Below are 117,259 nucleotides of genomic sequence, written 5' to 3' on the forward strand. Positions count from 1 at the left end.
GAGGGGAGGGGCAAGGCATCATGCGAGATTTAGTCCTCTGCGTCTGTGCGGAAATCGGAGGGGTTAGGCATCATGGGAGATGTAGTCTTCTGCATTTGTGTAGAGAGGAAAGGGGTGAGACATCATGGGAAATGTAGCCCTCTGCATCTGTGCGGAAAGTGGAGGGGTTAGGCATCATGGGAGACGTGTAGGCCTGTCACGATAACACATTTTGAAGGGTGATATATTAATTCTGAAAATATCACAATAAACGATCATATTGAAATGAATTTATAGCACTTCCACAATAAGCTTAAAGCAGAACCACAGTGAAGCCTTTTCTGTGAATCAAACCTGTGGCAGTGCATGAAGAGTGCAGTGAGACATTGAAGGGGCTCTAGTGTCTATAAAACAGGCCCAATATCATGTAAAAGTGAGAAAATTCCCACTAGTGCAAACAAATACATAAGTACATAAGTATTGAGCCTGAAAAAATATTAGTGTCTTTGCAGCTGATCATCAACATTCCCTGGGGGCATGAAGCTAACTGAAAGCACTACTATGTCTGAAGCTCGGTTACTCAAATGAGACTTTAATCTGAGCTAATCAGTTTTTCAGTGAGTCTCTCTCTTTTCACTCTTTTCATGTAAAATCAAACTCTTAAACAGGACCGTGAATGCTCGGACTGATTACAGGCTCCTGAAAATGTGCTGTGTAAATCCATTTTGTATTTTTTCTTTAGTGATGTCACTGCAAAGTATCAGTTGAACGATAAGTCAATATAGTAATTACCATGATGGGCCTAGAGACGTGGTCCTCTGAGTCTGTGCACCGAGGGGAGGGGGGAGGAGTGAGGCATCAAGGGACGTATAGTTCTCTGTGTATTTATTATTATTTATCGTGTTGTGGAGGAGGATAGACTCTTGTTTACGCTGCAGTATTTGCACCGCGTCACGTGACGGCACATTTCCTGTTATAACTCTGTTATTACAGTGGCACTATATAAAGCATTATTCCGGAATATTAGGCTGAAAACTCTGTCGAGTTCAGGCTGCAGGAGGAGATCAGGGTCCTGGTACCAGTCACTGCATTTACACAGTTAAACAACCCAAAACCCAAAACAAAGTCTGCAGCAGGTCAAAGGTCAAAGAGCTGAACGGGTCAGGACTATATCCTGTACATATCTCTGCACAGCTAAACTGCTAGCCATTGCATTTCAAGCAGGAAGTGAGCATGGATGCGATTCGGCTCCATCGATTCTGGCTCTAATTCACTTTCTACTGAAAAAATGTGGCTTTTCTCTCTGTAACTGTACATGATCCTGGGGTTTTTGTTTCTCTATTTTTTTTTTCCTACATCAAGATATTTCTTTCAACTACTAGCCTTGATTGTCTTAATTTGGAGCCGAACGCTGTTAGTGTCGCCACACTTCAGTCTGTGGTGCAGATGAAGCTAGTAATTTCTAATTTAGAATTAGCACTAAAATTCTGTAGCTTTACATCAGAGCTATTCTGCAAACTGGACTTTTCAGAGCATTTAACCATGTTCTAGTTGTTTCTTCTCATTGAGCCTCTGAAGTTGTATTTGGATTTATTCATGTTTGAGTAATCTTTAATCACTTATTTTCAAGATGCCATTTTGTCTGTCAACCCCTGTTTTCACCTCCACCTCTACACAGCAGTTTTATTTTCTTAGTGATACTCGTAGGATTCAGCAGCATTGTGTCGTCATTTTGGTACAGATTAAAAAATGGGCTGCCCACTAGTGTGATGTGCAGCTATCCATAGGGGGCGCCGACAGCATGCGGTGCTTTGTTGTGATGATGCAAATTATGAATGCAAATTATAACATAATGATCCACCAGTGTCAGTTATTAAAACTTGAGACAAACAAGTACAATAGGTTTTTCTTCTTAAAATCTGTCCCTGGCTTTACAGAATTTTGATAAATCAAGTTAATTGGACTTGGTCTGATCCGGTTTTCCCTTCGTGAACGTAGTGACTGAATCATCCAGTGTCGGGTCACAGGCTCCGTCTGACCAATCAGGAGAGAGACACAATGGACAAATCAGGAGACGCACAACGGACCAATCAGAGCCATGGATTTGGCCTCTTCACTTCCTCAAACTATATTCAAGTTTAGATTAAACCAAAAAAAACTGGAGGCCGTGGAGCAGGAAATACTTGAATGTTTAGAGTATTTTTGGAGTACTTTAGGAGGTCCTTTAGTCTTTTGTAAGTGGTGGATGTTGTGGATGTAACAGCTCTGTGATGTTTCAATGTGAAGAAAAAAAAAAAAAGGCTGTAAAAATAAAATATACTTTATCTTCAAAACATTAGGTTTCTGTGATTTATGAGGACAACCTGACTGCAGCTACAGCCCTGGTTTAATCCTGGTTTAGATCTGGTTTAGACCTGGTTTTGTTCTGGTCCAGTCCTGCTTTAGTCCTCGTTCAGACCTGGTTCAGTCCATTTTAGTCCTGGTTCAGCCTGCTGTCAGATGTTTTAGAAATTCAAATGTGAGTATACCCTGCGACCTCTGGAGTCAGGACAGATGCTTTACCACTGCAACCCTCAAAGTCACAAGAGGTATTAACCCTGGAGAACCCAAGAACCCTTTTCTTCTTTGGAAAATTATGAACACTGCATTAAATTTCTGCTATAAGTTCACTGAAAAAGTGAATTTCAGCTATTTTAATCCTTTATTCCCTAATTTAGGATCAGGGTCAAATCTAGCCCTAATGAAAATATAATTTATCCCAAAAGAAAATAGAAGGTACTTCTAGACATTCTGCAAGCTAATGTAAAAAGATAAAAAAAAAAAAAAAAACACACAATTTTACCAACAATGGTTTGCTGAGAGTGGGTATTTTTCCAAGCTCAACAAAACATCATGTGGTCAGCCATCTTGTCACTACCACTCTGGCTCATTTTGCTTCAGTGTTCATCTACTAGGTGTCTCTACACAGGGGCCAGAAGTGGCACTCTGGGCTTTTGAAAGTTAAATTTGACTTTTTTCTTTTTTCATTTTTGGTAGCAGCAATTAACTGTGGCCAAAATTGACCTTGTGGATTCTCCAAGGTTAAGTCATTTACAATTATACAAAGGAGCAGACATTTTTTATTGCGCACGCACACACACACGCATACACAGAGAGAGAGAGCTCAGTCTGGTTTGAAGAAGTTTTTATTACAAACATCCTGAGCTGCACTGCCTGTTCTGCTCCACAAGGGGGCAGCACTGAGGCACATTATGTCTGATTTAAACACTGATTTGGTTCAATTTTTTTAATTGTTTGCTTACGCTCACAGTGACGTTAAACACAGGGTTCTCACTATAATGCTCAATATTTAATCATAATTATTTTTACATAACATGTTTGACCTTTGACCCTTCTGTTGCTGTAGTGTGGCTTTCCCTCCACAAGAGGCAGGATGAGAACACCCTCTTCAGGTGGAAAAAGGAGCAGACAAAAAGGACAAACACACTATTAAACTATTACACATGAAGCCGTATTTATCAGTAATCGTGAATGACACACACACTGACCTACAGGCTGTCTGGGAGTGTGAGTCAGAATAGAAGAACTACAAACATGGCCGCCACAGAGACCCAGGTCAGGACTAACATGGTGCCTGCTGAAACTGGAAGCTGCACACGGTTTATAAATATAAAGTACCGGTTTAGTCTCGGTCTAATCCCGGCTTAGTCTGGTCTGTAGCTCTGTGGGGCTCAGACCTTGGTCCAGGGGGCAGCCTTCGACCAGACTGTTGACCGGAGTGGGTGGGACCATAAGCTCCTGACCACTCCACAAGAAGTCCTTCAGCATCGGCAGCAGTTTCTTCCTGGATGCCACGCTGTTTCCTGCACACACCAAACCGGGATCACAACTGGTTTAAGCAGGTTGAAGAACGGTTGAACAAGGGTTTGGGAAGGGGGTATTTCACTTCTATGGGGTTTTTAGGACCCAGATCGTGTGGGGACAGGGAAGTAACAAAAGAAAACCAAGATGGAAAAATGGCAAAGTAAGAAGTAATTTAATCAACAGGGATGGTAAGGGTAAACTAAACAAAAATAAACAAAGGGTAAAGGTAAAGTTAACTAAAACACACATTCCACAATAACGTAACAAAATGTTAACACAGTCAGTACTGACGATGAAGTGTCTCACAACACAAAGTCACTACCCCTGTAGTGACGTGTCCACAAGAGAGACACTTGGCATACTGGCCACTCCAGGCCAGCAGCCCTGAACAGGTGTCCTGAATCTTCTTAGGTAGTTGAGAGGCGACTGAAGGTTGGCCAGGCTGGAAAACAGTCCTCCAATCACATCCAAGGGCTTAAACAGGCATGATTGTGAGGAAGGGTAGACAAATTCAGGGACACCCACATGAAACATAGTGTACAAACAAAGAATTAAAGGAACATAAGGCCTAGGGCCATAACGGCCGAAACAGGGGTATTCAAGAGGGGGCATTTCACCTTCCATGCATTTTCTTCCACTTATCTTGGGCGCGTCGTGGGGCCAGCAGGGACTCCCAGAATTCCCTCACCCCAGACACTTATTTCAGCTCCTCTGTTGGGGCCCCAAAGCATTTCCAGGCCACCCGAGAGACATAGCCCTGGGTCTTCCCTGGGGCCTCCTCCCAGTGGGACATGCTGGGAACACCTCCCTAGGGAGGCATCCAGGAGGCATCCTGAACAGATACCCAAGCCACCTCAGCTGCTCCTTCCAAAGTGGAGGAGCAGCGCCTCTACTCCGAGCTCCTCCTGTGTGACCGAGCTCCTCACCCTATCTCTAAGGGAGAGCCCAGCCACCCTGCAGAGGTAAGTCATTTCGGTCGCTTGTATCCACAATCTTGTTCTTTCTATCATTACCCAAAGCTCATGACCATAGGTGAGGGTAAGAACATAGATTGACAGGTAAATCGAAAGCTTTACCTTTTGATTCAGCTCCTTCTTCACCACAACAGTTCGATACAGTGGCCGCAACACTGCAGACACTGCACTGATTCAACTGTCAATCTCACGCTCCATCCTTCCCAGAGATACTTGAATTCCTCCACATGAGGCAAGAACTCACCACCCACCCGGAGAGGGCAAGGCTCTTTCTGGGCGAGAACCATGGCTTCAGATTTGGAGGAGCTGATTCTTATCCCAACTAAAACCTCCCCAGTGCCCGCTGCAGGTCCTGGTTCAATTAAGCCATCAGGACAACATCATCATAAAATTTTCATCTTAGATGCATGTCCACTGTGAGAGACATAATCTAAAAAGAAAAATCTGGAAATCACATTGTATGATTTTTAAAATAATTTATTTGTATGTTACTACTGCAAATAAGTATTGAACACCTGTCTATCAGCTAGAATTCTGACCCTCAAAGACCTGTTAGTCCACCTTTAAAAAGTCCACCTCCACTCCACTTATTATCCAACATTAGAAGCACTTGCTTGAGGTCGTTAGCTGCATAAAGACACCTGTCCACCCCATACAATCAGTAAGACTCCAACTACTAACATGGCCAAGACCAAAGAACTGTCAAAATGCACAAGAGACAAAATTGTAGACCTCCACAAAGGCTGGAAAGGGCTACGGGGCAATTGCCAAGCAGTTTGGTGAAAAAAGATCCACTGTTGGGGCAATTATAAGAAAATGGAAGAAGCTAAACATGACTGTCAGTCTGGCTCGGACTGGGGCTCCATGCAAGATCTCACCTTGTGGGGTCTCAATGGTCCTAAGAAAGGTGAGAAATCAACCTAGAACTACACGGGAGCAGCTGAAAAGAGCTGGGGCCACTGTTTCCAAGGTTACTGTTAGTAATATACTGTTAGTAATATACTAAGACGTCATGGTATAAAATCATGCATGGCATGGGAGGTTCCCCTGCTTAAACCAGCACGTCTTCCAACATGACAATGATCCGAAGCACACAGCCAGGATAACCAAGGAGTGGCTCTGTAAGAAGCATGTCAAGGTTCTGGAGTGGCCTAGCCAGTCCCCAGACCTAAACCCAATAGAAAATCTTTGGAGGGAGCTCAAACTCCATGTTTCTCAGCGACAGCCCAGAAATCTGACTGATCTAGAGAAGATCTGTGTAGAGGAGTGGGCCAAAATCCCTCCTGCAGTGTGTGCAAACCTGGTGTAAAACTACAGTAAATGTTTGACCTCTGCAATTGCAAACAAAGGCTACTGTACCAAATATTAACATTGATTTTCTCATGTGTTCAAATACTTATTTGCAGCAGTAACATACAAATAAATTATTTTGTGATTTCCAGATTATGTCCCTCACAGTGGACATGCACCTAAGATGAAAATTTCAGACCCCTCCATGGTTTCTAAGTGGGAGAACTTGCAAAATCACAGGTGTTCAAATGCTTATTTGCCTCACTGTAACCTAAAGGAAGGTTCGGGAGAGATCTGGATTACTCAAACATACATGGATGGCATCTAAAATCCTCTCCAGGCATATTTTTGATAACATTATTATAACAAAGGAGAAAGATATAAAAATTGATTTTGCAGATTACCCCCTCTTTAAGCAGGATCTAACCCATCTAGAGGAGGATCTGAACAGGTTTTGGTGATACCTTGGTGAAAGGCGGTGATATGTAGATGGACACAGCTGATTGGCTGAAGGTCAAGGGCGGGGTTTTCTGCCTGTTCCAGGTAAAGACTCACCTGAAGAAAGACCAAAGTTAGATCAGAACAAGATCAGCACTGAGCCAGGACTGAGCCAGGACTGGGCCAGGACTGGGCCAGGACTGGGCCAGGACTGGGCCAGGATTGAACCCGGCCTGAACCCGGGCCTGAACCCGGCCTGAACCCGGCCTGAACCAGGACTTGAACCAGGACTGAACTGTGGTAGACTTGCCTGTTCTCTGATCGGCTGGCTGAGACTGAACACTCCAAGCTCTCTGATTGGTTGCTGGGTCGAAGTTAAAGAAATTGACATGAGCAAGAGTGAATCAAATCCCATCTTCTGACAGAAGGCCGAGAGCTCCGCCTCCACACCAGGCCGACTCAAGAAATCCTGAAATACCAATAGGAAGTGGTCATAAAGTGGTTTAAGTTGCACTCCTTTGAGGTTATAACAGTATTGTAGTGGTCCTTCTTTAAACAACCACACTGAGCGACAGGTGCAAAGGTTTTCTTACTGAAGAATGAGGAGACGTGAGCCCTTTTGAGTGGATTTAATAAAGCAAAAACAATCTCCAGCATGGACATGTAAAACATTGGCTCTCCCAAACATGCCATGACTCACACGTCTTAAACAGGGAGCGGAAGCACCACACAGACTTCTTTTTTTTCTTCTCACACTTCTTTTAACAAATAGATTTGACCTGGTTTTAATTAATACTGCGCAGTAACATCACGCTTGGGATGTTCCATGCATTATTGGTGGAATGTTCAGCAGTTATCATGGTGACACAATGCACAAACACTACCAAAATGAATTGAAAGCACATTTTCAGGAGCCTGTAATCAATACTCATGGTCCTGTTTAGGAGTTAGATTTTCAACAAAAAGGTGAGTGTGACTAAAAAACTGCTGGCTAATGCTAATGCCAGCTTGTGACTTGTGACTAATGATATTTGAAAGGGACTTGTGCAACAGATGAGCTGATTTGTGCTGTTATAGTTTAAGTTAGTTCTTTCTGGTGAGATAGTGTTAAATCAGATTGACGCTGCAAACAGGACTTCTCTGAGCTTTTATCCATGTTATGTTGAGTAGCCATTTTGGTACAAATGAAAAAAATGGGCTGCTCACTAGTGATGTGCAGCTATCCATAGGGCACGTCAAAGGCATGCAGTGCTTTTTTGTGATGAGGTTTACAGTGACGTCTGCTCCCACTGGGCACCTGAGTTTTCTAACGGGGAAGTCAGTGGACTTGTTTCTTTGACTAAATCATTTTAGATTAATATTGTGATTTAAAATGTGCATATTATAACATAATGAGACATACATTATAACTATAAAGCCACACAAGCACAGTAGGCTCAGATTAAAGTCTTTAGTAACAGTTTAGAGAGCAGTGCCTACAGTTAGCTTCACTCCCCCAGTAAATGTTGATGACAACAGTCATCAATAAAAATTATGAATTTGACTTGGAATCATTTTACCTGTACACATTTGAGCCTTTTTATTATAAATGACATTATTTATGCTTTAAAATTGGGGAGAGGAGGAGAGGAGAGAGGGAAGGAGAAGAGGAAAGAGAGAGGAGAAAGAGGAGAGGAGCGAGAGACGAGACAAGGAGGAAAGAGGGATGTAGTACCTGTAAGGGGAGGTAGAGGACACTGATGCCGAGGTTCAATTCGGGTCCAGAGAGAGACTTTAAATCCTTCAACAACATCTGCTCCGAGTTTAGACCTGAAATAGACCAGGACTGAACCAGGACAGAACCAGGTCTGGAACCAGGTCTGGAACCATGTCTGGAACCAGGTCTACAACCAGGTCTACAACCAGGTCTTACCTCTGACGTTGAACTTGGCCTGCTGAAGCTCTGTGAACAGCTGTGATCTTTGGGGCAGAGTGTGGACTTTGGTCTCGAGTTGAAGAACCACCTCAGAGTCTTTAGGAGTCACCTTTCCTGCCTCAGGCACCATGTCCACACAGTCCACAAGAATGGTCCCTGCAAGAGACCAGATCAGAAGTAAATCAGAGGAAGGCCTAGGTCAGAAGCAGGACTAAAGCAGGACTAAAGCAGGACTAAAGCAGGAATAGAGAGGAGGTGGCTCGGGCATCTGCTGAGGATGCCTCCTGGACACCTCCCTAGGGAGGTGTTCTGAGCATGTCCCACCGGGAGGAGGCCCCGGGGAAGACACAGGACACGCTGGAGGGACTATGTCTCTCGGCTGGCCTGGGAACGCATTGGCATCCCACCGGAGGAGCTGGAGGACGTGTCTGGGGTGAGGGAAGTTTGGGAGTCCCTGCTTAGACTGCTGCCCCCGCGACCCGGCTCCGGATAAGCGGCAGAAAATGGATGGATGGATAAAGCAGGACTAAAGCAGGACTGAACAAGGGTCAGGAAGGAACTAAAGCAGGTCTAAACCAGGACTAAACCAAGGTAAGAGCCAGAACTAAACCAAGCCCAGAATCAGGACTAAAGCAGCTTCAGAACCAGGACTAAAGCAGGACTAAACTGGGTCTAAACTGCACGCAGTGATGTGCCAAAGGACAAAAATAATCTGCAACAATTTAGATTTGTTTGTTGTTTTGGGGCAGACCTCTGTGTGATGGGGGAAGCTCTGTGTGAAGGGGGCAGAGTTACCATAGAGCAGAATGGCGATCTGAGCATCCAGCAGCTGTGGTGCCCTCTGCAGGACTCTCTCTGCCACCAGTGTTGCACACGACCCCACAGGCTCCACAGCAATGGGACAGGAAGTGACGGGCTCCATGGCTACAGGACAGGAAGTGACTCGCTCCAGTTTGTGGTGATCAATGACCTCGACCACCGCCTCCTCCAGGTCACTGTCAGAACTGCAAACACAGGAGAATAGGAGAGTAGACTGACAAAAAGTTTGTCAAAGAAGCTCTGAGAGAGAATGAAAGCACATTATCACATTTAGAATACACAATTATGCAGTGCTCGGCCCGCGGCGCCAATGGCGAAGGGATTAAGCGGCATGTCTATGGGGGATGCTTCTAGGCTGGTCCAACATTTCCGCTGCGTGCTTGAAGTGCTATGTAGTTTCCTCTGTTTTTTAGCTGCTGCACAAAACAATGCATTTAAGCAGACTTGCATGAAGACATAACTGTAAATACGATAGTAAAGGCTCACACCAAAGTATTTTGAATGCCTTTGGGACCTGTGGCAACAGAAATACTGTCATTCAATGAGAGTTTAACTTGTACATTACTATTCATTTTCATTTGTTTAATAGAACAGAAGTGCATAAAAGTGTTTGTCATATTCTGTGTTTGTACCCTGTTACGATAATGACGACATCAACTTCAAGTTCAATACATGACAATCATTTTGGAGGTCAATATTTTTCATAGCTGTATTGTCTTACTACTATTTTTTGTTATTTGTCATTTCTGCAATGCGTTTTGAACCGTAGAGAGGTCAATTCTCAACTTCTATGACTCATTACAGATGCAAACTCACTACTAAAGTGTTTCCATCTGCTGTTTTTTTATTATTATTTCTGCTCATTTTTTTTTTTTTATATTGAATATTTACATCAGGGGTGTCCAAACTTTTTTCTCCAAGGGCCACATCTTCAACATATTTAAGAGGTCAGTTAAGCGGATCTACAGATTTACAGTTTTAACAGAGTCACCTTTAATAAGGCGCCCAACATTCGTTCTATCTCACAATGCATTGTGTTGTTATTGAGGTTACAGTGGTTGAATTAATTAAATGAATGAAATTTGCAAGAATGGCTATGCCTATGATCATTTCACCAGGAGGTGTGAGGACCAATAAAAACTGGTCTGAAGGCCACCTGAGACACCATTTGATTTAGATGAATTTTTGGGTAATCCTGCCTCAGGACTAATTTGTCAGTGGAGTAGATTAATTTCAATATTATCATTTATTGTCTGGATGTTCATCAGCAATATATCACACTTCAAAATTAGGGATGCACAGATCCAGCTTTTTTAGTTCTGATACCATTTTCAATACTATAGCTTTAAGTATCGACTCGATATTAATCGATATCATTGCAGAGAATGAAATTATTTTTTTTTTAAAACAAAAATAAAATAAAACTGATCCAGATGTGTCTGCCAGTAATGACAGAACAACTTTGTGTGAATAAAAGTAACATTTTCAGACTTTCTGGACCAAATACGACCAGAAGATAGTCCAACCAAGAAATCGACTGAACCCATTTTTGGCATATAACATCCAATTTTCAGTATTGCCGTAATATCAGATTCTAGTATCAGATCGGTGCATCCTTAATCATGACAGGGTTAGATGTGACCTGATGTGACCTGGTGTGACCTGATGTGATCCGGTGTTGTCTCACTCTGGCAGTACGTTATGGTCCACCAGCGTCAGCCTCAAGCCTCGGTCTGCACAAAGCCTTCTCAGATCCACCTGGTCTCTGAACAGGAGCAGGTCTGGACTTAGACCGGTTTTGGTGAGCAGAGCCACAGAGTCCGACCTCAAAACCAAATCCTCAGCCGCAATATTCATGAGAGGGACCACCAATGCCCCTCCTGCACTAGTCTGCACAGAAGACAGGTTTCAGCAGAATCTCAACCAGTTTAACCAGGATCTCAACCGATATAAAGAGGGTCAGAACGGGTTTAAGCAGGTCTAGAGGAGGATATGAACAGGGCTAGAGGGGGATCTGTGCAGGTCTAGAGAAGGATCATAGGTTTAAGGAGGGTCTGTACCTTGTGGAGGAAGTAGGCGTAGACCAAAGCACAGACCATCGAGTCCATGTCACAAGCTTCATTTCCCAGAACCACGTGAACAGGACCAGAACCAGACTGAAAGAGAGAAACAATAAGGGCTGGGCCAGGGCGTATAACTTCATGTTGTGGCAAAACTCTGAGTCTCCTGTCCACAAGTGTAAAACAGACGTGACTGTGGAGAAGTGCAGAGTCTGCCCGTGACCCCGTGTCTCGGTGTCGCTACCCCCGTGTCGCGTCGCTACCCCCGTGTCGCTACCCCCGTGTCGCTACCCCCGTGTCGCTACCCCCGTGTCTCTGTGTCTTTATGTCCATTTACCAGCACGGCCCCGCGGTTGCTTGCCAGAAACTCCTCCATTTCCGTTATTAGCTTTAGACTTCAGCTTTAGCTATTTCGGTAGCTCAGCACTGCTACTCCAGGTACTGCAGCGGCTAACGGTGGCTCCTATGCCCGCGCTCCGGTGCTCTCCTCTCGACTTCAGATGCGCGCTTCCCTCGGTCCTTCTCTGCCTCCGCGGCTCCGGAGCCTGTTCTCTCCGCTGCAGCTGGAACCGGAGCTCTGGAGCTAGGCTGAGCGCAGTGCTTTACCCTTGACAGGGGCTCCGCACATGAGCTCCACACAGCGCGGCGAGGGCAAAGGTCAGGCCGTATCAGAAGCTCCGTCTGAAGCTCTGCACAGCGTCGCCCCGAGTACGGCCAAGCGCACTGCACCAACAGGACCAGAACAGAACCAGAATAGAACAAAGCAGGAGCAGAACAGAACCAGAACAAGAGCAGAACAGCACCAGAAGAGAACCAGAACAGCACCAGAATTTAACCAAAACAGAACCAGAATCACACCAGAACAGGACCAAAGCTGGACCAGAAGAGCACCAGAACAGAAAAAAATAGCACTAGAACAGAACCACAACAGGACCAGAACAGCACCAGAACAGGACCAGAAGAGAACCAGAATAGCACCAGAATTGTTTTTATCTGAGTGCTTTTAACTGTATGTTCATAAATGTAGATTTTAACTGTCTGTAAATTGTAAATTGTATTGTATAGTATTGTAAGGTGACCTTGAGTGCCCAGAAAGGCACCCTATAAATAAAATGTATTATTATTATTATTAGAATTGAACCAAAACAGAACCAGAATCGTGCCAGAACAAAACCAGATCAGCACCAGAATTGAACCAAAACAGGAGCAGAATCATACCAGAACAGGACCAGAACGGCACCAGAACAGGACCAGAACAGCACCAGAATTGAACCAGAACAGAACTAGAACTATTGGAAGAACAAAAAAGCAAAAATCAAACTCTCAACATTACAAAAAAACAAAGCACAAGGCGGCCTCGAAGCACCAAATTTCATCCACTATCACTTGGCAAATCAACTACAATATCTAGTTAAGTGGACAGGACAAACATACAATAATAACACATGGATTTCTTTGGAACAGTCATACTTCAAAAATCTTTCTTTGGCAGACATACCCTCGATGAATACTACTCTCAAAAAACATAACTGCTTCAAGAACACAGTCATTTCAACAACTCTGACAGCCTGGTGGAAAGCTTTAAAATTAACCAATTCTTCCACGGCACCTTGTAAATACACCCCCATCTGGCACAACCCTGACTTTCACATGAATAATACCCCACTTCACTATCGCACATGGGAACAAAAAGGCATCACTCACCTTCACCACTTATTCCACAACAATAAATTCATAACATTTAGACAATTTATGGAACAGTTCGAAATCAACAACAATAATCGCTTTCAATACTTACAAATCAAATCCATTATCCAAAGCAAGATTAATATAACTAATAATACCCTGGATCCTCCTCAACTATTAGAAAACATAAAGAATATCAAGAAACCAAAGAAACTCATTTCCAAACTATATAAACTTATCCATTCAGACAATATAATACATGCACCACAACTCAAATGGAACACAGATATAGATACACGATCTACATACGAACTCTGGACAGAAATGTGCAAAAATACATTCTCAATGACATCCAACACTAATCTACAACTTATCCAATACAAAGTTATCCACAGGACACACATCACCCAATACAAGAAATTCTAAATGGGACTAACAGACACAGACACCTGTTCACAATGCACCATGGGAGTCACAGACACTTATTTACATGCACTCTGGGAATGTTCACCAGTTCAGGGTTTTTGGAACACAGTCACACACAAACTCACAGACATCCTGAGCTGCAGAATTCCTCCCTCCCCATCCTTATGTTTACTTGGCATTATTACAACTTTCACCATACCACCTAAATATAAAAACAGTTTGTTGACATCTCTAACTATTGCCAAGAAAATAATTCTACAAAACTGGAAATCAAAACAGTCAATGAACATCAAACACTGGTCTAACTCGCTCATCCATCACATTTCAACCTCTCAAATGACAGCATACTTTGAGGATGACATACCGTCTTTCATGGAAACCTGGACACCATTCATAAACCACTTCAATATTGTTTTCAATCAGTCATCAATATCAACAACATAAACTCCACCAATAGACTATTATAACACCATTAACATAGTAATTATGAGAATGCCACGCACATGCCTATACACACCCCCATTCCTACAAAGACACACACACACGACATTATGTAAACTTTATTACAATAATTGCAATCATACCACCACTATTTTATTGCTGTATACCACTATTATTGTTGTGTTATTGTTGTACTGTATGTACACGTTTCTATTGTTGCTGTCACTACTATTATTGTCATTATTGTTGCCTTATTCATTAACTAATTTATTTATTGAATTAATTTGTGGTTCTGATGGAGATAAATAAATGGATGAATATAAACACACATATTAAATATTAAAATAAAGAACATGAATTATTAAATAATAATTTAAATATACACACATATATAATATATATATATATATATATATATATATATATATATATATATATAATAACAATATTAATTTATTAATAATAATACATTAATTATTAATCAATAATAATAATAATTGACAACAAATACATAAAAAGATTAGGGTTAGCAAGGAATGGGCGCGTTGCTAGGGGGTACTGCCCCTTGAGTGCGGGCTCACCAAAACCTTGCCTCTTTTAATGCATTGTACAGGACACGCATGCACACACATTTTACATTTAAATCAAAATAACCAATACCACCATTAGGACCACAAAACTAACATAGTTGACCAACACTGAGTATGACAGCAATAATAAAACCTGTTATTGTTATCTTTACTTTTATTACCCCCCCCCCCCCCACACACACACACACACACATATTTACAAAGAAAACCAAGACAGAATAATGCAGGTACCGTACTGTACTCCCCCCCCAACACTTTTACACATCAACACAACTTTCTCTGTAAATAGTAAGCTGTAAATATTGTATGTTTCTATGTCACTGGGTGTTCTTCAAAATAAATAAATAAAAAAAAAGAAAAAAAAAAAGAACAGAACTAGAATAGCACCAGAACAGCAACAGAACAAAACCAGAAAAAGAACAGAATGAGAACAGAACCAGAAGAGGACCAGAACAGCACCAGAACAAGACCAGAAGAGAACCAGGACCAGAACAGAATCAGAACAAGATCAGAATAGCACCAAAGCAGGACCAGGACAGCACCAGAACAACATTAGAAGAGGACCAGAACAGAACAAAAAAGGAACAGAACAGGACCAGGTCCAGGACCAGAACAGCATCAAAACAAAACCAGAAAAGGACCAGAACAGGAAGGGAATAAGACCAAAACAGAACCCGAACAGAACCAGAACAGGACCAGAACACAACCAAAAGAGAACTAGAACAGCACCAGAACCAGGACCTTTAGTCCCATTGTGGGGGAAATGTCAGTGTTGCAGCGCAACAACAACAACAACAACCAGGACCTCCTACAGACGTTTGACTCGGACATGTATGAATCTTAAACCCTCCTCATACTCGCGCGCTCGAGTCATGAGTAATAGTTCACTGCGCACTCCATTTCCCAGAGGCCCCCGCTGCCCCTGCGACTGTTGGGGCGGGGTTTTACCTGTCCACACCTGCAGGGTCTCCAGGAAGAGCAAACTGCAGCCTCTCGGATTAACACGGGACTAAAGCAGGCATGACCCGGGGCTAAACTAGGACTACGACTGAACTAAACCGAGACTAAACAAGGACTAAACCAGGACTAACCCGGGACTAAAGCTGGACTAAACTAGGACTACAAGAGGACCCTGACCCTTTTCTAGTCCTGGTTCTTACCCGCGCTCTAGGACTAACCAACCGTACGCGCACGGGGACGCGCATGGACGATCTCTGAAGTTTAAAGTTTAAGTGAAGCAGGAAGTTTTGGCCAAGATGGTGAGTTATGTCACAGTTTGAATTTATTTAGTCCTGGTTTAGACTTGGTTTAGGTTTAGACTTGGTTTAGTCCTGGTTTAGACCCGGTTTAGTCCTGGTTTAGACCTGGTTTAGTCCTCTGGGGTTAACACGGTTTTATCCCAGAGGTTTAGTTCTGGTTTAGTTCTGGTTTAGACCTGGCTTTGTCCTGGCTTTGTCCTGGCTTTGTCCTGGCTTTGTCCTGGCTTTGTCCTGGTTTAGACCTGGTTTAGACCTGGTTTAGACCTGGTTTAGACCTGGTTTAGACTTGGTTTAGACTTGGTTTAGACTTGGTTTAGCCTTGGTTTAGCCTTGGTTTAGCCTTGGTTTAGCCTTGGTTTAGCCTTGGTTTAGCCTTGGTTTAGCCTTGGTTTAGCCTTGGTTTAGGCCTGTTTAAACTCCTGACTGTGAAGTTTACTTAAGAATACTGAAAGCGGTAGAGTAAGATTAGTATTAGAAGTATTTAGTGCATTATTCCTGTTTATACTCCAGCCTTCCGCCTGCTGCATGGTCAGTGCAGTTTATGGAGTTGCTGGTTCAAATCCCTGGCTCAGATAAAATCTGGTTGTGATTGCTGGAGGATTCTCTTCATTCCAGATTCGTGCAGGATCATGTCCCAGCCCTGCCCCACCCCCTCTCTGCCTCGACTCGTCCCAATCCAAGGGTCGCAGCCATGAGGAGGAAAAGGTCCATAGTGCAGCTGTGGGTTCCTTTTTTGATTCAGTTGACTTTATTTTGTCAGTAGATTTGTTTTGCGTCAGGTTTTTTTTTGGTGTGTAAACCTGAATCACATGGGCTGTCTGTGATGGGTGAACGCCTGTCACTGGGTGCATTCACATGGTTCAGTGAAGCTCATTGAATGAGTACACTCTGGCGCTTAGACTCTGGCTGGCAGGTGAGGTAGAGATGTCACTGTGTACAGTTAGATGACTAGAAAAATTTCCACTGTAATTACAGAAGTTCATTAATATGTCAGATCAAGTAAATAAATGCAAATCAAATCAGATCACCAGAGTAATTCGATAACCCAATAATGTGATTTGGTGTGTTTAAAGCACAAGACATTAAGGCAATATTTAAATGAAGTGCAATGTAATAAATAATAAAAAAAAAAAATCTTTTTCTGCAGGTCTTTTCCAGACCTGCAGCCTTGAGCACACAAATCAGATTACTCACATCAGGCATAACTGATAACACTAATCTGATAACTCCAGAAATCAGATAATAACTACATGTTTGGTGCATGTAAACTGAACCAGTTACTCTGAGCACTCAGAGGCTAACCAACAGGAGGAGGTAGAGGACGAGGAAGTGTAGGCGTGTCTGTGTTTGAACGTAGGGTTGCGTTAAACAAGGAAAGCTCAAGTCACCAAATCACTAGGCCTGTAATCCTTCAGTGGTTTAGTCGATTAATCGGTTGACGGATGTGCATGTGTTGAGTATGTGCACGGCAGCAGAAAGGAGCAGCGAGTGAGTGGATCTGTAGATTTGGGAGAGAATCTGCCTTTAATCTGCCTTTTTCATATAAAACACTTTTTCCAATCTTTCTGCATAGTCGTTTTGCATAAACCTGTGCAGTTGTAGTATTTTGCAGTGCAGTTACATCATAGAAATAATGAACAGTTTGAGAGCTTTTGCCACGCCCCCTTTGGAGTCGACCAGTCGATCAGCAGAACACGTCTTTAGTCCAAGGAGAGTTTATTTAAGGTTAAGGTCTACTTTATTGTCCCTGTAGGGAAATGTGTCCTCCATCCTTCAGTGTCTCTGGGTTAAACCTACATTTGACCCATCCTTCAGTGTCTGGGTTAAACTACATTTGACCCATCCTTCAGTTTCTTTGGGTTAAACCTGCAATTGACCCATCATTTAGTATCTCTATGTTAAACCTGCATTGGTTGGGGTTGTGGGTTTAATGTTTTGCTTGTTAACAGAGGTTGTGGATGTGATTCCTGCATTGCTTATAGGGCAGTAAGTACCACTGGCAGACGGCGAACGTGAAGGTGAGTGGCGTGGACGACATGGTTCTACTGTCAAAGATCAGCGAAGATGCCATCACCGAAAATCTACGCAAAAGATACAATGATGACTACATCTTTGTATCCTCCAAGACCAACTTTAGTCCAGGTTTAGACCGGGTTTATACTTGATTTAGACCAGGTTTAGATCGAGTTTAGACGGGGTTTAGACTTGATTTATACCGGGTTTAGACTTGATTTAGATTGGGTTTAGACTTGATTAAGACCCCGTTTAGACTTGATTAAGACCCCGTTTAGACTTGATTAAGACCCCGTTTAGACTTGATTAAGACCGTGTTTAGACTTGATTAAGACCGTGTTTAGACTTGATTAAGACCGGGTTTAGACTTGACTAAAGTAGTAGACTGGGTTTATGCCGGATTTAGGCTGGGTTTAGACCAGGTTTAGACTTGATTTAGACTGGGTTTAAACTGGGTTTAGCACTGGGTTAGCACTGGGTTAGACATGGTTTAGACCTGGTTTAGATTGGGTTTAGACTGGGTTTAGACTGGGTTTAGACTGGGTTTAGACTGGGTTTAGACTGGGTTTAGACTGGATTTAGACTAGGTTTAGACTAGGTTTAGTACTGGTTTAATCCTTGACTCTTTCAGACCTACATTGGCCCAGTTCTGATCTCCGTGAACCCGTTCAAACAGCTGCCGTACTTCACCGACCGAGAAGTGGAGCTATACCAGGGAGCGGTGAGTCCAAAACTGGTTCTGACCCTTGTCTAGACCTGTTCAGACCCCTGTAGTCCGGTTCAGTCCCGTGTAGTCTGGTTTAGTGCTCTTTTGAATGGTTCCTTAATGTGAACAGTTGTAACCTGATCTCATTTTTTAAAAGAACTGAATCTGGTTCCTCCCAGTTTGTATACATTCTTATACTGATAAACACTGAACCAACACAAGAATCAGCTCAGAAGCAGGAGACATGAGTGAGAGCTTTGGGCTCAGAAAACAGATTTGACATCATTTTTTTCATTATTATTGTAGTGCAACGTTTATTTAGATCAGTGGTTCTTAACCTGGGTTCGATCGAACCCTAGGGGTTCGGTGAGTCACTCTCAGGGGTTCAGCGGAGGTCAAGACACACACCCGACTCATATGATTAACAGACTGCAAGCATCTTCAGACGTTGGCCCAATTCAACAAATGCACCCTTTGTGTCTATCGAAGTACTTGCCCAACTTAAATGAGCTGTTTGAACGGCATGAAAACATAAAACAACATAAAAATTTAGAAAAGGAACAGACTTTGCAGTGAAAATGACATGAGAGTGGCACTTGCCAAGGTGAAGCCATGCATTTCTGAACTGGTCCCTCAAAGGCAACAGCAGAAGTCACACTGATTTGCAGTAAATATTCATTATTATTGTAGCCTGATGGAAATTAGGTGATGGGTGTATGTTAAAATGTTAAAAAATAATAAATAGCATAAATACAATAAGTTCATTATTGACATACATAAGGTTAAAAATTTTAATAATTTTGGTGTGGTAGAATTAAAAAAGGTCATGTCTTTGTAAAAAGGTATGTATGTAATTTGTTGAGTTCATGCATTGTATTGGTTTTATTCTTTGAACACAGTGATGTTAATGCACGATTCATTTTGTGCACCAGTAAAATATATATATGTCTTGAATTTGAAAAAAAAAGTGTGTATATATATATATATATATATATATATATATATATATATATATATATATATATATAAAAATTTCAATAAACAAGGGTTCGGTGAATGTGCATATGAAACCGGTGGGGTTCAGTACCTCCAACAAGGTTAAGAACCACTGATTTAGATTCTTTATCATTTCAAAGAGTAAACTCACTCCCAACCTCACTTAGAACCATTTTAAACACAGTTTGTAGTTAAAATGAGTCTTCACATTGGCTTCTATTATATAAATAGTGAAAGAGCCAGTCTTTTCAACATATTGAAATTAACAGATCCAAGAGATTTGGCCCCATAAAAGAGCTGAAAGTCCCACCACTAGTCTGGTTCTAATCCTGCTCTGGTCCAGGCTCAGTACGAGAACCCTCCTCACATCTATGCTCTGGCCGACAACATGTTTAGGAACATGATGATCGACGCCGAGAACCAGTGTGTCATCATCAGGTGAGTCCTGACTGGGTTTAGTTCTGGTTTAATCTTGGCTTAGTTCTAGTTTAATCCTGGTTTAGGCCTAGTTTGATCCTGGTTTAGTCGTAGTTTAGATTTGGTTTAGTCCTGGTTTAGTCCTAGTTTAGATCTGGTTTAGTCCAGGTTTAGTCCAGGTTTAGTCCAGGTTTAGTCCTGGTTTAGTCCTGGTTTAGTTCTGGTTTAGTTCTGATCTTGACTTTTGTTGTTGCAGTGGGGAAAGTGGAGCTGGAAAAACTGTTGCTGCAAAGTTCATCATGAGTTACATCTCCAAAGTGTCCGGAGGAGGAGCCAAAGTCCAGGTTAGAGCAAAAATAGTTCAGATCCATCTAGACCTGGCTTGGGCTGTTTTCACACCAGGAAAGTGCTGAAGTCCACTTTCCAGATCAGTGTTTACTTGTCTTTATTCACACCTCAAATAAAATCCGGACGTTCAGGGAACTGAACTCTGGCCCATTTTAATCGGGTTAAATCCTGCAGTCTGTCAGACCCTGTAGTCTGGTTATGATCCATGTTAAACCGAGTCTAGACTGGGGCAGGGCTGGATACTCTTGTGCTTCTCGTTTTTGAACGTGTGAATGAAAAGGATGAAATGCAAAATAAATAGTTATGGATCCAAATGAACAATGACCCAGACTACAAAACCAAAATCAAATGAATCAAGTTTAGATCCCTGTTAAACCCCTATAGTCTGGTTATGATCCCTTCTGAGACCCAGCCAAGACCCGGCTGGGACCCGGTCTAACCCTGTAGTCGGTTATGATCCCAGTCTAAACACGGTCTGGTGTCCACAGCATGTCAAAGACATCATCCTTCAGTCCAATCCCTTGCTGGAGGCTTTTGGAAATGCCAAAACCGTTCGCAACAACAACTCCAGCCGGTTTGTGAGTATCCTCTGCATCAAACCTGTTCTGTACCATATTGCTCCTCTGTGCCTTCTCTGCAACAAACCTGTCCTGCACCATACTTCTCTGCACCTCCTCTGCAGCAAACCTATGTGATCCTCTGCACCGTACTGCTCCTTTGCACCTCCTATGCACCAAACCTGTTTGCATTATACTGCTCCTCTGCACCTCCTCCGCACCAAACCTGTTCTGCATCATGCTTCTCTGCACCTCCCCTGCACCTCCTCTGCATCTCCTCTGCATCACTTTGTTTGTTTCTGTACATGTTTGTGTTCAGGGTAAATACTTTGAGATCCAGTTCAGTCGAGGAGGAGCTCCAGACGGAGGAAAGATCTCCAACTTTCTCCTGGAGAAAAGTCGAGTGGTTTCACAGAACGCCGGAGAGAGGAACTTCCACATATACTACCAGGTACTACAAATACAGCACTACTGATACCCCTGTTACCAGGTAGTACAAATACTGCACTGCTGATACTACTATTACTGATACTACCAGGTACTACGTCTACTATACTACGTCTACTGTACTATACTCTACTATACTGCTGATACTGCAAATACTACTGATACTACTACTATTACTACAACTGAAACTACTGCTATATTTGAACTAATACTAATATTGAATCAGGACTGGACCAAGTCTAAACCAAATCTGAATCAGGACTTAACTGGGACTAAAACAGGACTAAACCCAGTGTAAACCCAGTGTAAACCCACTGTAAACCCACTGTAAACCCACTGTAAACCCACTGTAAACCCACTGTAAACCCACTCTTGCTGTCCTCAGATTCTGGAAGGGGCGAGCTCGGAGCAGAGGGAGAATCTGGGTGTGACCACTCCGGATTATTACTTCTACCTCAACCAATCAGGCACCTACACTGTGGATGATGTCAGTGACAAGAAGGACTTTGCAGAAACCATGGTAACGCACACGACCTCTGACCCTGACACCTAATACTATCATTAAATGTGCTGGTTGGTTAATCTTCAGACCCTACAAACTTCAAATGTATCACTCTGATAAAGGGAGAGGGGACTTTAACGCGGTTATGAGAGGTTGGACCATTTTACTAGAATCATTTAAAATCACTACATTTAAGATTTTAATAAAAATGTAAAAAAAAATTAATAAATCAATTGACGTTTGGCAATTTTGTAGGCTTCAAATTTTTTCCTGGTAGGAAATCATGACATCACACCAGGAAATTTTACAATTGTTACCTAGCAACCATGTGGGAACACTGGGTCAAAACTCCTCTGATGTTAGGAATTATTTGACAAATAAAAATGTAAGACAACACCTTTATTTTGTCAAAATAATGTTCAAAGGTGAGGTGAGTTTGGCAGTTTGATGAAGGGTGGGGGGGTGGGTGGAGTGAGGTGGGTTCGGTGGTCTGATGGAGGGAGATGGGTGGAGTGAGGTGAGTACAGTGGTCTGCTGGAGGGGGGTGGGTAGAGTGACTGCGTACACTGGTGTATGAATGTGTGTGTGTGAATGGGTGAGTGGTTCCTTCATGTAAAGTGCTTGAAGGTGGAAAAGCACTATATAAAAATGTGACCATTTACCAAGGAGGGAGATGGATTTGGTGGTCTGATGGAGGGAGATGGATTTGGTGGTCTGATGGAGTGAGATGGGTTTGGTGGTCTGATGGAGGGATGTGGGTTTTGTAATCTGATGATGGATGGGTGGGTGGAGTGACATGGGTTTGGTTGTTTAATGGAGGTGGGTTTGGTGGTCTGATGGAGGGATGTGGTTTTGGTGTCTGATGATGGGGGTGGGTGGAGTGAGGTGGGTTTGGTGGTGCGATGGAGAGATGTGGGTTTGGTGTCTGATGATGTGGGTGGGTGGAGTGAGATGGGTTTGGTGATGTGATGGAGGGATGTGGGTTTAGAGAGCTGATTATGGGGGGGGGACTCCTGTTGACCCCTATAGACCCTGTAGACCACTCAGTGATGTGCGGTGAGGTTCGTGGCTGGTGAGGCCCTGATGTCATCACAGTCAGATTTATAAACATGTAAATTTGGTCCGGGGCCAATGTCTCTCCCAAGTGACTTTGGGCCAGAATAAAAAATATTCACAATAAAAGTTCCAAAGTCCATATGAAATAGCTCTAATAGTATGAAATAAACACATCCATACAGCCAGCTTTTCATGTGTGCCACTCTGTTTGAAAAGAGCGAGTCTTTTCTCCTGTAGTCTGGAGCAAACCCGAAAGACCGAAAGTCCAGTTTAGAAAGCTGCTTGACCTTTAATATGTAATCTTCCTCCATTTAAAAAGTAGGGCCAGACAAGAAGAAAAAAGTGAACAGATTGCTAAACTTGAATTGCTAACTCTAAATTGTACACACGTGGACAAAATTGTTGATACCCATTGGTTAATGAAAAAATACATTTCACAATGGTCACAGAAATAACTTGAATCTGACAAATAATAGTAAATAGTAAATAAAAATTCTATGAAATTTAACCAGTGAAAGTCAGACATTGCTTTTCAACCATGCTTCAACAGAATTATAAAAAAAAAAAAATTAACTCATGAAACAGGCCTGGAAAAAAATGATGGTACCCGTCCATCCATCCATCCATTTTCTTCCGCTTATCCGGGGCCGGGTCGCGGGGGCAGCAGTCTAAGCAGGGACTCCCAGACTTCCCTCACCCCGGACATGTCCTCCAGCTCCTCCGGTGGGACCCCAAGGCGTTCCCAGGCCAGCCGAGAGACATAGTCCCTCCAGCGTGTCCTGGGTCTTCCCCGGGGCCTCCTCCCGGTGGGACATGCCCAGAACACCTCCCTAGGGAGGCGTCCAGGAGGCATCCTGAGCAGATGCCCAAGCCGCCTCAACTGGTTCCTCTCAACGTGTAGGAGCAGCGGCTCTACTCCGAGCTCCTCCCGTGTGACCGAGCTCCTCACCCTATCCCTAAGGGTGCGCCCAGCCACTCTGCGGAGGAAACCCATTTCAGCCGCTTGTATCCGCGACCTTGTCCTTTTTGGTCATTACCCAGAGCTCATGACCATAGGTGAGGGTAGGAACATAGATTGACTGGTAAATCGAAAGCTTCGCCTTTGGGCTCAGCTCCTTCTTCACCACAACGGACCGATACAGCGACCGCATCACTGCAGACGCTGCACCGATCCGCCTGTCAATCTCCCGCTCCATCCTTCCCTCACTCGTGAACAAGACCCCGAGATACTTGAACTCCTCCACTTGGGGCAGAGACTCACCACCCACCCGGAGAGAGCAAACCACCTTTTTCCGGTCGAGAACCATGGCCTCGGATTTGGAGGAGCTGATTCTCATCCCAGCCGCTTCACACTCGGCTGCAAACCGCCCCAGTGCCTGCTGCAGGTCCTGACTCGAAGAAGCCATCAGGACAACATCATCTGCAAACAGCAGAGATAAAATCCTGTGGTTTCCAAACCAGACCCCCTCCGGCCCCTGGCTGTGCCTAGAAATTCTATCCATAAATATAATGAACAGAACCGGTGACAAAGGGCAGCCCTGGCGGAGTCCAACATGCACCGGGAACAGGTCTGACTTACTGCCGGCAATGCGAACACAGCTCCTGCTCCAGTCATACAGGGACCGGACAGCCATTAGCAAAGAGCCCCGGACCCCATACTCCCAGAGCACCCCCCAAAGGACACCACGAGGGACACGGTCGAATGCCTTCTCCAGATCCACAAAACACATGTGGACTGGTTGGGCATACTCCCATGAGCCCTCGAGGACCCGATGGAGAGTATAGAGCTGGTCCAGTGTTCCACGACCAGGACGAAAACCACACTGCTCCTCCTGAATCCGACTATCTGACGACCTGAGGTTCGACTGTCAGTCGGATTCTCCTCTCCAGTACCCTGGAATAGACCTTACCGGGAAGGCTGAGGAGTGTGATTCCCCTGTAATTGGAACACACCCTCCAGTCCCCCTTCTTATACAGAGGGACCACCACCCCGGTCTGCCATTCCACAGGTACTGTCCCCGACCGCCACGCGATGTTGCAGAGACATGTCAGCCAAGACAGCCCCACAACATCCAGAGACTTGAGGTACTCAGGACGGATCTCGTCCACCCCCGGAGCCTTGCCACCGAGGAGCTTGCCAACCACCTCGGTGACTTCAGCTAGGGTGATGGACGAGTCCACCTCTGGGTCCCCAGTTTCTGCTTCCTCCTCGGAAGACGTGACAGTGGGATTGAGGAGATCCTCAAAGTATTCCTTCCACCGCCCGACAACATCCCCAGTCGAGGTCAGCAGCTCTCCACCCGCACTGTAAACAGTGTTGGTGAAGCACTGCTTCCCCCTCCTGAGGCGTCGGACGGTTTGCCAGAATCTCTTTGAGGCCGTCCGATAGTCCTCCTCCATGGCCTCCCCGAACTCCTCCCAACCCCAAGTTTTTGCCTCTGTGACTGCCCGAGACGCGGCACACTTGGCCCGCTGGTACTCATCAGCTGCCTCAGGAGTCCCACGAGCCAACAAGGCTCGATAGGACTCCTTCTTCAGCTTGACGGCATCCCTTACTTCCGGTGTCCACCACCGGGTTCGGGGATTGCCACCGCGACAAGCACCACAGACCTTACGACCACAGCTACGAGCAGCCGCATCGACAATAGAGGTGGAGAACATGGCCCACTCGGAGTCCATGTCTCCAACCTCCCCCGGGATCAGGGAGAAGCTGTCCCGGAGGTGGGAGTTGAAGACCCCCCTGACAGAGGGCTCCGCGAGACATTCCCAGCAGACCCTCACAATGCGCTTGGGCCTGCCAGGTCTGTCCGGCTTCCTCGTCCGCCAGCGGATCCAACTCACCACCAGGTGGTGATCAGTTGACAGCTCAGCCCCTCTCTTCACCCGAGTGTCCAAGACACGCGGTCGGAGGTCAGATGACATGACAACAAAGTCGATCATCGACCTCCCACCTAGAGTGTCCTGGTGCCATGTGCACCGATGGACACCCTTGTGCTCGAACATGGTGTTTGTTATGGACAAACTGTGACTAGCACAGAAGTCCAATAACAAAACACCACTCGGGTTCAGATTGGGGAGGCCATTCCTCCCAATCACGCCCCTCCAAGTGTCACTGTCATTACCCACATGGGCATTGAAGTCCCCCAGGAGATCAACGGAGTCCCCGGTTGGTGCACTGTCTAGTACCCCTCCCAGGGACTCCAAGAAGGCCGGGTACTCTGCACTGCTGCTTGGCCCGTAGGCCGACACAACAGTGAGAGACCTGTCCCCGACCCGAAGGCGCAGGGACGCGACCCTCTCGTTCACCGGAGTGAACCCCAACACGCAGTGGCTGAGCTGCGAGGCAATGAGCAAGCCCACACCAGCTCGCCGCCGCTCCCCGCGGGCAACGCCAGAGAAATGGAGAGTCCAACCCCTCTCAAGAAGTTGGGTTCCAGAGCCCAAGCTGTGTTCCCCCATCGAGGTGACATTCCATGTCCCCAGAGCTAGTCTCCATGTCCGGAGATCCGGTCGTTGAGGTCCCCGCCCTCGACTGCCGCCCGGATCTCTCTGCACCCACCCCGCATGGCTCCTCCCGCAGGTGGTGGGTCCACGGGAGGACGGCCCCACATCGTTCCTTCGGGCCCGGTAACACCAGTCCGGGGCGACGTAACTGGCCTTGTTCTTTTCCTCTTCATGTAGGGCTTCTGAACCGGTCTTAGTCAGACCCGTCTCCCAGGACCTGTTTGCCATGGGTGACCCTACCAGGGGCATGAAGCCCTCGACAACATAGCTCCCAGGATCATTCGGGTGCTCAAACCCCTCCACCACGCTAAGGTGGCGGTTCGGGGAGGGGTGGTGATGATGGTACCCTTAACTTAATATTTTTTTTTGCGCAACCTTTTTAGGCATTCCCTGCCATCAAATGATTCCTGTAACTGTCAATGAAACTTCTACACCTCTCAGCATGTATTTTTGCCCGCTCCTCATGAGCAAACTGCTCCAGTTGGCTCAGGTTTGAAGGGTGCCTTTTCCAGACGGCATGTTTCAGCTCCTTCCAAAGATGCTCAATAGGATTTAGGTCACGGCTCATAGAAGGCCACTTTAGAATAGTCCAATGTTTTCCTCTTATCCATTCTTGGGTGTTTTTAGCCGTGTGTTTTGGGTCATTGTCCTGTTGCTCATGACCTATGACTGAGACCAAGCTTTCTGACACTGGCCAGCATTTCTCTCTAGAATCCCTTGATAATCTTGAGATTTCATTGTACCCTGCACAGGGTAACTTTTTAACTTTGACGGGTACACTGCTCTCAGATGTTACCCTCGTGGGTATCATCTGATGGCCCCCAGATTACCAACCTATAGTGTTACTACATTACATAACATTACATTACACTACATTATATTACATTACATGACATCACATTGCACTTTTAACTTATATTTACTTTACTGTATATTTGTATATTGTTCCTGTGTTATATTGCTCACATTTTATATTGTATTGTATCATATTGCTTATTTTATATAGTATTGTATTTTTCACCTGTTCAGGGACTACAGACGGAAACTAGCTTCGGCTCTGGTGCAAAGCATCTATTAATGTTTTTTTGCACACTGTCCCTTCAAATAAACTAATAAACTAAACTAAACTAAACTAAACAGATTCAAGACACCCTGTGCCAGATACAGCAAAGCAGCCCCAGAACATAACAGAGCCACCTCCATGTTTCACAGTAGGGACAGTGTTCTTTTCTTGATCTGTTTAATTTTTCCATCTGTGAACATAGAGCTGATGTGCCTTGGCAAAAATTTCCATGTTTGTCTCATCTGTCCATAGGACATTCTCCCAGAAGCTTTGTGGCTTGCCAACATGTAGTTTGACAAATTATAATCTGGCTTTTTTACGATTTGTTTTCAACAATGGTGTCCTCCTTGGTCATCTCCTTGGTGTTTGTTTTTGTGTGTTGTTTGTTTTTGTGTGTAAGCAGCACGGTGGCTGAGTGGCAACACTCATGCCTCACAGCAAGAAGGTTTGGTTCGATCCCCGGGTCGCCCAGGCCTTTCTGTGTGGAGTTTTGCATGTTTCTCCCCATGTCTGGAAGGGTTTCCTCCGGGTACTCCTGCTTCCCCCATCAACCAAAACATGAATGCCCTTCAAGACAACTGTTGTGATTTTGGGCGTTACAAAAATAAAATGAATTGAATCTCCCATTAAGTCCACTTTGGCTCAAACAATGACAGATGGTGCGATTTGACACTGATGTTCCTTGATCTTGAAGTTCATCTTTAATCTGTTGATAAGTTTTTCTGGGCTCTTTTAAGATTTTGTATTATCTCTTTGATTTGTCATCAATTTTCCCCCTGCGGCCACATCCAGGGAGGTTGGCTACAGTCCCATGGATCTTAAATTTCTGAATAATATGTGCAACTGTAGTCACAGGAACATCAACCTGCTTGGAGTTGGTCTTATAGCCTTTATTTTTAAGATGCTTGTCTATAATTTTCTTTCTAATCTCCTGAGACAACTCTTTCCTTTGCTTCCTCTGATCCATGTTGAGTGTGGTACACACCACGTCACCAAACGGTACAGTAGACTACCTGTAGCCCTATATATAGGCCCAATGACTGATTACAAGATTGTAGACACCTGTGATGCTAATTAGTGGACACACCTTGGATTAACGTGTCCCTTTGGTCACATTATTTTCAGTTTTTTTTTCATCATTTTTGTCCTGTTACATGAGTTTATTTGTTTAAATAATTCTGTTGAAGCATGTTTGAAAAGCAATGTCTAACTTTCATTGGTTAAATTTCATTTTTATTTATTATTACTTTTGTCAGATTCAAGTTATTTCTGTGACCACTGTGAGTTTTTCTTTCATTAACCGGAGGGTAACAACAATTTTGTCCATGTGTGTAGCTTACTGTCAATTTTCTGCTGCCCCAGGAGTTGCAAGAATCCCTGGGCTCACGAATGCCCTTACCATGAGGCCAGGTGACTATGTGCCTCACCCATTGCCTTTTCACAGCCGCTTAAAGTAGTAGCTGTCACTGCTGAGCGTACAGCACAGTCAGTCCATGGTGAGGTACAAACGGCTGGTGCCTCTCCACATGTCTCTTCTCAGTATTTAAACAGTAAAAGTAAAAATTCAGCAATTTTGAAAAAAAATAAAAATTTTAAGTTAAATAGAAAATAACTTTATAGTACAAATCATTAGATAAATATAATCATTTCATTTATTGACACGGCCTCAGCTGCCTCCCCTGACTGCACATCACTGAGACCACTGTAGCCTGGTTATAATCCTGGTTGAACTCTTGTAGGAGGCCATGTCAGTCGTGGGTCTGTCTGGAGAGGAGCAGGACTCGGTTCTTCAGATTGTGGCTTCGATTCTTCACCTCGGAAACATCAGTTTCAGGGAAGAAAACAACTACGCCTCTGTGGAGAGTGAGGACTGTGAGTGAGCCTAAACCAGGACTAAACCAGGACTAAACCAGGACTAAACCAGGACTAAACCAGGACTAAACCAGGACTAAACCAGGACTAAACCAGGACTAAACCAGGACTAAACCAGGACTAAACCAGGACTAAACCAGGACTAAACCAGGACTAAACCAGGACTAAAGTGCATCTGAACCAGGGCTAAAACTGCAAGAAAGAAAAGATACGCACTGGAGCAATTGGAGCTCCCAATTTTTTTATCATTTTAATAGCACCACAATTTGAGGTATCGGACATGAGCCCGTCTTCAAAAATCAAGGATTCAATTTCACACCTGCTGTATACAAGCCCAGGCTGTCACTTGACCAATCATGTGACAGGAAAGCTAATGAATACAAATGCCAGTTTGATATCATTTATGAGGGAAGGCATGGCAAGGCACGGCAAGTTTATTTGTATTGCACAATTTGTACACAAAGTAATTCAAAGTGCTTTTCAGAATAAGAAAGATCTTAAAAGCACAAATAATCACAAATAATCATCTTAAAATTAACAATTGATTGACAGAAGAGTGCAGAATAAAAACCATATGCACAGCTAAACAGAATAGTTTTGAGCCTGAATTTAAACATTGTCAAAGTACAGGCCTGTGTGACATCTTCAGGAAGATTGTTGCACCAGCAGGAGGCCCTCAGAGTGCAAGGTGGTTCATATGGCACTAACATGTGGTAGATGTACTTTGGTGCTAGGCCATGGAGAGACTTGTACACAAGCAGAGCTGCTTTAAAGTCTATTCTCTGAGCCACAGGAGGCAGTGCAGAGACCTGAGCACGGGACTTATGTGCTTGTACTTCCTAGTTCTTTTCAGGACCCAAGCAGCAGTGTTCTGGATGTGCTGCAGCTGTCTTAGCGCTTGTTTGGAGAGGCCAGTGAGCAGAGTTGTTAAAGTAGTCTAACCTACTGGAGACAAATGCATGGATAAGTCTCTCTTAGTCTGGTTTTGACAATATACCTTTGATTTTTGCAATGTTTTTAGATGGTAAAAAGCTGCAGATGTTGTTGATTTGATGTGGCAGATAAAGTTTAAGTCTGAGTCCATTATTACCCCGAAACGTCTAGCTTGATTTGAAGGTTTTAGAGAGAGAGACTGGAGGTGACTGCTAACACTTTCTCTATGTCTCCGTAGGCCAGAGAGTATGACTTCAGTCTTGTCTGAGTTTAGCTGGAGAAAGTTGTTTTGCATCCACACGCTGATCTGTTGGATACAATGGCAGAGTGAATCCACCGGTCCATATTCATCTGCTGCCAGTGAGATATAGATCTGAGTGTCATCTGCATAGTTGTGGTAGGACACATGATGAAAGGCCTAATGGCAGCATGTAGAGATTGAACAACAGGGGTCCCAGGATTGACCCCTGGAGCACCCCACAGGCCAGGGACATTTTATCTGAGACACATTTCCCTATTTGAACCAGTTGAGTGCCATACCAGAGATGCCTACCCAGTCTCTGTAAGGGGCTCCCATGATCAACACTGTCAAAAGCAGCAAGACTGAGACTTTGCCTGCATTCATGTTCAGGCGGATGTCATTTGTCACCTTGATAAGTGCAGTGTCATTGCTATGGTGGGGTTTAAAACATGACTGGAAAACATCAAAGGAGTTGTTAATTTGGAGAAAGTTAATAAGATGTTAGTAAACAAGTTTTTGTAGGAGCATCAAAACTGCTCTTTAGGAGAGACTTGATAACCATAGTTTTCAAAGCTTTTGAGAATGTTCATTTATATGTCTCCTTCAAATAACTGCAGGACCAGCCGCTGGTTTGGGAATACCAGACAGGTCAATGAAGACACAGAAATGATCAGACAGAGCAACTTCCACCATATTGACATTTGAAATATTTACTCCTTTTGTAATGAGCAGGTCCAGAGTGTGCCCTCTGTTCTGGGTAGGCTCGCAAACATGCTGAGTAAGACCAAAGGTTTCACGGACAGAACTGAGCTCTTTAGTGTTTGTGTCAAACACATTCTCCACATTTACATTAAAATCACCTGTAATGACTAAACCAACAAGTCTGTGCATACAACTGAAAGCATCTCAGTAAAACTCAGTCATATACAAACCTCCCCAGCACTGTCTAAGTAGAGTATGGAGGGTGATTGATGAAAACATCCCAAATAATAAGCTGTGAGTAACTAAATTATCTCAAAAAAAAAAAAAAAAAGCACACGCACCTCAACCCTTTTTGTTTACTCGTGTTTCAGATTCAAATTTGAAGTGGGGTGTAACTGATTCCACTGGAAATGCATTGCCTGTGTTTTTGTCTAGCCATGTTTCAATTAAAGAAGAGCTAAAATCATTAATTAAAAATGACTTGTTTACATAAAGATCTAACAGTGAGCACAGCGAGTTTCAGATTAGTTCAGTAGGACTGGATGTTATCTACTTACAGGGAATGTGAACTAAATTTCTCTGATTGGACAGTCTAACTGTCCTTCTGTTAATCAGTTTACATGGTGTAACTGTAGATATAGCTCCATCACAGGGCCTCAGTATGCCATTATCTTTATCATGACTGTATGTCCTGAGACAACAGAGGCCCTGTGTGTCCTAGCTCTTGGTGATAACAGCTCTGGGCGAAGGCAGGGAAGGGTGAGCAGGGGGGAGTTTGTGTGAGGGACCCGTGTGAGGGCTGCAGAGGTGGAGAATTTGGGTGAAAGATGAGGGGGGATGGGTGGGTATGGGTAAGAGTTCAGCATAGTTGATGCCAGAACTCTTAATCGTGCTCTATTTGGTGTGAGGGGAGCATAATTCCTGATCTGATGAGGCTTTCTAGATGGTTCGGAAGGGCCATGGGTGAAGGTGGGGAGGAAAAGGAGAGTGAAGAGTCCCTAGAGGGAGTAAATGTAGCAAAGGGGACCCAGGGCTGGTCTGTGGGCATGGAAGGTGATGAGGTGATGAAACCTCTGTTGGGGTTGTCACACACAGGTAAAAGGCCTATGACGAGGGCCCTCAGGGAAGTGACACTGGAGATGAATCCTTCACTTGGGAAAGAGGTGGTGCTTCTGACTTGTTCTCTGGGGAGGTGATGGTACTGGTGATGACTCCTTTGGTAGGGGAGATGGATGTGCCGCTGGTGGTGACTCTTTCACTGGGGAAGGTGGTGGTGGTAGTAGTTGTGGTGCTAAAACATTGGCTTGGTCTCTGGCTGGCAAAGCAGGGATGCTTCGCTCATTCCTCTTTTTTCTCACTGGGCTAGAACCCTGTCCAGGCCGGTGCCTCAGAGTGTGGAGGAGATTACAAGTCTTCTCATTCTGGATCTATGCTTCAGGTCCCTGGCGCCTAAAGGCCTCAGTGAAGACTTCTGTGGCCTTTTCTGTGACTCTCGGAAACGTTGACATCATTGCTCCATTGTGTCCTTGTCCTGTTTATATTTATATATATATGTATGTATTGTACATAGTGTAAATGTATTTGTATCTGGTAAACTGTGTGGCAAATACATGACTTTAACTATAATAGTGAACACCTTTTGATACGATTTTTCAAACTTCATAAGTTATTTCAAATTGTCATTTGTATTCATTAGCTTTCATGTCACAGATTGGTCAGGTGAGAGCCTGACCTTGTATATAACGACAGGTGTGAAAGAAGGTTTAAGAAAGCCTTTAACCCAAAAAAGTTGTGGTGCTATTAAAATAATACAAAGTTTGGCGCTCCAAAGAACTGCAGTGCAGATCTTTGGATTTTTGTTTTTGGACCCACCACGCTGTCACATCAGATGTGCATGTCTCTTTCTACTAGGAGTAAAACAGGACTAAACCAGGACTAAGATGGGACTAAACTAAGACTAAATCATGGGACTAAACTAAGACTAAATCAGGGGAATAAACCAGGACTAAATTAGAGGACTAAACCAAGACTAAACCAGGACTGAGTGGGATTAAACCAAGACTAAACTGGGACTTAACCAGGTCTAAACCCGGTCTAAACCTGGTCTTTGTGTGCAGTCCTGGCCTTCCCGTCGTTCCTCCTGGGGGTCCAACAAGAGGCGCTGTGCAGTAAACTGACCAGTCGTGTGATGGACAGTAAATGGGGCGGGCGCTCCGAGTCCATCGCCGTGACGCTCAACACTGAGCAGGCGGCTTTCACGCGCGACGCGCTCAGCAAGGCTCTGTATGGGAGACTGTTTGACTACCTGGTGGAGGTTAGACTTTAAACTGTACTAACTCTACTAAAGATATAGATTAAAAACATAAACATTCTAAACATTACCCTAAGGCTTTGTACAGGAGGCTATTTGACCTGCTGGAGGTCAGATTATTAATATTTTATAATCTTTATAACCAGTATATCCATAACACTGCCATAATCTTAATACTAAATATTAAACACAGTTCAGTTTGTCTCATTCAGTGTTTTTACTGTCTATATTTTAATATTTAATAGTATAGTCACTTTTGACCAGTCTTTTATAAGTTTGTGATAATAAATGAGCAAAGTCTCATTTTGTTATACGTACTAGTATCGTCCAGGTTGTCTTCAGACTAAATATACCATTATAAATATTATAAAAAATGCTGTATGGGACACTGAACAACTGGAGGTCAGATATTTAACTCTACTATCATAAACATAACTATAAACACTAAAACCTGCTTGACTTCCTAGAGGAGGTCACGTCGTCACTTACAGTGGCTTGCAAAAGTATTCATTCCTCTGGAACTTTTTCAAATTTTGTCAAGTCACAACCACAAATGCATTTTTTTTATTTGCATTTTATGTGAATAAGTAACACAAAATGGTACATAATTGTGAAGCTGAAAGAAAACTATACTTTTCCAGATAAAAAAAAAGGAAAAAAAAAGTGCAGTGTGCAAAAGTATTCAGCGCCCTTAAGTTAATACTTTGTGGAACCGCCTTTTGCTGCAATTACAGGTCTTCTGGGGTATGTTTCCAACAGCTTTGCACACCTACAGACTGAAATTGTTGCCCATTCTTCCTGGCAAAACAGTACAAGCTCTGTCAGAATTGATGGGGACCATTTGTGAACTGCAGTTTTCAGATCTTGCCACAGATTCTCAATTGGATTTAGGTCGGGACTTTGACTGGGCCATTCTAACACGTGAATATGTTTTGCTTTATTTCATTTCATTTTTTTTTTCATTTATTGGTTTATTAGGACAGTGTTACAATTACATTAAGCACAGTGGCAGATATGTTTATGTTTAAACCATTCCATTGTCGCTTTGTCTTTATGTTTAGGATTGTTGTCCTGCTGTAAGGTGAACCTTCGCCCCAGTCTCAAGTCTTTTTCAGACTCCAACAGGTTTTCTTCCAAGATTGCCCTGTATTTAGCTTCATCTATCTTCCCATCAACTCTGACCAGCTTTGCGGTTACAGCTGAAGAAAAGCACCCCCACAGCATGATGCTGCCATCACTGTGTTTGACTGCGGGGATGTTGTGTTCAGAGTGATGTGCAGTGTTAGTTTTCCTGTACACGTAGCGTTTTGCTTTTAGGCAATCATCAGACCAGAGCACCTTCTGCCACGTTTGCTGTGTCTTCAAAGTGACTTCTAGCAAACTGTAAACAAGACTTCTTATGGATGATTTTCAACAAAGGCTTTCCTCTTGCCATTTTTCCATAAAGACCAGATTTGTGTAGTGCACACCTAATAGTTGTCCTGTGCTCAGTGGAGATTGCCTCCACTGAGGTGTGGATCTCTGCAGTTCTTCCAGAGTCACCATGGGCCTCCTGGCTGCATCTCTGCTGAGTGCTCTTGTTCGTTCTGTAAGTTTTGGTGGACGGCCATGTCTGGGTAGGTTTGCAGTTGTGCCATACTCTTTCTATTTCCAGATGATGGATTGAACAGTGCTAGATCCAAGCCCTGCTTTAAACTTCACCACAACTTTTTCTCTGACCTGTTTGGTTTGCCCCTTTGACTTCATTTTACGGTTTGCTCCCCAACACTCTATTAACAAATGTCTGTGGCCTTCACAGCACAGCTGCATTTATACTGAGACAAGATTACACAGAGGTGGACTCTTTTTATTCATTCGGTTACCATTCAAGCTTTCCAAAATCATCAGGCAACATTGGTTGCATTCACGGGGCCCGGTCAGGCTCAGCCCGAAGGAACGACGTGGGGCTGTTCTCCCGTGGACCCACCACCTGCAGGAGGAGCCATGAGGGGTGGGTGCAGAGAGATCCGGGCGGCAGACGAAGCCGGGAACCTCAACGACCGGATCTCCGGACATGGAGACTAGCTCTGGGGACATGGAATGTCACCTCGCTGGGGGGGAAGGAGCCTGAGCTTGTGCGGGAGGTTGAGCGTTACCGGCTAGATATAGTCAGCCTCACATCCACGCACAGCTTGGGCTCTGGAACCCAACTCCTTGAGAGGGGTTGGACTCTCCATTTCTCTGGCTTTGCCCGTGGGGAGCGGCGGCAAGCTGGTGTGGGCTTGCTCATTGCCCCACAGCTCAGCCGGCACGTGTTGGGAGTTCACCCCGGTGAACGAGAGGGTTGCGTCCCTACGCCTTTGGGTCGGGGACAGGTCTCACTGTTGTGTCGGCCTACGGGCCAAACAGCAGTGCAGAGTACCCGGCCTTCTTGGAGTCCCTGAGAGGGGTACTAGACAGTGCACCAAACAGGGACTCCGTTGATCTCCTGGGGGACTTCAATGCCCATGTGGGTAATGACAGTGACACTTGGAGGGGCGTGATTGGGAGGAATGGCCTCCCCGATCTGAACCCGATGGTGTTTTGTTATTGGACTTCTGTGCTAGTCACAGTTTGTTCTTAACAAACACCATGTTCGAGCACAAGGGTGTCCATCGGTGCACGTGGTACCAGGACACTCTAGGTCAGAGGTCGATGATCGACTTTGTTGTTGTGTCATCTGATCTCCGGCCGCATGTCTTGGACACTCGGGTGAAGAGAGGGGCTGAGCTGTCAACTGATCACCACCTGGTGGTGAGTTAGATCCACTGGCGGAGGAGGAAGCCGGACAGACCTGGCAGGCCCAAGCGCATCGTGAGGGTCTGCTGGGAACGTCTGGCGGAGCCCTCTGTCAGGGGGGTCTTCAACTCACACCTCTGGGAGAGCTTCACCCTGATCCCGGGGGAGGCTGGGGACATGGACTCTGAGTGGGCCATGTTCTCCACCTCTGTTGTCGATGCGGCTGCTCGTAGTTGTGGTCGTAAGGTTCGGGGAGGTCATGGAGGAGGACTATCGGACGGCCTCAAAGAAATTCTGGCAAACCGTCCGACGCCGCAGGAGGGGGAAGCAGTGCTTCACCAACACTGTTTACAGTGCGGGTGGAGAGCAGCTGACCTCGACTGGGGATGTTGTCGGGCGGTGGAAGGAATACTTTGAGGATCTCCTCAATCCCACTGTCACGTCTTCCGAGGAGGAAGCAGAAACTGGGGACCCGGAGGCGGACTCGTCCATCACCCTAGCTGAAGTCACCGAGGTGGGAGGGGAGGGTGTGTTCCAATTACAGGGGAATCACACTCCTCAGCCTTCCCGGTAAGGTCTATTCCAGGGTACTGGAGAGGAGAATCCGACTGATAGTTGAACTTCGGATTCAGGAGAAGCAGTGTGGTTTTCGTCCTGGTTGCGGAACACTGGACCAGCTCTATACTGTCCATCGGGTCCTTGAGGGTTCATGGGAGTTTGCCCAACCAGTCCACATGTGTTTTGTGGATCTGGAGAAGGCATTCGATCGTGTCCCTCGTGGTGTCCTTTGGGGGGTGCTCTGGGAGTACGGGGTCCGGGGCTCTTTGCTAAGGGCTGTCTGGTCCCTGTATGACCGGAGCAGGAGCTGTGTTTGCATTGCCGGCAGTAAGTCAGACCTGTTCCCGGTGCATGTTGGACTCCGCCAGGGCTGCCCTTTGTCACTGGTTCTGTTCGTTATATTTATGGACAGAATTTCTAGGTGCAGCCAGGGGCCGGAGGGGGTCTGGTTTGGGAACCACAGGATTTCATCTCTGCTGTTTGCAGATGATGTTGTCCTGATGGCTTCTTCGAGCCAGGACCTGCAGCAGGCACTGGGGCGGTTTGCAGCCGAGTGTGAAGCGGCTGGGATGAGAATCAGCTCCTCCAAATCCGAGGCCATGGTTCTCAACCGGAAAAAGGTGGTTTGCCCCCTCCGGGTGGGTGGTGAGTCTCTGCCTCAAGTGGAGGAGTTAAAGTATCTCGGGGTCTTGTTCACGAGTGAGGGAAGGATGGAGCATGAGATTGACAGGCAGATCGGTGGAGCGTCTGCAGTGATGCGATCGCTGTATCGGTCCGTTGTGGTGAAGAAGGAGCTGAGCCCAAAGGCGAAGCTCTCGATTTACCAGTCAATCTACGTTCCTACCCTCATCTATGGTCATGAGCTCTGGGTAATGACCGAAAGGACAATGTCGCGGATACAAGCGGCTGAAATGGGTTTCCTCCGTAGGGTGGCTGGGCGCACCCTTAGGGATAGGGTGAGGAGCTCAGTCACACGGGAGGAGCTCAGAGTAGAGCCGCTGCTCCTACACGTCGAGAGGAACCAGTTGAGGTGGCTCGGGCATCTGCTCAGGATGCCTCCTGGACGCCTCCCTAGGGAGGTGTTCTGGGCATGTCCCACCGGGAGGAGGCCCCGGGGAAGACCCAGGACACGCTGGAGGGACTATGTCTCTCGGCTGGCCTGGGAACGCCTTGGGGTCCCAACGGAGGAGCTGGTGGACGTGTCTGGGAGTCCCTGCTTAGACTGCTGCCCCCGCAACCCAGCCCCGGATAAGCGGATGAAAATGGAATGGAAATGGTTGCATTCAAGAAAAAAGGGGATGAATACTTTTGCAAGCTGCACTTTTAAGTTTTTTATTAAAAAAAAAAAATGGGAATCTCGTAAAATATTTCCTTCCACTGCACACGTCTGTGCCATTTCGTGTTGCTCATTCATATAAAATGCTAATAAAATGTATTTAAATTTGTGGTTCTGGCGTGGCAATATGTGAAAAAGTTCCAGGGGGATGAATACTTTTGCAAGCCACTATACATGTAACTGTATGAACTATAACCAATGAGCTTTATATGACACTCACATGATCAACACAACCTCTGATCTCCGACCTCTTCAAACAAAGAGAAAAAGAAACACTATAAACATTAGTATAACCTTTGTCCTATTTCATCCCTCCTCACATTCAGGATGCATAGACTCGTAGTTACATTTATAACTTTCGGTTTGTTTTGGTGCAGAGCGTAAACAAAGCCATGCGGAAGGACCACGAGGATCTGAACATCGGAGTCCTGGACATCTACGGCTTTGAGATCTTCCAGGTTAGACACGGATTCACCTTTTCCTCCACCTTCACGCTCTGCATGACTCCATGACCTACAACCCCACGACCTAACTATAGACTGTATCGAATGTTAGTTTTAACCTGCTCTACATGATCCTGGGGTTTTTATTTCACTACCTTGTCCCGAAATCAAGATCAGAGCAAGACCACGGCACCTGATTGGCCAGCCAATCATGTGCTTTCTTTTGCCAAGGCCACTCCCACTAGCATTAACAACAAGTTTGATTGCTAAGCGCTTGCTCCCTGCTAAACCCGCCATGGAGACGTGAATGGCCATTACCTTCAACAGCCTCACTCCCGATTGGCTCTTTGGCTGCTATGATTGCTTTGGTTGGAATTCCAAATATGGAACTGGGCTCCTAATTAGCCAATATAACTGCTAGTTTCAATGAGCTTCATTTGGAGCTGAACGCCTCATGACGCCATTACCCAGCCCCCTTATTCCCTAACCCCTCACTTTCTAACCCCTCCCGTAACCCAATTTGCGTGTTCTCTTTGGTGTCTCGGTGGTTTCTTGTGGGAGTGGGGCGGTTTGGAGAATTTCTTTTATTTCTAACTTGTACTTTTCCGCTTTTCAGAAAAACGGCTTTGAACAGTTTTGCATTAACTTTGTGAACGAGAAACTGCAACAGATCTTCATCGAGCTCACGCTGAAGGCCGAGCAGGTAACAGCAACAGTAAACAACAACAATAAACAAACACCAAATCCTGGCAGACTGTATAGACCTGCTTTGTCTCTGTCTTTACCCTGTTTTTGTTTGTTGTTTATTTACTTGTAGGAGGAGTGTATGCAAGAGGTTATTTTTGTTATTGTGTTGTTGTTTGTTTATTCTGTATATGGTCTGTTTACAGGAGGAGTATGTTCAGGAGGGGATCCAGTGGACGCCCATTGACTACTTCAACAACAAAGTGGTGTGTGACCTCATTGAGTCCAAGGTCAGAAACTCTTATTTATTTAATCTTTATTCACAATTATTTCACTTTATTTTATGTAGAACAATTTAAATTTAAAGTAGACCTCAGTAGCTCTCCCGTGTGTATTTCCTAGAGTCCTCCTGGAGTCATGTGTGTTCTGGATGATGTGTGTGCGACAATGCACGCCAAAGGAGAAGGAGCCGACCTCACTCTGCTGCAAAAGCTCCAGGGACAGGTCAGAGGGCAGGGATCAGGGGGCAGGGATCAGGGGGCAGGGATCAGGGGGCAGGGATCAGAGGGCAGGGATCAGAGGGCAGGGATCAGAGGGCAGGGATCAGAGGGCAGGGATCAGAGGGCAGGGCTTAACTTTATTTTCATGATTTTACTCCAGAAACAGTTACATATTCTGTCAGTTAAACCTTAGTTCTCTTTCCTTGAAGCTAAACAGAGTTCACAGATAAAGCTTCATAAGGTTTATTTAGTTTCTGCCTCAAGTGGAGGAGTTCAAGTATCTCGGGGTCTTGTTCACGAGTGAGGGACGGATGGAGTGTGAGATTGACAGGCGGATCAGTGCAGCGTCAATCTGCGTTCCTACCCTCACCTATGGTTATGAGCTCTGGGTGATGACTGAAAGGACAAGATCACGGATACAAGCGGCCGAAATGGGCTTCCTCCGCAGGGTGGCTGGGCGCTCCCCTAGAGATAGGGTGAGGAGCTCAGTCACACAGGAGGAGCTCGGAGTAGAGCCGCTGCTCCTACACGTTGAGAGGAGCCAGCTGAGGTGGCTCGGGCATCTGCTCAGGAAGGTGTTCCGGGCATGTCCCACCGGGAGGAGACCCTGAGAAAGACCCAAGACACGCTGGAGGGACTATGTCTCTCGGCTGGCTTGGGAACGCCTTGGGGTCCCACTGGAGAACGTGTCTGGGGTGAGGGAAGTCTGGGAGTCCCTGCTTAGACTGCTGTCCAGCAACCTGGCACCAGATAAGCAGAAGAAAATGGATGGATGGACTGATGGAAGATTTATTTTGATAAAAACACTGAAAAAATCCTGTACGGCTGTGATCACAAACACATTACAAAAATATTACACTCAGATCAACGGGTCTGGATGTTTCTCTGCTCCCATCTGTTTGTTCGAGTGCTTGAGCAGTTAAGTGTGCTGTTAACACCAACGATGGGCTAAGATTTAACTTCAAATAAACATAGTAAAAGCCAAAACTAAAATCTGTCAACCCGAGAAAAAAGTTGTAGGAGTAAAGACGTTTCGCTGCTTGTTCAAGCCACTTCTTCAGTTCTGCTCAGATTACTGGTGGACACTGCTTTATATCTGAAGAGAGGAGCTGACTACTCTGAAACCCTTCCTTGAACAAGGGGCCTTAGACCCCGTCATCATCAGACCCAAAGAAAATAAGGGAAACAAAGAACAGTAGAGCAATCCAGGATGCCAATAGGTGTGGAAGCACCTATTAAGAGCTGAATGATTATGCTATGTCTCATGCACAGTGCACACTTAGTGTAACTCAATATCCCTAGCCTACATACAAAAACTGTAAAGAATAGCTAGTTTCAGTGCAGTTAGCTCCTCCCTCCAGACAGACATAAGGCAGTGTCCACCAGTAATCTTACCAGAACTGAAAAGGTGGCTTGGATGAGCAGCCAAACGTTTTCCTACAACTTTTTGTCGAGCTGACAGATTTTACTTTTGGCTTTTACTACTCATACATCTTTTCAAATAAACAGATTTCAAGAAGAATAAAAATAGATGGTATATTGCATGTGGTTTGTCCAATTTTGACACAAATTCAGCTCTAACTGAAATTGGGGAATAACAGGTTGTATTAAAGATGGGTTTGTTATTGACGGGTGAGGGCTAGGGGTCAGAGGTCAGATCTTAGGTTGTATTACATATATGTTTATGATTGACAGGTGGGGTCACATGAGCACTTCAGCAGCTGGAACCAGGGCTTCGTCATCCACCACTATGCTGGCAAGGTACCAGGCTAACGCTAACAGGCTAATGCTAATAGACCAACGCTAACGGCTAACACGAAAACCCTAAACTGAATTGTTGAGGAGATATCAAGCCCCGGGGTCTAAACTTGGCCGCCACCTGAAGTCAATGTGCTCAACAGCACATGCCGCTAGTTTAGCTATGCTAGTTTAGCCTTTAGCTAACCCAGTAGAACTGCAGATGGAAAGTAGCAGTAACTAAATCTGGTACAAATCATATTTTCTTTTGTAAGATTAATGAATTTATACATGGTCCCCGACAAAGAATAAAGAAACAAAGCGGTTAGGTAGATCCGGTCCTGTCCATGAACCATGCACAGTTGTATAATAAATACATTTTTAATACTAAATGATCTTCTGAGCCATGTACTAAACCTGTGGCTCATTCACGACAGTTGGGCTCTTTCACATCTCTGACATGCTCATTCATGTCATACCAACCAGTGTTTGAGATTAGCTAGCAAAAATCGTATTTTAAGACAACAGATTTTGAGCTGAAAAAAAGTTTATGATCTGAAAATAGGTAAAAATCGCCAGAAAATTCAGCCTTTGTGAAAGCTGTAGGTGCCCTGTCAGTCCCTGACAGCCCTTGTCAGTCCTTGTCAGCAGAACACGATCAGTTTGTGTGTATTATTTTCATTGCGCAATGTAATCACACACACACTGTCCCTACTGTGAAACATGGAGGTGGCTCTGTTATGTTCTGGGGCTGCTTTGCTGTATCTGGCACAGGGTGTCTTTGTCTGTGCAGGGTACAATGAAATCTCAAGATCTCTGTTTTTAAACAACACTTGAACTGCCGTTTTCTCCCATTTGAAAACTACAGTAGCTTTCAGCTATTTTTAGCCCAGTTTGCATGTTCCTTACTGTGCGCTGTCATCTATCGCCCTCCGAAATATAACAAGGATTTTATTCGGGAGTTTTCAGAGTTACTTGCAGATTTACGAACACAATATGACAGTTTGCTGATTTGTGGTGACTTCAATATCCATGTTTGCTGCCCATCCAGTCAGCTGGCCAAAGAGTTTCAGAGCCTCTTGATCTCTTTTGACCTGGCGCAGTCAGTAAACGCCCCCACTCATCAGCACGGTCATACACTGGACCTGATCATCTCCCACGGGCTGTCTATATCCATCTCAGAAATAAGTAACATCTGCATTTCAGACCATCTCCCTGTCATATTTGAATTTAAAGTCCCTCTTTCTGCAGCCAAATCTCTCACTCCAGCCGGTCGTCGCCGAACCATCACATCCACCACAGCTGGAGAATTTGTTGCTGCCTTCAAGAACACCACGCTTTATTCCCAGGGCCCTTTTCCTCTGTGCCCAGAGGATTTTATCTCCTCCTTTCATTCCACCTGTTCAGGGATTCTTAACATCATTGCTCCTTTCAGATGCATGTCTGCCAGATCCAAACCAGACCCCTGGCTTAATGACACCACCCGCGCCCTCAGGCGGCAGTGCAGACAGGCTGAGCGCAAGTGGAAGAAGGACAAGTTACATGTATCACTGGGAATATTGAGGGACAGTCTCACTGGCTATCAAAATGCAGTCAAAGCTGCTAAATGTCAGTATTTATCAAATGTTATTTCCACCAGCTGCAATCGCCTCAGAGTGCTATTCAGTACTATTCAGTCTGCTACAAACCCATTTACTGATGTTCTCCAACATGCAACAAAGTCAACCTGTGATGACTTTCTTTATCATTTTGTTGAGAAAGTAGCCTCTGTTAGACAGAGCATTAACAATATGTGTAACAGTTTTGATTTGTGCTCTTCTCCTGGACTCTCTGTGTTTAATGTGTTTGAGCCAGTGTCACTGTCTCTCCTCTCTGAGGTGGTCCAGGGGTTGAGACCGACTAACTGTCCTATGGACATTATTCCATCCAAGATACTCAAGCAGGTTTTTAACACAGTGGGTCCTTGTCTCCTCACTGCTCAAAGTGCAGAATGACATTCTTTTATCCCTTGATGCGAAAAAAACCTGTACTGCTAGTCATGTTGGACCTTACTGCTGTGTTTGACACCGTGGACCATTCGGTCCTCTAACACGTCTGGCCCAACAGGTCGGCCTTCAGGGACCTGTGTTGCAGTGGTTTAGGTCATATTTAACAGATAGGACTTTCTCTGTTATGATTGGTGACCTCTCCTCCTCAGCCCCTTTGATCTCTGGCGTGCCACAGGGATCAATTTTGGGCCCTGTTTTATTTTCTCAATACATGTTGCCCTTAGGTGCAGTTATTTCAAATCACAATGTGTCCTTCCATATGTATGCAGATGATTTACAAATCTACCTGCCAGTTGTTCCTGATTCCTCTGACAGTCTGGAATCCATCAAAAGATGTCTAGATGATATCAAACTGTGGCTGTCTCAGAATTTCCTCTGCTTGAATGAGGATAAAACTGAATGCATTGTGTTTGGAACATCTAACCTGCCCAGTATCTCAGCTCCTGGTCGTATTGCTTTGGGCCCCCATTTTAATCATGTCAAAATTTTGGGGGTGAATTTGGACAGCGGTCTAAAATTTGACAAATAGACTCTGTGATCAGAGCAAGCTTTTTTCAGCTCCGCCTTCTGGTGAAAGTCAAACCCTTCTTGAGCTGTGGTGAGCTGGAGAAAGCCATCCACGCCTTCATCAGCTCCCGCATAGACTATTGTAACGCTCTCTACGCAGGGATTAACCAAGCTGATCTTCACCGCCTGCAGCTCGTGCAAAATGCTGCAGCCCGCCTGCTCACGAACAGTTGCAAACATGACCAAATCACCCCTGTTCTGTACTCCTTGCACTGGCTCCCTGTCCAGTTCAGAATTCATTTTAAAATTGTAATGTTTGTTTTTAAAGCACTAAATGGCCATGCACCTTCTTATCTGTGTGAGATTTTGACCCCTCACCAACCCAGCAGAGCTCTACGATTTGCTGGGCAACATCTGCTGGAGGTCCCCCGGTCCCGGTGCAAACAGTGGGGCAATCGTTTTTTTACAGTGGCGGGTCCACTCATTGCCCATAGAGTTGCGTTCCATCTCTGACCTGCCTCTGTTTAAAGCCAAACTGAAAACTTATTTATTTAGAACGGCTTTCAGCACTTAGTGGCCCTGTGACTCTTTCCTTATTTTAATGGTGTAATATGCTCTGTTGATTTGTATGAAGTTTATTGTTTTTAATCGTGTTTCTAATGTTATGCAGCTCTTTCGGCAGCTTTGGTTGTTGGAAGGTGCTATAGAAATAAAGTTTGATTGATTGATTGAAGATTATCAAGGGATTCTAGAGAGAAATATGCTGGCCAGTGCTTGGTCTCAGTCACAGGTCATGGGTCTTGCAACAGGACAATGACCCAAAACACATGGCTAAAAACACCCAAGAATGGATAAGAGGAAAACATTGGACTATTCTAAAGTGGTCTTCTATGAGCACTGACCTAAATCCTATTGAGCATCTTTGGAAGGAGCTGAAACATGCCGTAAAGAAAAGGACATACATAGGATGAAGCCACTCTGCTTTATTCTCTCTCTGTGACAGACATAATAGACACACGTTAATACACGTTAAATAATGTGTGTGTATGTATGTATATATATATATATATCTATATATGTGTATATATCTATATATGTGTATATATCTATATATGTGTATATATATATATATATATATATATATTTTTTTTTTTTTTTTTTAAACACACAAGGACGACACTGAGACCAGAATGAAAGAATAACTGGACATGACCACATCAGATAAAAATTGGTTCCTGCTTCTTTTTTACATAAACAGAATGCATGTGCATATGTCATATACACTATGAGTTACAAGGGTCACCTGCATTTTGTTAATGATTTTATCCTGTACTTCATGAGATTTGTTTGATTTAGTGATTGTTTTGCATGGTTTAGTATTTTCATCCACTGCTAGTTGTCCAGTTTGATACCAAAGTCATATTCCCAATTTTGCTTAATATTAATAACAACACCCATATTCATATTGATATGGTCATATATATTTGTTATAATTTTATCTTTTAATGCAACAGCTTTTTATAAGAATATTATCTAAAATACTGTTTTGTTTTGTTTTTTTATACCATTTTTATAATATGTAATGGAACGGAGATAGCTTCTGATTTGCAGATATCGAAAGAAGTGGGTTTGTGGGATGTTAAATTTGATTTTAAATTGCTGGAATGACTTTGTAGAATCATCAACCTTAAGATCTGATATTTTTGTGGTGCCCACTTCCCTCCATTCTCTAAAACAAGAGTCAGTACAGGTGGATTGAAAATGTGGATTATTATCAATAGGTGCTAAAAAAGAATAATATGTCAACACAAAGGTGTCTCCTCCTTCCTTTTTTCTCCTTGCCTCCTCTTCTCATCTCCTCCCTTTTTGTTTCCTTACCTCCTGGTCTCCTCCTTCCGTCTCTTTGTCTCATCTTCTCATCTCCTCATTCTTGTTTTCTTACCTTGCTACCTTGTGTCTTCCTTCCTAGCCTCCTTGCGTCTCCTTGTCTCCTCTTCTCGTCTCCTCTTCTCGTCTCCTCCCTCCTATTTTTCTAACCTGCCCTGCTTATCTCCTCCTTCCTAACTTCTTTATGTCTCCTTATCTCTTCTTCTCATGTCCTGCCTCCTTGTTTCCTAACCTGCCTTCCTTTTCTTCTCCTTCCTAACTTCCTCATGTCTCCTTGCCTCCTCTTCTTATCTCCTCCCTCCTTTTTTCCTAACCTGCTCTCCTTGTCTCCTTAGGTGTCGTATGATGTCAGTGGGTTCTGTGAGAGGAACCGAGATGTTCTGTTTAACGACATCATCGAGCTGATGCAGAGCAGCGAGTTGTGGGTCTTGTAAAGTCTCATTTGATTATTATTGTATTATTTGAATTTTTCATGCTTATGTTGTTATATTCGTGTGTGTGTGTGTGTATGTATACACGTGCATGCCCAGTCCATTCATCAGAGCTCTGTTTCCTGAAAACCTGGATGCCGAGAAAAGAGGACGTCCCACCACCGTCGGCTCCAAGATCAAGGTTCAGATCTGTTCAGCCCCTCCTATGTTCAGTGTACTCTGTTCTAGAGATGGACTGATGTTTTCTTTTTTGTTTTGTATTTTCATGCCTGATACCGATTGTTTTGAATGTGGAGAAACTGTTCACTGATGAGCTCTGAATATTTCCCCAAATGATATACACTGCCTGACAAAAAAACAAAAATTTAACTAAGCAAATAGGTTTGAGCAACTTTTGTTTTTGGCCAGGCAGTGTAATTTGAATTTTAGTCCAGTGCCACCCACAGCCTTGTAATCCCCTGCTCTGGTTCTGATCTGGCTGTGATTCTAGTGTGATCCTACTATGATCTGATTGTAATCCTCAGAAACTGGCAAACTTACTGTTGTAGATCCTTTGGTTATAACCCTTTCTGTTCTGGTTGTGATCGCTCTCTGATCCTTAGAAACAGGCCAACACTCTGGTGCAGACCTTGATGCGCTGCACGCCACACTACGTTCGCTGCATCAAACCCAACGAGACCAAACGTCCTGGAGACTGGGAGGAGAAGAGAGTGCGCCACCAGGTGGAGTATCTGGGACTGCGTGAAAACATCCGGGTGCGACGGGCCGGCTTCTCCTACAGGAGGGTCTTCAACAAGTTCCTACAGAGGTCAGTCCTGCTTTAGTCCTGCTTTAGTCCTGCTATTGTCCCACTTTTGTCCTGCTTTGGCCTGCTTTATACCTGCTTTAGTCCTGTTTGTGGTCTTGTTTCAGGTATGCGATCCTCACTCCTCAGTCCTGGCCTGTGTGGAGGGGGGAGCAGCATGAGGGGGTTTTGCACCTCCTCAGGTCTGTGAACATGGACCAGGACCAGTACCAGCTGGGCACCTGCAAGGTCTTCATCAGAGCACCAGAGTCGGTACGCAAACACCAAGTACTAATACTACTACTGCTACTACTGACACTACTTATCACAATACTGGCACTACTACTGCTGCTACTGATGCTTTTACTCCTGCTACTGTTACCATTAATACTTTACAGTGGCATCACACTGGGGGTGTTCTACATGTATCTCTATGGTGAAATATTCAACCGTTACCATGGTGACACAACAAGACAAACACTGAAAAACGTTTTAAAATGGTCTGAAAACTCAAGAAAAAAAAACAAAATTTTCAGGAGCCCGTGATCAATCCGAGCATTCATGGTCCTGTTTACGAGTTTCATATTCAATAAAAAGGTGAGAGTGACTCACTGAAAAACTGCTGGCTAATGTTAGCTAATTTGTTTAACAGCACAAATCAGCTCACCTGTTGTAGTTCAACTATGTCAGAGCTCCCCCAGAGACTGTTTAAACTGCAAGGTATCAATTGCTACTACTACTAATACTACTGTAAAATGTTTTTTGTATGAGATGCCTTGTCCTGGTTCAGACCTGTCTTTCACCATGATGCCCTGCAGCTGTTCCTGTTGGAGGAAATGAGGGAGAGAAAGTACAATGGTTATGCTCGAGTCATTCAGAAAGCCTGGAGGAAACATGTGGCAGTACAAAAGTACGTCAAGATGAGGCAGGAAGGTAAGTCCTGGTTTAGTCCTGGTACAGTCCTGCTTCAATCCTGGTTCAGTCCTGCTTCAGTCCTGGTTTAGTCCTGGTTCAGTCCTGGTTCAGTTCTGGTTTAGTCCTGTTTCAGTCCTGATTTAGTCCTGGCCTGAGCCTAGTTTAGATTGGATTTAGTACTGGTTTAGGCTGGTTTTGACCTCGTTTAGTGTGTCCTAGTTTAGTCCTGTTTTCTTATTTTTTTATTTTATTTAGTTGTAAAAGGACAGCACATATTAAGGAACATTTAAATACATAAATATGTAAAGATTATAGCCAACATGGCTTATTTCCACCTTTAGCGCCTCACCAGGTTGATGTATAAGGAAGAAAAACAGCAACAATAACACAAAGCACAACACACTCACTATAGGCACGACACACTCACTATACACACACGACACACTCACTATACAACACACAACACACTCAATATATAACACACAACACACTCACTATATAACACACAACACACTCACTATACAACACACTACACATGACACACTCACTATATAACACACAACACACTCACTATATAACACACAACACACTTTAGTTAGTTTAGTCCTGGTTTAGTTCTGGTTTATTTTGGGTTTAGTCGTGTTGTAGCCTTGGTTTAGTTCTACTGTTATCTTGGTTTAGTCCTGGTTTAACCCTTGTTTAGACCTGGTTCTGACCCAGTTCTTCCTCAGCCTCAGACATCCTACTGCATAAAAAGGAGCGTCGCAGGAACAGTCTGAACCGGAACTTTGTGGGAGACTACATCGGTCTAGACCTGCACCCAGAGATCCGAGCGCTCATTGGGAAGAGAGAGAGAGTCGAGTTCGCCGATGTGGTGCTCAAGTACGACCGGAGGTTCAGAGTAAGTACAGAGACACGAGGCCCGACACCCAAAACCAGAGAGAGAATCGAGTTCACCGACATGGTGCTCAAGTTCGACCGGAGGTTGAGGGTCAGTCCAGACTCCTCTGAAGGCTCAGTCCAACAAAGACGGAGATCCCTCAGTAAAATCAGAATCTTATTATTTACTGCCAGCTGCCAGTTTATGTTTTTTAATGTGGGAACATTCCATGTGCACACACACCGCAGATTGTATAAATAAGTGGACTAAGTGTGACGTCATCCAAAATGTTGGGCTCCAAACAAAGCTCATTGAGACTAGCACTTATAGTGGCTAATCTAGAGTCCAATTCCACATTTGTATCTTAGCAATCAAAGAGCTAATCAGGAGCGTGGCTGCTGAAGGTAATTCCCCTTCCCATCTGCACTGCTGGTTTGGCAGGGAGGGGATGCTTAGCAGTGCTGCCAATCAAACCTGTTGTTAATGTTAGCAAGAGCAATATTGAGGGAAAGAAGGCACCTGATTGGTCTGTTATTAGTACAGAGTGGGTCTCCTCTGCTCTCCCTCTGGGATCCTCTGCTTTCCCCCCCATCTCCTCCAACCTGTCATAGGCATTAGGCAGTCATTAGGCACACAGGAAGGTGCCCCAGTCCTCAGATCAGACCTGCAGAGCCTGAAATGACTGAACAGAGAGACAGAGAGTCATGTGGGTGCTTAGGGATTCATGTTTGAGTTTCAGATTTGAGCGGGTGCCATGAAACTTGGCTGGTGCACTGAGACTTGTCTGGGTGCTCTGAAACTAGTCTGGGTGCTCTGAAACTAGTCTGGGTACTCTGAAACAAATCTGGGTGCTCCGAAACTAGTCTGGGTGCTCTGAGACTTCTCTGGGTGCTCTTAGATTTGGCCCCCCAGCACCCATGGGATCAGCTCCTATGACATTTTTATTATATATATATTGCGTGTGTAACAGGTATATGGGGTAAAGACCCGAGTAATAGTGCTAATACTTTGGGCTAGGATCAGAAGACCAGGGATTCGGCTCAAGGAGAGAGTGACAGAGACAGTATGCTGCAGTTGGTACCATGTATTAAAAAACATGTAACACAATAGACAAACAATGGCCATACACAAATAACAAATCAAATTGATCAGTGAAATCCAATAATAAAGTTCATCCAGTGATAGTTCAAATGTCCACAACCCCCCTCAGTCTATATACTGCAAGCAGCAGAAGTTCAAACAGTCAGTTTATAAAATGTTGGAGGTAGATTGTGGCTGGGTCAATTTGACCTAACGATGAGAGGTAGAGTAGGGGCGGAGTGGAGGTAGAGTTGGGGTAAAATAAGGTTGCGAGGCAAAAGAGACTGGCTATAAGCCTCCTACCGGCCCGACCAGAGCAGGTGCAGTTCACTTGTTGCACAAGTTTCCCGATCTAGGTTCGTGGGTTAGTCTGTAGCTCGCCATCTGGGAATGAGAACCTGGCCAATTCCCCTTTATATTATGTAATCGAATCTCACCCCTCACGTGGCATTTCCTCGATGGTCGGTGCCTATGGTTGAAGAGTAAGTTTGACGAAGTTGGAGAGTTGTTATGACAAAATGAGCGTATATGGCAACTTTAAACCTACCGGCGTCGCATGCTCCTCGCGCTAGCCTCGCACCTGCCGGGTGTGTGGAGTTGCCGGATAATATGGGCACTGATTGGCTACAACAAGTCACGTGAGCGGGCATGTGAAATTTACGCAGCGGAGGGGAATGAGAGAGAGGGAGAGAGGGAACTAATATACCAGGGGATCCGCAATTTTCACCCGGGTTACACATGTTTTTCTGTTTCAGAGCGTGAAGCGAGACCTCATACTGACCCCTAAATACCTGTACCTGATTGGTCGAGAGAAAGTGAAGCAGGGGCCGGACAAAGGACAGATCCAGGAAGTCCTCAAGAGGAAGATAGAAATCCAGAAGATCCAGTCTGTCTCCCTCAGGTGAGACAGGAGACCAGACCAGGACCAGGCCAGGACCTGAAAAGGCCCTCTCTTTCCTCTGATCAGCCCACACACCCGTCTCTGTCCTCTGGTTGGCCCACACCGTTCTATCTCCTCTGATTGGCTGATTGCGACCCTGTCTCTCCTCTGATCGGCCCGCACACTCCTTTCTTGCCTCTGATTGGCTGTTGTGATATTTTCTTTCCTCTGATTGACCCACATACTCCTTTCTGTCCTCTGATTGGCCAATTGTGACCCTCTCTCTGTCCTCTGATTGGCCCACACACCCATTTCTCTCATCAGATTGGTCAGTTGTGACCCTCTCTTTCCTCTGATTTGCCGGTTGTGAGGTTGTGACTTCTCTCCTCTAATTGGCCCACACACTCCTCTCTTTCCTCTGATTGGCCCCCACACTCTTCTTTACCCTGATTGGCCCACACATTCCTCTCTGTCCTCTGATTGGCTCACACACTCCTCTCTGTTCTGTGATTAGCCCACACACTGCTCTCTGTCCTCTGATTGGCCCACACAGTCCTCTCTGTTCTTTGATTGACCAGGCGCTCCTCTCTCTCCTCTGATTGGCCTACACACTCCTCTCTCTCCTCTTATTGGCCTAGACACTCCTCTCTTCTCTGATTGGCCCACACACTCCTCTCTGTCCTCTGATTGGCCCAAACACTCCTTTCTCTCCTATGATTGGCCAGTTGTGAACCTCTCTCTCCTGATTGGTCAGTTGCGACCTTCTCTCTCCTCTGATTGGCCCACACACTCCTCTCTCTTCTCTAATTGGCCCCCATGCTTCTTTCTTTCCTCTGATTGACCGGTTGTAACCGGTCCTCTGATTGGCCTACACACTCCTCTCTCTCCTCTAATTGGCCTGTTGTGACCCTCTATGTCCTCTGATTGGCCCGCACACTTCTCACTCTCTTCTGATTGGCTCACACACTTCTTTCTCCTCTGATTTGCCGGTTGTGACACTCTCCTCTGATTGGCCCACACACTCCTCTCTGTCCTCTGATTTGCCCACACACTCCTCTTTCTCCTCTGATTGGCTAACACATTCCTTTCTCTCTGCTGTTGTGACCCTCTCTTTACTCTGATTGGTCAGCTTTGACCCTCTGTCTCTTTGGCCGGTAGTGAGCCTCTCTCTCCTCTGACTGGCCCACACGCTCCTCTCTTTCTCCTCTGAATGACTTACACACTCCTCTCTCTCCTCTAATTGGCCGGTTGTAAATCTCTCTGTCCTCTGATTGGCCCACACACTTCTGTCTGTCCTCTGATTGGCCCACACACTTCTGTCTGTCCTTGGTGTGGCCCACACACTTCTCTCTGTCCTCGGTGTGGCCCACACACTCCTCTTTCTCCTCTGATTGGCCAACACATTCCTTTCTCTCTGCTGTTGTGACCCTCTCTTTACTCTGATTGGTCAGTTTTGACCCTCTCTCTCTTTGGCCGGTAGTGAGCCTCTCTCTCCTCTGAATGACCTACACACTCCTCTCTCTCCTCTAATTGGCTGGTTGTAACTCTCTCTGTCCTCTGATTGACCCATACACTCCTCTTTATCCTCTTATTTGTCAGTTGTAACCCTCTCTCTCCTCTGATTGGCCGGTTGTGATCCTCTGTCCTCCTATTGGCCCACACACTCCTCTCTGCCCTCTAATTGGCCCTCACACTGCTCTCTCTCCTCTGATTGGCCCTCACACTCCTCTCTCCTCTGATTGACACACACACTACTCTATCTCCTTTAATTTGCTAGTTAATAATAATAATAATGCCTTACACTTGTAATGCGCATTACAATTGTGACCCTCTCTCTCCTCATTGGCCCACACACTCCTCTCTGTCCTCTGATTGACCCACACACTCCTCCCTGATTGGCCCACTCACTCTTCTCTCTCCTTATATTGGCTAACACACTCCTCTTCCTACTCTTATTGGCCCATAAGCTCCTCTCTCTCTCCTCTGATTGGCCCACACACCTCTTCTATGATTGGCCGATTGTGACTCTCTCTCTCCTCTGACTGGCCCACACACCCCTCTCTGTCCTCGGTGTGGCCCATACACTTCTCTCTGTCCTCTGATTGGCTCACACTCTTCTCTCTGTCGTCGGTGTGGCCCACACACCTCTCTCTGTCCTTGGTGTGGCCCACACACTTCTCTCTGTCCTCGGTGTGGCCCACACACTTCTCTCTGTCCTCGGTGTGGCCCACACACTTCTCTCTGTCCTCGGTGTGACCTATACACTTCTCTCTGTCCTCGGTGTGGCCCACACACTGTTCTTCTCCTGTGCTTGGCAGATTGTGACCCTCTTTCTACTCATTGGCCCACATACTCCTCTCTGTTTGGCCCACTCACTCTTCTCTCTCCTCTTAATGGCTAGCACACTCCTCTTTCTACTCTTATTGGCCCAAACGCTCCTCTCCCTCCTCTGATTGGCCCACACACTCTTCTATGATTGGCCGATTGTGGCCCTCTCTCTCCTCTGGCCCACACACTTCTCTCTGTCCTCTGATTGACCTACACACTCCTCTGTCTCCTCTAATTGGCCAGTTGTGACCCTTTCTAAACTCTGATTGGCCCACACACTCCTCTCTGCCCTCTGATTGGCCCAGACACTCCAGTCTGCCCTCTGATTAGCCCACACACTTCTCCCACTCCTCTGATTGGCCGGTTGTGACCCTCTCTCTCGTCTGATTGGCCCACACACTACTCTCTCCTCTGATTGACCCACACATTCCTCTTCTCCTCTGATTGGCCATTTGCGACCCGCTCTCTCCTCTGGCCCACACATTCCTCACTCGTCTGAATGATCCCCTGCGACCTCTTTTCGTTTGATTGGCCCTCACCCTCTTGTCTCTCGTCTGATTGGTCCTCAGCTGTCTCCAGGACGACATGTTCGTGGTCCATGAGGAGGAGTACGACAGCGTCCTTCAGAGCGTCTTCAAAACGGAGCTCCTGAGTCTCATGGTCAAACGTTACAACGAGAAGACCAACAAGAAGCTCCCCCTGAAGTTCAACAACCTGTAAGTCTGAAACTAGGGCTATACTAGGACTAAACCAGGTCTAAACCAGGACTAAACCGGATCCAAACTAGAACTGAACCAGAACTGAACCAGAACTAAACTGAACCAGGACTGAACCAGGAAGACCAAGAACAAGCTGCCCCTAAAGTTCAACAACCTGTAAGTCTGAAACATGGTCTAAACAGGACTAAACCACAAGTAAAGCAGGACTAAAGTAGGACTAAACCAGTTCTACCAAAGACTAAAACTGGACTAAACCAGGATTAAACCAGAACTAAACCAGGACTAAGGCAGGGCTGATCCATGAGAAAACAAGGACTAAAGCAGGGCTAAACCAAGACTAAACTAATACTGAACCAGGTTTGAAACAGGACTAAAACTGGACTAAACCAGGTCTGAACCAGGGCCAAAGCTGCTTTAGTCCTGCTTTAGTCCTGCTTTAGTCCTGCTTTAGTCCTGCTTTAGTCGGGTCGATACTTGGTTTAGTCCTGGTTCTGACCCGGTCTCTCTCAGTCTGGAGTTTAAGGTGAAAAAAGGAGGCTGGGGGCCATTCACTTCAGGCGGGTCTAGACAGATCCAGTTTTCTTTGGGTCAAGGAGACGAGGCTGTTCTTAAACCCAGCGGGAAGATTCTACACGTGTCTATCGGCCCGGGATTATCCAAGGACTCAAGTAAGACCTGTTTAAGACCTGTGTTAGACCCTTTGAATTGGTTTAGATCCACGTAAGACTGAGATCCCAGAACTTGTTTAATTTTGGCTCAGTGTATCACATGGTTGCTGGGTAACAGTTATGGAATTACTCAGTGTGATGTCATGATTTCCAATAAGGAAGTGTATCTAAACCTAAACAAATTGCCAAACCAAGGAAGAAAATTGTAAAAAAAAAAAAAAATAGCTGAATCATAAATAGTTAAAACTGCAAGCAGTGAAATATTTTATTGAAAAAATTGTGATTTAGGTGAAAATTCACCATGACCACACCCAAAGTCATATTCAAAATATAAATGATAACACTGGTCAACACTAAATTTATTGTCTAAGATTTGTTAGCCGATTTAGGATAATTTTGATGTGCTGAATCCAAAATCACATTGGTTTTGCTCAATCAGGTCAACGTTCTGAACTTAAGCTACATATTTGTTTTTGGACGATTTTGTTTACATGTATGAGGATTTTCACGTCATATGATGCAAAATTCTGTTATATTTCTCGCTATAAACAAATTCTGAAGATTTTGCATGTGCCAACTTATGACTAATTGTTTTTTTTTTATATTACAAGTGAATGAAATGGCTTCGACTAGAAGATCTTGCAAAAATAAGCCTGACATATTCTGCTACATCTGCGGTGAATACACCAATGTTCCTAACAGGAATCAAGTCACAAGTTTCATAAAGCGTGCTTACCATGCTTATTTTGGTATTAAACTTGGTGACCAAGATGAAGCTTGGGCACCACACATGGCATGCAAGTCATGCATCAGTGGACTAAAGGCAAGAAGAGTTGTCTGAAGTTTGGAATTCCCATGGTTTGGAGGGTGCCGACATCAATAGCTACTTCTGGGCTATTGATGTGACTGGGATCAACAGAAAGAACCGAAGCAGCCTCAAGTATCCTGACCGTGAATCAGCACGTCGTCCTGTGATGATATTCCAGTACCTGTCTTTGTAGAAGTTCCTGACATCAGTGACAAAGATTCCTCAGGTGTGGTTTTAATGATGATGCTCCACATCCTTTTTCCCAAAAGGAGCTAATGTTCAGGTTTCCTGAGAATCTGGGATCACTGAGTGATGAGCAGGTGGAGAGATTCCATCAGGACATAAAAGAGATGGAGACCAGGTATCAGGGACGCTGGGATGCAGTCATGATGGCTGATTACTGTTGGACTCTGAAGAGAGACATCCCTGCTGCTGAGCATTCAAGGGGTTCATAGAAACAGAAGTTCATGTCCTGAATTTTGCACAATGATAACGTAACGTACCAATTTACATGTATTTACCTTTATCAATTAACATAACTTAACATTTAATTAATACATTCTGTTAGAAAACTATTTTTTATCTCCTAAAACATTTTTTGGATGAGAAATATTAAAGAAAATCAACTGATAATGTCACAAAATTGTAATCAATTTAGTCAGAAGATCGGATTTTTCTAAATCAAATTAGCATAAAAACCTGACCTGACTGAGAAAAATGGATATCATTTTTGGATTCAGCAGTGCAAAATGGTCCCAATTTAGTTGAAAAAACACAGACAACTTTCAAAAATATTTTTTTGTAACCCAGTGTTCATTCATCACACATGGGTTTAGTGGGATTTGGCCAAATTTAAATGTGAGGGTGTGCACTTTTGTCATTACCAATGTCATTATCCAATATGGCCGACTTCCTGTACATTTTAGGGCAGGGCCATAATATCATTTTTTGTCATGTCCCAACATGTTCTATTTTTTTTACCTGTGTTTCAGATTTTTACGTTAACTTTTTTCCAAGTCTGGCTCCCATTGGTCCCATGAAAATCAAAGTTTGAGGTGGCGCTACTGAGTCGTCTTTCGTTATTTTTTCTCAGGGTCTTTTATGAGAATTAGAGCTCGTGGAGTTCTAATTTTTGACACCACTCACTGTCGGGGCGTGTTTACTACCTTGATTTTTGCCATTTTCTATGCTGTGGACGCGGTTTTAATGAGTCCCTCACCGGGACGTTGTCCCAGGCTCGGGCCTAATTAAAACTGCAAGCAGTGATAAAGGCGCTCGCCACCCCTTACGACCGTGGGGTAAATGCCACCGAGAAGATCCCGTCTTTCGTTCCCGCTAACATCGGCCCTCCCCCCAAAATCAGCGTCTCAGTAATACTACTCCATTCATTCCAATTAGACCATTTATGAAATTTTCACGCCTGCACGGTTGGAAATAGAGGTATGTCTTCATTGGCTTTTTTGTTCAGTATGATGACAGGAATATGTGTACCAAATTTCAATGGTCAATGGCACAGTAATTATTTTTCATCACAGTTAACCAAAACCCATGTATTTCAATGAGAAATGTCAGATGTTGCCATGGCAACACCTTTAAAAATAGAGGTATGGTGTCATTTACTTTTTTGTTCAGTATAGGAATAGGGATGTCCATGTCCAATTTCAAATGTTGGTGACAAAGTATTTTTTTTGGCGTACCATTTAAAATTTCAAGTTGGCGCTGTGGAGCAATGTAATATTTGACATGTGTACATTGCATATCTATGCACTCAGATCAAGATTTTGAACAAAACATATATTAATGCCAGAAAATAGGAAAGTGCATGTTTGAGTTATGGGCCATTTAAAACTTAAAAAAAAGTCTATTTTTTTGCAGGCTGGCCACACCCACATTTTATAACTTAAAAAAATTCAGGAGCGTCACCTATAATCCCACATGGGTCTAGTTCATTTGGAGCAATTTGCAAGTTTCTTTGAATAAAAATCTGAGATGCAAAAATTTCAAACGTGAGAGTTAAAATTTTGATGGGGTCATAATATAATTTTTAATTGTCTTGACATGTTCTATTTTTGTACCAAATTTCATTTGTCTACGATGAAAAAGGTCTCTCATGGCCGTAATGTATTGATTTTTGAGGTGGCACTAATGAGTCATTTTGAAACATTAATTTTTTTGCACATGAAAATACAATTTTTTTTGCCAATCTTGAATTTTAGGCCATAGTTCAAGTAGTGTAGAGCATCTATTTAGTCTACAACAAAGTCCAGTACTCTGAACCCCATGTATTTCAATGACACATTTATTATGTTACCACGGTAACATGGTTACAAATAGAGGTATGTTCTCATTGGCTTTTTTGTTCAGTTTGTCAAGCCAAAAGTCCATGCCGAATTTTCAATTCAATTCAATTCATTTATTTTTGTAACGCCCAAAATCACAACAACAGTTGTCTCGAAGGGCGTTCATGTTTTGGTTGATGGGGGAAACCGGAGTACCCGGAGGAAACCCATCCAGACAAGGGGAGAAACATGCAAAACTCCACACAGAAAGGCCTGGGCGACCCGGGGATCGAACCAAACCCTCTTGCTGTGAGGCATGAGTGTTGCCACTCAGCCACCGTGCTGCCTACACACAAAAACAAAACAACAGGAAAAATCAGACAAAACAAGAAAAATCGGCCAGGCGAGGAGGAGGAGAGCCGGGCGAGGAGGATGAGAGCCAGGGGAGGAGGAGAGGGTCCAGCTGTCATCGGGGCATCTGAAAGAGTTACACTCCACAGGGGGAGTGGGACAGGGGACAACATGTGAATAGCATTCCTGATGAGAAAATAGGACAAAGTAGAGGATAGTGCTCAGGTTGCCATACTTCCCCCAGCTAGATATCTCCTACTGCAGCCTATCTTATCCCGGGTTTTAATGTCCCTAACTCCCTCACTAAGTAACCTGGTCATAAGCTATACCGAAGAGGAAGGTTTTAAGCCTGGTCTTAAATACAGAGACTGTGGGGGCCTGTTTAACATCAGCAGGGAGTTGGTTCCATAGCACAGGAGCTTGGTAACTGAATGCTCTCCCTCCCACTGTACTTTTGGACACTCTAGGAACCACTAATAGTCCTGCATTCTGAGAGCGGAGTGCTCTGTTTGGCTGGTACGGGACAATAACATCTTGCAGATAGGATGGGGCCATACCGTTTAAGGGTTTTGTATGTCAGGAGGACGACTTTGAATTTGATTCTAAGCTCGACAGGAAGCCAGTGCAGATATTTTAGTACAGGACTGATGTGGTCTCTTATTTTAGTTCCTGTTAGGACTCTGGCCGCTGCATTTTGGACCAACTGGAGGCTCCTTATAGTACTTTTGGCGCAGGCGGCGAGCAGAGAATTACAGTAATCAAGTCTGGAAGTAACAAATGCATGGATGAGCATCATTTTTAGGTAAAATATTTCTAATTTTAGTTATATTTCGCAGGTGAAAGTATGCGGTTTTATAAGCTAGGTTTATATGGGCTGTGAATGAGAGATTTTGATCAAATAGGACTCTAAGATTTTTTTACAGTAGGGCTAGAAGCAATACTCACATTGTCGAGTGAGATTATCTGGTCCGACAGAGAATCTCTTTGACCTTTGGGACCAACAACAATGACCTCTGTTTTTTCAGGATTTAAGAGCAGGTAATTCAAGGTCATCCAGGTTTTGATGTCCTTCACACAGGCACTGAGTTTATCAATTTGCAAGTTTCTTGAATGAAAATCCGATGCGCAAAAAATTCAAATATGAGAGGTAAAATTTAGAAAAAATGGGGTTCCGCCCACAATGGCCGACTTCCTGTAGGGTTTAGGGTGAGGTCATAATAAATTTTTTTACTTGTCTTGACATGTTCTATGTTTGTACCAAATTTCATTTGTCTATGATAAAAACGGTCTCTCATTGGCGTAATGTATTTTGAATTTTGTGGTGGCGCTATTGAGTCATTTTGTTACGTTAATTTTTTTGAACATCAAAATAATACATTTTTCACCACCCTTGAATTTTGGGTCCAATAAAATTGACTTTTCGTTAACGTTCAGGGGGTCAAAAGTTGCTTCAATCTGGCCACCAAAATAATAATAATAATGGTAATGCATTTTCCACCCATTATTTTTCTCCTAAACCATAACAGCTACAGTCATGTGACTTTCTCACATTGTGACCCATCACAAATAAGGCCCCTGTGAATTTTTTCACAAGTCCATGACAAATCGATTGTCTTCTACGAATTTTTGAAAATGAAAAAATGCCAATATCCCATATGGACCCTCTAATAATATTAGATAAATTTACTCCTGTTGATGAGGTGGAGATTACCTCAGTCATCATGTCGTCAAAACCATCAACCTGTTTGCTCGACCCTATTCCAATCAGACTCCTCAAAGAAGCCCTCCCCCTAATAATAGATTCCATCCATAACATAATAAATATGTCGTTAGAAAATGGCTACGTTCCTCAGTCCTTTAAGTATGCTGTGATTAAACCCCTTTTGAAAAAACCTAACCTAAATCCTGATGAATTAGTCAACTATAGACCTATCTCTAATCTTCCCTTCCTCTCAAAAATTCTAGAACGAGTTGTGGTGAAACAGCTCTGCCGCCACCTGCAGGACAATAATATATTTGAAAAATTTCAATCTGGATTCAGAGCTCACCACAGCACAGAGACTGCACTGCTTAAAGTAACAAATGATTTACTACTAGCTGCTGATAACGGGCTGGCTTCAGTCCTGGTCCTACTGGACCTCAGTGCAGCGTTTGACACCATTGATCACAACATTCTACTGCAGAGGTTAGAATGTGACATTGGAATCAGAGGGACCGCCCTCAAATGGTTTAAATCCTATCTATCAGATAGGTACCAGTTTGTTAGTATAAACCAGAGCACCTCTCCCTGTTCTAAAGTAGCCTGTGGTGTTCCACAAGGATCTGTGCTTGGTCCAATCCTATTTACTCTGTATATGTTGCCATTGGGGAACATTATCAGAAAACATGGCATTAATTTTCACTGCTACGCTGATGACACTCAGCTGTACTTATCAATGAAACCAAATCAGACTGATCAAATAGATAAACTCAGTGCCTGTGTGAAGGACATCAAACCTGGATGACCTTGAATTACCTGCTCTTAAATCCTGAAAAAACAGAGGTCATTGTCGTTGGTCCCAAAGGTCAAAGAGATTCTCTGTCAGACCAGATAATCTCACTCGACAATGTGAATATAGCTTCTAGCCCTACTGTAAAAAATCTTGGAGTCCTATTTGATCAAAATCTCTCATTCACAGCCCATATAAACCTAGCTTGTAAAACTGCATACTTTCACCTGCGAAATATAACTAAAATTAGAAATATTTTACCTAAAAACGATGCTGAAAAACTCATCCATGCATTTGTTACTTCTAGACTTGATTACTGTAATTCCCTGCTTGCCGCCTGCCCCAAAAGTACTATAAGGAGCCTCCAGTTGGTCCAAAATGCAGCGGCCAGAGTCCTAACAGGAACTAAAAGAAGAGACCACATCAGTCCTGTACTAAAATATCTGCACTGGCTTCCTGTCGAGCTTAGAATCAAATTCAAAGTCCTCCTCCTGACATACAAAGCCCTAAACGGTATGGCCCCATCCTATCTGCAAGATGCTATTGTCCCGTACCAGCCAAACAGAGCACTCCGCTCTCAGAATGCAGGACTATTAGTGGTTCCTAGAGTGTCCAAAAGTACAGTGGGAGGGAGAGCATTCAGTTACCAAGCTCCTGTGCTATGGAATCAACTCCCTGCTGATGTTAAACAGGCCCCCACAGTCTCTGTATTTAAGACCAGGCTTAAAACCTTCCTCTTCGGTATAGCGTATGACCAGGTTACTTAGTGAGGGAGTTAGGGTTATTAAAACCCGGGATAAGATAAGCTGCAGTAGGAGTAACTAGCTGGGGGAAGTATGGCAACCTGAGCACTATCCTCTACTTTGCCCTATTTTCTCATCAGCAATGCTATTCACATGTTGTCCCCTGTCCCACTCCCCCTGTGGAGTGTATCTCTTTCAGATGCCCCGATGATAGTTGGACCTCCTCCTTGCCTGGCTCTCCTCCTCCTCGCCCGGCTCTCCTCCTCCTCGTCTGGTCTTCCTCCCCCTCGCCTGGCCGATTTCTTATGTTGTCTGATTTTTCCTGTTGTGTCTGATTTTCCTGTTGTGTCTGATTTTTCCTGTTGTGTCTGATTTTTCCTGTTGTGTCTGATTTTCCTGTTGTGTCTGATTCTTCCTGTTGTTTTGTTTTTTGTGTCTTGGCGGCACGGTGACTGAGTGCCATCACTCATGTCTCACAGCAAGAAGGTTGGTTCGATCCCCGGGTCACCAGGCCTTTCTGTGTGGAGTTTTTCATGTTTCTCCCCGTGTCTGGATGGGTTTCCTCCGGGTACTCCGGTTTCCCCCATCAACCAAACATGAACGCCCTTCGAGACAACTGTTGTTGTGATTTTGGGCGTTACAAAAATAAATGAATTGAATTGAATTGAATTGAATTGAAATTTGAAGAGGGCGCTAGAGAGCCATTTTGTGAGAGAGTGCCTTGATTTGCATATCGTTGCGTTCAGCTTACAAATGTGCATAAACACTGTATTAGCGTTTTCCCAACAAAAAATGTGTGAAAGAGAAATATTTTATTGAAATTTTCCAAAAATTGCAATTTTGTTGAAAATTCACCCTGACCACACCCGAAGTCATAATCAAAATGTAATTCATAATCTTTAATCACACATGGGTTTAGTGGGATTTGGCCAAATTTGAAGTGTTTGTGATAAACTGTGCAAGAAAATGTCCTGAATGCGAGGGTGTGCACTTTTGTCATTCCTGGGTTTGATCTAATATGGCTGACTTCCTGTACATTTTAGGGCGGGGCCACGATATCATTTTTGTCATGTCCTGACATGATCTATTTTTTTATGTGAGTTTCAGATTTTGACGTTGACTTTTTTCCGAGTTGGGCCCCCATTGGCCCCATGAAAATCAAAGTTTGAGGTGGCGCTACTGAGTTGTCTTTCTTTATTTTTTATCGGGGTCTTTTGTGACAATTGCTCCTTGCCACGTCGGGGCGTGTTTACTACTTGATTTTTGCCATTTTCCATGCTCCGGACGCGGTTTTAATGAGTCCCTCGCCGGGACGTTGTCCCAGGCTCGGGCCTAATTAAAACTGCAAGCAGTGATAAAGGCCCTCGCCACCCTTTGTGACCACGGGGTACATGCCACCACGGAGATTCTGCCTTTTGTTTCCGCTTACATCGCCCCTCCCCCCAAAATCAGTGACTAAGTAATACTACTCCATTCATTCCAATGAGACCATTATGACATGTTTTTGTTCAGTATGATGAGAGGAATATGTGTACGTACGTATACGTATACGTATATTAATGCCGGAAAATAGGAAACTGCATGTTTGAGTTACGGGCCATTTAAAACTTCAAAAAACGTCTTTTTTATTTGCAGGCTGGCCACACCCACATTTTATAACTTTAAAAAAAATCCAAGAGTAGCCTATAATCCCACATGGGTCTAGTTAATTGTGACCATTTTGCAAGTTTGCAAGTTTCACTTTTTTATGAGTCCCTTGCCGGGACGTTGTCCCAAGCTCGGGCCTAATGATGTTAAGTGTGTTTTAATGAAATGAGTTTGACCTGTCCTTTAGTTTAATCGTGAAGAATGTGAGATTTTATCTACGAGGTTAGAAATGTTCCAGAGTGAGGCTTATTTAGGCTGCCTGTGTCTGTGCGTTTCTGTTGAAGATGATTTTTGTGTGTTGAAGTGTTTTTGTTTTTAGGACCGACTCGGAAAGACAACAGGAAGAGCCGCTACATAAGCCACGCCCACAACCCCACCCCCAAACAGCAGCACAACACAGGTCATGCTCTGCCCCTCTCCTCTGCTCTCCTGCTCCTGTGACCCTCTCCTCTGCTCCCCTGCTCCTTTGACCCTCTGCTCTCCTGCTCCTTTGCTCCTCTGCCCCTCTCCTCTCCTCCTCTGCTCCTCTGACCCTCTCCTTCTCTGACCCTCTCCTCTGCTCCTCTCCTCCTCTGCCCCTCTGAGCCTCTCCTCTGCTCCTCCGTCTATGCAGGTACAGGTGACAAGTGTATCTCTAGGGGGCGCTCTCTGCGTCAGTCATCAATGGAGCAGCCCTCGCTGCCTCGTCTCCACGGCAACCGTCAGAGTATTCTGTCACCACAGCAACCGCAGGACATGGCCTTCATGGAGGTCCCTGAGACTGGAGCTGCTGGGTGAGACCTTAGTCCTGGCTTAGTCATGGTTTAAGATTGGCTTAATTTTGGGACTTGGTTTTAGTCCTGGTTCAGTCCCTGGTTTTAGTCCCTGGTTTTAGTCCCTGGTTTTAGTCCCTGGTTTTAGTCCCTGGTTTTAGACCTGGTTCAGGCCCGGTTTTAGATCTGGTACAGGCCTGGTTTTAGTCCCTGGTTTTAGACCTGGTTTTAGACCTGGTTATAGTCCCTGGTTTTAGACCTGGTTTTAGACCTGGTTCAGGCCTGGTTTTAGTCCCTGGTTTTAGACCTGGCTTTAGACCTGGTTCTGACCCTCTTGTCATTAGGCTGCAGAGGAGGAAGTCTAAGGATGTGAAGCCAGACCCGGGTCGGGGGCGACCCAAGCCCTCCCCTAAGCCCCGCCCCCGCACACCACAGTGCCGCGCTGTGTGGGCGTACGACGCTCAGGACACCGATGAGCTCAGCTTCAACACTGACGACATCATTGAGATCCTGACCGAGGGTAAGAGTCCAACAAGGCTCCTCTCTCCATGACTCCTTCCATTAAGGCAACTCCCCCTAAAGCCTCACCCCCTAATGCTCCTCGCTCTAAAGCTCCACCTCCTGATGCAGATCACCACTCACCTCATTAATATTAATTATACCCTGGTCATTGAGAATTATAACACTAACTGCCGTGTATTACTTTTGTATAACTGCACAAGTAGTTCCGGCAACAGTTAATCGTTGTTCTATGTCACTATGCTGTGAGCATCACCATATCAACAGGCAAACAAATAAACTACTGTTAGGAGGGACTAGCTTCAGGTAAAACAGAAATAACTAATGCCTTGAACATCCATGAACAGCTAAAGTTTCAAATTTAAAAGTGGAATATGTCCAGTTTGTGGAACCATGATATAAGTGGAGTAAACAGCGAGGAACAGGAGTTATTGTTTTATACCATCTGTGTTTTTTAATAGAGCTCAGGACTGTGACACCACATCTTAGTTCAGTGAATGCTAAACACTAGGTAGTATACAGTGTATGTGAGAATGCACTACTGCCACAAACATCGCAGATTTCAATGGTAACGGACGTCTCTTGTTCACAGACACCAGCGGGTGGTGGTTCGGGCGTCTCCGCGGCAGAGAGGGAATGTTCCCTGGAAACTACGTGGAGAAGATTTAACCTCAGCACAAGTCAAAGAACACATTTTATATTCTAGAGTTTTATAATTAGCCAATCTGCTCAAAGAACCATGATCATGTGAATTATCTTTTATAAATGTTCCTATTAAAACAATGTGTAAGTTTTCTATTCACATATTTGTATAAACTATTGATACTTTGCAGTGACATCACGCTTGGGGTGCGGTTCTACATGTATGTCTATGGAGAAATATTCAGCAGTTATCATGGGCAGACAATACACACATTAGCAAACACTGCCAAAAATGTTATTGAGAACACATATGCTAAATCAACATTTTTAGCTCTTGGATACCTTTTCCTGGGTCTACAGGGTCTGTATTAACTCATAAAAGCTCAATTTGATCTATTCAGTAACTGTAGAGATATCTTTATATCTTTTTAGACACCTTTCAATTCCGACTCATATACCGTTTTCATTTTCTGCGATTCGTTAAGTTTGTTCGATCTGTTGCGTCACAGATTTTCAGAGAAAATCTCCATAAAAGGCCAAACAAGTTCAATAACTTCCATCTAATTGCTCCCCGTGTCTGCTTCTTGTTTTTGATTTGTAGTCCAAACTCATCATGAAAAAAATGCGCATTTATAAAGTGAAGGGTATATCAACTAATAAAGCTTCTTTTGCATTACACATATATATCAAAACACTGATTTCTTATATTAGTTTGAATAAAGCTTCTTAGGTGCATTACACGTATACATCAAAACACTGAATTCATATATTTGTTTGAATAAAGCTTCTTAGGTGCATTACACGTATACATCAAACACTGAATTCATATATTTGTTTGAATACTGTTTAATGAAGTTACGTATTGGCTTGAATACTGTTTTAATTTTTTAACACTGAAATCATTTATTCATTATAACAGTGCCCTTTAAAGGCAGCATTGTATGTTCTGAATAATGGGAGGCAGTTGGGTGCTTTGCCGAAACTCCTTTACAGAGATAAGACAGCAGGAGGAGACTCGAGGCTGAAAAGCAGACTGGTGCAGTCAAGGATGTCCACGAGAGGTGAAAGAGGTCAACCTACTCAGCATAGTATGCATATTCATGTTGTATTTTACCTTTGGGTCAAGGGAGAGGCAATCAGAGCGCCTGACTTGAGTCCTGCATACCTAGGCTGTTAGGGACAACGGTCTGACCCCAGAGCTCTGTATTAGATTGTATTTGTCAGGGGAATAAACGTTTGTGATTTAAACTGGTCGTATCCAGTTGTCATTTTTGATAGAACACACTTAACAAAAGCTGGTGTTCGGTTATTGGTTATATTAACCAACACATACCGTTACACTGCCCTCCAGTCACAGGACCTCTGAGAACTACTTGGATAACTTTGATCTTTAAAGGAAACTATTGTAATGAATAAATTGTTGTGTATAATGAATAAATTATTTCAGTGCTAAAGCATTAACCCCTTAGCATTCCGGGTCATTTTGGTGAAATTGCCTTTGTTCTGACCTCTCCAAATTAAAATGATCATCATTATTGAACCCTCAGTAGTAAATACACAAGTTTGGGGTCTTTGTAAAAGTAACACCCTATAGTTTTACCCACAGGTGTCAGAATCACCAAGTTTGTCTGCTGAGCATTTATACACTTTGGAACACACACAAAAAATATTTTTTCTCATCCTCGCCTAAATTTTTTTTGTTTAAATGAAGGTGTAGAAAGCTGCAGTAGGTAGTTGGGGACAAAAATACACTATATCTCATCTGAAAATCTTGTTGACCACTTACGTTTCAAATTTGAGGACAATACCTATAAAAATGAGAGTTTTACAATCAGTTTTTTGGCCTTTCTGTGTGGAGTTTTGCATGTTTCTCCCCGTGTCTGGATGGGTTTCCTCCGGGTACTCCGGTTTCCCCCATCAACCAAAACATGAACGCCCTTTGAGACAACTATTGTTGTGATTTTGGGCGTTACAAAAATAAATGAATTGAATTGAATTTTATCATTAGTAAGTCCAGGCCTCTCCAAACCTATCCAAATGGAGACATTTGGAGAACGTTTGTAAAAAATGCAATAACTTTTGAATGTTTCAACCCACAGACATCAATGAGGGCTCTACTGAAAGCTCACACTGAGAGGAATCTGTATCTGCACCTCTCGCTGATCTATTACTGTACATTTATATATCATAAATGGACTCACTCCACCACCCTTGGGTGAGTTCATTATGGCCAAAACCAGTACTAGTGGTAGAGTAACAACAGCCTCTACCAGAGGTGACTGTGTAATGCACATATGTCAAACTCGAGGCACGGCGGCCCTCCACATCATTTCATGTGGCCCTAGAAAGGGTAAACTCAAAGGTATGATGGTCTTAAAATGAAATTTTATCAGGAGATACGCACATTTTTACATCTAGGCTAATGCATATGTAATATTACAGTAATAAATACAGAAACAGTAAATTAACAAGTTAAAAAAGTAGTTAGATTTATTTTACATCCGGCCCTTTGAAGGCAGCTATTTTGCTAATGTGGCCCTCGGTGAAAATATATTTGACATCCCTGGTGTCAGCAGGTGTTATCAGTCAAGGGCACAGAAATCTGGAACAACATCCCAGCCGCAATAATCTACGACATTCAGTACATTTAAAATTAATCTGAAACTATGTCCGAAGAGGAACCAGAACTGTGATCATTAATGTTATGCTACTATATACATGTCAGTGTTGTATGTTATGATTGTGGTTCATTGTGCTGTTTCATCCCTGTTTGTTTTATGATTTGTAATTGACAATTTGTTCTTATGTCTATTGTATGAACTTGTAGTTTCTTCTTGTTGCTATCTCTAGCCTGCCAGAGACTACAGATGTAAAGTAGCCTTCGGGCTAATTCCAGCATATTTACATTTATATGTTCATGAATATGCACTGTCCCATTTAAATAAATAAATGAATAAATAAATATCAAAACTCAAAATAAAATGTATATTTGTATATTAAATATAGTCAAAACAAGTGGTATTAGTCAAAAGAAATGTATATTTACAAACCACACTCTGCAAACAGTAAAGAAACACACACACTGGAAACCAAAAACACACTGTACACGATTGTACAGTGTGACAGTCATTCTGCAACAGTGGCTCAGTGGTTAGAGAAGGTTGGAGGATCGAGTCCCGCTCGGACCAACTTCTGTCATTGTGTCCTTAGGCAAGACACTTCACCCAAGTAGTGTGTGCCTGAATGGTTGGTGGTGGTTTACACGGCCATCATTGAGTCCATCCTCACCTCCTCCATCACTGTATGGTTCGCTGGGGCCACTGCCAGGGACAGACAGAGACTGCAGTGCACTGTGCACTCTGCTGAGAAGGTGATTGGCTGCAGCCTTCCAGCTCTACAGGACCTTTACGTCTCCAGGACTCGGGGCGAGCAGGCCGTGTAGCAGCTGACACTTCTCACCCTGGACATGGACTATTTGAGCCACTTCCCTCTGACAGGAGGCAACAGTCCATTGGGACCACCATATATATATTATATATATACATATACATATACATATATATATACATATACATATATATATATATACATATACATATATATATATATACATATACATATATATATATACATATACATATATATATATATATACATATACATATATATATATATATACATATACATATATATATATATATATACATATACATATATATATATATATACATATACATATATATATATATATATATACATATACATATACATATATATATACATATACATATATATATACATATACATATATATATACATATACATATATATATACATATACATATATATATACATATACATATATATATACATATACATATATATATACATATACATATATATATACATATACACATATATATATACATATACACATATATATATACATATACACATATATATATACATATACACATATATATATATATATATATATATATATATATATATATATATATATATATATACATATATTTATTTTTTTTCAAATAATGTGTGTGTGGGGGGGTGGGGGGTGTACCCTTCAGTATGTAAACATTTATACTATGTGCAGTTACTATAAAGTGGTAAAGAAATTAATAGTACCTTGTTTTCTTATGTGAATTTGGAGTTTAGACCCTGGGCTGAAAGAACTGTAAGGCTATTAGTGTTGTGTATTAGTGAGTGTTTTGTTAGTTTTGTATTTTTTATTTTTTTCATAGAAACTCAGACAACCCTACAATGCACAGATGTTGGTGTTGGTACATCCACTGCTGACTTTGTACATAGTCTATTACTATCAGAAACTATACAGTACTCTCCCATATTTGCTGTATTTTAATGACAGCTGTGCAAAACAACTCCATTAGCTCCATTTGTCCAGGAGATGCTACAGATCCCCATTCCACCTCCACTGTCCACTCAGCACCCCCGTCCAGACAAGGCTGCTTTTACCTCCCGCTTTAATTCAGCACTGTTCCAAAGCCCATACTGGCCCTCTTCATTGGCGTATTCAGAGGACGACACAAAATGGCAGAACCACACAAACTCTCCGACCCAGCCATCCCTAGCACCATGACACGAAACTTCTATAGGCACGGTATCTATAACAATTGAAGCACATATAGAACTGATTATACAGGCTGCAATAATTATTCATGTATTCTATTTATTTGTGTTTGGGTTTTTTAAAAGTTCTGTTATGGGTGTGCTTGCAGTGAAACAGAAACGAAAAGTTATACAGCATGCAGTAGCTTATTTATTCTTTTTATTTGTTTGTGTTTTTAGTTGTCTTTCTAGAGTTGTGCCTGCAGTGGCACTAAAGTAAAAATCTATATATACAGTGTGCAAAACTTAATCTATTTGTGTTTTTAACGTAGTTTATTTGGTGTGTTTCCTGTGAGACTAAATAAGTTACAGTGTTCAATACTTATTTAAAGATTTTTTGTATATGTCTATTTGTAGTTAAATTAAATATTTATTGATACAATGTGCATTATCATTTTTGATTTGATTGTACTTCCAAAGTAACTTTTTATGGTGTTTATGGTGCCAATTTATTGTCAAACAATCAAACTTACAGTTGAGAGGAATGGTGCAGTAATGGTCCACAGTTTATAGCATTTTGAAGGGAGTATTTATTGAGACATACAGGCTCAAATCCTCTTGCGCGCATCTCCCAAATATATTATCAATAACGTGACTGTGCATAATATACCGTAAATGAAAACATGTTTTTGTAAAGCGAACTCACTTTTGGGGGTTTCATGACAGCATCCGTTTTCCACTTCAGTCAGCATTGTAGCGCAGTTGCCACATGTGTCACACCTACATACACGATATAAACAAAAAGAACTACAGTAATTGCACATGTTTGATCCGTAAATGGCACCAGATATTCTGTTTCCACATTCTGAAAGCTCTGCAGTGAGGGATACACTTCTTAACAAACTACGTACGCGTGGTGTGAAGTATCCGATTTGCATTTAAAAGGAGCCAGCGCAAAACGAGTCATTCTCAATCAGTGCTCTGAGCAAGGGTATGAGATGGGGCTCTGGAGCCCCAATATAAGAAATTAAGACCATAGGATCTATTACTACAAGCATTATACACCATACATAAATCTTCTGGTATGTCATAAAAACATATTTGTTTTGCACAAAAGGTGAGAGTGACTCACTCTCTGTTGGCTAAATGTAGCTAACTTCTGACTGCAATGTTAATTGTCTTTCTGGTCAGACTGTGCTAAAATAAAGCTCAGATTAAATTGTAACTTGAGTAATAGAGCCTCAGACAGAACAGCGCCTTAATTTAGCATCACACCCTCAGGGAATGTTGAAGACAGCAGCTACATATCAATATCAATAGAACATTTGTGAGCGTCTTCATCTTTAAAACAAAATCACAGCAATATTTCAATCAAACTGTGTCTTTTAATGTGCAATAAAAAAGAGACACTTCATTCACAGTTCAGCCTTCAGCAGGCGAGGAAAGGAAACAAGGAGACATATCAGGAGGCAAAGGGAGGAAGGAGGAACCAAGAGCAAAAGGAACCAAGGAGACAGGAATGAAATAAAGAGGAGTCTGTCGCTGCCCGAATTATCAGATTTGTCCCGTTTCTTCCTCATAAACTTTGGCCCAAGAGATGTGGTTACTAGTAACTACAGCACCTGCACCAACCACATCTGAGATTTGAGTGATCGTGATTACTTTTTACTGATGAATACTAACTCTAAACATATGTATTTACCATAGTAATAAACATGAGAAAAGAGAAATGTAAAACTGCTAACTTTGATCATTGGGCAGTACACAAAATTCTAAAGTGGTTAATAAAAAAGGTGCTGAATCAGGAAATGACAGACCCAGTGGTTCATTGCATTGTGGGAGTCGTAGTCCACGCTGCACAGGGCTGGTAACAGAGACAGAAGATTTAAATGAAACACAAAACAACATTAAGTTCATTAAAACAACTAAAACTCTTTTGATCAGGATTGGACCTGGTTCAGACCCAGTCCTGGTCTTGCATAGTTTTCACCGTCAACAGCTACTTCTCTCGGTCAGACTTGATTTAGTCCTGTTTCAGGCCACATTTTGACCTGGTTTTGGAGGTCTATATGATTCTTTGGGTGATATACAGGAAGCCATCGTAGAGGCTTGTTTAGTCCAGGTTCTGGACTGGTTTTAGTCCAGGTTCTGGACTGGTTTTAGTCCTGCTTCTGGACTGGTTTTTGTCCTGCTTCTGGACTGGTTTTTGTCCTGCTTCTGGACTGGTTTTTGTCCTGCTTCTGGACTGGTTTTTGTCCTGCTTCTGGACTGGTTTTTGTCCTGCTTCTGGACTGGTTTTGTCCTGTTTTAGTCCAGATTCAGTCTTACTTTAATCTTGGTTTAATCTTGGTGTAATTCTAGTGTAGTCCCGGTTCAGTTCAGGTTCAGTCCAGTTTAAGTCCTGGTTTCTGGACTCTCTACATGATGCCATTGGTAAGGTACTGGAAGCCGTCATACAGTCGGGTCGTCAGGGACCTCATGGAGCCCTCCACCAGCGTCTCCACCAAGAGCTGGAGCTGCTCCTCCGTCAGGCTCATGTGGAAGCGCTCCTTCAGTGATCTCAGGGTGCTGCTGCCGTGGAAACAGGCCAGCTGAGACCCTAGAGACAGGAAGACTGGTTAGGATCCACACGTAGACATCTGAGACAACCAAAACCTGCTCAGATCTTGCTCTAGATCAGGTCAAATCCTGCTCTAGACCAGTTAGGATACACATATACACATATAAAGCTCTACAGACCCAAACCTGAGACCCCCGTAGATCTGGTTAGGATCCTGCTGGTACCTTGCTGCATGATCTCCACGATCTGTAGGACCTTATCCATGTGTTTCCGAGCTGCAATGAGTCCCTGAAGCATCAGCATCTTGTAGTAATTAAACATATCTCCATCTGGACCTCCCATCACCTGAAAGAGACCAAGATGAGACCAGGGCTATGCCAGGGCTATGCCAGGGGCTAGGCCAGGGGCTAGGCCCTGGACGACTGAGACCTGGACGACTGAGACCTGGACGACTGAGACCTGGACGACTGAGGGTCTACACAGACATAGGAAAACATGTGTCCTGAGCCTGAAGGAGGGCTTTTGTTTCTTTGGAATATTCTCCATGAAGATAGATTAGTTTAATGCCATATTGTGGAAGAGTATAAAGTATAGTATTTAACTATTTCCATGGAATCATACAGGTGACATGCCACGTCTAGAAAGTTATAGGTTGTAGCTTAGGGCTAGAAAAGTCAGTCATGGTTCAGTCATGTTGGGAGGCTGGAGGAACAGCTAAACTGGACTAGGCCAGGACTAGGCCAGGACCAGGCCAGGACCAGGCCAGGACCAGGCCAGGACCAGGCCAGGACCGGACCAGGCCAGGACCAGGCCAGGACCAGGCCAGGACCAGGCCAGGACCAGGCCAGGACCGGACCAGGCCAGGACCAGGCCATGACCAGGCCAGGACCAGGCCAGGACCAGGCCATGACCAGGCCATGACCAGGCCATGACCAGGCCATGACCAGGCCATGACTAGGCCATGACCAGGCCATGACCAGGCCATGACCTGGCCATGACTTGGCCATGACTTGGCCATGACTTGGCCATGACTTGGCCATGACTTGGCCATGACTTGGCCATGACTTGGCCATGACTTGGCCATGACTTACATCCACAAACTCAGTGGTGAGTTTGAAAGCAGAGGTCTCGAAGCCCAGGTTGCGTGGGGAGCTGGAGAGGATGAAGCCAAAGTCAATGTGGATGATGTGTCCCTCAGAGTCCAGCAAGATGTTCCCATTGTGTCTGAAACAGAACCAGAGTTAGTCTTAGTCTCTGGCCTAAACTTGGTATAAACCCGGTCTAAGACCAGGATCAAAGACCAGAGACTGTTAAGACCGAGTTTAGACCAGGATCAGGACCAGACCAGAGACCAGGTTTAGAACCCCCTCCCCTAACTGTCCTTGACCTGCAGCATATAGCAGACCAGAGACCAGACAAGAGACCGGACCCCAGCCCCCCCTCCCTTCAGTCTCACCTGTCCTTGACCTGCAGCAAGTAGCAAACCAGAGAGTAGCCGGCGCAGGACTGCACAAAGGCCCGCTGTGCGCTGAGGAACCCCTCTGAGGTCTGAGGGCCATGCTCTTGGATCAGGAAGTCCAACAGAGGGATCTGACTCTGCTTTTTGATCTGATGTAGAGACACAGCGTTCAAAACTGGCTCGATCATTCCTGAGTCCGAGGACAGCACCAAGATCCGGTATGGTCTGATCCAGAGAGGAACACGTTCTTGCTCCCAGACCCACTGAGGAGAGAGGCCAGAGACAGACCGGTGTTAGACCAGAGAAAACAGGACTGCAGAAGGACTAAACCAAGACTAAAGCAGGGCTAACCCAGGACTAAACCAGGCCTAATCCTAGACCAGGACTCACCTGTAGCACCTGCAGCACCTGGAAGGCGAGCAGCTCCTGTCGGAGGTCATCTCCACACTTGACAATCACAGAGAGCAGCCTCCAGGTGGGTAGGTGTCCGTACGGAGATGCCTCCCGAATCCTCCTGCAATACACCCCAACCCGTTATGATCCTCCTCTAGACCATTTCAGATCCTCCTCTAGACCTATTCTGGTCCAGGTCTAGTTTATTCCTAGTCCTGGTTCAATACTAGTCCTCATTAGACCTGGTTTAGACCTGGTTCAGACCTGGTTCAGACCTGGTTCAGACCTGGTTCAGACCTGGTTCAGACCTGGTTCAGACCTGGTTCAGACCTGGTTCAGACCTAGTCTCATACCTGACTTTCTCCTCCCAGGGTTCCTTGAGAGCCACAGCTGAGGGGTCCTCAGGGTCTTTTCTGAATGAGGTCGGAGTCTGGGCCAACTGCTCCGACAGACGGCGTCTGAAGGAGTACAAAAGGATTACACACAGTACATGAGAGTACATGAGATACAATACTCTGTATATGGTACTTGTGTAGTACTTTAGCTTTTATCCCTTGCTTGTATATAATACTTTACATAGTACTTTACCCAATATCCTTGGCCTGTATATAGTGCTTTATGCAGTACTTGTGTAGTACTTTACCTTATATCCCCGGCCTGTATGTAGACGGTCTCGCGGCTCTCAGTGCTTGTGATGCTGTCCACAGAAAACTGGCTGATGTTGTCACAGCTATGTCCCTCAGGAATCTGAAACAGACCAACACTGGGTTTAAGACCGGGTTTAAGACTGGATTTAAGGCCAGGTTTAAGGCCTGTATGTTGTGGCCTGTTCTGTGGGGATGCTGTCATGGATAAACTGGAATCAGCTGTTGCTAACATGCTAGCTCTCTTTAGCTAAACATGTGGGCCCCACATATTAGTCATATCAGTTGTAAAATGGCAGTTTATCACAAGATCAAATAAGCGTTTAGTGACAAATGAGTTTTATTTTCCGTTTAAATCAGATTCTTGCTGTTTTGTTTTGGCTAGAATCTGTGTTGTCTCTTGCCCAATCATATCCTCTGGTGCTTAGCTCCTCTTTAAAATGAAGGGATCCAGGAGCTCAAGAGTCAGCCCCCCTCTGGAGGTACTATCTGCAGAGCCCCAAGGTTGTTCAGGCTTTCTCACTGTAGTACTCAGAGTTACACTTACTGCAGAACTGTAGTACTTGTGAGTACCTGTAGCATTCCGAGATCATCCGTACTCCAGGCGTCTTCGTCATTGTCGTAGTTTGGGACGATGGAAAACGTCCCGGTTCTGGTGTCGCCACTTTCTGCAGCGACAGCAATGTTCTCCACAGACCGTGTGATCCGGACCCGGGTCTCAGGGATCCGGACCGGAACCATCGAGCTCTCAAAGTCCTCACACTCCAGCACCTCCACGTAGATCAGGTATGGAGCCTAGAAGAGGGAAAGAGTCTCTAATCCAGGTCTGAACCAAGATTAAAGCATGACTAAAGTGCGACTAAAGCAGGACTAACGCAGGTCTGAAACACGACTAAAGCAAGACTAAAGAAAGACTAAAGCAGGTCTAAAGCACAACTAAAGCAGGACTACACCAGGTAGAAGTCTTTCTATGTGAGTAATTATTCAGACTCATTGCAGGCTTGTGTCCTCTCCTTTACTTTTTATACTCGATGTGTGTTATGTTGTCTTTAGAGATGAGTACCATGTGTGTCTATGTGTGTGTCTGTGTGTCCATATGTGTTTCTCTGTGTGTGTGTGTGTGCATGTTTTTGTGTACATGTCTGTGTCTCTCTACATGTTTGCCTCTGTGTGGTGTATGTGTATACATGCGTGTCTATGTGTCCCTGTGTGTGTACATGTGCACGTGTATACATGTGTTACCTTGTCTTTAGAGTTGAGTACCACGGCCTGTGTGTGTGGCACTCTGACCACATGGTGCTGGAACGTAGCTGTGGGCAGCCAGACTCGAGCGGGCAGTTTGTGATTGAGCAGAGACAGTTCTGAGATCAACCTGTGGGTTTTCTGCTCCTTCGTGGGGAGAGTCGCCAAACGCTTCCCGATGCCGAGCAGGGACTTTACAAACTCCCTCTGAGGGGCCAAGCGCACAGGCTGAGAGAGAGAGGGGAGAACAGAGTCAGAACCAGCAGAGAGTGTCAGAACAGAGTGAAAACCAGGACAGAAGCAGAGCAGAAACAAGAACCAAGGGAGAAGAGGTCAGGACCAGAGAAGAGAGGGACAGAACCAAAATAAAACCAGAGAGGAGAGGGTTAGAAAAAAGAAAAAGAGAGAGAATGAAAGAAGAGAGGGTCAGAAACAAGAATCAAGAGAGAAGAGGACAAGACCAGAAGGACTTTACGACCTCCCTCTGAGAGGCCAGACTTACAGGCTGAGAGAGGAGAGAACAAGTTAGGACTGGGACAAGAACCAGGGAGAGGATCAGAACCAAGAGAGAAGCCAGAAACAAGAGGGTCAGAAACAAGAGGAGAGAGGGTCAGATACCAGAGAAACAGGGGGGACAAGAGGAGAGTGCTCCCTACAGGAGGTCCCAGTAACAAATTGAGTTTAATTTAAACACTGAAGAGTTGGACCAAAAGGAGATTTCCCCATCTGCGAGAATCACACGGATCAGAACCAGACTATGCTCAGAACCTTTGGCTCAGGGACTCGGTGGCAGTGAGTTATTTTTAAAGCCATCCAGAGTAACATACTGTTACCACACTTTCTTTAGACAATATACTGTGATTTTCCACATTACATGGTAGTACTTTATTTTGTATTCCCATGTGGCCTTATATCTGTGTAATCCCTCAGTCATCCAGGTAGGTTGCATAGTGGTCCATGGGTGTATACTAGTCTATGTGTCTTATACTTGTTCTGATACAGCTCAAGATCATTCTAAAACTATTCAGGAAAAGTTCATTTCTGTCCTGTCAATGGGACTTTTTTTTTAGTATCGATCTGCTCAAATGAGCATCTAGTTTTAATACAAGTTTTAGTATTAATTAGTACCAGATTTTCGAACAACCCTAGTGTCCTCTGGCTTTATTTATTTTAATCTGTGAAGCAGAAGATTATGAGGTGTTTCTGGGCAGAGGCTGGTCTGGAAGCGGTTCCAGATCTGGTCTGAGTCCGGGACTCGGACTCCCACTGTCTTTAAGGCGAAATCCAGTTTGTCCTTTTAACACAAAGACTTTGCAAATAAAGAAGTTTTTTACAGTTCATTTTCTTATGAACAAATATAATGATGAAAATCAATCCATAAACTACAGCAAAAAGGTTACTTTGGGTCAAATGCAGAGGAAAAATTTCTCTATGGTGACAAGAAATTGCACACTTTTCTCCATTTGCTTGCTGTCTCTCGCCTTAGAGATTGCGGCTTTTTTTAGTCCTGAGTTAGACCTGGTTTGGTCTTGGGACTAGAGACCCAGATTGGAACCAACTCTTAATTGATTTAAACCCAAAGCCACCTTGGCTCTGATTGGACAAAACACACAATGCCCTTTGCCCAGATTGGTTCTCCTCCATTTCCCAGAATACACCTGGACTCACAGGTGCAGGTGCGGACTCGGACGGACTCTCGGAGCCAGACTCACTGTCCTGAAGGTCAAAGGTCACGTTCATCACAGCATTTCAGACACATTATAACAACTTTTCTCACGTTTCTTCACAGTCATCTTTTAAAGTCCAGGTTCGGTTCCAGTTCAGTCCTGGTTCATCCTAGTTCAATCCTGGTTTAGTCTTGGTTTAGTACCTGTTCTGGACTCTCCACTCGGGGGTTGGAGGAGGTCCTCTTGAGGTTGGAGCTTGGAGTGACAGAGAGGCTCACCGTGGCATCTGACTTAGAACGCTGAAACATACCGGCAGAGTGGTTATCCTGTCTCCTCCTCTCAGTGAGGTTGTGGGTTAAACTGCTGATCTCTCTGAATGAAGTACTTACCTGATGTGTACGCCTGGTCGCCACATGCACACTCCGGGGCTCGCTCACATGCACAGGGCCACTCACGTGCCCACCCCTGGCCCCTCGTGCACGTGCACTGGGTTGCAGTTCATCAGACAAAATGAGCTTCCTCAGTTTCGAGCCTCTGGAGTGGGTCTGGGTGGACAGGTGCATGTCGCTGGAGTAGGCCCCCAAGAGCCATGCACAGGTGAGACTGAAGGGGACGGACCCGTGGCACCGGTACACCTGCCAATCACACGTAAGGGCAATCACAGAGAAGAATGAAACACAGGAACCAATCAGAGAGGAGGTACACCTGTCAAATCACACATATGGGCCAATCAGAGAGGAGAAAGACATAAGAGCCAATCAGAGAGGAGAAAAATACAAAGGAGCCAAGCAGAAAGGGGATACACCTGTCAATCACATGCAAAAGCCCATCAGAAAAGAGATACACCTATCAATCACAGACAGGAGCCAATCAGAGGGGATACACACAGGAGCCAATCAGAAAGGAGGTATACACACAGGAGCCAATCAGAGAGGAGGTATACACACAGGAGCCACAGCTGTCAATCACACCACCATGAAATGCAGTACAATCAGGATCAGGATTAATAAGTAACAGTATTGAGGCAATACCAGGAAGGGCTTGATAGGTTAGGGTTGGGTTAGGGTTGAATTAGGGTTTAGGGGTTAAACTAAGGCAGAACCAGGTAGGGCTTGATGGTGTCACCTATGTTAGGGTTTGGGTTTTGTATTTAGGGTTGAGGATAAGAGTTAAAGGTTAGGTGTTAGAGTGAGGCAGTACCAAGTAGGGCTTAATGGGTTAGGGTTTGGGGTTTAAAGTTAAGGGTCACACTGAGGCAGGACCAAGTAGGGCTTAATGGTTTAGGGGTTAAAGGTTAAAGGTCACACTGAGGCAGTACCAGGTTGGGCTTGATGGTTTAGCATTTAGGATTAGAGTATTGGGGTTAAAGGTTTCAGGTCATGCTGAGGCAGTACCAGGTAGGGCTTGATTGCGTCGCCTACGTGCGCGTCCATGTGCACATACATGTTGAGCAGCTGCGGCAGAAAAAAGTCTACCTCAGAGTCCAGAAAACTGAACAGTCTGTTGCCGATGTACGCCTGGAAAAACAACAACAAATGACTATCTACACGTCTGAGCCAGGTTTGAGTATGTACACACTACAGATAGTAGTAACAGTAATGGTTTTGTAGTAGCAGTAATAGTATTTGTAGTAGCAGTAATAGTATTTGTAGTAGCAGTAGGAGTGTCGTGGTGGTGGTGGTGGTGGTGGTGGTGGTGGTGGTGGTGGTGGTGGTGGTGGTGGTGGTGGTGGTAGTACCTGTACCCCCGGGTCTTTGGAGCTGTATAAATATGAAATGGCCATTGAAACATCAAACAGTTTAGACTCGAAAAGGCGCAGAAGCCACGACGACTGCTGACTGGACGAGACATCTTTGGGGCGGGGCTTGTGGAGTCGTGTCATAGAGGAAGGGATGGGGTTCTTTGCAGAGGTGGAGCTTTCAGAGGAAGAGGCAGGGCCTGTGTCAACGGAGACGTCAGGGACATCTCCGTCTCCTTTCTGTAAACCACAAAACAGAATGTCCCATTAAAGCAGACCTATTCAGCTAAATGGACTTTTCAGAGCTTTTAATGTGATAATCATTTTCCTTCTGTTTCCTTGTCTATAACTGTGTTATGATTGTTTCCTTGCAGTCACCGGACTCATTTCTTTTGTTAAGTTGTTTAAGATGAATATTGGTATGGTATGCTTTCATTTGGACAGGGCCAGTGCACAACAATACATTGACCTTAAAAAACAAGAAAGATGTATGGTGCCAGGTTATAACAAAAATATAAATTTTCACCTGTAGTTCCTGGAGAGGATGATGTTAAGTAATAAAAAATGTGTAAATTCTAACATAATGAAAAAAAATTGCATTTTATTTTGCACATATGTAAATTGTGTCTCGTCTCACCCCCCGGAAAACAACATAACAATATAATAGCAACAAAAGCGACTGTTGCATTAAACAATATAACTGCATTAGAAACATAGACTGTATGACCTATGACCTTACATAACATAACACCAGAACGATTTTTCCTTCATCACGGGTCACGTGACTGTATTCTATATAATAAAAAATTACAAGAGGAGCTCAGACTGCACACCCTGAAGTGCTGTGGTGCCGATGGAGGTCCCATGGTGCTCCAGATTAATTCTGTTGAGAGTCGAGCCTATTCTTGCTGGACACCAGAGCCGATTGCTGCCCTTTCCCTTAATAAATAAACAGTAACAGTCGAACATGTGGTCTGATACTGCAGCTTCTAAGGCAGTGACACAACAGCACAGCAGAACAGCACTCGTGAATGTCACAACACAATAAAAACTCTGGAGTCACAGCCTGATCAGAGCAGTCTGAGGAGGTGTCAGAGATCATGTGACTCACCTGCTTCAGGTCATGTGACTGCAGCACTTCTTGACATGCCTTCAGAGCCACTTCAGGGTCGATGAAGAGCTCCGGATCTCCCTCTGTGATGATGGACAGGGAGCCCTCTGACATTTTACACCTGACAAACAGACCAGGAGCAGGATCAGAACCAGACCGGGACTAGAACAGGTCTAAAGGAGGCCTGAACCAAGACTAAAGGACTAAAGCCTCTGTGACAATAGACAGAAAGCCCTCTGCCATCTTACACCTGATAGAGAACAGAACCAGGCCCAGGTCCAGTCCAAACTGACAGACGGAGCACCTGTGTTTCAATAGAGGGCAAAGACAGTAGGTTCAAGTGTCATTATTTTTACTTGCCTCAAGTGAGGCTTTAAACACTTTCAAATGAGGGTGTAAAGTACTCTTTTACACTCCTGAAGACCTGGACCTGCCAGAACCAGAATCAGACCAGGAGTAAAAGCATCTGTGATGGACAAGAATCCCATTTTACCCCTGAAAACCAGAACCAGAAGTAATCCAGGACAAAGGCAGGACTACATCAAGACTAAAAGAGGATTAAAGCAGATCAGAAACACAGCTCAGAACCGGATCAGGAATATTCTACATTTGGACAGTTGTCTATCTTGTCTATAGGATTTGTACATTTCTAAACGTGGACGTAATGAGAGCTGGACCAGAGCAATTCCAGAAAAGAGGACAAACCAGGACTAGAGAATGACTAAGGGTGCTTACAGGCACAGTTCAAAATTGGGACTAAACCAGGACTAGAATAGGACCAGAACATGACCAAACCAGGACTACCATCGGGCTCAAACCAGGAATGCATCTTAAACAAGACCAAAACTCATGTCAAAATACTGTGTGAAATAAAGGTTATCATATTCTTAAACTGTGCTGCATTTGTACTGAGCTCATAATTGACTTTAATCCTGATGCCCTTCTACACTTAGACCCGGATATGTCCTGGTTTATTTTATTTCACGGAGAAAGTTCGTCTCGAAAAGTTTACAGAAGCAGATCTCACCAAAACACGGAGCTTCGGATTTGTTGTGTTAGCTTAGCCACACTTAGCACTTAGCTTTAGCGGCTAATCCAGTTTTAGCCCATGCTGGAACTTTATCATTGGAACAACAGCTGTCAAACAAAAACTCAACTAAACGACCCAATCCCGGACTGGACCACGAAACTATCGAGAACCCGCCCAGAGCCCGAACACGAACTTTTATTCACGGGACCCAGCGCTGAAGTTTTAGCATTAGGTTAGCCAGAGCCCAACTGTTGCTAAAGGCGGCGGAGAGCAGGTTTCGGCGGGTTTGAGAGAGTTCTACAGCGGCTCAGGGCGCGCTCAGGGATAGAACCGGGCCATTGCGGAGTGTTTGGTTACCGGGGCTGGAGGGTCAGAACATGGGTCAGAAGGGCGCAGGTTTGTCCCAGACGCGGAGCTCCATTCAAACTGTGATCCACCGAGAAACTGACAGGAGAGACTGACAGGAGAGAGAGCCGGGGACAAAGCCGGGGAGGAGCAGCGGCGCCTGGGGACGCTCGGGGCACCGCCTGCTGTGAGCCTTATTATGAAGTGTTGTTTTATTATTATTAATTGTGTGAGTGTAATATTTGCTTTTACTGACCTCTCGCAGCGGGGCACAGTACTTTAAATCAGAGTACTTTAGATTTAAAGTACATTATTTTTGTCTGTGAACCAGCAAAGCCCAGCAGAAACATCTCATACGTTTTCTCAATTATCTGAAGACCTAAACTAGTTTTATATAAGCCGTGTTTTTTAGTTTTATGTAATTCTTAATCCACAATTAAACTGTGCTGAGCTGAACTCTGCAGTGTTTGGAACTCTGTGAAGCTGCAATTCACAGGCCTGACGCAGGAGACGCCGTTCACAATAAAGTGCAGCACACAATGGGGGGGGAAGAGAATCAGACAGTGCGGTGGGGTCACAGTGCAGGGGGGGTCAGACAGTGCATGGGGCGTCAGGGCAGGTGGGGTCAGGGTATGAGGGTTAGTGTAGCGGGGTGATTATGCATCTATTATAGAAAGAGGTGACCTGGGACAGTCCCACCTTTGAGTTCTGTGTCCCATCATGCCCCAGCAGATATACCCAAATCCACTGATGTTTCAGTTTGAACATGTTCAAGTGGTCCAGATTTCAGACAGACTTGATCCCTGCCAACAGTGAAAAGAGGGAATAATAAATGCTGTTCAACGTTACATTTGTGATAATAAGGTCCAAAAACTCTTAATTCCGCTCAAGGAGATTTGCGATTAGACACGAGACCGAGTTTGAGAGCACTTGCATATCCATGTACTCATAGTAACCCGTGCTTTTACTGCGGAGGCCCGGGCCGGATGCGCGCGTATTTACCCGGCCTGAGCTGCAGCTTGTCAGGGCGGTGCTCGGACAGTCCTCGGTGTCTGCTCCTCGGTGTCTGCTCCTCTCCTCCCCCGCTGTGTGTCTCTGCGGGTATCCTCGGTCTCCTCGCTGTCTGCGGGACTGTGTGCGGGACTGTGTGCGAGACTTGTGCGTGTGCGCGTATTTGTGGGTCTGGAAATGTCGCACGCCGTGGGGAGCACGAGCACGTCGGGCACGCGTACTCCGGACGGTCTCCTGAATCTGGGGTACATCCGGACCATCCCAGGACTGCTGCAGAGCGGACAGCTGGTGAGGACCGGGACAAAGCGGGACAAAGCGAGATAAACCGGGATTAGACCGATATTATGATAAATCTGAGTACGCCCTGAATGAGATTAAACCAGAACTAACCCGGATTAAAATGTGCAGGATGAACCAAACCAGGATTAGGGTGGGTCGGAGCCAGGTCTAAACTAAACCCTGAAGGCCCCATATTACACTATTTTCTGATCTATGTTCTAATGTTGTTTCCTCATCACAAGTTGTGTTATGTTTCATTCACACACGTTTAACACACAAGCCCTGCATATTTAGGCTTTCTTCTCAAACAAAGACACCTTCCACCTTGTGATGTCATGTGGTGATACAGGAAGTGACTGTAAGCTCAGAACAGTTATGAATATGCCACTTTTTCAGATCAGCAGCTTCAGCCTAAACGTAGTTTGCAGGTGTGTAATAGGAATGTAATGATATCCAAATCTTTCAGTGTGATACTTTCACAATGTGCATCTTTATTGCAGTATTTTGTGGAGGCTAAAAAAAATATAATAATAAAAGATTTAATGGAGCCTGTAACGTAGGCTGGCCGTTAGCGGTAGGAGGTGTGACAGAAGACAGCAGCACGGGTGTGGTCCACAATTTTTTTATTTCTTTCTCCCATCAATTATTAAAGTGCCAGGTGCATTGTGCAAATGGAGATCAGAGGAGCAGCATCATCTCCAGCAGCAGAACATGGTTTGATGGTTGCAGGCGCCTTTTATCCTGTTCCTCTAACTGGACTATACTACTATTAATTACTAGGGGTATTTAAAAACTAGCCTTAGCTCTTTAAAACTCAAACCTCCATAAAACCCAATAAACTCATAACCCAAATCAACATTATACATATTAAAATACATAAACCCTAAAACCAAACACCAAATGTACTTAAAACCCATAAACCATTTAAAAATGCCCAACATGTCTCCCCTACACCTCCCCCACCTTGGTCCTGCCCCGGAACCTTTTTAAGGGAGCTTGTTTCCCTGGGGATCTCTTTGACACCTGGACACAAGGACAAGGAGGTGGTAAGTTAAGACATTTTAAAACACTTTCACTAAAAACACTACAAATTACAGAACACACCAACACTTCAAAACAGTCTCAACAAACATTGCACTAATATTGCACATATCCAATGTATTAATTAGCTGTTAATTTTGTCCTCTTTCCCCTCCAGGACACGCAGCTTCAATTAAAATGCCTCTGTGCCCAGATCTAAAACTGGGTAAAATCAGACAAATCAAATAAACATTTTTAAATCCTTTTGTGCAATTCTTTTTTTTACAGTGCAAATAATGCTTAAAGTGCTGTGTGCTATTAGTGTATGTGCAATTTAAAGTGCATGTAGTGAAAGGTGCTATTAATCTAGTAACAAACTTGGCTGTTTGTTACATTTCCCCCCTCCTCTCAACAAGGTGAAACCTCAGTCTTCAGCCATTCTAGACAGACAGTCCGCTACCACGTTGGTCTTCCCAGGTTGGTACTGTACTGTAAAGTTGTAGGGCTGAAGAGATAGATACCAGCCTGCGATGCGAGTATTGGCATCCTTCATGCGGTTCAACCACTGGAGCGCTCGATGGTCAGTCTCCAGGGTGAAAGGACGTCCTAGCAGGTAGTACCTTAAGGAGTCGATGGCCCACTTCATCGCCAGACACTCCTTCTCCACTGTAGAGTATCGGGTTTCCCTGTCAAGCAGCTTACGACTAAGGAACACCACTGGTCTCCTCTCTCCATCCTTCTCTTGGAGGAGGACCGCCCCTAGTCCCACCCCCGAAGCGTCGGTTTGCAGGATGAAGGGTTTGTTAAAGTCAGGGCTGTGCAGAACCGGACAAGTGCATATCGCCTCCTTCAGGTCTGTAAAATCTCGATCACACTCTGCTGACCATCTCACCTTGTTGGGGGCAAAGTTCTTGGTAAGGTTGTTTAGGACAGCTGACCTCTCGGCAAACTGTGGAACAAACTTCCTGTACCACCCTACCAAGCCAAGAAATCCACGAACCTTCCTCTTGGTAGTGGGCACAGGGAATGAGCGTATGGCCTCCATCTTCTGTACCTGTGGCCTGATCCTCCCATAGCCAATGGTATAGCCCAGGTACTCCACTTCACGATGGGCCACCGCACACTTGCGAGGGTTGATTGTAAGTCCTGCAGCTTGGATTTTCTGCAGGACTTCCTGGAGGTGGTGGAGATGTTCCTCCCAGGACCTGCTGAAAATCACAACATCATCCAAGTAGGCAGCAGAAAACTCTGAGGCATCCTTCAGCACAAAGTCCATGAGCCTTTGGAAAGTGGCTGGTGCCCCTTGCAGACCAAATGGCATCACCCGAAACTGGTACAAACCAAATGGCGTCCGGAAGGCAGTCAGTTCTCGAGCTTCAGGTGCCAGAGCCAACTGCCAATAGCCCCTTGACAAATCCAGTGTTGTAATGTATGAAGCACCTCCCACACGCTCCAACAGGTCATCAATGCGTGGCATTGGGTAGGGGTCAAAGTTTGAGATTGCATTCAAGTGTCTAAAATCAATACAGAATCGAAGCGAACCATCCTTTTTTGGCACAAGAACAACCGGGCTACACCATTCACTGTTAGACACTTCAATAATGTTAAGCTCCAGCATCAGTTTAATTTCTTTTTGCAGCACTGGTACCAACCGTTCAGGTATCCTGTAACTCCTCTGCCTCACTGGAGCATCTTTTCTTAGTCTGATTTTATGCTGCACCAGTGATGTGAAGCCGGGGGTCTCCTGAAATAGAGTGGGATCGAGCAGGTGTTTGATTTCCTCCTGCTGCGAGGGAGAGAGGTGAGAGAGGTCAACAGCAGTTGGCTCTGTGGCAGAAGTAGGAAAGAAACAGTCAGTCACTTCCTCATCCTTCACAGCACGCACCAGAAGTTGCTGTGAAGGCTCTTGCCGAGTGAGGAATTCTTTCAAAAGATTTACATGGAAAACCTGGTGCTTTTTCCGCCTTTCAGGCATGTACAGTTCATAGTTAACTTTGCTAATTTGTCTTGTGATGTCGTAAGGTCCGTGCCATTTAGCTAGCAACTTGTTCTCACTAGTGGGTAATAGCAACAGTACCTTCTGACCAGTAGTGAAGACTCTGTCCTTTGCCTTACGATCGTACCAGGTCTTTTGTCGTTCCTGTGCTCCCTTTAAGTTCTCCTGAGCCAGGACTGCCATTGCCTCAAGTCTCTCTCTCATCTTCAGGACGTAGGCAACAATGTTGTCTCTTTCTGGCTCTGTACCCTCCCAATGGTCCTTTAGCAGGTCTAGTGGGCCCCTCACCTGACGTCCATATAACAGTTCAAAAGGTGAGAAGCCAGTTGATGCCTGCGGGACCTCCCTGTAGGCAAACAGGAGGTACGGTAGCCACTGGTCCCAATCTGCCCCTGTGGTAGAGACAAACTTCCGCAGCATGGTTTTCAGTGTTTGATTATACCTCTCCACCAATCCATCCGTTTGGGGGTGATAAGGAGTTGTCCTAATACCCTTGACCCCTAACAGCTGGTAGACTTGTTGGAGGAGTTTGGACAAAAAATTTGTACCACAATCTGTGAGAATTTCTTTGGCAACCCCAACCCTAGAGAAAAGCTGCAGTAAACAATTGGCCACTTGTTTGGCTTTGATACACCTGAGGGGAAAGGCCTCAGGATAACGTGTAGCATAGTCACACAACACCAAAATGTATTTGTTTCCTGCCGAGCTTCTCTCCAGGGGGCCCACAATGTCCATGCCAATTCTTTCAAATGGGGTGCCAATAATTGGTAATGGTTGCAGTTGGGCTTGTGTCACTCGTTTGCCTGAGGTTAACTGGCATGTTTTACAGGATGTACAAAACTTTGACAGCTCAACATACATTCCTGGCCAAGCAAAACGGCTACCAATTCTTCTTAGAGTTTTCTGGAATGCCATGTGACCTGCCCAGGGAATGGAGTGTCCCAGTTCCATTACCCTCTCTCTGAACTGCTGTGGCAAGGCTAAGGCTTCAATCTTGTCCTTTCTCTGGTAAAGGAGACCATTTTTAATGATATAACCCACTTCATCCAGGTAGCTGACCTTCCCTATGCTGACCCCCTCCCGCTCTGTGACCTTTTCAAACCAGGGCTTTAGAGTGGGGTCTTCTTCCTGAAGGGCACCTATGTCTGAGGGGATACTGAACTCAACTGGACTGAGGGGTTTGGCAAGTTCATTTTCTTGTCTTTGTGAGCCAGCAAACTTATCCCTTCTCTTTTGGGACTTTGACTTTCTCGTCTTTCCTGGTTGCACCTCGAGCTCCTCATCACAGAAAGGCAGCTCTTCTAAGACTTCTCTAGCTGACTGGGCTCTGGTAAGAATATTACAATGATTAGCAGGACTGGATTCTGTCATTGGGCTTGGGTTGCACATACTCTCTGGCGATGAAACATTTGCACCCTGGCTACTGTCAGACTGAGCAATTAGATCAGGAAGGGTTGGAATGTCGTTCCCTAGAATAACCCCATAAGGCAGGTTTTTAGACAGGGCTACAGTGATCAGGTAAGTTTGTCCTCCAACTGTCAAAAACACCTCAGCTGTAGGGTACCAGTGCTCATCTCCATGTATGCAAATTAGAGGGGTCTTGTCTGGAGACTGACGTTCAACTGGAACCAAACTAGACAAAACTACTGTCTGAAAACAGCCCGAATCTAAAAGAGCTTCATGCCGGTGGCCATTAACAAGGACTGGTGTTAAACGCCCCTTCCGCTCCCCTGTCTGCACTACTGCTAGTCTAGGTACGGAACATAGCAAAGATGGCTTGGCTTTAAGTGCCGGACAGAAGTGCTGTGTATGACCTAGCTCATTACAATTATAACACCTTATTTCCTGTGCTAGTGTTTTGGAGAACGGCTTTTTAGCTGGACGGGACTGTTGGTTGAATGGAGATGGCCTACCACTGATATTACCCTGACCCGGACCAAACCTCTTATCACCCCCAAAGGACTTACTTGACTGGCCTTGGGGAGATTCTCGGCCAAATTGCATGGATCTGGTCCCTTTCCGAGCTGCTGTAAAGGCCTCAGCTAGACGAGCAGCTTCCTCAGCGGTGGTCGTATTGCGCTCCCGAATCCAAACCTCCAGCTCAGGATTAACCATCCGAAGGAACTGCTCCAGGATAAGTGTCTCTGCGATGGTTCGAATGTCTGACTTCTCCGGCTGTATCCATCTATAGAAAAGTTCCTTCAGCCGCACATACAGTTCTCGAGGTGTCTCATCTGGTTCAATCTTCAGAGATCTGAAACGGCGCCGGTAAGTCTCAGCCGTGATCTCATACTTTGCCAAGATGGCTTCTTTCACCTTGTGGTAGTCTTCAGTGTCCGCAAAGTCCATTAAAACATAGGCATTCCTGGCTTTGCCTGTGAGGAGAGGAACTAGACGGACGGCCCACTCCTCAGATGGCCAACGTGACACTCGGGCCATTCTCTCGAAGGTGATGAGGAAATGCTCAATGTCATCCTCTGCGGTCAGTGGCAACAGCTTTGGTTCCCGCTGAGGCCTATAAGTGTAATTGTCCTCATCATCTGTTGGTGCCGCCGTTGGCTCTTCAATGTCATTTTGATGCTCAGATCGCTCTGAATGCATCCTCAATACCTGCTGCTGGATCTTGCTTACTTCCTCCTGCATGGCCTCCCAGCGCTGCTCCTGTACCATGCGCTCTTTGTCCCCTTTTTTGTCCCGTGCGACCTGGGAGTCCATTAGCCATTTCACCATGCCTGCCAGTTTCTCCAAACTGTCTTTGGAGCCACTTGCCTGAGCTTCCTGGTGGTGAGTAGACTCCACTCTATTCTCGTCTTCCTCATTTCTTCTCCCCCGTGTTGGCATTTTCTTCGTCTCACAGCGGCGAGGACACACTTCCGACACCAAATGTAACGTAGGCTGGCCGTTAGCGGTAGGAGGTGTGACAGAAGACAGCAGCACGGGTGTGGTCCACAATTTTTTTATTTCTTTCTCCCATCAATTATTAAAGTGCCAGGTGCATTGTGCAAATGGAGATCAGAGGAGCAGCATCATCTCCAGCAGCAGAACATGGTTTGATGGTTGCAGGCGCCTTTTATCCTGTTCCTCTAACTGGACTATACTACTATTAATTACTAGGGGTATTTAAAAACTAGCCTTAGCTCTTTAAAACTCAAACCTCCATAAAACCCAATAAACTCATAACCCAAATCAACATTATACATATTAAAATACATAAACCCTAAAACCAAACACCAAATGTACTTAAAACCCATAAACCATTTAAAAATGCCCAACATGTCTCCCCTACACCTCCCCCACCTTGGTCCTGCCCCGGAACCTTTTTAAGGGAGCTTGTTTCCCTGGGGATCTCTTTGACACCTGGACACAAGGACAAGGAGGTGGTAAGTTAAGACATTTTAAAACACTTTCACTAAAAACACTACAAATTACAGAACACACCAACACTTCAAAACAGTCTCAACAAACATTGCACTAATATTGCACATATCCAATGTATTAATTAGCTGTTAATTTTGTCCTCTTTCCCCTCCAGGACACGCAGCTTCAATTAAAATGCCTCTGTGCCCAGATCTAAAACTGGGTAAAATCAGACAAATCAAATAAACATTTTTAAATCCTTTTGTGCAATTCTTTTTTTTACAGTGCAAATAATGCTTAAAGTGCTGTGTGCTATTAGTGTATGTGCAATTTAAAGTGCATGTAGTGAAAGGTGCTATTAATCTAGTAACAAACTTGGCTGTTTGTTACAGAGCCCAATAGTGAACGCTGGACCCTCTGGTTTCTCAAGTACATTTCACATTCATTTGTGCCATAGACTTTCTGAAAACAGTTAAAAGTTTAAAACTCAGGGGTGATAAGCTCTGTGGAACAAATAACCACTTAAGTTTTATTTCAAATCTGTCTCTGAAACTTTATAAACCACTGAGTCATTAAATTTTTTTCAAAAATCTATGGGAAAAATGAATGGAAAATTGATTACTTTTGCCATAAATGCGACTAAACGGCACTTTCTTTGCAGTGGTGTTTCCAGTTAAGTGGGAATCCCATTCATTTCAATGGAGAATTTGAGAAAAGTTTCTGATTTAAAGTTGTTTTGATTTGTGTAAAGCATTCAGTGATGTGACCAAAAAGTCAACACTGCTGCAATTCTGTGGAGGCTTTACAATGGTGTCAAGATCAGCCTCATGCAAAATACACAGCCTGGCCAAAAAAAAAGGTCACACACTGTAATATTTCGTTGGACCACCTTTAGCTTTGATTATGGCACACAATCACTGTGGCATTGTTTTGATAAGCTTCTGCAGTGTCACAAGATTTATTTCCATCCAGTGTTGCATTAATTTGTCACCAAGATCTTGCGATGATGATGGTATAGTCTGACCTCTGTACAAAGCCTTCTCTATCAAGATTCTCAATGGGGTTAAGGTCTGGGCTCTATGGTGGCCAATCCATGTGTGAAAATGATGTTTTATGCACCCTGAACCACTCCTTCACAATTTGAGCCCGATGAATCTTGGAATATGTCCGTGCCATCAGGGAAGAAAAAATCCATTGATGGCATAACCTCATCATTCAGTATATTCAGGTAGTCAGCTGACTTCATTCTTTGAGCACATACTGTTGCTGAACCTAGACCTGACCAACTGCAGCAACCCCAGATTATAGTAGTGCCTCCATCCAGGTGGTGACTTTTTTTTGGCCAGACAGTGTAATACAACCCCAATGACAATGGCGGCGCCCATGGCAACTTCTGGAATAAGGTGAATATTGTTTCAAAGTATTTACACACAGCTCTTCACACGGGTGTACTTTGATCTGTTTTGCCAAAAACTCAGCGATGTTTTTACTGTGTTGGTGTGGTGAGTGCAGCCCATAAACCGGGTTAATTCTGAAGTCTGATTTAAGGCTCAGATTAAACAGTTGTAAAATGGGTCATAACTTTTTCCCCTGACTCAGAGCCACAGCAGAGACAGAGACGTGTTTCTTGATCTGAACTAAAGGAGGAGATATGTTTAGTGAGATTAAAAAAGATAATAGCAAAAGGGCCCTTGGTTCTGTTCCTGGAGCAGACAGGGCCTGCATGCCTGTTAGGAGTTTGCGTGTTCTCCTCGTGTCTGTGTGGAGTTCGTGTGTTCTGTTCATCATGTGTATCCTCTCTCCATTGACCTCTTCTGGCAGCTCCAGTTCCCTCTACTCTCTTCCTTTTGTAAATAACTCTCCTCCTCTGCTCCTCTAATTTTCCTGACCTGCCCCTCCTCTGCTCCTCTCGTTGTTCTGTCTTGTGGCTCCTCTGCTCTTCTTGTTCTGACCTGCCCCTCCTCTTCTCCTCTCATTGTTCTAACTTGCTCCTCCTCTGCACCTCTCATTGTTATGACCTACTCCTCTTCTGCACCTCTGGTTGTTCTGACCTGCTCCTCCTCTGCTCCTGTCGTTGTTCTCACCTGCTCCTCTTCTACACCTCTCATTGTTCTGACAGGCATGTCCTCTGCTCTCTGCACCCTCCCATGTTTTTTTAGTATTGTTCTCCTCTGCTCCTCTCTTGTAGATCCTTGTGTCCTTCATCACCTTCCTCTGGTCCCTCTTGCCCTCTGCTCCTCTGACCTCCTGTCTCTGCTGTTCTGACATCATCCTCTGCTCTTCTCTTATAGATCCTTTGTGCTCTTTGTCACCTTCCTCTGCATCTTTTCGGTCTTTGTTTCACCCATTTTGCTCCTCCTCTCTCTTGTAGATCGCTCTCCTGGTCACGTTCCTCTGCATACATCTGGCCCGCGGTTGGCCCAGCTGGTACGCATTCCAATTTTTCGAAGTCGTGGCCTTGTGGTTCTTTGTGGCACTGCTCGTGTTCTTCTTCATCCACATCTTCAGCCTGAACACCAGGACGCCGTGCATCAACTGCCCTCTGACGGTGAGACTATAGCTTGTATAGCTCTGGACATAGCTAACCTGCTAGCCGTCACGTTCCTTGCAAACAGTAAGCGAGAGAGGGCGTGATTTGGTTCCATTGACTCTGGCTCCAATTCACTTTCTCTGTAAAAAGCGTAGCCCTTCTCTCTCTATAACTGCTGTTGTCAGGCTTGTCATTCTGACTTTAAAATGTTGGTAGTAGCCCGCTCTACATGATCTAAACCTGGTCTAAAACAGGACTAGTCCAGGCCTAGATTGGCGCCAAGTTAAGTGTAAAATTGTGCTAGATCATTGCTACAGCACCTAAGCTAGGGACGGGTGATTTGCCACATAATTCATATCATGATTTTTTCGGAGCCAGATCAGGATTTCGATTCATGATTTATGTTTTCTTAATATTTCTTATAACATTTTTAAGTGGTCACTAAAGCTGTCTGTTGTTTTTGGAGGTTTACCCTTCACTGTGATTGGTTACATCCACCTGTCAATCACTCAGAGAATGTCAAGCTGACCAATAAGAAAGGGTGGTGGAAAGTGTCTGTAGAGCTGCATTAAACCAAAAGGCACAAAGTCACAACATGGAGATTTGACCAAAAAAGCTGATCATCACAGAGACGAGATCGCAATTAGATGTTTATCATCACATTTTACACTAAATTAAGCAAATATCGCTGTGTTTCAGATAACATCACCACATTCTATAGGCCTATCATATTTATTGGAGATGGAATATTGTTCAATATTGTTCAAATGCAGAGTTTTGTTGTAGTACAGTGAGTTCTTGGGTCTAGTAACTGATAGAAATGAACAGATTCAACATTTGTGAATTTGTCTTTTGGATATTTCATGGCAAAATACAATGTAATTCACAGGGAAATCTCTCTTGCCTCCATCTGGGAGTATGACATCATCACAGTCTAGAATCTCAAAACTACCAATTAGGACTCTAGAGGAGCTTGTGTATGGGTTTTGGTCTGTTTTTGGTCACATTTTTGGTCTGTTTTCGTTTTTTTGTTTTTTGTCTTGGTCTTTCTTTTGGTCTGTTTTTTTTTGTCTGTTTTTGTCTTTGTCTGGTTTTGGTCTGAGGTTTTGGTCTGGTTTTGGTGTGTTTTTTGGTCTTGGTCGGGTTTTGGTCTGGTTTTTGGACTTGGTTTTGGTCTGTTTTTTTGTCTTGGCCTTGCTTTTGGTCTTGCTTTTGGTCTGTTTTTTGTCTGTTTTTGTCTTTGTCTGGTTTTGGTTTGGTCTTGGTCTGGTCTTGGTCTGGTTTTGATGTGTTTTTTGGTCTTGGTCTTGGTTGGGTTTTGGTCTGGTTTTTGGTCTTGGTTTTGGTCTGGGTTTTGTCTCTTTTGGTCTGGTTTTGGTGGGTTCTTGGTTTGGTTTGTTTTGTTTTTCTTGATTGGTTGGGTTTTTCATCTCTGTTTCTAAGGGGAACTTTGACCGAGTTGTGGGTGAAACAGGAAGGAAGCCACAATGTGACACACAGCTGCAGATAAAGCTCTGATATTTCCACACCTTTACAGCAGGTTTATGTCACTTTGGGGACACATTTTAGACTCACAGGCTTTAGCCCACATTTAAAAACTGGACTTTAAATTCATCCAAGAATCCCAGGCATTTCAGATGTTGTAGGGGTCAAAACTACAGGGTTAGCAGCTTTTACACAGAATTACCCTATGAAGACAAAGGGAGGGCATCTGGCACACAGGGAGGGCATCTGGCACACAGGGAGGGCATCTGAAACATGGGGAGGGGGAGATCTGACACACAAGAAGGGCATCTGGCACCTTGAAAGGGCATCTGACTCACAGGAAGAGAGGACATCTGACACACAGGAGAGAGGGCATCTTGATTCTTTTGGAGCCAGATCACAAATTCTAATCACATTTTCATGATATCTCTTATAGCTTTTTTAAGAAGTCACTAAAGCTGTCTGCTGTTTCTGAAGGTTTACTCTTCACTGTGATTGGTTGCATCCTCACTCAGAAAATGACAAGCTGACAAATAGAAGAGTGGAAAGTGTTTTTGACAATAGAGCTGCATTAAACCGAAAAGCACAGGGAGGGCATTTGACACACAGGGAGTTAGAGCATCTGACACACAGGGAGGGAGGGCATCTGAAACACAGGAAGAAAGACCATCTGACACACAGGAAGAGAGGGCATCTGACACACAGGAAGGGCATCTGACACACAAGGAGTTAGAGCATCTGACACACAAGGAGTTAGAGCATCTGACACACAGGAAGAGAGGGCATCTGACACACAGGAAGAGAGGGCATCTGACACACAGGAAGAGAGGGCATCTGACACACAGGGAGTTAGAGCATCTGACACACACAGGAAAAGAGAGCATCTGACACACACAGGAAAAGAGAGCATCTGACACACACAGGAAAAGAGAGCATCTGACACACACAGGAAAAGAGAGCCTCTGACACACACAGGTAGGGAGGGCATCTGACAGACACAAGGAGGGAGGGCATCTGACACATACAAGGAGGGAGGGCACCTGAAACACAGGAAGAGAGAGCATCTGAAACACAGGAAGAGAGGGCATCTGACACACAGGAAGTTAGAGCATCTGATACACAGGAAGTTAGAGCATCTGATACACAGGAAAAAGAGGGCATCTGACACACAGGGAGTTAGAGCATCTGATACACAGGGAGGGAGGGCATCTGAACCACAGGAAAAGAGGGCATCTGACATACAGTCTAACCCTTTTTCCCTGTTCCCCTGCAGGAGTTCTTCCATTACTGCGTGGGGGCAGTGCTGGTACTGATTGCCTCCATCGTAGGTGCTGTGAAAGCTGCGGGCGTCTCAGCGCTGGTCACTGCCACGGTAGGGCATCTGACTCTTTATCTGAGGAGGAGTAAGTACTGCTACTACTACTACTTCTGCTACATCTAATAGTAGTAATAATAGTAGCAGTTTTAGTAGTGGTAGTACCAGTCGCAGTAGCAGTAATAGTAGCAGCAGTTGTAGTAGTTGTAGTAGATGTTGCAGTAACATTTCTGGTCCTTCTCAGGTGTTCGGGTTCCTGACTTCCTTCCTGATGATCGTGTCTCTGTGGACCACCTACAGCGTGTCCTGCGGCACCCATCAGACAGGTGACCTAGAATCTCATGACTTCATGACCTTATGACCTTATGACCTTAGAGAACTTTATATGTCCCTCAATGGGGTAAATTCCAGGGTTGCAATGCAAAGTTCAAGAATAGCCAGATGATAGAAGTAGGCACTCACAAATCAAGATAATAATAGTATTAGAACAACACTACAAGTTTAACACTAAAGGGTCCAGTGTTGTTGTGTACAGAGAGACTGTGCAGTACAGGAACAGCACCAACTGCAAACTGATTTCAGTGTATTATACAGGTGTCATTCATATTCTGTTACTTTACTGTACATGATTAGTACAGGTGGAGCATGTACAGGAGGAGCACACGTGTACAGGAGGAGCACACGTGTACAGGAGGAGCACACATGTGCAAAGGATGACCTTTGGAGCCTCTCTTTCACACAGGACCCTCCTGTACTCCACCTCCTTCTGTCTGCCGCCTCCTCTTCCTGTGTGCCACATCCTCTGCATGCTCCTGTCCCCACCTCCTCCTGTCTCCCACTCCCTTTTGTCCCCTACTCCCTTTTGTCCCCCACTCCCTTTTGTCCCCCACCTCCTGCAGTCCAGAGGAGGTTCTCCAGAACTCTGGAGTTACATTCCTAACTTTACTCGTAGCTTTAACGGTGTAACTTTACTCGTAGCTTTAACGGTGTCCACGGTGTCTGGACTTGTGTTTTGCTTCACACACACTGGTTTGTTACTATTGAGGTTCTCTGAGCCTCAGAACATCACAGATCAAAAATTATTTGAAGTGTTCTTAAGCCAGCATATGGATCAGAGACACACCGACTCACCGTTTGTCCTCCCTCTCGCTCCTTCTCCTCTCTCTCTCTCTCCCTCCTTCCTCTCTCTGCTCCCTCTCTCCCTCCGCCTCCCTTCCCTCTCTCTTTCTCCATCTCCTCCCTCTCCAGGTGCAGCCGTCTAAACCTGAAAAATGAGTACTGTGGGAGTGTCTGGGCATCACAATCAAACTCTGCCCAGATCCTGCACCTGATTGGAAGAGGCCCAGAGGTGTCGTCCAGTCAGATCCCAGCGTCCAATCCAAACATGTCATAGCCACAGAGTTAGTCTGAAGTTTTACATTCAAGGTGCTGTTCATGTTTCATCACTGCGGACTATACTTCCCATGGTGCACTGCTTCTACAGCTGCTGCTGCTGATGTGAAGTGTTCCTCCAAACAGAAAGGGGGGGGGGGGGGGGTTTGAGTCAGAACAAAATTTGCATCAGAACAAAATTTGCATCAAAATTGAATCTGCACATGCTGAGAAGCATTTTGGTTATTACGGATATTACGGAAACATGGAGCTAACTGACTCCAGTAGCATGTGTTTGGTGATGACAGCAGGTACCAGATTTGACGTCTTTATCTAAAAATAAAGGTTTCAGCAGTGGTCATCTGGACGCTGATTTTCAAATCAAGATATTTTACATTTGATGGTTCTGGTTTGAAACACTGTGCTTTATCCTAACCTGAGTCCAGCCCTAAAGGCAGTGAAACTGCCTTGTTTACAGCTGACCTCATTATGGGCTGTTGTGCCCTCATCAAACTTTCTTCTTAAACTGTATTTCACTGAAATGAGCTAAGGCCACAGCTGACTATTTCTGGAGTCAGAGAATGAAAATACAGTCAGGCTAACCACTAGCGTGACTGACACAGATCTGGTAAAGACTCAAACTGGGGAATGACGAGGGATCAGGCGGATGTGGGGGTAGAGGGGGGGTTCAGCTGGACTTCTGATTGCTGGGGTCCCTGGTGTCAGTGTCTGCTTTGTCCCTTTTGAATACAGCTTCTTTAAATGTTTTAAGCATGTTTTTCGCTCTCTCTCTCTCTGGGCTGACATCATTTCAAAATAAGAGCACACAAACCACCATCAGAATACATAGCACCTGTTGCAAGGCCTGTCACACTCTCATGCTCAAACATCAGATTCTGTTTAAATATTTATTATATTTAATGTTTTTATTGAAATGCCAAAAATGAGATGTTGTTTTGACTGAAGCTCCTGCTCACTTCTGTTTTAAAGTTTATTTTGTGACTTTGTGCCATAAAATTAAAGGTGTCTGGCTCAAAATCGAATATGCAGCTTTGGGACAAAGCATGTGAAGCTAGCGCCATTAGCACCGTTAGCACCAAGCTAAAGGCTGAGTGCATGAGACAGAGCTACAGTTAGCAGTTAGCATGCCAATCCGTGCGTCGCTAATCCAGACCCAGACCAAATCCACAATCAAGTCCTCAAGTCCAGAGCCGAACCTGGACTCAAATATTTCACAAAGCATCACACAGCTGCGTCCGGACTCTCGAATTCTGGTGCTTTAACTCACCCAAATCCAGTTTCGACCTGGTTTAGATCTGGTCTTGGTTTGAGGTAGTTTAATCAAAAGCACATTTGAACTGTTAAAAGAAACTGTAGGAATCAAACTTAAATCTCATGATCCAGAAACAGACCTTTACGTGAGCGTAGGCGCTCATCAACATTTTAGCAAATTTTTTCTAAGAAAGAATTTGTTGTTGTTTTTGTCCATTTACCATCAGCACAGTGTGTTCCTGGGTCAGTTCTGTATTGTTTGAAGAAGTCCATTTTCAGGAAGACTGACCATTTGTGCATTCAAATGTACTTTTGAAATCCTGGAGTTTGTCAGCCTGTACAAACAGTAAATACAAGTCTATTCAGCTAGTTCTTCTGACTGTAGACCTGTTACAAGCAGCTAAATGCTCCTTTTCGAGTTTGATCATCTTTCCCATGACAAACAGAGTCAGGGCCGTGTGCATATGTCCTACTGGATGTTCTACTGGACATAAATGCTGCTGTGTGTTTAGGACCTTAGTCCTGGTTTATTCCTACAGTTTCTGTCTTTAATATTAATGCCTTACTGCAGGTTATTCCTACCTTGCTGAGTCCAATGCCAAAACAATGCTTCCATGTTTTTTACTGAAACAATTTTAAAATTGGACAAAACCAAAAGTCAGACTGGACTTTGTGCACGTTTACTCACATTTGATACTTTTTGTTTTGTTGAAGAAAATGCATGATTTCACTGTGAGATTTGGAAGTGTGACAGCTCCACCCTCTCCTCCACCCACAACTATTCATACATTTCAAACTATTCAAATCTTAAAGGAGATGTATAGTCATAATCCAATGTAACTATGTTACAGCTATGTGCTTTTTATGGACCCTCTATAGTTTGTTTGGAATGATTCACGTTTGAGTAAAAATTTTTCTTCTCATCACAATCAGAATCAGGTGATTCACTGCAGCGTCTGGGCCAAACGCACACAGACATAACAGATATGCAAGTATGTGCCATGAAAGCTCACATGAGTAAAATTAATAAAATGTGAAGCTTGTTAAACCTCAAATGGAGTCCAAGAATCAAATCAGAAGGTCTGAATGACATAGAGTGATTAGTTTTACTCAGGGGCATCTGGGTAAACCTGAGGATGAAGATGTGCCTCCGATCTGGCCCCAAAACGCAAATCCACTAAAATAATTGTGTTTTTAAACTCGTCTTCAGAGGGCAGTATGTGCAAAAAAAAAAACAGTGAAGAACCTGAAATGTAACCCCGAGGAGCTCCACAGTTTAACTTTAACTTTGGGTCTGGTAAAAACTAAAACCAACAGAAGCTAAGGAGAGACAGCAGGCGAGGCGGTGGACAGCAGGTGGAGCTGTTGCTGAAGTCCGATATTTGAATGTTTTTTTGTAAATGTGATTTTATTTTTTAAATTGTTTTAAATGTTTAAAATGTTTGGTTTTTTGGGTCCGCTTTGAATTTAAATAAAATGTTTTTAGGCTGTGCGGATTGGTCCAGAGCCAGAAGACACCAGGGCATCTGATTTAAATGTGTTTTTAATTTAAAATTAATTCTGAAATTCCAATTCTGGTGCCAGACCAGATCAATGGGTGCCTTTGGACCCCTAGTCTAGTTCTGGTCTAGTCCTGGTCTATTCCTGGTTTAGTCAAGATTCAAGATTCAGATTCAATTCATGTCAATGTCATTGTCATAGGAAGCAACAAAATTGGGTTAAAAGCATCAACACTGCATAGTTTTGATGTTAAGTGCAATATAAAAGGTGCAAGAGCCTGTCCCAAAACCTCATAAATAAGCCCAGTATAAACTCAGTGACATGACATGAGTGCAGCATATGTGTAATAAACAGAAACAGTGTTAGCAGCATCACAGGGACACACAGTCACACATGTGGGCTATGTATGTCGTTATGCAACAATGCAAAGACCTTTTCAGTGTTACTGTGTTGGTGGATTTGACTATTGTCCATGGGAGGGGGGCAGAGAGGTAAGGAGGGCATTGAGGATACAGGCTGTTGGTCAGGCTGGTCGTTGTGGCCTCTATGGACCTGTACCTGACGGCAGCAGGTGAAAAAGATAATGAGAATATCCCGGTTTAGTCCTGGTCCAGACATGGTACAGTCCTAGTTCAGTCTTGGTCCAGACCTGGTGGGGTTCTGGTTCAGTCCTGACCCAGTCCTGGTTTAGTCCTGATTTAGTCCTGGCTCCAGACCAAACTCTCCAGACCAATGTTGAGTTCAGATTTGACTGTTTCCCAAGTGCCTTAAACGTCCTGCTTCACTTTTCTTTTGAGCCTCCCATGAAGTACTATGGGAAAAGAGTGGCGTATTACAGTAAAGTATTATTAAAGTATTAAGTATTATTACCATTCTAGTGAGTACTACAGTAAAAGTGCTATATTATAGTCAATATTTCAGGGAGTGCTACAGTAAAACAGTGTAGTATTACAGGGGGTATATCACAGGCAGTATTACGATAAAAGAGTAGTATTACAGCGGGTATTACAGGCAGTATTACAATAAACGAGCAGGGGGTATTACAGGCAGTATTACGGTAGCTCCATTAGTGTTGAACTCATCTGCTGCATGAAATAAAAATAAAAACTTCACAAAACTGTGTCTGACTTCTATTCTGAAGGAATGGCATAAACTGCAGATGTGATGTCATAATAGTCTAATGCTCAGTGCTACTAATAAAGTACTACTGTTGTACTGCTACTACACTGATCTGAATTCTCTGGTATAAAACCAAAGTTAGATATAATTTGTTACTGACGTCACCATAGAGTGTATATCATATACAATGGCTTGCAAAAGTATTCATCCCCCTGGAAGTCACAACCACAAATTTTTATATTTTTAATATGCATTTTATATGAATAAGTAACACAAAATGGTACATAAGTGTGAAGCAGGAAGAAAATTATACATCATTTCCAGATAAAAACAAAACAAAACAAAACAAAACTGAAAAGTGCTGCGTGCAAAGGTATTCAGCCCCCCTAAGTCAATACTTTGTGGAACGGCTTTTTGCCGCAATTACAGCTGCAAGTCTTTTGGGGTATGTCTCCACCAGCTTTGCACACCTACAGACTGAAAATTTTGCCCATTCTTTCTGGCAAAACAGTTCAAGCTCTGTCAAAATTGATGGAGACTGTTTGTGAACTGCAGTTTTCAGATCTTGCCACAGATTATCAATTGGATTTAGGTCTGGATTTTGACTAAGCCATTCTAACATGTGAATTCTAACATGAATATATTTTTGCTTTAAACCATTCCTTTGTCGCTTTGGCTTTATGTTTAGGATCGTTGTCCTGCTGGAACCTCCGCCCCAGTGAACCTCCACCCCAGTTACAAACCACGTTACAAACTATTACAATAATCCAAATGCTTGGATCACATCTATTACAATAATCCAAACGCATGGATGGCTTTTTCAATATCCACCTGTGGAAGGTAGAGCTTTATTTTGGCAACTTCTCAACTGAAAGAAACTGGACTGTATGACAGAGCTAATGTGCTTGGCCAGTTTGAACAGAGTGTACAATCAGCCGAAGATTCCTCACTACAGGATGACAATAAGTGACTGAGGACCTCACACTGTCAGGCCAAAGAGGACTTCACATTGTCAGACCCAAAAGGACCTCACACTGTTAGGCCCAAGAGAACCTCACACTGTCAATCTCATGCAGTGTTTGAACAGACACCACAGTGTCAGTTTTATTTTGATTTAAGTTCAGGAACCTTTCACTTTTGTCCTGAGGAGTGTTGAGTGCAGTTAACCACCAGAGGGTGCTGTCACACCAGGACTTCTCAAGAGTTAGGTTGTACTTTAATAGTACTTTTACATCAGTCGTACTTTTACTTTTTGTCACATCTAGGCATGTCAAGGTTATTGTGATTATTCCGGTTACAATATAAGAGATAAAAGATAATAATCATGCAAAAAGATGTAATTCAGAATTTCAGACCTCATATGTTAAACAAAGATGAAAGTGAAGGCTCTCACTGTCATCTGGACTCCAGAATTGTGAAGAGTCAAGAAGAATTGTAAAGAATTGTAAAGAATCATGATGTTTTTTCACAATAATCCTACTAATACTACAGTTTAATAGAGTGACGTCTCTAATTGCAGCATCCTTTTATTTGTACTCCAGTCCTTTCATTTTGAAGTAACAGTACTTTTACTAAAGTACAATCTTTAACTGTCCGCCTCTGGACTGCAGCAGGTTTATCTGTGGCAGAGTTATTAGCTCTACACTGAGTCAGAATCCTGGTCTGAACCCAGATCTGAACCAGAATCCCGGCCAAGAGAACCTCACTGGACTTTTCTAAGGAATCAGAGGTTTGGCTTTAAAATCCAAACAACGTGGGCCGAGTGTGAGTGCACATGTGTGTGCATGTGTGAACATGAGTGCATGCACGTGTGTGTACATGCATATGTGTATATATGCGTGTGCAGGTGTGTGTGTGTGTGTGTGGGTGTGTGGGTGGGTGGGTGGGTGTGTGTGTGTGGGTGTGTGGGTGGGTGGGTGGGTGGGGGTGGGTGTGTGTGTGTGTGTGGGTGGGTGGGTGGGTGGGTGTGGGTGTGTGTGTGTGTGTGGGTGGGTGGGGGTGGGTGTGTGTGTGTATGTGTGTGTGGTGGAGCATACTCTGTGCTCCTCAGGTCCTCACTCTGCTGCTGTCAAAATGTAACAGTGACGTTTTCCTTGTGGTTCTGTCCAAGACAAATGAGTCTGTGTGGAGAGAATCAGGGCTCCTCTTATGGTTCTCAGTTTATGATTTTCCTCTTATGATTCTCCTCTTATGATTCTCGTCTTGTGATTCCCCTCACCTGCCCGTTCTCCAGACACTGCAGAACGGGGAACTGGGTATGACGGGGATGGGTTATGGGCTGGGCTGGTGGTCCTGGTTTAGTCCATTCTCATGAGTAACATGTAAGAACCTTTGGTGCATCTGAGGTCCATACATTCAGCTCTTGTCCTGGTTCCTCAAGCCTTGAACTTGTCTTGGTTTGGTCTCTGGTCTGGTGTCTGGTTTGGTCTTAGGTATTTTCTCTTTATTTGACAGATGCATAGTTATTTAATCTGATTTAGACAGTCCACCTGGATCCTGGTTTACGCCTGGTAGATCTGGTTTACACCTGGTTTAAACCTGGTTTAGTCCTGGTTTAAAACTGGTTTATGCCTGGTTTAGTCCTAGTTTAGTTATGGTTTAGTCCTGGTTCAGACCTGGTTTAAACCTGGTTTAGTCCAAGATTAGTCCTGGTTTGGTCCTGGTTTAGACCTGGTTTAGTTCTGGTTGTGAGCGGAGCTGGTTGGCCTAGGTGGGTGCTCATCTTTGGATGCTCCTCTCTGGGTTTGAGGGGGGTGGGTAGTGGACGGGGTGTGGGCAGGGCTGGTGGTCCTGGGTGGGTGCTGGTCTCTGGGTGCTCCTCTCTTGGTACGAGGGGGTGGCTTCTGGGAGGGGTTAGTGGCCCTGGATGGGTGGTGGTCTCTGGGTGCTCCTCTCTGGGTATTAGGGGGGTGGCTTGTGGGCGGGGTTAGTAGTCCTGGATGTTCCTCTCTGGGGTCAGACCGTAGAAGGATCTTCGACTGTTCTGAGCTCTGGAACTCTGCTGTAAGTCTCACATCTTTGCTTCATTCACATTTAAGAACAGACGACTCTGGGGCATCTGATTTAAAATCCTTCACTAACTGTAGACTAGGTTTAGACCAGCCTCAGACCTGATTTAGATATAGTTTAGACCTGGTTTAGTCCTGGCTTAGTCTTGGTTTAGTTCTGGTTTAGTTCTGGTTTAGTTCTGGTTTAGTTCTGGTTTAGTTCTGGTTTAGTTCTGGTTTGTCCTCCTTTAGAGCACCTTTAGTGCTGCTTTAGTATTGATTTAGTCCTGCTTTAGTCCTGCTTTAGACCTACTTTATTTTTTGGTTTAGTCCTGGTTTAGTCCTGCTTTAGACCTGCTTTAGTCCTGGTTTAGTCCTGCTTTAGTCTTGCTTTAGTCCTGCTTTAGATCTGCCTTAGTCCTGGTTTAGTCTTGGTTTAGTCCCGCTTTAGACCTGCTTTACTTCTGGTTTAATCCTGCTTTAGACCTTCTTTAGTCCTGCTTTAGTCCTGGTTTAGAACTGCTCTAGACCTGCTTTAGTCCTGCTTTAGTCTTTGAGTATTCTGATACTTTTGCAGTTTTGAGAGCTCTTGTAGATGATTTAGTACAAGATGAGCATAGGTTTAGACATGGTTCAGTCCTGGATTAGTCTTGGTTTAGTCCCGCTTTAGACCTGCTTTACTTCTGGTTTAATCCTGCTTTAGACCTTCTTTAGTCCTGCTTTAGTCCTGGTTTAGAACTGCTCTAGACCTGCTTTAGTCCTGCTTTAGTCTTTGAGTATTCTGATACTTTTGCAGTTTTGAGAGCTCTTGTAGATGATTTAGTACAAGATGAGCATAGGTTTAGACATGGTTCAGTCCTGGATTAGTCTTGGTTTGGACCTTGTTTAGTTCATTCTCGTGGGTAACATGTCAGAACCTTTGGGCATCTGAGGTCCATACTTTGAGCTTTTGTCCTGGTTCCTCAAGCCTTGAACTTTACCTAGACATAGACCTAGTCTCTGCTTTAGTCCTGCTTTAGTCTTTGAGTATTATGATACTTATGTCATTCTGAGAGCTCTTGGAGATGATTTAGTACTAGATGAGTATAGGTTTAGACATGGATCCCTCCTGGTTTAGTCCTGGTTTAGTTCTGGTTTAGTCCTGGTTTAGTCCTGGTTTAGTCCTGGTTTAGTCCTGGTTTAGTCCTGGTTTAGTCCTGGTTTAGTCCTGTTTTTTTCCTGGTTTATGCCTGGTTTAGTCCCAGTTTAGTCCTGATTTAGTCCATTCTCATGAGTAACATGTCAGAAACTTTGGGGCATCTCATGTCCATACATTCAGCTCTTGTCCTGATCCCGCAAGCCTTGACTTTTACCTGGACATAGACCTAGTCTGTGGTCTGGTCTTTGGTCTGGACTTGGTCTGGTGTCTGGTCTCGTTTGTGGTCTGGTCTTGGTCTATGGTCTGGTCTTTGGTCTTGTCTCTGGTCTTGTCTCTGGTCTGGTCTTTGATTGGTCTGGTTTCTCGTCTGGTCTTGGTCTGAACACCAGTGGACCTGTTGTGTTTATAAAGTGCAATATCTGACAATTAAATATTTATTTAATCTGATTTAGACTGCAAAAAGATTATTTAGCCCCTCCCTGAACCGCCACCTTAACGTGGTGGAGGGGTTTGAGCACCCGAATGATCCTGGGAGCTATGTTGTCGGGGGCTTCATGCCCCTGGTAGGGTCACCCATGGCAAACAGGTCCTGGGAGACGGGTCTGACTAAGAGCGGTTCAGAAGCCTCACATGAAGAGAAAGGCCAGTTACGTCGCCCGGACTGGCGTTACCGGGGCCCCACCCTGGAGCCAGGTCTGGGGTGGGTGCTCAGCAGCGAGCGCCTGGTGGCCGGGCCTTTCCCCACGGGGCCCGGTCGGGCCCAGACCGAAGGAACGACGTGGGGCCGTCCTCCCGTGGACCCACCACCTGCGGGAGGAGCCATGCGGGGCGGGTGCAGAGAGATCCGGGCGGCAGTCGAAGGCGGGGACCTCGACGACCGGATCTCCGGACATGGAGACTAGCTCTGGGGACGTGGAATGTCACCTCGCTGGGGGGGGAAGGAGCCTGAGCTTGTGCGGGAGGTTGAGCATTACCGACTAGATATAGTCGGCCTCACCTCCACGCACAGCTTGGGCTCTGGAACCCAACTTCTCGAGAGGGGTTGGACTCTCCATTTTTTCTGACGTTGCCCGAGGGGAGCGGTGGCGAGCTGGTGTGGGCTTGCTCATTGCCTCACAGCTCAGCCGCTGCGTGTTGGGGTTCACTCCGGTGAACGAGAGGGTCGCGTCCCTGCGCCTTCGGGTCGGGGACAGGTCTCTCACTATTGTGTCGGCCTACGGGCCAAACAGCAGTGCAGAGTACCCGGCCTTCTTGGAGTCCCTGGGAGGGGTACTAGACAGTGCACCAACCGGGGACTCCGTTGTTCTCCTGGGGGACTTCAATGCCCATGTGGGTAACGACAGTGACACTTGGAGGGGCGTGATTGGGAGGAATGGCCTCCCTGATCTGAACCCGAGCGGTGTTTTGTTATTGGACTTCTGTGCTAGTCACAGCTTGTCCATAACAAACACCATGTTCGAGCACAAGGGTGTCCATCGGTGCACGTGGCACCAGGACACTCTAGGTCGGAGGTCGATGATTGACTTTGTTGTCGTGTCATCTGACCTCCGACCGCGTGTCTTGGACACTCGGGTGAAGAGAGGGGCTGAGCTGTCAACTGATCACCACCTGGTGGTGAGTTGGATCCGCTGGCGGAGGAGGAAGCCGGACAGACCTGGCAGGCCCAAGCGCATTGTGAGGGTCTGCTGGGAATGTCTGGCGAAGCCCTCTGTCAGGGGGGTCTTCAAGTCCCACCTCCGGGAGAGCTTCTCCCTGATCCCGGGGGAGGTTGGAGACATGGACTCCGAGTGGGCCATGTTCTCCACCTCTATTGTCGATGCGGCTGCTCGTAGCTGTGGTCGTAAGGTCTGTGGTGCTTGTCGCGGCGGCAATCCCCGAACCTGGTGGTGGACACCGGAAGTAAGGGATGCCGTCAAGCTGAAGAAGGAGTCCTATCGAGCCTTGTTGGCTCGTGGGACTCCTGAGGCAGCTGATGAGTACCGGCGGGCCAAGCGTGCCGTGGCTCGGGCAGTCACAGAGGCAAAAACTCGGGGTTGGGAGGAGTTCGGGGAGGAGGACTATCGGACGGCCTCAAAGAGATTCTGGCAAACCGTCCGACGCCTCAGGAGGGGGAAGCAGTGCTTCACCAACACTGTTTACAGTGCGGGTGGAGAGCTGCTGACCTCGACTGGGGATGTTGTCGGGCGGTGGAAGGAATACTTTGAGGATCTCCTCAATCCCACTGTCACGTCTTCCGAGGAGGAAGCAGAAACTGGGGACCCAGAGGCGGACTCGTCCATCACCCTGGCTGAAGTCACTGAGGTGGTTGGCAAGCTCCTCGGTGGCAAGGCTCCGGGGGTGGACGAGATCCGTCCTGAGTACCTCAAGTCTCTGGATGTTGTGGGGCTGTCTTGGCTGACACGTCTCTGCAACATCGCGTGGCGGTCGGGGACAGTACCTGTGGAATGGCAGACCGGGGTGGTGGTCCCTCTGTATAAGAAGGGGGACCGGAGGGTGTGTTCCAATTACAGGGGAATCACACTCCTCAGCCTTCCCGGTAAGGTCTATTCCAGGGTACTGGAGAGGAGAATCCGACCGATAGTCGAACCTCAGATTCAGGAGGAGCAGTGTGGTTTTCGCCCTGGTCGTGGAACACTGGACCAGCTCTATACTCTCCATCGGGTCCTCGAGGGCTCATGGGAGTATGCCCAACCAGTCCACATGTGTTTTGTGGATCTGGAGAAGGCATTCGACCGTGTCCCTCGTGGTGTCCTTTGGGGGGTGCTCTGGGAGTATGGGGTCCGGGGCTCTTTGCTAAGGGCTGTCCGGTCCCTGTATGACCGGAGCAGGAGCTGTGTTCGCATTGCCGGCAGTAAGTCAGACCTGTTCCCGGTGCATGTTGGACTCCGCCAGGGCTGCCCTTGGTCACCGGTTCTGTTCATTATATTTATGGACAGAATTTCTAGGCGCAGCCAGGGGCCGGAGGGGGCCTGGTTTGGGAACCATAGGATTTCATCTCTGCTGTTTGCAGATGATGTTGTCCTGATGGCTTCTTCAAGCCAGGACCTGCAGCAGGCACTGGGGCGGTTTGCAGCCGAGTGTGAAGCGGCTGGGATGAGAATCAGCTCCTCCAAATCCGAGGCCATGGTTCTCGACTGGAAAAAGGTGGTTTGCTCTCTCCGGGTGGGTGGTGAGTCTCTGCCCCAAGTGGAGGAGTTCAAGTATCTCGGGGTCTTGTTCACGAGTGAGGGAAGGATGGAGCGGGAGATTGACAGGCAGATCGGTGCAGCGTCTGCAGTGATGCGGTCGCTGTATCGGTCCGTTGTGGTAAAGAAGGAGCTGAGCCGGAAGGCGAAGCTCTCGATTTACCGGTCAATCTACGTTCCTACCCTCACCTATGGTCATGAGCTCTGGGTAATGACCGAAAGGACAAGATCGCGGATACAAGCGGCTGAAATGGGCTTCCTCCGCAGAGTGGCTGGGCGCACCCTTAGGGATAGGGTGAGGAGCTCGGTCACACGGGAGGAGCTCGGAGTAGAGCCGTTGCTCCTACACGTTGAGAGGAACCAGTTGAGGTGGCTTGGGCTCAGGATGCCTCCTGGACGCCTCCCTAGGGAGGTGTTCTGGGCATGTCCCACCGGGAGGAGGCCCCGGGGAAGACCCAGGACACGCTGGAGGGACTATGTCTCTCGGCTGGCCTGGGAATGCCTTGGGGTCCCACCGGAGGAGCTGGAGGACGTGTCCGGGGTGAGGGAAGTCTGGGAGTCCCTGCTTAGACTGCTGCCCCCGCGACCCGGCCCCGGATAAGCGGAAGAAAATGGATGGATGGATGGATGGATGATTTAGACTGTGTCCTGACAGTTCTCCCGGGGCTTGGTTTAGACCTGGTTTAGACCTGGTTGAGTCCTGGTTTAATCCTGGTTTAGTCCTGGTTTAGTCCTGGTTTAGTCCTGGCTTAGTCCTGGTTTAGTCTTAGTTTAGTCCTGGTTTAGTCCTGGTTTAGATCTGGTGTGGTCCTGGTTTAGATCTGGTTGAGACCTAGTTTATTCCTGCTTTAGTCCTGGTTTAAAACTGGTTTAGACCTGCTTTACGCCTGGTTTACTTCTGGTTTAGTCCTGGTTTAGACCCGGTTTAGACCTGATTTAATCCATTCTCATGAGTAACATATCAGAACCTTTGGGTATCTGATGTCCATACTTTCAGCTCTTGTCCTGATTCCTCAATTCAATCTTTCATTCAATGAATTTTACCTGGACATAGATCTAGTCTGTGGCCTGGTCTTGGTCTGGTCTTTGGTCTGGACTTGGTCTGGTCTTTGGTTTTGTTTGTGGTCTGGTCTGGTTTCTCGTCTGGTCTTGGTCTGAACACCAGTGGACTTGTTGTGTTTATAAAGTGCAATATCTGACAATTAAATATTTATTTAATTTGATTTATACTGTGTCCTGACAGTCCTCCTGGGACTTGGTTTAGACCTGGTTTAGACTTGGTTCAGTCCTGGTTTAGTCGTGGTTTAGTCCTGGTTTAGTCCTGGTTTAGTCCTGGTTTAGTCATGGTTTAGTCCTGGTTTAGATCTGGTTTGGTCCTGGTTTAGATCTGGTTGAGACCTGGTTTAGTCCTGCTTTAGTCCTGGTTTAAAACTGGTTTAGACCTGGTTTACGCCTGGTTTAGTTCTGGTTTAATCCCGGTTTAGACCCGGTTTAGACCTGATTTAGTCCATTCTCATGAATAACATGTCAAAACCTTTGGGTATCTGATGTCCATACTTTCAGCTCTTGTCCTGATTCCTCAATTCATTCCTTCATTCATTGAATTTTACCTGGACATAGACCTAGTCTGTGGTCTGGTCTTGGTTTGGTCTGTGGTCTGGACTTGGTCTGGTCTCTGGTCTCGTTTGTGGTCTGGTCTGGTTTCTCATCTGGTCTTGGTCTAAACATCAGTGGACCTGTTGTGTTTATAAAGTGCAATATCTGACAATTAAATATTTACTTAATCGGATTTAGACTGTGTCCTGACAGTCCACCTGGGTCCTGGTTTAAACCTGGTTCAGTCCTGGTTTAATCCTGGTTTAGTCCTGGTTTAGTCCTGGTATAGTCCTGGTTTAGATCTGGTTTTGTCCTTTTTTAAAACTGGTTTAGACCTGGTTAATTCCTGGTTTAGTTCTGGTTTAGCCCTGGTTTAGACCTGGTTTAGTCCTGGTTTAGACCTGGTTTAGTCCTGGTTTAGTTCTGATTAAGCCTCATTTACGCCTGGTTTAGTTCTGGTTTAGTCCTAGTTTAGTTCTGGTTTAGACCTACTTTATATCTGCTTTAGTCACGCTTTAGTCTTCGAGTATTCTGACACTTATGTAGTTTTGAGAGCTCTTGTAGGTGATTTAGTACTAGATGAATATAGGTTTAGACATGGATCAGAACCTTTGGGCATCTAAGGTCCATACATTCAGCTCTTGTCCTGGTTCCTCAAGCCTTGAATTTTACCTGGACATGGACCTTAGACTGTAGTCTGGTCTTGGTCTGGTCTCTGGTCTCTGGTCCGGTCTGTGCTCTGGTGTGTGCTCTGGTCTTGGTCTGGTCTCTGGTCTGATCTGGTCTATGGTCTGGTCTTTGGTCTTGTCTCTGGTCTGGTCTTTGGTCTGGTGTTGGCTTGAACACCGGTGGACCTGTTGTGTTTATAAAGTTTAATATCCGACAGATAAATATTTATTAAATCTGATTTAGACTGTGTCCTGACAGTCCACCTGGATCCTGGTTTAGACCTGGTTTAGTCCTGGTTTAGTTTTGTTTTTGAGCTGAGGGGGGTCGGTGATGGACGACCTTGTCTCAGTGAAGCAGACCTCATTTAAGGACCTCATCAGGGTTATATAAGACCAGGACTTAGATCAGGACTTAGACCAGAACCTGGACCAGGTTTTAGTTTAGTCCTGGTTTAGTCCTGGTTCAGTCCTGGCTCAGGATTGGTTTAGTCCTGGATGAGTCTCATTAGACCTGGGTTTGATTAAATCCTGACAGAAACAGGTCCAAGTCCAAACTTTGGTTCAGATTAACACATTTCTCCAATTATGACAACAAATACTGTTACAATGGACTGGGTTCACTCCAGGTTTAGTTCTAGTTTTGTCCTGGTTTTATGCTGCTTTATTCCTGCTTTAGTCTTGCTTCAGTCCTGGTTTAGTCCTTTGTTAGTCCTGGTTCAGTCCTAGATCAGGGCTCTATCACTGGAGCATGAACTGCCTTTTTTGGTATGAGTCTGCTTCAGGGACTGACTATAGTCCAGGACTCTGTCAGAACCAGGACTGAACAAGGACTAAACTGGGACTAAACCAGGACTAAACCCGGACTAAACCTGGACTAAACTAGGACTGAACCAGGACTAAACCTGGACTAAACTAAGACTAAACCAGGACTAAAATAAGGACTAAGACTGAACCAGGTCTAAACCAGGACTAAACCAAGACTACACCAGGAGTAAACTAGAACTGGAAAGGGACTAAACCAGGACTACATGAGGACTAAAACAGGACTGAAACTGGACAAGGATCTGATCAGGTCCAGACTTCAGGAAATTCCTCCTCAGGGACTTCCTCAGATCTTTATCCAGGAACTGAGCAAGTCTAGGGTCAAAAACCAGGACTAAACCAGGTCTGAACCAGGGACTAAACCAGGTCTGAACCAGGGAATAAACCAGGTCTGAACCTGGACTAAACCATGTCTAAATCGGATGCGAAAGAGCAAGATGCCCTCCCTGTTTATCAGGCTCTTTCTGTGTATAGAGTCACATATATGTTGTAAGTGTGTAACATGTTGTTTATATGCAGAGCTGAGGAGAGGCAAAGGTTTGAGACGCACAGGGAGGGCATCTAGCTCTTTATGTGTGGCCCGTGTGTATATAGCATAGCAGTGTTGTGTGTGTGTATAATATTCTGAAGAGAGACAGATGTCCATGAGACTTACACAGGGAGGGCATCTGGCTCACAGGGAGGGCTTTTGGCTCTTTCTGTGTGTATGACAGATGTTTATGAGACTCAATCTAAACATTTGGATTTGTGTTTTTTCTGTTTCCTGTGAGCCCCAAATCCGGGTCCAGACCGGGTCCCGGTCTAGTCCTGGTCTAGTCCTGGTCTAGTCCTGGTCTAGTCCTAGTCAAGTCCTGGTCTAGTCCTAGTCTAGGCCTAGTCTAGTCCCGGTCTAGTCCTGGCCTGGTGTTGGTCTAGTCCTGGTCTAGTCCTGGTCTAGTCCTGATCTAGTCCTGGTCTAGTCCTGGTCTAATCCTGCTCTAGTCCTTGTCTAGTCCTGCTCTAGTCCTGATTTAGTCCTGGTCTGGGCCTGGTCTAGTCCTGGTCTGGTCTTGGTTTAGTCCTGGTCTGGTCTTTGATGAGGGGACCCTGGCCTTGGGGCCCCAGAGCCATGAGTTTATCTGAAGTGAAAGACAAAACCCAGGTCTGACTGTTTCACTTCATCAGTTCTCAAATCCGAGTCTAGTCCAGGTTAAGTCCAGGTTAAGTCCAGGTCCAGACCCCATTAAGTCCTGGTTTAGTTCTCTCCAAATAATGTCACGAGCACGACTAAAGACCATAGACCTCCACAAACATGTACTGAAATGCCCCTGTGTGTCAGGTTATGTCAGATGCCCTCCCTCCTGAAGTTAAACCTCCACAAAGCTGTTCTGAAATGTCCCAGGCTGTTTCTCAAATACGTCTTGTCTTGGTCTGTTTTGAATGTGGGAGGGCATACGAGTCATTGTGTTCCAATCCCCATGTCGTCCACAGGTGTACGTCCTCTGCTGCCTTATTACCCATAATGCACCAAGATCAATGTAGAAATAAAAAAAGGGCATGGATCTGCTCTCTCTGTGTCAGATGCCCTCCCTGTGTGTCAGATGCTCTCCCTATGTTTTAGATGCCCTCCCTGTATGTCAGATGCCCTCCCTGTGTGTCAGATACCCTCTCTATGTGTCAGATGCCTTCTCTGTGTGTCAGATGCCCTCTTTGTGTGTCAGATGCCCTCTCTGTGTGTCAGATGCCCTCCCTATGTCTTCATAGGGTCTTATTCTGTGCAAAAACTGCTAACCCTGTGCAGTGACCTGTACCAACATGTTCTGAAATGTCCCTATGTGTCAGGTTATGTCAGATGCCCTCCCCCCTGTAATTTAGACCTCTACAAACATGTTCTGAAAGGTGTGAGATTCTTGGATGAGTTTAAAATTCAGATACGAGTCCCTAAGTCCCTACGACATCCTGAGGGGGAGGAGGGAGAGGCTGTAGAATCATGACAGAATTAATATTTTTCTGAATGGAGGCAGTCATGGGCCAGAATCTGAGTCTAGACCAGGATCTGGGCTGCTCTTTTACAGCTGTGAGACATATTTGATAAAACCGCAAAGTACACTCATGAAAACTCCTCTTTCTCTCTAACCCTGTTCTCCTGCAATGGAATGTTCCACAGTGGGCTTTAACCCTGTTCTAATGTGATGAAATGTCCCAAACTGAAGCTTTAACCCTGTTCTAATGTAGTGTCCTCCTCAGAAACATCCCTGGATTTATGTTTCATTCACACATACTTCAATAATCCTGCATCACCAGATGTGACAAACACTCTGTTACATTTGGTGATGTCATCAGGTGCCCCCTTCCACCACACAGAGCAGATGTGAGTTGTGGAGCCACGCCCACTCTGAGACAAAATAAATAATAAACTGCACTACCCATCAGGTCCTGGGGCACAAGGAGTGAGACTAATGAGCAGCAGCTGCGACCAATCAGGGGCGCCAGGTCCAAGAGTGAGAGATCAGCAGAGCTGAGCTCATTAGAGGTCCCATATTGGGCTGTTTTCTGATCTGTTCAAATGTTTCCTCATCACAAACATATCTGAAGTTGTGTTTTGTTTCATTCATATATGTTTAACACACAAACCCTGTATATTTAAGCTGAGTTCGTCCCTCAAAAATAAAACACTCTCACTCTGTTGTGATGTCATGTGGTGTCATGGAAGTGTTCAACTCTGTTTTTAAACTCCATACACCTTCACTAGCATCGTTTGGATGATTTCAGACATCAAAAGGCGGGACAGTACACTTTGAGCTTTGGAGATGTAGACTAAAAGTGAACGGTTTCTTCAATGTCTCTGGGTTAAACCTGCGTTTAACCCATCCTTCAGAGTCTCTAAGTTAAACCTCAGGAGCAGTGAGCTAAGGATGTAACAGTAGCTGAAGTATCGTGACATCGTACCGTCAAATGTCTCTCAGTAACATCGTGGGTCATCACAATATATCAGATAACAAGTCTCTTTGCTTAAATTCATTATTTTGTAATAATAAGAACTGGATAAGACACTCCCCCTTTGCCACACCAGGTACTGCAGCTCTCTGGAGCTCTGGCCCAGAAAATGTCTCCCATAGAGCATGATGTATTTTTGTGAATTGAAAGTGCCATGTTCTGACAGGGCATCCAGCCTTCACAAAGGTTGGATTTTGTAGGATACTTCTCTATTTTCAGAACATGAACTTTTTACATGTTTTAAATCCTCAAAGGGTCTCAAAGTTAGCTTTGTAATATTTAGCTTGGCCCCGCTCTGCACCCACGCTAGCTCCACTCTAGAAGCTATCGCTCTGATTTTGCTGCCACATGGTGGGAGGAGCTACCAGTATTGAGGAAGTAATGTGAAAGAGAAAGCTATTTTTTAGAGCTTTGGTTCTTTTTAAAAGTAAAAGTAGGATATTCACAATTTGGTTAGCCTCCACAAAATATGGCAAGAATGACCACACAACGTGAAAATATGAAGTGATCTGGATATCGGTACATTTAGACAGTGAAGCAGATCTGAGCTGGTCTTGGGCAGCAGAGCCTTCTGGACCTTCTCCTGGAGCACACTCGGAACATGTCAGATGCAGAAGTGTACGATGTGCGTACGATGTGCATGTGTGTGTATATGATGGAGCGTGTGTGTGTGCATGTGTGTATGCATGTGTGTGTATGTATGTGCATGTGTGCATGTGTGTATGTGTGCATGTGTGTATATGATGGAGTGTGTTTGCGTTTACGATGGCGTTAGGGTCAGAGGTCGAGGCGCTTGGAGCTGAGTCTGTTTGGAACAAACATCTGGCACAGCTGCAGATGTTTAAGGCGCGCAAGTTTGGGAGATGTGTAATGGTCTCCTACAAGAAAGAGGGGGACAGAGAGGGGAAGGAGGAGGGAGAGACTGAAGAAGGTGGGAGAAGAGGGAGGGAGGTATAATACTCCCCTACAAGAAAGAGGAGGAGGAAGAGGAGAAGATGGGGAGAGGGGGAGCGAGGTGTAATCCTCTCCTACATGTACAGAGCTTGAGAATAAGAGGAGGAGAAGCGGAGGAGAGGAGGGTCTTTTTGTCCATCAGATTTTATTGCAGTAACAACAGTAACACAGTACACATAGTAACTAACACAATAATCAAGTACTTACTCTGAAAGGATAGCACAGGTTTCTGGTGCAGTTGAGATCCCAGACCCAGGTGTCTGTGTGCCTTTGGGCAACACATTCTGAGTCAGTATAGTTTTATAAAGCGCTGTCTCCTGTTGTGTGTTTAATGATTCATTGTCTTTCTCCTCAAAATACCCCTCAGATTTCCTCAGTTAACCTCTGCTCCTTCCTGCTCCTCTGGCTCTGCTCCCCTGGCTCTGCTCCTGCCTGCTGCTCTGGCTCTGCTCCTCTGGCTCTGCTCTTCTGGCTCTGCTCCTCTGGCTCTGCCCCTCTTACTCTGCACCTCTGGCTCTGCTCCTCTAGCTCTGCTCCTGTGTTTTCAGTCTGAATAAACCACATTTCCAGACTCACTTCAGATGTTCCTTAGATCAAAGACCACAGAAACAAGCTTTAAAAAAAGCATAACCCACAATACACCACAGCTGCCCACTTCCTGTTCTGTGTCTGCCCACATCAGAGAAGTGCCTCTCTCCAGGGTGCGAAAGGAAAGACCAGAGGTGCAGACAGGAGCAGACAAACACAGGGCCAAAGGAGCAGGGGAGCAGAGCCAGAGGAGCCAACAAGAGCAGAAAGGAGCATAGACAGAGGACCAGTGGAGCAGAGCCAGAGGAGCAGAGCCAGAGGAGCAGAGCCAGAGGAGCAGAGCCAGAAGAGCAGAGCCAGAGGAGCAGACAGGAGCAGAAAGGAGCATAAGCAGAGGACCAGGGGAGGAGAGCCAGAGGAGCAGAGTCAGAGGAGCAGAGCCAGAAGAGCAGAACCAGAGGAGCAGACAGGAGCAGAGCCAAAGGAGCAGAGCCAGATGAGAAGAGACAGTGGAGCAGAGACAGAGCAGCAGAGCCAAAGGAGCAGACAGGAGAAGCAGAGCTAGAAGTAGAGCCAGATGAGCAGAGTCAGAGGAGCAGAGTCAGAGGAGCAGAGCCAGAGAAGCAGAGCCAGAGGAGCAGAGGAGCAGAGCAACAGAGACAGAGGAGCAGAGCAGCAGAGACAGAGCAGCAGAGACAGAGGAGCAGAGCCAGAGGAGCAGAGTCAGAGGAGCAGAGCCAGAGAAGCAGAGCCAGAGGAGCAGAGGAGCAGAGGAGCAGAGCAGCAGAGCAGCAGAGCCAGAGGAGCAGAGCCAGAGGAGCATACAGAATGTGATGTGGTGTTTACACTAAAGTTTGAATTTCCAAAACCACATTTATTATGAAACATCTGATTTGATGTTGATAATTGGAAGTTGTCTCATGACTTAGAGCTGTTCTTCTGTGATTGATGAAACATTTGGGAGACATCTTAGGACACCAAACCACAAGCTCACGCTTTCTCAACCCAAAATCCTATCAGAATTCACCATATTAATTAAATATTCATGTGTTTTTCATGACCATCTCAAAGTGTCGTCTGAGTCACTGAAACACAGAGAGAGAGAGGATAATGGGAATGTTCTGTGTGAATGAAATCAATCAAATAAAAGGGGGCACATCGTAAAATAACACAATAACAGAAAAGTTCAAACAAAAGTTTCAGTGCAGCTCAATAGGTATGTATCAGATCCTGTGTCAGAACAGTGTGAGGGAAGGCACAGCCCTCAGGAGCAGCCTTCAGGGGGAGCCAGATGACGTCTAGACAAGCAACTGTCATCGGGGCATCTTTCAGATGCCCCGATGACAGTTGGATCTCCTCCTTGCCTGGCTCTCCTCCTCCTCGCCCGGCTCTCCTCCTCCTCGTCTGGTCTCCTGGCCGATTTCTTATGTTGTCTGATTTTTCCTGTTGTGTCTGATTTTTCTTGTTGTGTCTGATTCTTCCTGTTGTTTTGTTTTTTGTGTCTTGGCGGCACGGTGACTGAGTGCCATCACTCATGTCTCACAGCAAGAAGGTTGGTTCGATTCCCGGGTCACCAGGCCTTTCTGTGTGGAGTTTTTCATGTTTCTCCCCGTGTCTGGATGGGTTTCCTCCGGGTACTCCGGTTTCCCCCATCAACCAAAACACGAACGCCCTTCGAGACAACTGTTGTTGTGATTTTGGGCGTTACAAAAATAAATGAATTGAATTGAATTGAATAGAAAGTCCTCTCCTAAGTCCCTCTGTCTCTCAGCTCTATTTTTTGGTCGTAGAAACCAAAGAGAAAGAAAGGTCATTGCATTGGTCCTACTCCATGCAGGGTCGCCATGGATACAGGAAAAACAAACAGCTCAAATCACACAACCCAATATCCCTGTCCTTTGAACTGCACAAGCTGTACTTTTTAATTGGTCAAAATCCAAAACATTAAGTTAAAAATGTAACATCAAATTTAAAAAGTTTAAAAAACTGCTCAGTGTGCCAGCCAGTCAGCCACAAGAGCAGCCAAATACAACCATGGCAACCACAGAACATAGGAGAGACTGGATCCTAGAGCATCCAGGGACATGGCGTTGGATCAGCCTAAACCTGCAGTGTTCTCAGGGCCTCATAGGGTTTTGTGTGGAGAACATTTGGGTTATGCAGGTTTCTAGATCCTGGTTCTGGTCTGATGGACTTCTCTGTTGCAGGTCGTGTGTGGAGATGGAGCCACGAGGGTCCCTTCTTCTGGTCCAGATCCTGGTCCAGATCCTGGTTCTAACCCGGTCCAACCAGGCCCAAAAAAACAGGTGAGAGGTACCCAGGGTCACAAGGGGTCATTGAGGTGGCAGGGATCACATGGATCACTGAGATCATGGGGTCACTGGGGTCACACTGGGGTCACCTAGCTCTAGTTGCTTTTGCTTCATGTCACAGCTTTTGTCTGAACTGAAGCTCACAGGTCACTGCTTTGGTCACTACTATTGGAGGTTGAGGGTTTCATTCTGAATAAAATTTAGATAAAATTCTGTAATGTGTGGTTCACTTGGACTCACTGCTGCTTATGCCTCATGCTGAGGTCACTCTGAGGTCACTG

At 44.8% G+C, this 117,259-nt stretch overlaps 4 protein-coding genes across 10 annotated transcripts; 2 read left to right on the forward strand and 2 right to left on the reverse strand.

Annotated features, from left to right (window-relative positions):
- Positions 1-3,147: 3,147 nt before the first annotated feature.
- prune (prune exopolyphosphatase) lies at positions 3,148-12,064 on the reverse strand. The gene is made up of 9 exons (XM_033981646.2): positions 11,677-12,064; positions 11,340-11,435; positions 10,967-11,169; positions 9,256-9,464; positions 8,458-8,616; positions 8,260-8,354; positions 6,856-7,014; positions 6,572-6,662; positions 3,148-3,842 (listed from the first exon to the last, which is right to left on the reverse strand). Exons 1-9 carry the CDS (start codon positions 11,713-11,715, stop codon positions 3,673-3,675), a joined length of 1,221 nt encoding a protein of 406 aa, XP_033837537.1. The 5' UTR covers positions 11,716-12,064; the 3' UTR covers positions 3,148-3,672.
- Positions 12,065-15,412: 3,348 nt separating this feature from the next.
- myo1eb (myosin IEb) lies at positions 15,413-66,029 on the forward strand. Of its 3 annotated transcripts, XM_033980315.2 has the most exons (28): positions 15,413-15,741; positions 17,724-17,855; positions 18,386-18,475; positions 19,800-19,894; positions 20,130-20,217; positions 20,710-20,799; positions 21,098-21,229; positions 21,611-21,745; positions 29,090-29,222; positions 33,216-33,412; positions 38,438-38,518; positions 39,120-39,206; positions 39,394-39,477; positions 39,590-39,691; positions 41,383-41,448; positions 46,202-46,287; positions 46,397-46,478; positions 46,900-47,105; positions 47,210-47,354; positions 47,900-48,014; positions 48,728-48,897; positions 50,712-50,857; positions 53,734-53,880; positions 54,394-54,551; positions 63,188-63,268; positions 63,482-63,641; positions 63,965-64,140; positions 64,732-66,029. In XM_033980315.2, exons 1-28 carry the CDS (start codon positions 15,739-15,741, stop codon positions 64,806-64,808), a joined length of 3,264 nt encoding a protein of 1,087 aa, XP_033836206.1. In that variant the 5' UTR covers positions 15,413-15,738; the 3' UTR covers positions 64,809-66,029. The 3 variants fall into 3 exon arrangements, with proteins under 3 accessions (XP_033836206.1, XP_055083607.1, XP_055083609.1); XM_055227632.1 differs by lacking the exons at positions 46,202-46,287; positions 46,397-46,478 and having other exon boundaries at positions 15,429-15,741; positions 64,732-66,022; XM_055227634.1 differs by lacking the exons at positions 54,394-54,551; positions 63,965-64,140; positions 64,732-66,029 and having other exon boundaries at positions 15,429-15,741; positions 63,482-63,562.
- A 4,707-nt stretch (positions 66,030-70,736) lies between these two features.
- pi4kb (phosphatidylinositol 4-kinase, catalytic, beta) lies at positions 70,737-81,723 on the reverse strand. Of its 5 annotated transcripts, XM_055227643.1 has the most exons (16): positions 81,570-81,687; positions 80,183-80,303; positions 79,072-79,311; positions 78,728-78,850; positions 77,723-77,968; positions 77,537-77,632; positions 77,335-77,382; positions 75,667-75,894; positions 74,998-75,219; positions 74,424-74,527; positions 74,134-74,238; positions 73,778-73,901; positions 73,385-73,650; positions 73,020-73,152; positions 72,153-72,273; positions 70,738-71,967 (listed from the first exon to the last, which is right to left on the reverse strand). In XM_055227643.1, the coding sequence occupies exons 2-16, from the start codon at positions 80,294-80,296 to the stop codon at positions 71,786-71,788; spliced, it is 2,352 nt and encodes a 783-aa protein (XP_055083618.1). In that variant the 5' UTR covers positions 80,297-80,303; positions 81,570-81,687; the 3' UTR covers positions 70,738-71,785. The 5 variants fall into 5 exon arrangements, with proteins under 5 accessions (XP_055083619.1, XP_055083618.1, XP_055083616.1 ...); XM_055227644.1 differs by lacking the exon at positions 77,335-77,382 and having other exon boundaries at positions 70,737-71,967; positions 81,570-81,723; XM_055227641.1 differs by lacking the exon at positions 77,335-77,382 and having other exon boundaries at positions 77,537-77,968; positions 81,570-81,663.
- Positions 81,724-82,587: 864 nt separating this feature from the next.
- On the forward strand, positions 82,588-98,709 carry cmtm7 (CKLF-like MARVEL transmembrane domain containing 7). Its single transcript, XM_033980314.2, has 5 exons — positions 82,588-82,856; positions 91,592-91,768; positions 94,509-94,607; positions 94,795-94,876; positions 95,799-98,709. The coding sequence occupies exons 1-5, from the start codon at positions 82,746-82,748 to the stop codon at positions 95,810-95,812; spliced, it is 483 nt and encodes a 160-aa protein (XP_033836205.1). The 5' UTR covers positions 82,588-82,745; the 3' UTR covers positions 95,813-98,709.
- Positions 98,710-117,259: the final 18,550 nt, after the last annotated feature.

Source organism: Periophthalmus magnuspinnatus, chromosome 16 (assembly GCF_009829125.3).
Source record: "Periophthalmus magnuspinnatus isolate fPerMag1 chromosome 16, fPerMag1.2.pri, whole genome shotgun sequence".
NCBI classification, from domain to species: domain Eukaryota; kingdom Metazoa; phylum Chordata; class Actinopteri; order Gobiiformes; family Gobiidae; genus Periophthalmus; species Periophthalmus magnuspinnatus.

Bases quoted from the DNA above. Each gene is read 5' to 3' on its own strand.
- prune (XM_033981646.2), bottom strand. From the start codon at position 11,715: ATGGAGGAGTTTCTGGCAAGCAACCGCGGGGCCGTGCTG. The intron at 11,436-11,676 runs GTAAATGGACAT...TCTCTCTTTCAG, and splicing joins GCAACCGCGGGGCCGTGCTG to TCTGGTTCTGGTCCTGTTCA. The intron at 7,015-8,259 runs GTACTACATCCC...TTGGTATTTCAG, and splicing joins TCCTCTACCTCCCCTTACAG to GATTTCTTGAGTCGGCCTGG.
- myo1eb (XM_033980315.2), top strand. The intron at 41,449-46,201 runs GTACCAGGCTAA...TTGTCTCCTTAG, and splicing joins TCCACCACTATGCTGGCAAG to GTGTCGTATGATGTCAGTGG. The intron at 64,141-64,731 runs GTAAGAGTCCAA...TCTTGTTCACAG, and splicing joins CATTGAGATCCTGACCGAGG to ACACCAGCGGGTGGTGGTTC.
- pi4kb (XM_055227641.1), bottom strand. From the start codon at position 80,296: ATGTCAGAGGGCTCCCTGTCCATCATCACAGAGGGAGATCCGGAGCTC. The intron at 73,153-73,384 runs GTGAGACTGAAG...GTTCTGTTTCAG, and splicing joins TTGCTGCAGGTCAAGGACAG to ACACAATGGGAACATCTTGC. The intron at 72,274-73,019 runs GTAAGTCATGGC...GGTCTCTTTCAG, and splicing joins TCACCACTGAGTTTGTGGAT to GTGATGGGAGGTCCAGATGG.
- cmtm7 (XM_033980314.2), top strand. From the start codon at position 82,746: ATGTCGCACGCCGTGGGGAGCACGAGCACGTCGGGCACGCGTACTCCG. The intron at 82,857-91,591 runs GTGAGGACCGGG...TCTCTCTTGTAG, and splicing joins TGCTGCAGAGCGGACAGCTG to ATCGCTCTCCTGGTCACGTT. The intron at 94,608-94,794 runs GTAGGGCATCTG...GGTCCTTCTCAG, and splicing joins CAGCGCTGGTCACTGCCACG to GTGTTCGGGTTCCTGACTTC.